General features: G+C 42.7%; 2 protein-coding genes across 6 annotated transcripts in view; one reads left to right on the forward strand and one right to left on the reverse strand.

The window, feature by feature from the left end:
* Nucleotides 1-31,504: 31,504 nt before the first annotated feature.
* On the reverse strand, nt 31,505-71,028 carry rdh8a (retinol dehydrogenase 8a). Its single transcript, XM_039772886.1, has 6 exons — nt 70,828-71,028; nt 50,342-50,503; nt 49,359-49,538; nt 47,557-47,650; nt 43,265-43,448; nt 31,505-33,050 (listed from the first exon to the last, which is right to left on the reverse strand). Exons 1-6 carry the CDS (start codon nt 70,931-70,933, stop codon nt 32,823-32,825), a joined length of 954 nt encoding a protein of 317 aa, XP_039628820.1. The 5' UTR covers nt 70,934-71,028; the 3' UTR covers nt 31,505-32,822.
* A 60,017-nt stretch (nt 71,029-131,045) lies between these two features.
* Nucleotides 131,046-144,179, forward strand: part of col5a3a (collagen, type V, alpha 3a) — a 292,461-nt gene continuing 279,327 nt past the window's right edge. For 3 of the 5 annotated variants that reach the window (XM_039772887.1, XM_039772888.1, XM_039772889.1), the window contains exon 1: nt 131,046-131,330. In XM_039772887.1, the coding sequence (XP_039628821.1) occupies nt 131,225-131,330 (106 nt within the window). In that variant the 5' untranslated portion in view covers nt 131,046-131,224. The remainder of the gene's footprint in view (nt 131,331-144,179) is intronic. The other 2 variants (XM_039772890.1, XM_039772891.1) reach the window with 1 other exon arrangement.

Below are 144,179 nucleotides of genomic sequence, written 5' to 3' on the forward strand. Positions count from 1 at the left end.
TAACAGCGAGCCTTATCTTGGTGGACACTTACTGTAACTCCTGACGATGGCTTCTAATCTGACCTCAGTAAGGATTCTTGTTTTTTTTTTTTCGAGCTTTGCATCCCTTGTAGTCAGAAAGTGATAGGATTCTATCATCTGGAGAGCAGGCAACATCAAAGATAAGAAGGTCGTTGAACTCTGGGGAGGGGGTGGGGTAGAAAGGGGGGGTCTACTTGACTTGACGAAACAAGTGTGTTTCAAGTCCCCACTCCACCTTTCTATAAAACTGTTAGATGTCACGGCACATGGCAGTTATTCAGTTTAAAAAAACACTGGGTAACAAAACGTAACACATTTTTTTGTCTTGATCCCCTTGTCTTTGGCCTCTTCTTCTCCTCGGAACGTACTTTGTGCCACGGAGTATTTTTGTGACAATTAATCTTTTTATTTGTAAAGTTTCTACATTTTATCTTTTCCTGACTAGCCAGGGTTCGACTGTTCTTCCCCCTCTAGTGGGCATTTTAAGTTGTAAGGTAAAACTCAGACAACTGTGAAGTGTTGGGGCTCCCATGGGCACCCGATATAATTGAAAATAAAATGCGAGTTGTAAACATATTGAAAAAGAAAAGAAAACACCTTTGCAAAATGTGGAAACCCGAGGCACCAATATGGTAGACCTACCACTGATGTTGGAGTCCGTGGTTTTTGAATACTCTCTGCCCCTGTTCTTGGATTTTGCTTTCGGTCTTTGTTTTTTGGGACTTTTTTGCTTGGGATTACTTTTTAGCTAACTCTTTTTATTGCTCTGGATGAACATTTGCTGTATTTTTCTATTTTGTTAAATTAATCCTTTACTTTTAATGGTTATTTGTTTGTCTTTTTGTGCACAAGCCAGGGCTTTACAGTCATCCTCCTCCTTGTGGAGCTTTTTGCTATTTTTTGGAACATTTCTTTATAGCTTAAATTGTTAACAGTTTTCCACATTTTGGGCCTAGCCAGGTTAAAGCCTCATGTAGAGTTTTGAGGCAAGCCGGTCTACAGTAGAGTGAGTTTCTTCTGGGCTGCTTTATGGTAATTTTTAGAGGCCTAACATCATTTTTGTTATGTTTGTGACTTCATTTGTAACACTAAATAAAGCAAAGAAGCTGGTCTGAAACACAATGCTCAGGCCAAGCCCCAGCCAAGCTCCTCGAATTTATGTCTCCTGTCCCATTTAAATGACTACCACATAATAAGTGCAGGTAAGTAACAGGTGGGTGGGGCCAGAAGAAAAAGGCATGCATATTAAAGAGCTAGGGGTGGAGCCTCAGCCCATTTCTGACAGAGGGCAGGCTCAACACGCACTATGAACTGCGCACATCTTTTATGAACATCCCAAAGCAGCTCTACATTGCACTCAAATTTGGGGAATCAGAAGGCAGTGACTCAGTGTCAAGTCTGAGAGTCAGCGCCCACCATGTGGCATTGCCCCAAACCACCACCACGTTTCATTGTTCTGAACGGCCCTCACTTGAATTTTCTGCTGTGATAGGAAGTGACTTGGACGATGGAAGTGGACTCCAGAGGCAGCACGTGATGAATTAGCCCAGCCAGGTCTTGATTTTTATTAACATATTAGTCAAAGATTTTAGGCACCAAGTTTTATGAGCAATAAATACTTAAAGGAGGCGTTAAGAAAAGTGATGGGAAAGCAGGAAATAATATTTCACTTTCTGTTTTCTTTATTTTTGATGCCAGACATCACAACTGCAGGTCCAAGATCTACACTGCTGCTTTTTTCCTTTTCCCAGTCTAGCCGTACAATTACTTTAATCATTTCCATAAAATGTACACTTAGTCATATTTTAACATTTTCTTTTACTATTTATTACTTGCAAAGGAGTATTAAAAGTCTTAAATCAGGCGGAGTATAAATGGATTACATTTATCTGATGAAGTAAAATGAGCTCAGAACTAAATCTATACATATATATTTATATATAGTGGTAGCCGGCCTGGACACAGACAGGCAGACACGTTTGGATCACCCACAACACGTTTAATCACCATACTTTCTATTTACAAATGCACAATAAGTCCCCAAAAGTCCTGGCCACCAAACAATGCCTTCTCTTTCTCTTCAGGCTGCCTCCTTGCCTCCTCCAGAGACCTCGTCCTCTGCACTCCCGACTCCAGCCTACGTATGAAGGGAGGCGGCCCCTTTTATGGTCCCCCAGATGTGCTCCAGGTGTGTCCCGGCAATCTTCCACCAACACGCCCCAGTGTGCCGGAAGTGCCGGCTGCATCCCCAGAAGCACTCTGGTTGTCCCTGCTCCTCTTCCCCTCAGCACTTCCGGGTGTGGCAGAAGTGCTGAGGCCCAGGGCTCTGCAGTCATTGGGGCGCCCCCTGTTGGTGACCACGGGCCCCTACAGGGTTGAGCTTCAAAGCTCTGTACCAGTGGCCCCTAAAGGATCCAGGGTGGTCACCCACACATGGTCTGGGGAAGGTGTGAGCCCTCCTCTGGTCCTCCTGGGCATCCCGGCAGGGTCGCCACCCCAGCCGTCTCTGACAATATATAAAATCCATCCGTCTGTCTGTCCGCTTTTCATGAGAGAACAACTTAACAGATTTAGATTGGGTTTTTTTCTATAATTTACTGGAACATTCCGGATGATTTTACAACTTCTCTCATTACACTAAGAACCATAGTTCTCTTGCAGCACCGATTTAGTCAGAGAGAGAAGCTGCGGGCCGAGGGGAGGAGGCCAGTCTCTGTTTGAGTCGCTCTACCTCTCGCCACTTGTTGGAGCGCACCTCGTCTCCACTTAGCTAGCGATACCTGTTTGTTCAGCAGACATTATCATCTACAGGTTGTTAAGGAGAGAGATCAGATCTACGTGTGTTTTAGAGGGTAGCTGCTGATTCCAGAGATATCACTTTCACATTCCTCCCGATGTCGGGGACGCTCTCCTGTCAGAGCTGAACACGATTAAATCCAGTGCCATTCCGTTTGGCCAGAATTACATTTTCTTTGATTTTTTTTTTGATTTTTAAAGTGTGTCCTGTTTCACTGCTACATGTGTGGAGCTGCAGGGGACAGCTAGTATTTCATATAATTCATATACTGTCGCTTTGTAAAAGTCCTTATGATGTGGAAAGCACCAATTGATTCATTAGGTATCTGCATGGATACAAATCAATTAATTGATTCAGAAAACAAACTGAGACTAGTAGAATTGTGTGATTGACATATTGATTGGGCCATTGATCAAAATAATTACAAGAACACGCCCAAAGGAGGATGCCTAGCCCCACCCCCAGTGCCCAGAGAGAGCTCCGCCCTTCTGTTTGCATGCTACAAAAAGAGATGGTCCCAGGAAGATGGCTTCCCATTTTGACCCTTGCCTTAATGAGTACAGAGCTCCTTTTGCTAAAAAGCTTAAAGGCTGAATGGCCATCTTTATTTTGTGCTGTGTACACTTTTTCTGTTATTTTCTGTTTCTTCAATTAAATGGGATAGTAAAGCTGTTGGGCCAGTGCTATGTTGCTTCTGGCTTTGTATGGTCTGTCCACCCAGTGATGATAGATAGATAGATAGATAGATAGATAGATAGATAGATAGATAGATAGATAGATAGATAGATAGATAGATAGATAGTGTGAGACATGCCCGGACACCACCAGACTGAGACCACATCTTTATCCAAAAAAGACTCGTTTATTATACACAAATTACAGTCTCACACAACACACAGTGCTCCCAGCACCAATCACCCTCTTCACAGGCCTCTCTCTCAATGTCCGTGGCTGCCTTTCCTCTCCTCACGGGAGCTTCGTCCTGCTCCCACTCCTGACTGTAGCTCCCTGATTGTAGGGAGGTGGCCCCTTTTATTTCCACCCGGATGTGCTCCAGGTGCCTGATGACGTCCTTCCGGCAGCACTTCCTGGTGTGGGGGAAGTTTCTGCCCTTGCACCCGGAAGCACTCCGGGCATCCCTGGAAGGATCTTCCTCTATCTTCCCGGGTGTAGCGGAAGTAAATGTTTCCCGGGCTCCATGAGGGTTGGGGTACCCCTGGAGGTGGCCACGGGTCCCAATGGGCTGGAACCTCCTTGGTCCTATCCTGATCCATGGCGGTTGCCCCCTTGTGGCCCAGAGGACATATATGACACCTCCTGGTCCTTTCAGGCATAGCCCAGCCTCCTGTGACAATAGATAGATAGATAGATAGATAGATAGATAGATAGATAGATAGATAGATAGATAGATAGATAGATAGTGAAAGGCACTATATGATAGATAGATAGATAGATAGATAGATAGATAGATAGATAGATAGATAGATAGATAGATAGATAGATGTTAAGGGCACTGTATAACAGACAGATGTTTTAAGTTTTTAAAGAGACCTTTACTTACAATTATCTTACAATTGCAATCATCAACAGACACCAGTCTATAACATCAATACAACTTTCAGGCCCTTCTACTCACAGTTTTTCCAATAAACATTAGCTTTGTATAGAACACAAATCATGATTTTATAGCCTACATTTCTTTAAATGTGTCTATTTGAATCATTAATCCGTTACAAACAAATTACACTTTCAGTCTGCTCTGAATGAGCACCTTGAACTTCAATAAAGCGTCAGTAGGTTAGTCCGTTTCTATTAGTTTTTTAAATAGCAATCTTTGCTTGACGTCTTTTAACAAAACGCTGCCAAGTAAGCATTCCTTTTAAATTTTTGATAGAAGATGATCTTCCAAGTATAACAAGTCAGGAAATGTCCGCCTGGAGTAATGTTTGGTTGCATTTGGAGACTTGGTTAGCTTATGTGAAAATGGCAGCCATTTTTACATTCTCCAATCCCCTCACTAAAGAGTTTGTTATCACAGCTTTGTTTATTACATATTTTTATAACAGTGAGTCATATATATATAAATAAAAATGACAATAGAATTTAAATATTTGTTTTAGTGGTTATTTTTAATGTTATTTTGCAGTATTAGGAGGCTGAAGTTGCTTTCACAGACAGCAGATGCCAGCTCAGGTGATGTAGGGTCTCTGGCTAACTGGAGTTCAAATTTCTTTATTTGTTTTTTTTTTATTATTTTTTTAGTAAATGTATTAAAAGCATATGACATTCTATGTAAATAATAAAGTCAAACTTAACAAAAATAAAATCAGATCAACCCTCACCCATGAGAGAAGAAGGTCAACAGCCAGTGCAAATCTGTTAAGAGCAGTAAAAGGAGTCTTCCCGCCAATTTAAATGCTTATTCTAAAATGTTATTGATTAGATCCTGCCAGGTTTTTAAAAAGTTTTGAACTGATCCTCTAAGTGAGAATTTTCCAATTTCAAATTGTATATAATATCAGTTACCCAATGACTTAATGACTGGGTTAGGATTCTTCCATTTGAGCATGAAAAGTCTAGTGCTGGTAGTGGAGTAAAGGCAATTACAGTTTGTTTGTCCTTCTCCACTTTTTAGCCCATCTGGGAGTTGACCAAACACATCTGTGAATGGATTAATATTTATCAAAATTACAATTAAATAAATTACCCATAACCATCACATCTCGCCCTTCCGGATGTGATACCACATCTGATACTACAAATGAAATTGTTTTGTGAATTAAGATTCCCACACCTCTAGTTTTCTTTGTATAGCTGGAGTGGATCATTGGGCCAGTCCAGTCTCTTTGCAACCGAAAACTGATCCTTGCTGATTAAGTGAGTGTTCTATAAAAATAATGCCGTTTGGACTTTTGAGGTGAGAGAATACTTACTTCCATTTTTAGTTCATGATTGAGACCTTTGACATTCCAGCTCACAAAGTTTACTGTTTGGTTTTAGAGACATCGCTTCTGAGCTTTTGTTGTCATTCTATAATCTTAAAATAAGGATGTACATTGTTACATTTGACATCTTTAGTCTTAATTACCAATGCTGCAAGGGGTTATGGCTATGAAGCCTATTGTTGTGCTAGCACTTACAATTGTGGGGATGAAAAGGATAGATCAGAAATAGCCTGCTCTCTTTCTCTCCTCCCACAAACCCCCCTTGAGTTCAAATTTCTTAAAAATGCAATTTTTCCGAGAGGTATCTTATTGAGATTTGAAATCTGTGCTGAAGTCTCCAATTAAAACTATTGGCTGTATATGAATGTGATAGGTAGCAGACCATTGTGGACCTTCAACAGTGTTTGAAAAATAATTGTATCATTATATTCTTTTGAAATGCAGCCATGAGGTCGCAGCCCAGTTCTTGAGAAGCACTGTCCTACAGGATAATGTCAGGGTGGCTGTCCACCAGCTAATGCTCAGCAGGAGATGGATGACGCAGCAGGACAATAACCCCAAAGGATCAAAGTAAATCTACGACGGAATGGCTTCAAACAAACACAATACATCTACTGGAGTTGCCCAGTCAGAGCCCAGACCTTAACCTAATGGCGAGGCTGTGGAATGACTCCAAGAGAGCCGTTCACACCAGACATCCAGAGAACATGGCTGAGCTGAAGCAGTTCCGTCAAGAAGAATGGCCCAGAATTGCTCCTGGATGTTGTGCAGGTCTGATCCACAGCTTGTTGGAGGTTAGTGCTGCTGAAGGAGGTCCGGCCAGTTATTAAATCCAAGGGTTCATTTAGTTTTTTCCCAGCACACTGTGACTGTTTGATGGGTGCGTTCGGTAAAGACGTGACAGGTGAGAATTGTGCAGGTCTGTTATTAGCGTAAGCATATTGTGTTTGTGTATAATTGTGACTTTGATGAAGATCAGGTCACGTTTTATGACCAATTAATGCAAAAACCAAAGGCATTCCAAATGGTTCACCCGCTTATTCTTGCCATATTAGAATTTACAATAAGGACCTTGGTACTCAAAATACAAACCTAAAATTGAAACAGACATTGTTGTACAGTGAAACGAGGCAGACAGTTTAGTGGTTTGCTTCCATTCTTCTTTTCACAGCCTTGAACCCTAATCTTCTTCTTCTTCTTGTTTCAGCTGCTCCCATTTTGGGGTCACCACAGCCATCTGTCCTTGACTTTTACATCATTTTCTGTCACACTGACTGCCTTTATGTCCTTCCTCACTACCTCCTCTTTGGCCTTTCTCTTTTCCTCTTGCCTGGAGGTTCTATTCTCATCAATCTTTCCCCGATGAACTTAATCATCTCTCCTCTCCACGTGTTCAAACCATCTCAATCTCGCCTCTCTCACTCAGTCACTAAACTGTCGGACCTGTGTTGTCCCCCTAATATACTCATTTCTAATCCTGTCTATCCTCGTTACTCCAAGTAGCACCTTCAGCTCTGTCATTTCCAGCTTTAACTCATGTCTTTATGTCAGAGTCTCCAAATTATTCAACCTAGCTGGTCTAATCTATCTATCTATCTATCTATCTATCTATCTATCTATCTATCTATCTATCTATCTATCTATCTATCTATCTATCTATCTATCTATCTATCTATCTATCTATCTAATTACCATTTTACAGACCTTCCCTTTCACTCTTCAACCACAAACTACTCCTGACACTCTTCTCCACCCAGTACCCCCAGCCTGCACTCTCTTCTTCATCTCTCTGCCACACTCATCATTGCTTTGGACTGTAGGACCCAAGTATTTAAATTCATTGACATTCACCACTTTTTCTTGCAGTCACACCCTTCCACCATCTTCCCCCTCTTACACACACACATGTACGCCTACTGACTCTCCTTCCCCACCTCTCCAGGTTCACCTTAACCTGCTCTCTACTCTCACCACAGCTCACAATGTCATCAAAGTCCACGGAGACTCCTGTCTGACCTCATCTGTCAACCTGTCCACCACCATTGCAAACCGGAATGGGCTCAGATCTGATCCTTGATGTAATCCCGCTCTCACCCTGAACCAGGCTGTTGGCAAGCTCACATGCCAATTGCTCACTTCGCCGCAGTCACAATGTCCTCAAACATATCCTGCTCCACCCTCACATACTTTTCTGCCACTCCCGACTTCCTCATACTGCACTGTAACTCCTCTCTTGGCACCCTGTCATTGAACTCTAATGTGACTGTAAATGTAGAGTAAATTCCTGGCTCCTAATTGCATTACCTTCGTGGTATCTTCCTGTATTGTATTATTGTATATTACAACAACAAATGACTCACCGGGCCATGAAATTAACGCGATGTAGCGATATGCTGCTGTTCAATTAGGTATTTATCCATTGTTATCCACTGTTCACAAGACTGTCCTGAATTTTCACATGTATGACCACCAGGGGGTGCACCCGCCCTCCAAACCTGACACAGACAGAAGTTCTAGCACAACGCACCACCACACCTTCACACCTGCACAGTATAACAATGAAACAGCACTTTCTTTCCCCTTCTTTCTCTTTGTCTTAGTCCTTCCTCCTCCGGCAAGCTTCGTCCTCTTCCTCCCAACTCTGGAGCCCCAAATGAAGGCAGGCAGCTCCTTGTCTGCTGCACTGTGGCTCGTTAGTGAGGTTCTGGCATCACTGTCAAGTGCGGTGAAAGTCCAACAAAGTAGGGCTCTGCGGCTCCCCCGGCGGCCCCCATGGAACCCCAACAGGGTCCTGTCAAACTCCAACTCCCATGGTGCCCTGCAGGAGTCCGAGCTGCTGCTGCAACCCGGGTGGGGTTTGGGGGACTGTACACATCTGCTTCCCTGGTCATTCCTTTATGATGGGATCCCAGCCAGGAAAGGACCCCCGCTGTCCGTCCCACACGTCAGCTGTCATAGCGCTGCAACTAAGTAGCTAATCATTTAATGTAAAGTTAGCAGAACAGGTAAACACGCTGTGAAACAAGTTGACTGTAATCAGGCAATTAAACGGCAAGCAGTTCAGCCACCAATAATTTACCTCCATTCGCCGACACAGAGACCATAGTTTTTAATCACAATTTCAATGTTCAGTGGAGTTGTTTTCTGTTGTTTTGTGGAAAAGGAAAGGTTGCTTTTTTATACAAAAAACAAAAACCAACACCATTGTTCAAATTCCACATCCACCAAAAAAAATAAACCTTCAGCACACACAGAACAAACGGGTTTGCCTGCCATCTGTAAGTTTTGGTTTCTCACAGTGTAAAGGTGTTTACGTCATCGGGTTCAGTTTACACATAGCGTGTTTACATGCGCCTCCAAAACCCAATTGTTCACAGCATTCCTAAAATGCCATGTAAAACAAATCAGGTGATTGGCCTCAGAGAAACCTAATTAACACACTAGATCTCCCAGTGAAGAGTCAGAGTATGTGGCCATGTAAACCCTTAACCGGGTTACTCTTCAGGATTTTGTAATCTGTGCGTGGCCTGCTCATGTATTTGCTTCGCTCTCGCTTTCAGCGGCCAATGGTAGAAGCGTCCACAAAATAAATTTACAGAGGCAAATGTTCAGGCGGTAATACTGATGACACTGCTATTGTGGGCTGCATCAGGAGTGGACAGGAGGAGGAGTACAGAAAGTTAATCAAAGACTTTGTTAAATGGTGCGACTCAAACCACTTACACCTTAACACCAGCAAGACCAAGGAGCTGGTGGTGGATTTTAGGAGGCCCAGGCCCCTCATGGACCCCGTGATCATCAGAGGTGACTGTGTGCAGAGGGTGCAGACCTTTAAATATCTGGGAGTGCAGCTAGATGACAAATTGGACTGGACTGCCAATACTGATGCTCTATGTAAGAAAGCTCAGAGCAGAATATACTTTCTGAGAAGGTTGGCATCCTTCAACATCTGCAGTAAGATGCTGCAGATGTTCTACCAGACGGTTGTGGCGAGTGCCCTCTTCTACGGTGGTGTGCTGGGGTGGCAGCATTAAGATGAAGGACGCCTCACGCCTGGACAAACTTGTTAAGAAGGCAGGCTCTATTGTAGGATTAAAGTTGGACAGTTTAACATCTGTGGCAGAGCGACGGGCATTAAGCAAACTCCTGTCAATCATGAAGAATCCACTGCATCCACTGAACAGTGTCATCTCCAGGCAGAGGAGCAGCTTCAGTGACAGACTTTGTCACCGTCCTGCTCCACTGACAGACTGAGGAGATCGTTCCTCCCCCACACTATGCGACTCTTCAATTCCACCCGGGGGAGTAAATGCTAACATTAATTTTATTTTAATTTCTTTCATTTTTATTACTATTTAATTTAATATTGTTTCTTTGTATCAGTATACTGCTGCTGGATTATGTGAATTTCCCCTTGGGATTAATAAAGTATCTATCTATCTATCTATCTATCTATCTATCTATCTATCTATCTATCTATCTATCTATCTATCTATCTATCTATCTATCTATATAGTGCCTCTATCTATCTATCTATCTATCTATCTATCTATCTATCTATCTATCTATCTATCTATCTATCTATCTATCTATCTATCTAATGCCGTGTTCCTGCTGACTATACTAAAATATCTATCCTGCTGACTATCTATCTATCTATCTATCTATCTATCTATCTATCTATCTATCTATCTATCTATCTATCTATCTATCTATCTATCTATCTGTATCATTCCTTCCAATGGCTAAAATAATCTGTCTCAATGTTTCAAACTTCCTAAGGCATTTTGTGTTCTGAAAGAATAAATCATTTAAAGCCAACAGTTTAGTACTTAAACTTAATTCCTTTTCTTATTAATTAGTCAGTTAGTCAGTCAGTCATATGCTAACCTGTTTTGTCCTGAATAGAATCGTTGGAGCCTATCCTGGCTAACATAGGGTGCAAGCCCTGGACCACTGAAGGGAGAACACCCACCTACACACACACGTGCACTCACACGGGCCAATTTAACATCCCCTAAGGGCCATATCTTTGGAATGTGTTAAGAAATCCACATAGACAGCACAGAGAGAACATGCAAACTCCACACAGAGCTGCGAATCCTAGTCTCCATACTGCGAGGCAGCGGCGCCACAGTGTCGTTCTTTCTTATTAATTAGTCAGTCAGTCATTTTCTAACCTGCTTAGTCCTGAACAGTGTCTGCTGGACCCTATCCCAGCTAACACAGGGAGCAAAGCAGGAACAAACCCCGGACAGGGCGCCAGTCCATCACAGGGTGAACACATAAAGTACATATGGGCTAATTTAGAATTGCCAGATCACCTAACCAGCATGTCTTTGGACTGTGGGAGGAAACCACAACACCCAAAGGAAACCCACACAGATACGAGGAGAACATGCAAACTCCACGCAGAGAGGACGATGGGTTGAGAACTCTGGTCTCCTTACTGCAGGACGGCAGTGCTACCACTGCACCACAGTGTCACCTCTCTTATTGATTGAATAATTAATTGGAAATCCTCATAATTACATATTTCATTGATATAACCACAAGGTGTCATTTTGCTTGGCTTTTCTCTATATAACAACAAGTAAACGCTAACAAATATTTCAATAAAAAGAAAAAATAAAAAGAAAAAGTGGCACAGTGGTAGTGCCCCTGCCTCACAGCCAGGAGACCTGGGTTCATGTCCTCCCTGAGTGTCCAGTGCCAACCCTCATCTAGATAAGCAGGTATAGAAAATGGATGGACTTTTTTCAGGTTCATAACCAAATTTGGGTTCCCTCTCTGTTTGCCCTCATTGGGACCAATGTTGCACCGTTGTGCAAATCCCAGCTGGGCCATTGTTGGTTACCCACATATGTTTGCCCACAATGGGCCTAAAGTGGCCCAATGTCAGTCTGTTTGCTGGGGCACTGAGTGCTGTGGCAAAGGTGGCATTCCTTATGCAAATTAACTAACTTTAAGCAAATTATGACATGACAGCAGTCAGTGGCATAGCGTAGTGGGGGCGGCAGGGGCGGCCCGCCCTGGGTGGCACTTTAAAGGGGGCGGCAAAGGATTACTGTATATTTTAGTCTTTTAAATTGAAATACCTAAATAAGGGGGCGGCAAAATTTTCCTGCGTCCCGGGTAGCTGACACCCACACTACGCCACTGACAGCAGTGCAACAATTATTCATAAAAATAGTCCTGCACATTCAAAAAACGCTGACTGAATGTAAGTTTATGTGCATTTATCTCTTTGAGGGCTGAATATTTTTTCCAAAAAACAATTTCTGAAAAGCAATGGTTTCACACAGAAATCAACGTCTGTTGCTGCATGCTATGGCTGCCAGTTTTCCAAGAATGTGCAGCAGGTTTGCTGCCAGGCTATTCTTCACATGGCTGGGGCAGCAGCAGCAGCAATCACGGTTGCAGTGCATTGCAATGTGATTTCTCCCTCTTATCATTGTTAAGTGGCAGTCCTATCTGGTGAAGATCATCAGCACCACGATTAGCTGGGAACCAACCAGCTGAAGCTGGAACCTCACATTCGTTTTCGATCACTTGTATCAAAATCAGAGTCCGACAAGTCATAGTCCAGCTCAGAGATAATAGATAAAATGTCGTCTGCAGAGAATTTTGCTTTACGCATTCACTTTAACCTCTCACCAGATGTCAGTCCCATTTTTGCCATTATTTGCGCCTTGCTACTCAAGCGAGCACAAGAAATCTCAGTCAAACCAATGAATCTAACATTCCTTCAGACAACGAGAGTCCAACTAAAATATAACAGTTGGTTTTGTCACAGTTTACAGTCGATAACCATTGTCAGCTCCTCCTTTTGACAAAAGTCAACATCAGCCCTGAAAGAGTTCAAATAACCATTTATTGTATCACAGATTTTAAACTCTGAAAAATGCACAGTAAGGGGGCGCTGTTGCTAAAGTTCTGTTCTCCTTCTCTCCCTGCAGCTTGGACGAAACCGCCCAGTCAGGGCCCTTAGCTCCGCCCCTTCTAGAGCTCACCCTATAGCGAAGCCCAGCCCAGCCCAGTCCAACGAGTCACCACTCCCTCATGAATAGTGATGTGCAGTTCTGTTTAGTGATTCGATTCATTTTATTCGGTTCACCACAATGATGCAACTCTTTGAATCACTGATTTGTTCACTTCAGAAACAACAACGAACTAGATTCTACTTTAAAATCTATAACAGTCTAACAACTTTAACTACCAAATAATACAAGCAATATAAAAAGCAAGCCACTAAATAAGTGATTCACTCATAATAGTAGTAATAATAATCATCATCATTTTTATTACATTTTTACAATAAATAAAATTTCAACAATAAAAAGAAAAAAAATCATGCAAATGGAGCCCTACAATAGTGCACACATCAAAATATGACTAAATAAAACTGATTTCAGTTTTCGATGAATCTCCATCATTTGCCTTCTTTTATATCCTGTCCTTTCTGATGCCATTCCCCATACATATATCATCGGTGAACTGAACTGAGATTCAAAGTACGCCTAGTAGCGTGTCCGCAGTTTGTGAACGAACTTGCAATGGTTCTCCAGACCACTAGGGGCACACTGGCTCATTCAATCGGTCCGTGTACTGAGATGGTCACAGTCACTCAGTCAGAGTGAACCGATCAGTGGGAGGTGCTTGGTGTCATCTACCAAGATAGCCATTGGCTGGTTGTTGTCGTGATGATAGTTCATTTTACTGACAGGCTATTTCCTGAAGACAGCAACCGTTTAACTGAAGTTAACACGATAGCTCCGGACTGTCGTGAAATGCAGTATAAAATGTAACACGCACTGCTCATGTCTCCTGCGTTTGTTCAGAGACAAAGACAACTACAAAAGACCTAATTCATTCATTCATTGCACATCACTACTCATGAGAGCGACCTGCCAGACAGAGCTCCCAAGAACGACCCCCACTATTTACTACTGAGCCGAGAGCTTGTTAGTTGAAGTGCCCACGGGGCTCTTTTTATTTTCCGGCCAGTGGCGTTCGTTTTTATTTCAGTTGGCGCCCCAAATTTTCAACGCTGCCTGCCTGCCATTTTAAATCCGGCCCCAACAGTTCCTGTTAAAGTTGACTGTTGAATGTCCTTCAAGTCCTTCTACCCATTCACCTCACTACTTGGTCTCTTATGCCTTAAGTCTGTGATTCTCGGGGTGAATGAAACCTTTCTTGTACGACATCAGACGAGTCTCCGGGATATCACTTTTAAAGAGATGTCTGGACTTGCAGAGCCAGAGCACCAATATGTCACCACAGCAGTTTCAGGGCAGAAGTGACATCACCGCACATCTAGAGCAGCAGTTTGGTAATAAACGTCTATAGCTCGTCAAAATTTAATTGATTGACATGCTAACCACACCAAACCCTAACCTTAACAAAGCTAAATCCTACCTTTAACCATTTATCCTACACGCTAACCCCTAACCTTAACTTCTGTCTTATCACCTGCCCTGACCTGTGGTGCTCTGGCTCTGCAGTTGCAACACACATCAGTGGAACGGCGTGAAAACGCACAAACTGAACATGTCCCACAATGCAACGCGGACCGGTCCACAGAAGTTGGGGCAGAAGATGGCTTAGTCTGCTGTTATTTTATTTGTGAAATGTTGGCAATGTTTACAGTGTTCGGTGGCGGAGGGGCTTACAGTAATGTCTGAAGATATTTTAGTATTGCTGTCATTCCTGCAAATACAGTCTTGGTGATGGCGCGAGTCGTTCAGCTCGCGTTTGCATTTCACTTTGCTGACCGATTTCCTCCTACATATCCTGCAGGTATTACTACCAATGCCATTGTGGTTTTATACAATTGCGTAGGCCTATTTATTAATTTAGACACTTTAGAAAAACAAGCGCGCTCTCACTAAAGAAAGTAATCTTTGTTACAGTGCGCGCTCTGTAATCTGCGGCCAGACCGTATCTGAGCGCCGCAGAGCCGGCTAATGAGACTTGTTAGACGCAGACAATGTTCTTCTCTCGTTGGCTTCTCTCTTCGCCCGGGCTGCATGAATGAATGCATTGATTCGGCAGCAGCTTCTGGGTGAATTTAATTGCAGTGGAGGGTTCCAGGTTTCCATTCAGGAATGGTTAACATCCTCTCGTCGTCCTTCTGGTTTCGGCACGGCAGCCAGCTCGGCCCGCCTTGTTTGTTCTGCAGACACATGCGTTGTATCCAAGAGGGACGAACAATCGCTCGTGACAACTCCCCCGCCGTGCTGTTGTCCTCCCGTTCTTCCAGCTTCGCATTCATCCTGTCACTTCCAATGAAGACGCCGAGGGAACCGACTGCCGATAGTGTGCAGAGAATGCGCCGCTCCGAAAACACCTACCTAGAGCCAGCGCCCCTGTCGCCATGCGCATCACGTCAACGCCGCTGTCTGGGATGGGAACCAGGTCAAATGATGTCATTTTATTACGCGTAACGGAGCAGCGTTTTATCACTTACAACGTGCCACGATAGGACAATGGAAACGAGGGTTGCGCGATCACCTCGAGTCGACAAGGGGACTTCAAGCCTACTCGATCGGCAAGGCAGCCATCAAACTGTTGGAAATTGGAAAGCCCCGGCAAACTTCTCGGCGCGCCTCAAGATGACTGAAAATAGTTATAAATTACATATAAAAAATAAAAATACTCGAATCACTAAGAATCAAACTACACTAGAGGTCGATCCGGCTCTGCGGTCTTCTTAAAGCGGACAGCTTCATTACCATTCAAAGCACGTTACACACGGCCGTTAGTTTTCTCAAATGCCCGCTTTTAAGCCCGATTCATATTTAATTCACTTTCTGCCTTTGTGCATTTAACCTGAAAATCGACCCATTTGTCATCTGTGCGCAGCAATCTACAGTCGATAACCCATGACGACAAAGTGACAACACGTTTTCAGAAAGGACTTGCAAATTTATTAAAAATCAATTCTGAAATCTCTCATCCAACCCGCTATATCCTAACTATAGGGTCACGGGGTCTGCTGGAGCCAATCCCAGCCAACTCAGGGCGCAAGGCAGGAAACAAACCCTGGGCAGGGCGCCAGCCCACTGCAGGGCACACATTCACACCAAGCACACACTATAGGGACAATTTGGGATCACCAATACACCTAAGCTGCATGTCTTTTGACTGTGGGAGGAAACTGGAGTACCCGGAGGAAATCCACGCAGACACGGGGAGAACATGCAAACTCCACGCAGGGAGGACCCAGGAAGCGAACCACCATGCCGCCCATCACAGAAGGATCAGGAGCCTTAATTAAGTACTTTGTACAATTCCAGCTCTTGGCTAAATCTCTACAGCCTTTGCACACTTGGATTTGGGCAGTTTATGTCATTCTTCCTGGCAGACCCTCTCAAGCTACCTAAGATTGCATGAGAAGCACAAGCTGTACCACCTGCACCTCAGAAGAAGTCACCCACCTGAAGCTAAGCCTGTTCAGGCCTGGCCAGTTACTTGGATGGGAGACCAACCAGAAAACTGGAAGAGGGGTTGGTGTGGCCAGCAGGGGGCGCTTACCCTGTTCTCCGACAGTGGATCCCAATGTCTCAGTGCAATGATGGGGACGCTGTGATGTAAATATGGCGCCGTCCTTCAGATGACCCTACCATAAATGCCCAATTGACGGACTGCTGTTGAGATGGTTGTCCTTCTGGCAGGTTCTGTCTGTCTCAGCAGAGGACTTCTGCATCAGGCTGGTGGTCACCTATCCTGATCAAAGCCCTTCATGCTCAGTTTGGCCAGAGAGAAAAGTCCTAGAGTTTCCAAACTTCTTCCATTTCACAATTCCTGAGGTCACTGCGCTCCTGCAAACACTCCAAACATTAGAAATGGTTTAATCTGCTTGTGCCTCATCTTTGCCACACCACAGTTTGGTTGTGGGGGTCCACAGAGAGCTCCTTGGTCTTCATGGCTTGGTTTTGGTCCTGATATGCAGTGTGAATGGTGGGGCCTTCTATACATAAGTGTGTGACGTTCTCAATGACGTCCAGTCAGTTCAATTTGCCAGTCAATCTCTGGGAGAATTAAAGCAAATAGGATGGACCTGAGCTCAGTTTGGAGCGCCACAGTCAAGGGTCTGAATACTTCAACGAGTGAGAGATGGCAGTTTTTTGATTTTTAATACATTTGTAAACCTTTTCGGTTTTTGGGTGGTGCAGTGGTGGTGCTGCTGCCTTGCAGTAAGGAGACCAGGGCTCACATCTCAGGCCCACCCTGTGTGGAGTTTGCATGTTCTCCCCTTGTCTTCATGGCTTTCCTTCTAAGGTGAGGTAACTTGGCCCTAATGTGTAGTAGGTGCGTGCGTTCATCCTGTGATGGACTGACGTCCTGTCTAGGGTTGAGCAGGGCCATCTTACCAGCATCACAGGCCCCCGGGGCAGAATAGTGCGCTGGGGCCCCTGTTTTGATGGCGTAATAGAAACATGTGCTCCATATGCTCCTGGGACCCCCGGCCAGTGCCCGATGTGCCCATACTTTAGGGTTTGTTCCTGCCTTGTGCCTTACGCTAGCTGGGATAGGCTCCACCAGGCCCCCGTGACCCCATTCAGAGCTAAGAGGGTTTCTGTTATCACTTTGTCATTATGGGTTATTGGTAGGTAGATCGATATACCCACACACACACACACAAGAATAACTAAAAAAGAAAAGAAGATAAAAAAAAGGCCCATTGCACCAAAATCCCAAGAGGTTAAATAATATGGCTGGTTTATTTGGTTTGGACATGTGCAAAGGAGAGATGCTGGGTACATTAAGAGAAGGGTGCTAAGGAAGAGGAGAAGAGGAAGGCCTAAGAGAAGGTTTATGGATGTGCTGAGAGAGGACATGCAGGTGATGGGTGTGACAGAACAAGACGATGAAGACAGGAAGATATGGAAGAAGATGATCCGCTGTGGTGACCCCTAAGGGGAGCAGCCAAAAGAAGAAGAAGAAGAAGAAGAAGAAGAAGGAAGAGGCCTTCACATATTCTCCTGCAGGGACATGCGGTCAGGGGAGGCAGGTGAAGCTCCGCATCATGAAATGTAAAAAAAACTAATCATTATAACATAAAATAAATATGTCCTCTGGTCTGTGCTATAAAATTGTTTTCTGTATGATTCCAATAATTGGGATCGTTTTTTATAGTGAAAATCGCTGAATTGGCACATTGGCTGATCAAATAAAGGGGAGAAACACGAGGTGCGGCAGCGAGAGCCTCACCTCACCTCGGACTGCGCTCACACGGGGCTGATGTGTCCAATTGGCACGTGCCTGTCGCTGTCTCTCTGTATGTCGCAAATCTAAAGTTTGCAGACCCGTTTATTATACAGTATCTCACAAAAGTGAGTCCACCCCTCACATTTTTGTCAATATTTTATTATATCTTTTCATGGGACAACACTGAAGATGTGACACTTTGATCCAATGTAAAGTAGTCCGTGTACAGCTTGTATAACAGTGTAAATTTGCTGTCCCCTCAAAATAACTCAACACACAGCCATTAATGTCTAAACCTCTGGCAACAAAAGTGAGTACACCCCTAAAGTGAAAAATGTCCAAATTGTGCCCAAAGTGTCAATAGTTTGTGTGGCCACCACTGTTTTCCAGCACTGCCTTAACTCTCTTGGGCGTGGAGTTCACACGAGTTTCACAGGTTGCCACTGGAGTCCTCTTCCACTCCTCCATGATGGAGCTGGTGGGTGTTAGAGACCTTGCGCTCCTCCACCTTCCATTTCAGGATGCCCCACAGATGCTCAATAGAATTTAGGTCTGGAGACATGCTTGGCCAGTCCCGCACCTTTACCCTCAGTGGTCGTCCTGGAGGTGTGTTTGGGGTTGTTATCATGTTGGCATACTGCCCTGCGGCCCAGGGAGGGCATCATTTTCTGCTTCAGTATGTAACACACAGTACATGTTGGCATTCATGGTTCCCTCAATACACTTTAGCTCCCCAGTGCCAGCAGCACTCATGCAGCCCCAAACCATGACACTCCCACCACCATGGTTGACTGTAGGTGTGACACATTTGTCTTTGTACTTCTCACCTGCTTGCCACCACACATGCTTGACACCATCTGGACCAAATAAGTTTATCTTGGTCTCATCAGGACCACAAGACATGGCTCCTGTAATCCATGTCCTTAGCCTGCTTATCTTCAGCAAACTGTTTGTGGGCTTTCTTGTGCACCATCTTTAGAAGTGGCTTCCTTCTGGGACGACAGCCATGCAGACTAATTTGATGCAGTGTGCGGCGGGCATATGGTCTGAGCACTGCCAGGCTGACCCCCCACCCCTTCAACCTCGGCAGCAATGCTGGCAGCACTCATACGTCTATTTTCAAAAGACAACCTCTGGATATGACGCTGAGTATGTGCACTCAACTTCTTTGGTCGACCGTGGCGAGGCCTGTTCTGAGTGGAACCTGTCCTGTTCAACCTGTCGCTGTACGGTCTTGGCCACCGTGCTGCAGCTCAGTTTCAGGGTGTTGGCGATCTTCCTATAGCCTCGGCCATCTTTATGTAGAGCAACAATCCTTTTTTTCAGATCCTCAGAGAGGTGCCATGTTGAACTTCCAGTGACCAGTATGAGAGAGTGTGAGAGCGATAACACCAAATTTAACACACCTGAGACCTTGTAACACAAACAAGTCACATGACACCGGGGCACAATTTGGACATTTTTCACTCAGGGGTGTACTCACTTTTGTGAGATACTGTACACCCTGACTTTCTAATATTTTTTATGAATGTGTTTGACATATTTAGTCTTGCTGAACGGACATAAAACCGCAGTGAAAAGGCACAAGGTGAGGCAGGCAATACTGTGCTTCAGTGAAGGGGGCGCATGGGAGCCCAACAGGTGCTCGTTGCTGCTGTTGTTCTGGGTGATAATGTCCATTGAGACTTTTAAAACTAAAACTAAATCCGTTTTTTGGTACACCACTCAATACTTTCATTTGTATTGTATGAATATGAATTGTGGAATTGCAACAGCAAATTTCAAACACATGGAAGGTACGGAAAATGCAAATGTGCTCTCTCCGCACTTTTGCGCCGCACTATAAATGTAATGTTTCTTAGTCAAATATGTACCTTACCTGTGTGTGTGTGTGAATAATGCTGATGAGATATGAAACATAACCAGTAGTCAATTGATTAGTGAAAAAGCTATATATATATATGTAACTCTGACTCTGAAGGAGTCCGTGCCTCACCAGCCATGAACTTCATCGCGTGTCATTGCTCTCCTGCTACCCTTAGAGGAGTTAAGGTTGAGAACCCCTGCCTGTAATGACGGGCAGGATAGCACTGGCGCAGGCAGAGAAATCGGGCTACGAGCGTCCGTAAGGGTCCACCCATTCTTTCTAGTAAAGGTCAGCAGTAGTGGCGTAGTGGTTTTTAATCCCTTCAATTCTGGGGTTCAAATCCCGCAACTGACAATGACGTGCGACCCTTAAGTCACTTCACCTGCCTGTGCTCCAATTGGAAATAAATAAATAATAGGACCTGTCAGATGTTGTAAGTCGCCCCTCGGCGTTGGCTAAATAAGTGAATGAGCCATCAGAGGGTGAGAGGAATGCGCCTTTACTTGTCCGCCAAGGAAAACAGCGGCGGCCGTTATTCCGTTTCAAGACGAGAGGGTTCAGCACCTTGCGTGTAGTCTCTGCTTACTTTGTTCATTTTTTTTACTGTCGTTAAAAAAATAAATACGTCAATTCAAAGCTTTCCACGAGAAGCTACGGGTCAGAAATCCGAAGTGAGCGCGAGTCGCGTCTTGTTCTGGTGTTTTGCATATGCAAATCTGCGGGATTTTATGGGCGCGTGAACGCGCGCTGGACGTGTGCGCTTGGCAAGCTACTCAGGTGTGCTGCAATCCGCGACGTGTCGGCACTCACTGAGCGTGTTACGGGGCAGGGCAACGCTTGATGTCGCAACACTTTCTATGAATTCGTTTACTCCAAAACTGTCACACCGGGTGGGAGTTTATGGTTTGAAGCAGTTCGTGTAGACACGTGTAGGATTTAGTAGATGCAGACCCTGCACTTTTTAACATTTTGCTCTGTTGCCGCCTTGTGCTGCAATCATTTGCTTTAATTTTTCCCAAACACTTTACAGTAAATAAATAAATAACGGGTCCACTTTAAAGGGCTCCACAATTCAAACGCCCCGGCCGAACTGAGGCTGCACACCATGAGCACAGATGTGGGGGGCTAGGGTTTGACCAATGCAACCTGTAAACCTCACACACTATCTTCATAAGAAGTCGGATTTTTCTAGATGAGAAATTCCATGCAGGATATGATTTGAAAATTGGGGGCAAAAAAAAAAAAAAAAATGGTTATGGTGACTAAGTTGCGGTTTTCAAAAAAACAATTTAACAATAAGTGACGTTTGTGGTCCTCAAACTCAGTCTTAGGGGGGCCAAATGTGGCTGCAAGTTTTTGTTCCAACCATTTTCACACTCAGTGAGTCATTTTTCCCTCTGACCAAACTCATTTAATTAGTGGGCTTTTTATTTCCCTTTGGTTATTCTGCATTCAGAAAACCATAGCATTTAGAAACTTGTGTGTTTTGTGTTATTTCTAAATTATTTCTAAATATTCTGATATCACTTCAGTCATTTGCTAACCCGCTTTGTCCTGAACAGGGTCCCGGGGGTCTGCTGGAGCCTAACCTAGCTTGCAATGGATGCAAGGCAGGAACAAGCACTGGACAGGGCAAACAATTTAGCGTCGCCATTTCACCTAACCTGCATGTCTCTGGACTGTGGGAGGAAACCGGAGACCCTGGAGGAGACCCACTCAGACACGGGGAGAACATGCAAACTCCATGCATGGTGCACTCAGGATGTGAAACCTGGCCTTTTTACAGCGAGGCAGCAGCACTACCACTGTGCCATGGTGCCACCCTGGTATCACTTCAGTTTTTTTTGTCTGACGCATCCTGACTTACCAGTACAAGAAAATCCACAAATGTGGTTGTAAAATAAGTTATTTTTGGCCAAAGTATTTAATGTCTTTTTGCGAGAGTCTCACCTGAGTAATCGTTTGGAAACCTTTGGTCCTGGACTGGCAGTTTCTCTTTTTCATAAACTTCACAGTTAAACTTTGCTTGCAGTTATGGAGATATGCACTTTGTGCTGGACTTGGGAAATTAAACATGTAGGTGAAGAAAATGTATATTTATGTATTTGTGGAAATTAATGGTGAGAATATAAATCATTGAGGTGTAGAATCTGGAATCACATGGAAACCCACATGAACCTTTTTGAAAATGAAGTAACCTCCGTTAAAATAAACCAAAGGCTCGAATGCCCTCATAGTGCACATAAATCAGGGGCAGGCAATTGGCAGATCCAGCAGAAAGGCTGTGGGACCAGGCGTTCACCGGCCCCTCAGCACAGCCATTCGTCTTCTGAAGTTCTGTTTGCAGGACAAACACAGCTGGCACCTGCAAATGTGGACTTAAGAAGGGCCATCAGCCAAGCTGGAGATGCGTTTTCCTTGGCGTTTGTTTGTGAAGTGCCCAGGGCCGTGCGCCCAAGCAGGATGCTATAAAACGCTGAGGAGGAGAGAGTGACATGCGTATGTGTGCCTAAGTGGCAGCCATAAGGGCTTTGTGTGCCGATTGGAAAAATGAAAAAGTGTGGATCCTGCAAGCCTGACAGAAGAGCAGGAAGAAGCGGCACTGAAGGAATCTGGTGGTTATGGGGGCGTTACATTAGCCCTTCAAAGCAGAGAACAAGAATTCACACTTGAATGTGGTGCCGAGCATAAACACAAAGTTCAGCCAGAGCAACTCATAATAACAATTACTATATAGCTCCTTTCATAAAGGGCACGCTCACCAACTGCCTGAAAAAGACATTCAGCCTGTGCTCAGCCCGTGTGGGGGTTTAGGAGCTGGGCTGCAGTCTTATGGGCCAGCAATAGTAATGAGAAAGGCTTGGGAACAGCAGGGTCCTGAACTGGGAACGGTGGGTTAAAAAATTAATGGATGAATAGGGGGTGGCACAGGATCAGAATATGTTTGAGAAAAAAATTAATAAGTATCATCTACGTGAAACACTAAAGGCTTTGTAATTAGAAGTACTGTAACTGTAATATAGCGCCTTTCATCTTAATCTGTATAGTAATCAAATAAGCGAACCAGTCGCCATGGTGCAACTTTAGAGGCTTTGACTCAGTCGCTGACATCTGAGGTTCGATCCCCGTAACGGAATGCAAAGGTGTGAACACGTGACGAGCCCCCAGTAAGGGCAACAGACGTGTTGTGGACTGTTTGTATTATTTGGCAGATACTGTATAATATAATATATATATATATATGTGTGTGTGTGCGTGTGTGTGTAAATGCGCGTGTGTGTGTGTGTAAATGCGTGTGTGTGTGCGTGTGTGTGTGTGTATATATATATAAATGTGTGCACGTGTGTGTATACATATATATGTGTGTGTGTGAGCGCGAGTGTATATATATATATATATATGTGTGTGCGTGTATGTGTGTGTATATATACAGTATGTGTGTGTGTGCATGTGCGCAAGTGTGTGTATATATATGTGTATATGTGTATATATATATACACTCACCTAAAGGATTATTAGGAACGCCACACTAATACGATGTTTGACCCCCTTTCGCCTTCAGAACTGCCTTAATTCTACGTGGCATTGATTCAACAAGGTGCTGAAAGCATTCTTTAGAAATGTTAGCCCATATTGATAGGATAGCATCTTGCAGTTGATGGAGATTTGTGTGATGCACATCCAGGGCACGAAGCTCCCGTTCCACCACATCCCAAAGATGCTCTATTGGGTTGAGATCTGGTGACTGTGGGGGCCATTTTAGTACAGTGAACTCATTGTCATGTTCAAGAAACCAATTTGAAATGATTCGAGCTTTGTGACATGGTGCATTATCCTGCTGGAAGTAGCCATCAGAGGATGGGTACATGGTGGTCATGAAGGGATGGACATGGTCAGAAACAATGTTCAGGTAGCCCGTGGCATTTAAACGATGCCCAATTGGCACTAAGGGGCCTAAAGTGTGCCAAGAAAACACCCCCCACACCATTACACCACCACCACCAGCCTGCACAGTGGTAACAAGGCATGATGGATCCATGTTCTCATTCTGTTTACACCAAATTCTTACTCTACCATTTGAATGTCTCAACAGAAGTCGAGACTCATCAGACCAGGCAACATTTTTCCAGTCTTAAACTGTCCAATTTTGGTGAGCTCGTGCAAATTGTAGCCTCTTTTTCCTATTTGTAGTGGAGATGAGTGGTACCCGGTGGGGTCTTCTGCTGTTGTAGCCCATCCGCCTCAAGGTTGTGCGTGTTGTGGCTTCACAAATGCTTTGCTGCATACCTCGGTTGTAACGAGTGGTTATTTCAGTCAAAGTTGCTCTTCTATCAGCTTGAATCAGTCGGCCCATTCTCCTCTGACCTCTAGCATCAACAAGGCATTTTCGCCCACAGGACTGCCGCATACTGGGTGTTTTTCCCTTTTCACACCATTCTTTGTAAACCCTAGAAATGGTTGTGCGTGAAAATCCCAGTAACTGAGCAGATTGTGAAATACTCAGACCGGCCCGCCTGGCACCAACAACCATGCCACACTCAAAATTGCTTAAATCACCTTTCTTTGCCATTCTGACATTCAGTTTGGAGTTCAGGAGATTGTCTTGACCAGGACCACACCCCTAAATGCATTGAAGCAACTGCCATGTGATTGGTTGATTAGATAATTGCATTAATGAGAAATTGAACAGGTGTTCCTAATAATCCTTTAGGTGAGTGTATGTGTGTGTGTGTGTGTGTGTGTGTGTGTGTATATATATATATATATATATATATATATATATATTGTAATAAAGGCAACAACACGTCATGAGGATTTGGGATTTTGGGCCCCGTATACTGTAACAAAAAGGTTACATGAATTTTCAAAACAGAAAATTTGCATCAGACAAAATGGGATGGGTGGACAGACATTTTAAATAGGCGAGCCAGAAATTAGGGACGTGGAATGCTGGGAAGACACGGTGATGGATGGGAAATGGACATCATCACTGGGGGACCCAATAAGAAAAGTGAACCCGGAAGTGATGGCATTTTGGTTGTCTAGGATGGATCATGGTGGCGGCACTTCATCCTTTTTATGGGAGAGAGAGAGGTTAGTACCCCGCCTTTGTCCCCTGGCATGACTTGTCGCGATGCACGTCGGGTCCTTAAGCTGCTCCCTATGGACTCGTGTATGACAATATATTTACAGTTTGTGTGTGTATATATATATGTGTGTGTGTGTGTGTGTATATAAGTATATATATATATATATATATATATATATATATATATATATATATATATATATATATATAGTGGCAAGCGGCTGGGGATGGCACCCAGCTGGGATGCCCAGTAGGACTAGAGGAGGGCTTACGCCGACTCCATACCATGAGGGGGCAACTGACCTAGTGGCTTTGGGCACCACGGGAAGAGAGCTTAGAAACTCAACCCAATAGGGGCCCGTGGTCACTGCCAAGGGACACCCGGATGCCTGAGGAGCCCTGGCCCTCAGCACTTCCACCACATCTGGAAGTGCTGGGGGGAAGAAGACCAGGGACACCCGGAGTGCTTCTGGGTGCACAGCCGGCACTTCCGCCAAACCCGGTACCAGGGGGGTACCTGGAGCTCATCCGGATGAGGATAAATGGGGCCGCCTCCCTCCATTCAATGCTTGGAGTTGGGTGGAACTGGACAGAGTCTTGGAGGGGAGGAGAGGAGGTGGACCTGAAGAGGCAAAGGCATTTGGAAGAGGCCTGGACTTTGGGGTGACTGGTGCTGCGGCACTGGGTTGTGTGTGTTTCGCATGTGTAAATAGTTGTAAATAAACGTGTGTTGTGCTTTAAAATCATGTGTACCTGTCTGTGTCCGGGCTGTTTCTCACAATATAAATATATTGTGAGGGATGGCCGGGACCTTTGCTCAGCCAAAACGCCCTCATTGTGGAAGGACAGCATGCAAAGGGCATTGTCTCCCCAGAATCAATAGCAGCCCCAGTAGGTCGCAGCATTACCCGAGAGTCCCACAGGGCATCATGGGAACTGGAGTTCTTTGGCTTGGCTCAGCCCTGTTGGGCTCTGTGGGTGCCACCAGGGGGTGTTGCGGGGACTAACAAGCCCTACTTCATGGGGCTCCCACCTTACCCAGACGTGCTCCCTGGCCAAGCCTTTGAAACACTGGAGGTGCTTCTGGGGATTACTTAAAAGGAGCTGCCTGCGACAACTCAGAGAACCAGAGTCGGGAAAAGGAGGAAGGAAGAAGAAGTTTGCTGTGAGGAGCAGAGGAGATGGAGAGAAAGAAGAAGACCAAGAAGACAGAGTTGTAGAGTTCTCTGTACTGTTGCTTTGCTGTAATGTAACTGTGACTGTGGTGGGAATCATTTATTGGAAGCGTTTCCCATGTCATAAAATCCTCTTGTTTGCTGTGACTTGTGTCTAAGTCCGTGTGTGTTGAGAGCTTGAGGAGATGGAGTGCCTCCTGTTCGTCACTATACAAAAATGTATATATATATATATATATATATATATATATATATATATATATATATAGACCAACCACAGGTGTTACCCGATAGGCACCCACCCAAATATCAGATTGTGGTCAGACCTATGCATAGATCTACAATGATCGGAGGACCTCCTCACAGGCTCTGTCGAGGTACATAACAACCACTATTATGTGCTAACACTGTCACCTCCTTCTTTCCCCACAGATCAATGTGTGGTCCTGAATCAAAATGCAACCCACTAGTAATGAAACCCACCTGAGGAATCACAAACACCTGTGATGCCAATTGTCCCAAACATTATGGTGCCCTGAAATTGGTGGACCACGGTGTGACCGAAATGCCTGCAAACCCCCTTAAATGAAATTCTGCAATGTGCCCTTTAATTTCATTTGAAATGATTGATTTGGAACTTTAAACTGTGGAGCAGTGGGGTACATCAAGGAAGAAAGGGTCTTTGTCCCAAACACTGTATAGACATACTTTTATTTTCTCCTCGTGAGATTTTATAAAGTTTTAATTTCCCCTTGGTGACAAATAAAGAATATCTAATCTACTGTAACCTAAAAAAGGGGCATCGCTAAACTCGCATGTGGGCGACTCTTGAAGACGGCTTTGAAAATCACCGACAAAAGTGAAATGAGGTGAAGGAGGTACTATGCCAAACAAAACAGGAGGACACATTTGAATCGTTCGGTTTTTCAGTTACGGTACTTCTAAAGCAGACAAAGCAAACAAGATGTTCTTGCGCCGGAGACGCCAGCCTGAGCCTGACTGAGAGAGAGGACGTTGCTGCCCCCTCGTGGCTACAAAGAGGACCAAATGGCAGAAGCACATTAAGAGTTGGGCTTTGACACAATTTCGGAGTTGCTCGTTTGCGTTCTTTACAAATGTGTGTGGGTGTCCATTCACGGCCAAATTGTCGGCATTGGACACGGCGCGAGCCCCTCCTGGACTTCCATTTTCTTAATCCATTTATCCAGAGCAGATTCAAGGTGTAGATGGAGCTTATAGCAGCAGCAAGGCAGCAATCCCTGGATGGGACATCAGTCCATCACACATACACACGTCACTGTAGTGTCACCAGTCCACCTAAACCCGCATGTCTTTGGACTGTGGAATTAAACTGGGACACCTGGAGGACACCTTCATGGAAATGAGGAGAACATGCATACTCCACAAATGGAGATACCAACCCAGTCTAATTAAAGTAAAGCAGCAGCGGTACCCTTGTTGCCACCATGTTACCGCCCTGGACATATCTTTATTACTGTAACATCATCTGCCCCTGTGTCCCACCTAAACATCCCGGAGTGGCACCGGTGTTTGGTGTTGTTTGCTGGAAGGATTGGGGCAGGCTGAAGTTGTGCTTAGTTTTTACGGAAACACGCAATAAAGCAGCCATCACCCGTGCAGCACCTGTGGTCCCCCAAAACCGACTCGTCTGTGGCTCCAAATGAAGCGCAGGAAGCGTCAAATGACGTCACCACCTCAGGTTAGCCTTGCGCCTGCTCCGTCGGCAGACTCGTTCATCCACAAATGTGCGCGATTCCTTTCGTCCAACCAGCCCCTTCAGATGGCCACACTTAATAATTCAGGGTGTCCACCCTTCTTAAGCAGAACGTCAGGAGACATTTTGGTAAAGCCGAGCCGTTTAGAATAGGCACCGCGCCCACCCCCATCAGCTACGCCGACTATCATGTTCTCCTCATTTCCATGAAGGTGTCCTCCAGGTGTCCCAGTTTAATTCCACAGTCCAAAGACATGCGGGATTAGGTGGACTGGTGACACTACTGTGACGTGTGTATGTGTGATGGACTGATGTCCCATCTAAGGATTGCTTCCTTGCTGCTGCTATAAGCTCCATCTACACCTTGAATCTGCTCTGGATAAGTGGATTAAGAATATCGGACCCCACTTTCACCTCTGACTTGATGGGATTCATTTGGCGGCTTTTTACCCGCGCTTCAGCCACATTAACAACCCCCACCCCATGCAGTGCCTGAGGGTGACTTTGCCTTTGACACTAATAACTTGTTTGGCTGGTCCCCTCTGTCACCCTGTCACTGATGGTATGTATTCACGTCGGCATGTCTGCTGCCTGTATGTGTGTGTTTGCGCGCACCTGAGGGCCTGTTGTTGAAGCACGCGTGTCAGAGTGAGCACCTCCTGCGGCTCGTTACATTGTGGGAGGTGGCTGTGTGTTTGCACCTGCGAGGGGGCATTTGTGACTTACACAATAATTCATCTCCATTTAAAAAAGTTTTTGGGGAGACTCAGCAACATCCAGCACAAAGCAGGAACCAAACGCCACATATACCCTGTGGTGGTCCGAGTAACAGACAGTCGACGGCTGTGGAATATTTCGGGGTGCCAAAGCGGCCCTCTCCTTTGTTGCTTGTAGTTTTTAAATAAAAAAGGACGCTCGATTGCTTAAACAAAGCAACAAAATTGCCATCACCACTTAAAAGGGTATTTACTCGGCTCTGCCGTCGGACAGTCAGAAACGGAACTCCTTTGGTCAAGACGGCTTTGCAGTCCTCCTTATGAAGCCACATGACCAGAGGGGGCGGAGTCAGTTGCCGCCCCCACTGGGCGGTTCCTAGGGAGACGAAGAAAATGACAAGAGAGTTAGCAGCAGCGCCCCCTCTCTGCCCAGGGTGGTATCGCATGGATGGTGATCGTCAGGTGCACATGTGGGACAACCCTCAAACAATGCCAGTGTAAGACCCAACAGGCAGACAGGGAGAGGAGGCAAACCACACAAAGAAAGCAATCGAACCCAAGACTAGAGATCTAAGGTAAGCTCACTAATCCTGTCACCTCAGAGTGCTTAGCACTTGCTCTATACATATTCTCTATGCATGTGACAGAAATGACCCTATGTGATTTGTTCACATGAATATTCACAGGTTATTCTAGTGTTTTAACAGTGTGCTGTCTCTCAAGAAAAAGCAACTGCTCTTTGGCCAAGGACCCAGAGTCAAAAAGACACGATGGGACCGCAACCAGGAAATTAGGCAGTACTTTCAGAAGCAAAAATCAAAGTGAAAATGTTAACAAAAAGGAAATCGCTAAATAGTCTTCGGGGATAGACCCGCAAACTCGGACAGAGAATGGACTCGCTAGAGTGACAGGTGCCAATGACAGTTTTCATTTCAGGGTGTATTTCATGCTACGTGCGGTGTCACTGAAAAAGAATAAATGAACAAATGATTATAAATTCATAAAGAAGTAAGCAACAAAATACATGTTTCATGACACATCTTTATATTTATTCTTACATGTCATTGTGTTTTCATTTCTTCTTTATCACAATTTACAAAACATTTGCATATTTATTTAATTTTCTTCAAACTATTCGTCCACATTCATAGACAGCATATTTAACTACACACACATACAAATATTCACTGTATATGTACATATTTATGTATATGTACATATTGTCACACATGTGTGCCCAAGGGTCACCATCCAGGTTCCCCCCAGGTATGTAATACCACTGATGGCTGAAAGGAAGTGCTGCAACTAATGGTGTCATCTTCCTTTGTCTCCACAATGCTGAGAAACCACCAAGTATGGCCAATTGACTCCGCCCCCTCCTGCATGAAAGACCAGCTTTCTGGAAGGAGGCCTCACTGATTGACTAGAGAGCAGAAAGCTGAAAACACCTCTGATGAAGAAGCCATGCTAGGCAGCTATTTATCTGTTAGAACACCAGAGGGTGACATTTTTTTTTGTATTTGTGCCATTGTGCACTGTTTCATTTGCAGATTATAATTAAATAGGGCAAGCTGAGTTGGTGCCTCCACATTTATTAAAGATTTTGACCTGTTATTACCTCAGATAACCACTATGCACACACATCCATCCATCCATTATCTAACCCGCTATATCCTAACTACAGGGTTACAGGGGTCTGTTGAAGCCAATCCCAGCCAACAAAGGGCGCAAGGCAGGAACAAACCCCGGGCAGGGTGCCAGCCCACCACAGGGCACACACACCCACACACCAAGCACACACCAGGGACAATTTAGGATCGCCAATGTACGTAACCTGCATGTCCATGGATTGTGTGAAGAAACCCACACAGACACGGGGAGAACATGCAAACTCCACATATACACACACACACATATATATATATATATATATATATATATATATATATATATATATATATATATATATATATATATATATATATATATATACCCCAAGATGCCAGGGAAAATCTTCACACAGGCACAGAGGAACATGCAAACCTCAGTTCACAGGCCGGAATTCAAATGTGGGACTCAGAAGGCAAAAGGCAGCATCAGCAACCATTGTGTCACTTTATAAACTGTGTATCCATATACAGATATACATTATAAGGGTATACTGTAAATATATTATACATGCATATATCTTCACTGTCACTGCTCTCTTATGATTAGGCAAGTCAGATGTTCTTGTCTTTTTTTGCAATTCTTAGGGTGCATTGGCGGGGTCCTTGTTGTTTGGTTTTACTATCTATCTATCTATCTATCTATCTATCTATCTATCTATCTATCTATCTATCTATCTATCTATCTATCTATCTATCTATCTACTGTATAATCATGTCCATATTTGAGAACCCTATTTGGAACTATTTATGTATTTTTGTATAGTCACAATTAGGGGCATCTCCAAGGCTCTGACTTAAAGTGTTACTAATTCCTTCTCCCCTTTAGTTTTCAGAGAGCCATTGACAGTTGGCCATAAGAATCATAGCGTCTCTTTGTCTGATTTCACAAAGCTTTTACTTTTTCAGCCCCAGTCTGCACATAAGAACAGCAACACCTTGAAAGTTGATGCTCAGCCAAGGACCTGCAACTGTGAGAAGACGACTCTGTCTCCAGTAGTCACCTTTTTGAAAATAAAATGGACTTACGAAGGCCCTATTCCTATTTTCATCAGGTTTTGTTTTATAGTACTTAAAAGGTGTGCCTATTTCTGTAAATGGGATTCACTTGGTTGGTGCCACAATTCATTATATTGTTCAGTCAGATTTTATTACAATATATATGTATCAGTGCCTTCCCTATCTATCTATCTTATCCTGCCTACTACACTAAAATTAATATCTATCTATCTATCTATCTATCTATCTATCTATCTATCTATCTATCTATCTATCTATCTATCTATCTATCTATCTATCTATCTATCTATCTATCTATCTATCTATCTATCTATCTATCTATCTATCTATCCAGTATAAGGACAGCATGCCCAGCACACAATGTTGCCATAGAAGTTGGATTTAGACCTTTCACAGCTACATGCGTTCACCAGTCTGTAGTTCTCCTTACAGCTCCCTGCCTGTGTGGGCACACGTACACCTGGGGTCTGTCACATTCCCAAAAGTCCCCTGATAATCAGAGAATGCAACACCAGGAGGCACTTGAAGGTGACGAGCGGCGCTCTAGCGTGAGACCATGTTTTGTCTCGTCTTTGTTCTCAAAAGGTCGTGCTTGACAGGCTGCAGTCTCTGGGCGCTTGGAGAACAATTCCGACATTCTTACTCAGCAGTTGTGTCTTTGACAGAAAGAAACGAGAGAGAACTATGCAGCACTTTAAATTCCAGAGGTCACATACCCAAGAAAAGTTGCAAACTTTGGGAAAAAAAATGACACCAGAAGCTCAGTGCCCAGATACGCAGCTACTTGAGAAAGGTCAAGGTGCTCTTGGAAATGTCTCCACTCCATGCCCCTGGCAGTGGAGAAGGGGGTGGTAAGTGGGGGGCACCACACAAACTTGTGCCAACTTCTTATTTTTTCCCATCAACATATTTTTGCCTATCGAGCAAAGCGGTTTAGTTGATGATTCCCATCAATTTATTGACCTGTATTCCAGCAGGCAACATCAAGGACAAGGCAGGGGCCAATTCTGGAGAGGATGCTAGTCCATGACAGGGCACGCTCACTCACACCGGGTCAGCTTAGCAGTGCCAGTTGATCAACTGTGTATGTCCAGAGGACATGGAAAGAAACCTCATCAATACATTTCAGAATCACTTGATTCTGCTTGGGGTTGCAGTGTGCCAGGGCCTATCCTGGCAGCATCTGGCACAAAGCAGGGACCAGTTACGGACAAGATGCCAACTCATTACAGCTTCTCAAGAAATAGACAAGGTGGACCTTCTCCTGGTAAACTGTTCTTGTGTATTGGGCGGATTATTTTACTAGTTGTTAACCCAATTGGACCATTACAGAGAGTCTATAAATGGCAGCACCAGAACCAACTGTGAACCAAAGGATGAAACACTCAGCCACACTGGGCTACTGTCTGTCACCCTAATGGCCGTGTCTGTGGGGTGTGCGAGGAAAGAAGAATTCATTTATGAAATAATTCATTCATTGTTCATGCGCCCATTCATCTCCCCCCCTCACCTCCCGACCTCAACTCCCTGCTCCGACGTGCTGGTTGATGTTTGTCACAACTTCCTGTGCTTGTCACTCAGCTGGGTGACACGGTCCTCCTTCTGAAACAGTTACAGGTGATGCACTTGAGCAGGTTCATTGAGAGGTGGAAAATGGCACCATAGTTGAAGAGAAGGTTGTAGAAGGAGCGGACAGACAGATTTCCAGATTCGTCAGCGTACTTCATGGCCACCAAAGGTGTGTACAGACTGTTGGTCAGGTAGCGGAAGACCGGTTTCCTCATTGCGATGACCTTTATCACCTCCTAAAGCAGAGATAAAAAGGGGAGGAACAGTCAGTAGAATGAGACGCCATTGGCTCCACCTCCAGTCAGAGTGGGAGGGGCCAGAGCATCACATTAAAGTTGTCATTTCACTGTCATCCATTACTGTTACTGTTATGTGGGTGTCACCTTTAAAACATTTGGTTACAAGTCAGGCAGGTGAAGTGACTTGCTTATGATGACATGGTGTCAGCAGTGGGATTTGAACCCACAACCTCAGGGTTTGAAGCCCAAAGTGATAGCCACACTGCCAGTTACTAAAAGCTATCAGGGCAGATCAGGACCAATAAATCACAGCATTCCCAATATTTCAATATTTGTGCAACTTAGAGACAGGCAGGTTATAAACGATGACATTTATCAGAGGGACTGTCAGAAGAATGGGACATCAATGGCTCCGCCTCCAGCTGGAGTGGGAGGGGCCAATGAATTACATTAAAGTGGTCATTTCACTGCCATTCATTACTGTTACTGTTATGTGGGTGTCACCTTTACAACATTTGGTTATAAGTCATCACGATCGCATGGTGTCAGTAGTGGGATTTGAACCAACACCCTCAGCGTTTGAAGCTCAAAGCCTTAGCCACTATGCCACACTGCCAGCTGCTAAAAGCCACCACTGCTGGTCAGGACCAATAAATCACAGCAATCCCAATATTTCAATATTTGTGCAACTCAGGGACAGGCAGATTATACACGATGACCTTTATCACCTCCTAAAGAAGAGAAATAAAGAGGATGTTCAGTCAGAAGAATGAGATGCCAATGGCCCCGCCTCCACCTAGAGTGGGAGGGACCAGGGCATTTCAGTAAAGTTGTTATTTCACTGTCATCCATTACTGTATCTGGGTGTCACCTTTACAACAGTTGGTTCCAAGTCATCATTATCACATGGTGTCAGTAGTGGGATTTGAACCAACACCCTCAGCGTTTGAAGCTCAAAGCCTTAGCCACTATGCCACACTGCCAGCTGCTAGAAGCTACCACTGCTGGTCAGGACCAATAAATCACAGCAATCCCAATATTTCAATATTTGTGTAACTTAGGGACAGGCAGGTTATACACGATGACCTTTATCAGAGAAATAAAGAGGAGGGACTGTCAGAAGAATGAGACACCAATGGCTCCGCCTCCAGCTGGAGTGGGAGGAGCCAGAGCATTACATTAAATTTGTCATTTCACTGTCATCCACTACTGTTACTGTATCTAAGTGTCAACTTTGCAATATTTGGTTACAAGTCAGGCAGGTGAAGTGACTTGCTCATGGTCACATGGTGTCAGTAGTGGGATTTGAACCAACCCTCAAGGTTTGAAGCCCAAAGCAGTAGCCACTATGCCACACTGCCAGCTGCTAAAAGCTACCACTGCAGATCAGGACCAATAAATCAAAACAATCCCAATATTTCAATTTTTGTGCAACTCAGGGACAGGCAGATTATACACGATGACCTTTATCACCTCCTAAAGAAGAGAAATAAAGAGGATGTTCAGTCAGAAGAATGAGATGCCAATGGCCCCGCCTCCACCTAGAGTGGGAGGGGCATTACATTAAAGTTGTTATTTCACTGTCATCCATTACTGTATCTGGGTGTCACCTTTACAACAGTTGGTTACAAGTCATCATTATCACATGGTGTCAGTAGTGGGATTTGAACCAACACCCTCAGCGTTTGAAGCTCAAAGCCTTAGCCACTATGCCACACTGCCAGCTGCTAGAAGCTACGACTGCTGGTCAGGACCAATAAATCACAGCAATCCCAATATCTCAATATTTGTGTAACTTTGAGACAGGCAGGTTATACATGATGACCTTTATCAGAGAAATAAAGAGGAGGGACTGTCAGAAGAATGAGACACCAATGGCTCCGCCTCCAGCTGAAGTGGGAGGAGCCAGAGCATTATATTAAAATTGTCATTTCACTGTCATCCACTACTGTTACTGTATCTAAGTGTCACCTTTGTAGTATTTGGTTACAAATCAGGCAGGTGAAGTGACTTGCTCATGATGTCAGTAGTGGGATTTGAATCAACACCCTCAGGGTTTGAAGCCCAAAGTGATAGCCACTATGCCACACTGCCAGCTGCTAAAAGCTACCACTGCAGTTCAGGACCAATAAATCACAGCATTCCCAATATTTCAATATTTGTGTAACTTTGAGACAGGCAGGTTATAGACAATGAAATTTATCAGAGAAATAAAGAGGAGGGACTGTCAGAAGAATGAGATGCCAATGGCTCCGCCTCCACCTAGAGTGGGAGGAGCCTGAGCTTCACATTAAAGCTGTTATTTCATTGTCATCCATTACTGTTACTGTATGTGGGTGACACTGTGTGCCGTCCAAGTCCCTCTGAGATGATTGAATCCACCTATCTTGATATTATCTGCAAATGTAACCAGCTTGTCACTTGTATTCCTGTCCAAATCATTTATATAAATTAAAAATGGCAGCAGCCTCAGCACTGACCCCTGCTGGACACCACGCTGAACATCATCCAGTTGTGATAAGGGTCCTCGCACCATCACCCTCTGCTTCTTGTATCCAGCACAATTCTACACCCCTCGAAAAACTAGCACTTCTTTTAGTTGGACACATTAGAACATCATTTAGAATTCCCGTCTGCACGCAGGTCTTTTGCTCCTGACTGCCATTTGAATATCTAGGCAGGAAACGTTTCAAAGTAAACTGATCCTCCTCACCATAGAAGTTACTTTGTAAAAAAAAAACAACAACTTCATTCCATTTGCCAATACAGCGAAATGTCTCTTAAACGATATCCAAAAACAGCAGAAGTCGGTGAGATGTTAGGACAAAACTCAAAATTGAATGCACTCCAAAAAATACATATAGAAAAAAAATCTTTAAATGGGAGTCGTTTTGTTTTTATTTATAGTAAAAATATCCGCCAATTGGGTAAGCGAATGACAAGATTACTTAAAGTTAACTTTAACTTACTGTTAAATTCTGCTTCGTACTTCTAAAATTTTTATTATTATGCTGTATTAAGGAATTGTTCTGTTCTGTGTATTGTATTGTATTGTATTGTATTGTATTGTATTGTATTGTATTGACCCCCTTCTTTCTGACACCCACTGCACACCCAACCTACCTGGAAAGGGGTCTCTCTTTGAACTGCCTTTCCTGAGGTTTCTTCCATTTTTCCCTACAAGGTTTTTTTTGGGAGTTTTTTCTTGTCTTCTCAGAGAGTCAAGGCTGGGGGGCTGTCAAGGGGCGGGGCCTGTTAAAGCCCATTGCGGCACTTCCTGTGTGATTTTGGGCTATACAAAAAATAAACTGTATTGTATTGTATTGTATTAAATGAAGCTAAAAATCATAAATACATTTTTTTTGATAAGTCAATAATTATTACAATAAGGAAAAAAAAATTTTAACGTCATGATATAAATGCTTGTCACTTGCTTAGATTTCATTTTTTTTTTTTTTTGCAGTGTTCAGCCTGTCTGGAGCAGACATGACTATGAATGGCAACAGTGCCACCTTGTGTTGAAAGGGGAATATTCACTCTGACACTCACAGCCTCTCTGACTTTACAATAATAATAATAATAATAATAATAATAAAACCCATCTTGATGGTGGTCTTAGAAAAAGCAGAACATCAACCATCTGCTGTGGCAGAATGAGAGCAGCAACAAGTAATGATACTCAATAACGGCTTTAATTAACAGCAAGAATTGGCTTGGAGTTTGAAATCCCAGTTTAGCTGGTCGTCTGTCGGCTCGTTTCACATCTCATTTCTTTTTGGCTGCCATTTAATGAAGAAACAAATCAACTCAGAGGACCGAATTCTTAAAAACAGGGCTATGAAAATGAAGGGAAAAGGAGTTAATTAGCAATGAAAACTACTCGCCGATTAGGAAAAAGATTCGAATGAAAACCTGCAGCCACTGCGGCCCTCCAGGACTGGAGTTGGACACCCCTGGACTCGGCTCATTCCAGGGCTACAGGGGATGAGTTATGAAGTAAGACCAAAAGAACTGAGCCTTTACAGTTTAAAGAAAAGAAGATGAAGAGGAGACATGACTGAAGTGTTTAAAATTATGAAGGGAATTAGTCCGGTGGATCGAGACGGTGACTTTAAAATGAGCTCATCAAGAACACGGGGACACGGAAATTTCACACAAACATTCCGATGTTTTTCTTTACACAGAGAACCACCGACACTTGGAATAGGTGGGGTAAACAGTAAAAATTTAGGGGCTTTCAAAACTCGATTTTATGCTTTTTTTTTTTTAGAAGAATTAAGTGGCTAGGATGGGCGAGCTTAGATGGCCTGAATGGCCTGTTCTCGTCCAGGTTGTTCTAATATGTTCTGCTGTAGGACAGCACAGACGGTTAGCGCTGCTTCCTCCCAGCTCCAGAGTTCTGGGTATGAATCCTGATCCTATTCTCGACTTTGCTTGTTCTCCCCGCATCAGTCTGGGGTTTCCTCTGAAGGATGTGTGGGTTACCTTCATTAGCCCAGTAAAAGTAAATGTGCTCTATGATAACACAGGGCATAAAAACATCTCCATTTCAGCCAGCAGCCACACCACCTGCACCTCGGAAGAGGTCATCCACCTGAACCTCGGCGTGTGTTTAGGCCCAGCCAGTACTTGGATGGGAGATCATCTAGGAAAAACTTAGGTTGCTACTGGAAGAGGGGTTGGTGAGGCCAGCACGATCACCCCACGATCTGAATGTGGATCTCAATGCTCACCAGTGCAGTGACAGGGACACTGTGCGGTTAAAATGGCGCCACCCTTCAGATGAAGTGTAAAACCGAGGTCCTGACTCTCTGTGGTCATTAAAGATCCCTGGACATCTTTCAAAGACAGTAGGGGGTGTTCTGAAGTCCTGGCTAAATTGCACATCACTGCCTTGTCCATTCTGCCCCCCCTAATCATCCCGTTGTCTCTGATTGGCTGTCTCTCTCTCTCTCTCTCTCTCTCTCACCACTTCACCACCTGACAGCTCATGTGTGGTGAGTGCACTGGCACAAAGTCATCATCAAGGTGGGTGCTGCACATCAGTGTTGGCACTGAAGTGCTTTCAGTAGTGAGAAAGGCGCTATATACATGTAAAGAATTATTATTATAATTATTAAGAGCCACCAGTCAGTTACAGGGCATTAAGAACGTCTGGTGTTTCAGAATTAACTCACGATGCTGATCAGCTGCTTTTATTTAAACCAATACAGTCGAGTGGTTCTCAGTTATCAGTCCTGCAGACCCCCTGTTGCTGCAGGTTTTTGTTATCCCCCCAAATTTCATAATCAGTCAGTCATTTTAATGTATCTCCTTTAGTTTGCCGATCTTTGCTGTCTTCTCTTATTGTTCATTAAGTGGGACTTTTACATTTATTAGACATTTAGAAATATTTCTGTTTTCGCCATGGCTTCAGATGCTTAGCTCTCTTTTGCTGTTTTCCTACTATTTGTTCTTTTTTCTCTTTAGTTTACTCCCTTTGTCGTGCCCTAACAAAGACAATTAAGAAGCAGAGCAGACGCCTGGGCAGACGGCGCAAGATGCTGAATGGTTGTAGCTACTGATCAACAAACCTGCTAGGCGGGTCATTAGTAAATAATGAATGAAACAGCCAGAACACCCGGAAAAGCAGAATAAAAATCAAGACGAAAGCCTTAAAAACCAGGTTACAAAAAAAATACTACACTATCGTCCCTTGTCACATACTCTAAATGGGCAAATGAGCAGAGGAGTCGGTAAGAAAAGCTGAGGGACCAACCAGTCTAATGGAAGAAGAAGTGAGACCAGCGGTCGGGGGCACAACAATTGAAAACAGCCAATGTGGCTTCTCCAGCTTCGTTGGCTCTGCCAAGGTGGCCTCTTTTAGGGACATCCGTCATGCAGAAGGTCTGCTTCTCAACGGGCGCCACTCCTTCTTGGTACTCCAGAGGGAGAAAAGAGATGGTATAGTTAGCAACGATGATGCCCCCACCCTGGGGTGGTACTGCAATCATCAGCAGAATCCAATGGGTGATCCTCAGACGCCCATGACAATGCATACAATACTTGGTACATTCTATTAAAATACACCAAACTTAGTCTTGCAGTTTCTTCACTGACCCCAATCAGGGTTGGATCTCCCACCAGGGCATGCTGGGTGTGAGCCCAGGGACCTGTGACAGCAAGGGACCCTTACGTGACCGATGAAACAATTGATGATCTGTGGGTTGAAACCCCACTCCTCTATTCCCGCTCGATGAAATGATCGAGTATCCACTAGTCTAAACTCCCCCCTGCGGCTCCATGAAACGATCAAATATCCACCAGTCTAAACTCCCCCTCCGCCCAAAGCGGCTCCATTAAAGGATCGAGTATCCGCGAGTTGGAATGACGAAGAAGGGAAAACTCGAGAAAGCGATCGAGTCTCACACCAAAATTAAACCATTAAACGACTCACTGTCCACCCACTGCATTGACAAAGGTAGGATCAACTCTCTGTTAAGTAGCTAAGTCACATGGGGGGGCTGTGGGGGGTCTTAATCTGGCCGTGACCCCAACTCACAGAAACTGAAAATTGACAGGTTAGGAAGCCGTCCAATTAACTCTTTTAGGGTGAATGTCGACTAAAGTCGACATCCAGGGATAGAAGGCGATAATCAGCTGTTAATGGCGACAAATCTCACTGTCACGTCACAGGCATTCCCTCTGTGCTTGGAGGAATGCTAGACTCGTTGACTCGGCAACTAATCCTAGCGTGTGCATGAGTTGCGAAATGTAAACAATGGCAAGATGGCATCGACATGTGACAAGGGAGCGAAGTGAGTGCAGAAAAGAAAACACTCGGCAGACAATGTTTTGCACATTATCGCGGAGTCGGACTCTGATTTTTCAGAATCGGATTTTATTGACAGTGATCAGGAGATCGAGCAAGAGAGTGAGAAGCCGGCATCAGCTGATCAAACACCAGCCGATGCCACGCCAGCGGATCTGCTGCCAGTTGAGCGCTTCGCGCAGCCGATGCATCTATGGCAAGGTTCGCGTGGGATAAATACACAGACATTGATCCGTTGAGAGCCGATCTGGCTGCTGGACTTCACAAGACGGCATGGCTTGCTGTTGGACACGACAGATCACCAGCTGCTGTACTTCAGGCTGCTCTCTCCTGATGCTGCTTTTCAGCTACCGTCAGACGAGATAAACAGGTAGGCAGAGAAATTTTTTGAATCGCGGGCTGGGTTTGCATCGCATTCTCGTTTTTCAAAGTGTAAACACACAACAAAAGACGAGATGACGCGTGCTGTGGTATTACAAATAGAGATGGGACAGAACTGGTGATATAACTTCAGGAGCATTGGTCCAAACGTGCTTTGTCCCCTGGTGGCTTTGGACAGGTTATGCAGCATGGTGATAGGTACGTGCTACTGCTGCAAAGTTTTATTCACTTCTGTAATAAACAGAAGCAAATCCCATGGGGTGAGCCAGGCTATAATGCCATGCATAAAGTTTCAGAAGATGAAAAGAGGTGACAATACGGTTTTCATGCGGGCAGAAAACTTGGTGGCAGTGGAATGGCACAATGGCAAAAGGGTGACTTGTCTCTCTACAGTACACACTAACAATATATGTGAGAAAGTGCAGCAACAGACAATTGAAAAGTAGGCACCAAAGCAACACGTATTGTAAGCAGTGCAATGTGGCAATGACTGAAATTGGCTGCTTTGAGCGAGATCTGACATTGCTGTGTAAAATGTATGTGATATGTATGTGAAATCATAGAGTATGCAGGCTCATACAACATCCAAGACAGTAACATTTGTCAAAAGTAAATATTTTTTGTTGATTTGATATGTTAAACAATTGCTTTGTGTTCTTTTTTAAAAAATGTTAGTTTTTGGAAAAATATTCAGCCCTGGGAGATAAGAAACAAAAAAAAAAAAAGAGAAGTTGGCCTGGAAGAACAACAAATAGAGTCGGTCCTTGTGATTCACAGGTTTGTGGTTCGAGGATCTGCCTATTCAATAATTTTTCATCAATAATTTAATGGAAATTTTATGAGTTTTGTGACCTACACCAGAAAAACACAGAAAATGCTTGTAGTCTAGAAAATGTAAAGATCTGGTAAGTTCATAAATGCATAAAATATATTGTGAGGGATGGCTGGTATCCTTACCCGGCCAGGACACCCTAAAGATAGAAGGACAGGAAGGAGACATCACGAACAGGACATTGGCTCCCCCAGGAAAATTGGATGACTGCCCCACCTGAGTTATAAGAGTGCCATGGATTCCAGCAGGGCATCATGGGACTTGGAGTTTGTCAGCTCAGCCCTGTTGGGTTCCATGGGTACTGCCAGGGGGGAGTTGCAGGGACTGGGGAGCCCTACAGCTTTGGGCTTCTGCCTCACCCTGTAGTGTACAGAACACCGGAAGAACTTCTGAGTGGAAGATCAAATGACCTGCCTGTCTCAGCTCTGGGAGCCAGAGGCGGGAGGAAGGTGAACGAAGCTTGCAAGGAGAAGTGGAGGAGGCCGTGACCAGTGGCAGAGAGAGGGGAAGAAGTCAAAGTATTGAAGACTGCTAAATACTGAGTGCCTTAGTGATGGGTATTCTGGCTGAGGTGGGAAACATTTGCCCAAGAAGAGTTTCCCACAATAAAAACTCTTTCTACTTTAATACTGAGCCTGTTTGTATAGGGTGGTCCAGATCTAATTATTCAGTTTTCATCACGCTATAACTTATTAAGTTTATTACATAGAAAATCATCCGAAAAATCCCGGACCATCGAGAAGTGTGTGAACTGGCGACATGAAGAATCATCTTCGTGCTGAACTGGAATCGTCCCTGCATTAATCAAAGTCATCCAGACGATCTGGATCTGCATAATTAGATCTGGACCACCCTATATTGGGTGTTTGGGGAGCTGGAGCACCCCCCCTGTGTCCACAATATGTAATATTAATTATTTTATCGTTTACTTCTTTAAATAAGTTAAAAAGTTATAATAAGTTATTTTTGTAAAAAGTGTGGGAATGGAATCAGCAGATTGGAAGGATTTACTATATTTTTCTTTCATCACTATACATTACTATAGTGGGCTCTGCAGCAGGGACCTGTCAGCACCCATCTTAAAAAGCCTTAAATAATCTCGCCCCATCTTATATATCGGAATGTCTGACACCTTATATTCCACCTTATATTCCAAATCGTAACCTCAGATCCTCAAATGAGTGTCTCCTTAGAATTCCAAGAACAAAACTTAAAAGAAGTGGTGAAGCGGCCTTCTGCTGCTATGGACCTAAAATCTGGAATAGCCTGCCAATAGAAATTCGCCAGGCTGATACAGTAGAGCACTTTAAAACACTGCTGAAAACACATTACTTTAACATGGCCTTTTTATAACTTCATTTTAATCGTAATTTAACTTAATCCTGATACTCTATATGTTTAATCTCCTCAAAATAACTATTCATGGTGGCTCTAAAATCGGTACTGACCCCTACTCTCTTTTCTGTTTCTTTTTCCGGTTTCTTTGTGGTGGTGGCCTGCGCCACCACCACCTACTCAAAGCTTCTTGATGCTCAAACAATGATGGACGGATTAAAAGGCAGAAGTCTACGTGACCATCATCATCATCAAGCCCTTCCGTGAGAATCCTAAATCCACAGAAGACTGTTTCATTAATATTAGGTAGAATGCCCAGAGGGGACTGGGCGGTCTCATGGTCTGGAATCCCTACAGATTTTATTTTTTTCTCCAGCCGTCTGGAGTTTTTTTTGTTTTTTCTGTCCCCCCTGGCCATTGAACCTTACTCTTATTAATGTTAATGTTGATTTATTTTGTTTTATAATTGTGTCTTTCATTTTTCTATTCTTTAATATGTAAAGCACTTTGAGCTACTGTTTGTATGAAAATGTGCTATAGAAATAAATGTTGTTGTTGTTGTTGTTATCTCTAGGTTAGCCCTCCTACCGCGGACTCCAAAGCTGAGTGACCAGTCTGCTGGGGACAAGTGACTTTAAATCATCCCAGGTTTGAGCCAGAGAGTTCCCTTCCATGGCCACCGTTACAAAGACCCCCAGACAGACACTTACTGATGTGGTTATGAGAAGCCTGCCTAGATGACAAAAGTTAAAATGTTAAGACCAGAAGATTTAGGTAAAAAAATAAAATTAAAGCAATGCTGTCAAACAAGCTGCCCGGTGGTGTCACTTGTCCAAACTTTAGATCCCTCACCTTAGCAACAGTGTCAGGACTCTGGCCCAGGGTGACAAAAATCTCATGCGAGGCCGGCAAGTAGACATCTTTGAAGTAGCGGACAGTGTCGGCGTCAGCACCTGGGAATTCAGATTTTGCCACTTCCTCCATCAGCTTCATCTCAAAATCAGTGTTGACCGGCCCGGGCTCGATCAAAGAAACACTGCGGGGCAAACAGAGTCACACAGCATCATCCAGGAATCGTTTGGTTTATTAGGGACTGCATTTCAGCATCTTGGATCTGTGAGCTATCCGTGCCACCAACCCAACCTGCATTTGTCTACAATGATGAGCCAAAACATTCTGGGCACTCTCATATGAAGCAAATGATGTCGACTATCTCGTAACGTCAAGGCCGGGGACATGTTAGCCTGACAGCTGACATTAGATACTTATAGTCGACATGTTAAAGGCAGAAGATGTGGGAAGGTGTAAAGACCTGAATGACTTTGGCCAGGATAAAGTCATTATGGCCAGATGACTGGGTCAGAGGATTTCCGCAACAGCAAGGTTAGCCATGGTGAATACCTACTGACAGTGGTCCAATGATGGCAAACCAGGCTGCTGGACTTTCAAGACTCATTGAGGTGAAAACATCAGCAGAACATCAGTGGAACAAACCAGCAGAAGATCTCAGATCATCAATGATTTAAATGATGGTTATGAGAGTAATGTGTCATGACACGCGGTGCATTGTGGATGGAACTGCACAGCTACAAGCCAGTCAGAGTGCCCATGCTAACCCCTGTCCACCACTGAAAGCACTGACAATGACCAAGGGAACCGTAGCTTGGATCAATGGATGAAGGTTGCCTGGACCAATGAATCACAATTTCTGTTGCAACCTGTGGGCAGCCATGTGTGTCATTTATGGGAGGAAGAGATGGCACCACGATGTACTGTTCATATAAGGCATGCCGGTGGAGGCAGTGTGATGCTTTGGGCAATGATCTGCTGGGAAACCCTGGAAATCCAGTATTCGTATGGATGTTAATGTGACACACACCACATAACTAAACATCATTGCTGACCAGGCTATGGTAACCCCTGATAGACGTGTCAAATTTCAGGAGGTTTAACACGTTCTGCCGCACCAAACATATTGTTCAGGAATGGTTTGATGATGACTAGCTCAAGGTGTTGCACTCTCCTCCAAATTCCCCAGATCTCAGTCCAATTGAGCATCTGTGGGATGAGTTGGAACAACAAGTTCGGTTTGCAATAGCTCCACCTTAAAACCGACGAGAGTCTATGGGATCTGCTGCTAGCACCCTGGACACCTCTAGAGGTCTCGTAGAGTTAGAAAAAACCTCCATTTGTATCCCTGACCCAATCCTAACTGGATTTTTCAAAGAAGTCTACGGTGTGTACTAGACACTAACCATTACATACGGGGGTTCTCGGCAGCATCATTCAGGTCTCTGGTGACTCTTCCTATCAAGTAAGTAGATGGATTGGGAGAGCATGGGGGGTCATGATGTCACTGGAAAGGGGTGTGTGGTGCTCCCGATATCTGCAAAAGGACGAAGGTCCAAGTCTTTAGAGTCCTGGTGATTCCTGTCTTGCTATATGGTTGCCAGACATGGACGCTATCCAGTGACCTGAGATGAAGACTGGACTCCTTCAGTACTGTGTCACTTTAAAATAGTGCTATTGATATACAGTATAAACCCTTAAATTATCTCGCTCCTTCCTATATTTTATAATGTGTCGCTTCTGAGACTCGAAGTTGTAACCCACTTTTTAAATTTGCCTTTAAATTAGCCAGCCGTTCATCCCCGGCCAATATCCCCAAGCCGCCAGGTGGCGCCCTCCCTGCAGTATGGAGGTTCCCCGAAGACCAGTAGGGCATCATGGACATTGCAGTTTTTATACACAGCCCTGCTGGATACCATGGGGGCCTCTAGGAGACACTGCAGGGAGGAACAGTGTTTATTTGCCCTACGCCCCGGAGGTACGTCCGAGTCACATGGACAAGGGGAATGACGTGCTTCTGGGGTGAAGAAAAGGACTTTTGATCTGACCCGGAAGTGATAGAAGATCACATGGGCTGGGGATTGGAACACTTCTGGGTCAGGGACTATAAAAGGATTGTGGGAGCTCCCAGATGGCGAGCTGAGCTGAGTGGAAGGGTGGCAATGTGTCTGGGAGTAGAGGATTGTATTTGTATTGGTGATTATTGAGTTATATGAGTATAGTGGAGGAGAGGGTGCTTTGTGCACTGTGGCATTTAAATAAAGTAAACTATTGGACTTTTTCCTGGTGTCTGGAGTCTTGGACAACGGTTCAAGAGAGCGATAGCGACCCCTATCTGTCACACTACGTTTTTGTTGTACTCCTAAAAGAATATACATGCATAGAATTATCCGATTCTTCAGGGATTTGCAATCATTACTAATCACTACTTTATTTTCTGCTTGGTTCTAACACTGGGCAGGACATCTGATGTTTGAAGGAAGGTGGGAACCCCCAGCTGTCCAAGACACCTACTGCATCGGATCCTCCGGAACAAAGCCTGGAAACAATCAGGAACAACTTAAGAACATGGATGTTAGGTAGAATGGTGGTGGTGGTGCTGGCTCACCAATAGGTCTTTTGGTTTTGGAACCCCTGCAGATTTTGTTTTCATCTCCAGCTTCTCACTCGTCTTTAGAGAGGTAGAATATAATATTAGTATCTGTGTGTGGTCTTCAGGACAAAAAAAACAACCCAAAGACTCTATTAGTGAACTTGCAGAGGCGTCAGGACAGGACTATCTTGTCTGAGACGAACATCTAGTCAAGTGCAGCTGTGGCACTAACTGAGTGGGACATTCTGGAACCTGTGTCAGGCAAACGTAAGGTAGCTCTTTGTGTGAATGTTTAAAAAACATGCATGTACCACACAGCTTAGCTTGGGTGGAATGAGAAGTGTGGTGCATGCAAGTGCCAAAAAATTTAAAAGTTCACACATGTGTGAGCAATCTCAGCAAGTGCAAGTCACACTTGTATAAGCTTGTACATCTTCGGTAGAATTCACACCAACTCCCGTGGCTGTGGTTGAGCGTGAGCAGAGTGGACTGCTCCATACACACACAGAGTTCTTTCGTGGTGAGAACGGAGGTACATGCTGTGGCGGACGGCCGGGACGCCCCTTTGACACTGGGGCTGGGGTAGCAGCCATGTGATGCACATTACGTCCCCTGGGACACATGGTGGCAGCCCTCCTGGGTTACATCGGGACCACAGGCGTGGGACTTTAGGGCTCAGACCTGTTGGCAACCACCCGGTGGAAATGGATGGCGTAATGAGCCCGTGTGGGCTGGAATGCAGCCACACTCGGAAGTGCAGCCTAATTAGGCCATTCACCACCTGGAACACTTCTGGGAGGGCTACAAAAGGAGCCCGCAGCCACAACTCAGGGCACCAGAGTCAGGAGGAGGAGGATGATGATGACAAAACTGCCTGGGAGGAGTGGAGGAGAAAGAGAAGTGTGTTTTGGGTGTTTTTGGGACTGTGTAGGGCCTGTGGGACATGAGGAAGACGTGTCCCACGGCTGAAGACAAAATAAAATCTTTTTGTTCATTTTTACCTGCGCCTCAATTGTCAGTCTGTGTCGGGTCGACACCAATATAGCGCCTTTGCCACAATGCAAACACCGGAACCAATTTAAAAGTGTGCCATCTACTGGCTGTGGTTGAGCCTGAGCAGAGCGGACTGCTCCCTACACACTCAGGTCTTTTGTTTATATACGTGTAATATATAACAAATCCATATTTCTACTTATTATATATCCATATTATTAAAGCTCATATTCATTTATTTTTGTTGCTTATTCATTATTATTCTTACGTAATGAAATTTTTTCTTGTATCTATTTCATCTTGTAAAGCCCATTGAGCTATAGAAATGAATGTTGCCTTTGTTGCAGAGTTCATACCTTGGCAGGTTGGCACATGGAAGAGGAACAGGACATTCGGCAGGTGGTCATAATGTTTTGGCTCATCAGTGTACATTTGCTCTGCATAACATAACTGCTTTGTTCAAATAATATGTGGTGCCCAAGCAATTGAGAAATTAGTTGTAAATGGCGACATAGCAAAATTGCACCAGACCATAGCAAATGATGTACCCACCCTTCTAGACCATTGAGTCAAGTACTGATAAATAAGGCAGAATGGGCTCATTAAAAGATGCCTACAGTAGAGTGGGGTCTCCAGTATCCATGAAAAAAAGACACAAAAACAGCCAGAGCTAAAATCTTGAAAGGGGACGCCAGACAAGGGTACTCACTTCACGTTGAACTTGAGAAGCTGAACTGCCAGGCTTTCACAGAAGCCTTCTATCGCAAACTTGGAGGCTGAGTAAACATCGTTGAACACAATACCTGTAGGAGAGCCCAAAAATAAAGAAATAAAAATACTGCATATACTGAAATAGCTATCCATACGGTGCGTTTCGTATCTAACTATCTCTAATTTAGTCCTTTTTATGTCACTGAATGCATCTTTTTTTTCTCCTTCTCTGTAGCAGCAAGATGATGCCACGCCCCTTGAAGGAAAATAAACCCGCCCCTTCCTACCGACATCGGAGTCTCATCACGACCCATACATGGTAAAAGGACGCAGCTTCAGAAGACAGACCTGCGCTCTACAGCCTAACATCTCCTCGAAGCCAGGCACCTCAACACTTTTAGAACTCTACTTACAAGTACTCACCCATCTACACTATCTATAATTCTTTGAATTTATATAGTGCTTTTTCTCACTAATCAAAGCGCTCAGCAATTGCAGGTTAAGGGCCTTGCTCAAGGGCCCAACAGAGCGGGATTCGAACCGGCAACCTTCCGATTGCCAGTGCAGATCCCTAGCCTCAGAGCCACCACTCCGCATTTATCTATCTATCTATCTATCTATCTATCTATCTATCTATCTATCTATCTATCTATCTATCTATCTATCTATCTATCTATCTATCTATCTATCTATCTATCTATCTATCTATCTATCTATCTATCTATCCTGCCTACTATACTAAACTATACTATACCACCCTGGTAGCTTTGGGGACCACGGGAACAGAGATTAGAAGCTCAACCCCATAGGGGCCCGTGGTCACTGCCAGGGGGTGCCCCAATGCCTGAGAAGCCCTGGCCCTTAGCACTTCTGCCTCACCCGGAAGTGCTGTGGGGGAAGAAGACCAGGGACACCCGGAGTGCTTCCGGTTGCGCAGCCAATACTTCTGCCACACTTGGAACTGCTGGCGAAAGCTAATCGGGAGGCACCTGTAGCACATCCGGGTGTGCATTAAAGGGGCCACCCCCCTCCATTCGAGGGCTGTAGTCGGGAGCGGAGAAAGATGGAGTTCAGGAGGAGAGGAAAGGAGGTGGTCTGAAGAAGGAAAAGGCATTGTTGAGGCCTGGACTTTGGGGGAGTTTTGGGGTTGCGTGCACTGTAAATTATAGTTAAATATGAATAAACGTGTGTTGGGTTTTATAATTACGGTGACCGCCTGTCTGTGTCCAGGCCAGCTTCCACGACATCTATCTATCTATCTATCTATCTATCTATCTATCTATCTATCTATCTATCTATCTATCTATCTATCTATCTATCTATCTATCTATCTATCTATCTATCTATCTATCTATCTATCTATCTATCTATCGTGGGTCCCATTTTGCACAGCAGAGCCTCTATGCTGTCCCTTATTATATTTATTGAACAAACCACTATGGGGTTTCAGGGGTTTCAAGAAGGTGATTTAACTTGCTTTCCTTGCAATAAAATGTCAGCAGTTTTCACTCCCTCTGCCCAATGTAATCTCACTATGACGTGTGGTTCAACAATGGTGCCATCCCACAGTAGAGAATCCATGTTCATTTGACCTTGGAGTCAAGCAGACTAACCACAGAGTATTGTTTTCAATCTCCCCCAAAGCCACCATCATCATGGTGTCAGCTTCTGTTTGTTGCGGTTATCATTTAATTCTCTAATTGCTTTTCCATTTTGATTTCTCCTCGTACTTTTGAGTTTGCTGCTGTAGCATCCCCATCCTTTCTTTCTGGCCCTGCTGTGCTCAGAGTGTCTTCTTACCTTGTAAGCCCATCACGCTGCTCATGACCACAATGTGCCCGCTCTTCCTTCTCTTCATATCTGGTAGCACAGATTTGATCATCCTCACTGCACCGAAAAAGTTGGTGTCAAACACTTTTTGCATGTCCTGCATGCTCAGACTCTCAAGGGGTCCGATTTGACCCATTCCAGCATTATTCACTGTCAAAATAAAACCAAAACAGGGATTGCTTTAGTTTGACCACCGGGGGGCAGTGCAAAGCTGTAGTTTACTTTATCTTAGGCACACATTTCAGTAAAGAGGACCTTAGCAAACGCCACAAACTCTAAAGATTATTAGGCAGCGGACATCCAGTGAACTAAGATACATTTAATTGAGACTACAACTGCTGTTAATAAGAAGTGACTTGTTAAAGAAGCTAGAATTGGAACAAATTTACTGAAAACTCTGTTTCCAGAATTATTAAACAAGAATGTGGAATTTTAAATCACTCCTCACTATCAGGCCTGCTGCCGGATCTATAAGTTGTGGCCATGACTTGAACTGGATCTTTGAGCCAATGTCCTAACAGTCCACTGAAAGTGTGCCATGCTCTGTCACTGCAGATGGTGAGGTGTGTAACCTACCAGTGTAATCAAACAGTGTAATCATGTGTGTAATCATGCACATACCCATTATACACGGCCATTTTTAACATTTCTTAGGTCTTAAACAGTATATGTAGACCTCACCCTCTTCAACCCTCTCTTTTCTGTATGGTTAGGGTAGCCCACCGTAGCTACAGTGTCCTTGTGGACTCCAATCTTATTAATTCCATGAGGAAGCCCTGAATGCAGGGACCCAAAGTAAAAAAGAGAACACAAAGTGCCAGAACCCACAAACCTCAGTGGGCTACAAGCACTGCACCCCACCATCCAGCCTGGGTCAGCTCTGTAAGTCAATGAGACTTTTAAGGATTTTTTGAGCCAAAGGATTCTGAAAAGGAAAAGGCAAAGATTTTTACCGAGCACATCAATCTTTCTGTCCTGGAGACCATTCAAACACTCGGTGACCGACTCGTCACAGCACACATCCAGCTGCCGGATGACAAGTGTCTCGTTTAGGGTGGCCCCTGCCTCCTCCTCCAGCTTGGCCTTCTTCCTCAGGTCCCTCATGGTGGCGATGACTGAGGAGGAAGTGAACATAAAGTGATGCCATGAAGCATGGAGACACTCAGGAGACATCTATCTATCTATCTATCTATCTATCTATCTATCTATCTATCTATCTATCTATCTATCTATCTATCTATCTATCTATCTATCTATTATATAGTGTCTTTCACATCTATCTATCTATCTATCTATCTATCTATCTATCTATCTATCTATCTATCTATCTATCTATCTATCTATCTATCTATCTATATATCTAGTGTCTTTCACATCTATCTATCTATCTATCTATCTATCTATCTATCTATCTATCTATCTATATTTTTAATCTTGCCTACTACACTATCTATCATAAAAGGCATTTCTTGTTAATTTTTCAAAATTTTTCATCATGCCTACTATCTATCTATCTATCTATCTATCTATCTATCTATCTATCTATCTATCTATCTATTATATAGTGTCTTCACATCTATCTATCTATCTATCTATCTATCTATCTATCTATCTATCTATTGTTGAAGATTGCCCGGACACAGACAGGCAGACATATATATAAATATACAGTATATATATAGAGAGGGGGCGAGGGGAGAGAGATCGTGTCATGAATATACACCTGGGGATCACCTTCCTGGCTCTGCCAAGGTAAGCAATACCACTCCAGGACAAGAATCCAGCTGAGTGAGGGCAACTGACCAGGCCGCAGTGTCCAGAGCTGGCGCCACCACTCCATAAAACCAGGTGGTCCCCTGCTCAAAGTCAGTGGGGTATACAAATCAAATCTTGGACTTACTCCACCACATTAATATCATTTCTGCTGTCCTCTGCCGCCACCACCTTCTGTTCATTCAATTGTATTCTGGAGGAGATGTTTAGTATCTACTCCCAGAATGCTTTAGCAGTGCTTAATGGACATCTGCTCATCGGATGCTTAGCTGGGTTAGAAATACTGGAACCTCATGCGATATTTTAGTCCATCCTCAGCTCCACCGACCGAAGCGATCTTTCTATTTCTTAAAACTTTTTGGTGATGTGGAGCCTTAGACAGAAAAAAATGTTTGATCCATTTGAACCCTGATGAAAATGTAACAATAATAAAAACTGCTTCACATTTCAAGCGTGATAAACTTTGAGCACGAGGTGAGGACCCAACCCTGGACTGGTGGCCTGAGTCTGGCAGGAATGGCTCCTGCTCTCCGTGACCCTGCGAGTCACATTCACTAAATCAACGAGGGCCGCCGACTGACGGGAGTCCCAATTCTGAAAACAAAGAATTGACGCCACGACCTCTCTCACGCTGTCACAAAGGATTTCTTTCAAGCCCTCCTGCCGCGTTTTTTTCACATGTGGATAAAGGCGCTGAGTGATTGGTATCTGAACAAGCAGCCTACGGGGATGAGGATTTGAGGGTTTGTTTTACGTAATGGAAAAACAAAGCAAAACAAAAACGGAGAGCGAAACGCTTGATTTACTTTTTGCAGGGCCTGCAATTCCCATGGTGTGATACGGCTGAGCAGCGTTAGGTATGGAATTAATCGAGTGCATCCGTACAGATAAAGATGAGCCTTCATTACGTAAAGTAAAGCTCTTGTAATTCCTGAAAGTGGAGGATTAAGCAACATGCTTGGGGAGGTCAAGCGTGACGTCACGGGCACAAATCCCACTGTAACTGTAACACACGACCTGCCTGCTGAATGAGTACATTTACAAATCACTCGGATCAAAGGCGCTATATAAAATAAAGTCGGATCAGCAGCAGTTCATAGAGATGACAGGCACTATATAAAATAAATATTAGACCCCCTTTCAAAATTCACACACAGCAGTGTTTCTCAAACATTTTGGTATTGTGACCTATATAAATGTCCTTGAGACCCTCTAAGTACAATCGTGTGAGTGGGATGGGTAAGTCGTGCATGATTGTCAGGGTGGGAGTTGGGGTGAGTGTGCCACCCACCGGTAACCCGCTGCCATTATAAACACTTGGCAACTTGCAACCCACCAGTTCCAGCCCACGACCGTAAAGAGGGTTGAGAAACTTTGATATACGGCACCCATTAAAAAGTATGGACCCCCTTGGAAGCTTTGATATTTTATTGGGCTGAAATTAATGTGGCTTTTTGATTTTTACTTTAATGTCAAAATGAAAACAGATCTTTATATGTGAATATTATCAAGATGTGGAAGAAACTCCATAACCCCATGATGGCAGAGCTAAGGCACATCGGTCAGGTCTGTGGCTGGGGGGTCCTTCTCCATCGTGACAAAGCCACAGGTTTAGATGAGATGTCACTGGAAATATTGAAACTAGCAGATATCGTGAGGGCATTTTGGCTCTTCGGCGTTGTATTTGAATAAGGGACAGTTCCTTGGGACAGATAGTCCAAAGTGATGGCCCCCTGTATTTAAAAAGAGGGGCAAAGGGGGTATGTTCTAAATTACAGGTGGATCACATTCCTCAATCATCTCCCACCAGGATACTGGAGTAGATGCTCCATGCTAAAGTTGAATCTCAGACCCAGGAGGAGCATGGGAGTTTGCCAGTTTTGTCTTGCTTTGTGGATTTGGAAAAGCTGATATCTACATATCCCTGTGGTATCTTGGGCTTCAAGAATAAGGAGCTCCAGGGTCACATTTGTATGCCATTTCTGCATTTGGAGAGCAATACTTGTGTTCTGGCTAAGTTGAGTTTGTTTAAGGTCAGCATTCGACTCCACCAAGGATACTGGGCTAGAGACTCCATGTGATAGCAACACTTGAGTTCTTGTTAAGCTGAGTTTGTTCACATTTTGGCCTTTGATTCTACTAAGGATATTGGAATGGAGACTCCATGAGAGAGCTGAATCTCAGATCCAGTTTTACTTATACAGTGGAACCTCGGTTCACAAACGTCTCTGAACACGTACAAAGCGGGTTACATGCATCTGTTCACAACCACAGACTCGGTTGACGAACAAGCCAGTTTCCCTTCCAGTTTGTACGCGCCGATGATTTCTCCACGTGTTCAGTCTCTCCTTGTACTGTACATTGTTCTCAGTGCATCACGCAGAGGGACTCTCCCCCAAAACTGTAACCTCCTCTCAACCCAGCTTCCTTCTGTGGTATAGCGGGTCCACAGCTCCCGTCATAGAGGCCAGTTTTAATAAATAATCACCGCACTCGCGGCTTAGCAAGGGTGCATGATGGTGTGTGGCCGAAGCGGTTCCTGAGGAGTTCATGATGTGGCCGTTTCTCACCTAAGTGTACAGGTGAGAAGCGGTCCGCATCCGTTATTGACTACCATGACTACCATGCCTCTTCATAAATATAAGCGCGAGTTGGTTAAAGGGAAAAAGAAGAGAACAGGAAAGAACGGGAGGTTGCAGGAGAAGGCAGGAAGCAGGAGGAGAAAGCCGGTGCAGGAGAGAGAGAGAGAGAGAGAGTGAGCGAGAGAGAGAGAGAGAGAGAGAGAGAGAGAGGGAGACGAAGCAAGCGCGAGAGAGAGAGAGAGAGAGAGAGAGAGAGCGAGAGCACGAGAGAGAGAGAGAGACGAAGCAAGCGTGAGAGAGAGAAAGCGCGAGAGAGAGAGAGAGAGACGAAGCAAGCGTGAGAGAGAGAGCGAGAGCAAGCGAGCGCAGGCTCATGGGCAGCTGAGCAGGGAGCCTGGGTGTTTGTCTCAGTGTTATTCAATGTTTTTACATTTAGTTTACTATTACGCTGTGCATTCTATGGTGTAATTAACTATTTTTGTGCTTAAAAATCTTTAAAGAAAATATATTTACATACAGTTTGTACGGTCTGGAACGGATTAATTGTATTTACATACAATCCTATGGGGGAAATTACTTCAGGTCACGACCAAATTGGGTTACGACCAGAGTTTTGGAACGAATTATGGTCGTGACCCGAGGTTCCACTGTATGTGCTTTGTGGATTAGGCCACGTTTATGGCCACGTATCCACACAGTATCTTTTATCGAAGGCACTTCAACAACATGTAGGTCTGCGGTCACGATTGAATGCCATTTCCACCTTTGGTGAGCAACAGTTGAGTTCTTGCTAAGTTGAGTTTGTTCAAATTCGGGATTCAACTCTAACAAGGATATTGGAATGGACACTCCATGTGATAGTGACTCTTGAGTTCTTGTTGAGTTGAGTTTGTTCAAAGTCAGTATTTGAATCACACCAAGGATACTGGATTGGAGACTCCACGTGAGAATCAAATCTCAGATCCAGAAGGAGCTTGGGAGTTTTACTTATATGTGCTTTGTGGATTAGGAAAAGCTTATGGTCACGTATCTCCATGGTATCTTTTGTCAAAGGTGCTTCAAGAACATGTAGGCCCGTGGTCGCGATTGCAGGACATTTCTGCATTTGGAGAGCAACAGATGAGTTCTTGTTAAGTTGAGTTTGTTCAGTCAGTATTCAACCCTACCGATTGGAATGGAGACTCCATGTGATAGCAACACTTGAGTTCTTGTCGAGTTTGCTCAAAGCTGGCATTCAACTCCACAAAGGACATTGGAATGGAGACTCCATGTGATGGCAACACTTGAGTTCTCATTCAGTTTTTTCAAAACGGCACAGCAATTTTATTAATGTTTTACTGGACCATGGCAGTTAAGTCCATGGATGACCAGTTAAGTTCTTTTAGAGTTTCTTCAAAGTCAACATTTGACTCCACCAATTAGAATGGTGACTCCATGTGATAGCAACACCTGAGTTCTTGTGGCGTTTGCTCAAATTTGGGATTCAACTCCATCAAGAACATTGGAACGGAGACTCCATGTGATAGCACCACTTGAGTTCTCGTTGTTGACTTTGTTCAAAATGGCAAGGTAGCAGCAATTTTACTAATGTTTTACCAGACCATGGCAGTTATGTCCACAGATGACCATTTGGTTAATATCTCTATCCTCTCTTAAGATCATGAGCTTTGGATAGTGACTGTAAAAAATTAGATTGCCCAGACAAGTGGGAAAGGTTTCTACTCCTTCTCCATCTCAAAGTGAGGAGTTCGACAATATTTGTAGAACAGCTGGTCTGGATCAGGAGGACATGGTTGAGATGGTTCAAACATGTAGGCAAAATGGCTACAGGTGCCACCCATGGGTAGAGTTCAAGTCACAGCCAACTAGAAGAAGAGTGAGGGGCAGACCCTGGATGTGCTGGATGGATTATATCCCTCATCCATCCTGGAAGTATCTGGAAGACATTGCTGAGGATAGTAAGGCCTGGTCCATCCAGCTTGAGTCATATTAGGATGGGTGGAATGAGAGTAAAGATAAGTGAAAAAACACCCAGAACCTCTGGAGTTGTTGTTTTTCTTTTCACAAGCAGACCTCCATACCAAGCATTGCTTTAACTAGGGTACTGAACCTGAACCTCAAACCAGCTGACTATCCAAGCCCTGCAGCTGCTTAGGCTCTGTTCTTCAGAGATTATAACCTCCTCAATTCAATCTCCTTAATGTTAAGAAGATTTCAAAGGCTCAGGCCCATGTCCCCAGAGTGTCAATCAACGAAGCACAACTAGATTATTAAATGCCAGGACCAGATTCCATTAATCAAATATTTAACAACATCAACGCACGGCGGACATCTAGGACTGGCACATCAAGCGAGGTGTTTTTTTTTTTTGTCATTTTTCCCTTAGTTTGATGGCTCCATGTCACATCAAGAATCAAAGCCTTCATTTATAATTAATTCCAGCACCCTTTCTCATTCCAACTAATGGCGCTCGGTCCTACTCTTTGAGTTCTGGAAGCACAGCTTAAATAGAGCAGCACTTTCTCTAATGAGCCTGAGCGGATGGAAATGACACCCCGACTGGGATGATGGGAGGGCACACCGATGAGTAAAGGGTCAATGAGGGTCCGTCCAACTCTTTGGCTGAGCTAATAGAGCAACGTTCTACTGTCTCATTCACACAATTCCTGAAAGCGGTCAAGTTAACTCCTTCCAATAAATGAGCAGTTCCTGGTGACCATCTCCAGCGGAGGTCCTCAAGTGTGTCTATCACTATTTCACTATTTAAATGGAAGAGATGTGATGCTCTATCTATCTATCTATCTATCTATCTATCTATCTATCTATCTATCTATCTATCTATCTATCTATCTATCTATCTATCTATCTATCTATCTATCTAAACGTAACAATGCAGAGTCCCCAGGACTTTGGTGATCATTTTCTTTGGGTTGGTTCTGCACAGGGTGACCAGACGTCCTGATCTGAGCGGGACTGTCCTGAGTTTAACAGAGTACTGGACAAAAGCTGTATGTTGAAAAACAAAATCTTAATTCAATTTGTAAGAGCCATTGGCCAGTTATTTAAGACATGTTAACTTGATAGAAGTATTTTCTTAGTTATGTTAAATGTTTGCCTATAAATTAGTGCATAGTATATGGGAGGGTCTTATAACCCCCACATGATTAATTGAATTGGCATAGTTCGACTATTTTGTATCCCTCTGATTGCACATTAGTCTCAGTGACCTGTTTTGCCATGTGTAAGGCATGGAGGGCACACGGTTTCAAACGTGCTCAGTGTTATGGGCATAGCCGTATGTTTAGAATGAACTGAAAGTGAAGTAAAGCATAGAGAAATAACTCATCCATACTTGTAGAATCAATTGGAGTTTAACATGAAGAAACCTCTTCTTTTTGTTTCAGCTGCTCTTGTTAGGGGTTACCACAGCGGATCATCTTCTTCCATATCTTCCTGTCCTAGTCATCTTGTTCTGTTACACCCATCACCTGCATGTTCTCTCTCATCACATCCAAAAACCTTCTCTTATGCCTTCCTCTTCTCTTCTTATCTGTCAGCTCCATCCTTAACATTCTTCTCCCAATATACCCCTCATCTCTCCTCTGCACATGTCCAAACCAACGCAATCTCGCCTCACTGACTTTGTCTCCAAACCGTCCAACTTGAGCTGACCCTCTAATGTCCTCATTTCCATCCTCGTCACACCCAATGCAACTCTTAGCATCTTTAACTCTGCCACCTCCAGCTCTGTCTCCTGCTTTCTGGTCAGTGCCACCGTCTCCAGCCCATATAACATAGCTGGTCTCACTACCGTCCTGTAGACCTTCCCTTTCACTCTTGCTGATACCCGTCTGTCACAAATCACTCCTGACACTCTTCTCCATTCGCTCCACCCTGCCTGCACTCTCTTTTTCACTTCTCTTCCACAATCTCCATTACAGTAAACCCTCATTTATCGCGGTTAATCCATTCCAGACCCTACCGCGATAAATGAATTTCCACAAAGTAGGATTCTTTATTTATAAATCGAAAATTTTCACAGTTAGAGCACAGAAAGCCTGTTTAAGACCTTCTAAATACGTTTTTTTTTAACATTATTAGAGCCCTTTAGACATGAAATAACACCCTTTAGTCAAAAGTTTAAAATGTGCTCCATGACAAGACAGAGATGACAGTTCGGTCTCGCAATTAAAAGAATGCAAACATATCTTCCTCTTCAAAGGATTGCACGTAAGGAGCAGAGAATGTCAGAGAGAGAGAGAAAGAGAGAGAGAAAAGCAATCAAAAATCAATACGTGCTGTTTGGGCTTTTAAGTATGCGAAGCACCGACGGACAAAGCAGCTGCAAGGAAGGAGCAATGTGAAGGTAGTCTTTCAGCATTTTTTAGAAGAGCGTCCGTATCCTCTAGGCCAGTATGCAATCAGCCCCTCTGCTCACACCCCCTCCGTCAGGAGCAGAGAATGTCAGAGAGAGTGAGAGAGAGAGACAGAGAAAAGCAAACAATCAAAAATCAATGCGTGCTGTTTGGGCTTTCAAGTATGCGAAGCACCGAGCGGGAAGCATATCGTATATCATTGAGGAGTTTTATTTATTACGTAATACATGCTCTGATTGGGTAGCTTCTCAGCCATCCGCCAATAACGTATTGTATGAAATCAACTTGGCAAACCAAGTGAGGAAGCATGTACCATAAATTAAAAGACCCAGTGTTTGCAGAAATCCTGCGAAAAATCTGTGATATATATTTAGATATGCTTACATTTAAAATCTGTGATCTGAGAGTGAAGCCGCGAAAGTCGAAGCGCGACATAGCGAGGGATCACTGTATTCTGTACTGTTGATCCCAAGTATTTAAACTCATCCACCTTCGCCAACTCTACTCCCTGCCTCCTCGCCATTCCACTGACCTCCCTCTCATTCACACACATGTATTCTGTCTTGGTGGTCCTACTGACCTTCATTCCTCTCCTCTCCTCCTCATATCTCCACCTCTCCAGGGTCTCCTCAAGCTGCTCCCTACTCTCGCTACAGATCACAATGTTATCAGCAAACATCATAGTCCATGGGGACTCCTGTCTAATCTCATCTTTCAACCTGTCCATCACAAAATAAGAAAGGGCTCAGAGCCGATCCCTGATGTAATCCCACCTCCACCTTGAATGCATCCGTCACTCCTACTGCAGACTTCACCACAGTCACACTTCCCTCGTACATATCCTGTACAACTCTTACGTACTTCTCTGCCACTCCCGACTTCCTCATACAATACCACAATATATTTTTCTTTTTTTGTTTTTCCCTTTTTTTCTACTTGTGTAACAACCTTTCTTTATTCTTGCGTGGACTGTTTAATTTGAAATCTCACTAAACCTGTTTTTAAAAACAAACTTTTTTGGACTGACATTTCTTTTGGTACATGTTTGGCTCATGTTTAATACTGCCTTACTCACCAGCAACTACACAATTTCTATATTGAATATCTACCAGCAAGAGTGAAATGGAAGGATGGTAGTGAGACCAGCTATGTTATATGGGCTGGAGACAGTGGCACTGACCAGAAAGCAGGAGACACAGCTGGAGGTGTCAGAGTTAAAGATGGTAAGATTTGAATTGGATGTGACAAAGATGGATAAGATTAGAAATGAGGACATCAGAGAGTCAGCTCAGGCAGGACGGGTGACAGACAAAGTCGGAGAGGTGAGATTGCGTTGGTTTGGACAGGTGCAGAGGAGAGATGCTGGGTGTTTTGGGAGAAGGGTACTAAGGATAGAGCTGCCAGGGAAGAGGAACAGAGGAAGGCCTAAGAGAAGGTTTATGGATATGGTGAGAGAGGACATGCAGGTGATGGGGGGTAACAGAGCAAGATCAGAACTACAGTAGAATCAGAATCATTTTATTCTGACTTATCACTTTACCAGAATTGACTCTTAGGGTGCTTTCACACCTATAGTTCGATTGCTTTAGTCCGCACCAGTCAGAAAAATGTTACAATGTAGTAAACAGACGTGAGTACGGTTTGCTTTCACATATGACGAGTTCTAAATGAACCAAAATAGACCGTGAAGCCCATCCAAAGCGTCATACCAGGGAAACTTGTCTTTCTCTTTTCCAGAACTTCCTGTCTTGCTAAGTGCATCACGCACTTCTATATACTTCGCCCGAAGTTTTTTTGTCTTTATACAGCATTGTTCAACTGTCCGAGGATAGCCTTTCTCCCTTAGCTGCTTATTGAGCAGCGCGTTAATGCAGCTGTTTTTATGCGTCGTGGACAGTTGCTTTTGGATATGCTCATATATCTATGTTGCACTTAATTTCTTCGGCACTCCACGTTTCTCTGCGGTTTGATTTCATTGCGAGTCGATAGCTTGAAAAATTTAATGGAGTCAACAGGAAGTGTAAAGAATTTTACCCACAACCCCGTATCTCTTATACCCAAAGTGCATTAAACTATACCATTTCGTCAGATCTGGTTTGGTTGCTTTCACACCAGACGAACCGTACCAAAGTAGAGCGGATAAAGCGGTCCGAGACCACCCCTTCAGGCAGGTCTCGTATCGATTGATTTGGTAAGCACCAAAGTACATCAATGCAAATGAACCAAACCAAGGGACCAAACACGTTTGGTGCGCGCCAAATGCTGTAGGTGTGAAAGCACCCTGAAACATGGAATACAAGACAATACCAACTTAAGACAACACTTAAGTCACTGTGCAAACAACTGTACAAATACAGGTTTCTTGAATAAACTTCAATAGTACCGTCAAACAGAAAAACTACACAAAATAATAGAGATATCAAATAGTACAAGTTGAGCAAGTGTGAGGTATTTACAAACAGACAAACAGCACAGATGCCAGTTATTTGTTGTAAAAAGAGATAAACAGAGAACGGGAAGATATGGAAGGAGATGGTCCACTGTGGTGACCCTTAACGAGAGTAGCCAGGAGGAGAAGAAGAAGAAGAAGAAGAAGAAGAAGAAGAAGAAGAAGAAGAAGAAGAAGAAGAAGAAGAAGAAGAAGAAGAAGAAGAAGAAGACATTGAATATCCAGTTAAAGAGGCTCGCTGAAGTTTCGTCGACAGCCTGACGTACCGCCTTTTATGAATGTCAGCTGTTTGAATCCCGTGTGTTGGAGTACGCCGTGAGCTCGTGTCACCGTATGTTTCTCATGCTCACCGCAGCTGCACATGCTTGTGTGTAATTCATTTTGATAGTGAAGAGATACTGATAAAGACTTTTCGACTAACAAGGTAGGTCGTACCTGAATATCTGCATTCTATTTACATATATTATACGTATATTATACTAGCTGTCTCTGCTCATGTAGTAGTGAAAGACGACAAAGTTTAAAAATCAATAAATAAAAAGGTATCGCTAGCTAAGGTACACTAAGGTAGAACGACTCCCCACTCCTGACGTCATGCTTCCCCCTCTCCTCGGCCCTCAGCCTCTGTCTCGGATTAGCGTGAATATATCGCTCCTGCGAGTGAACTATGATTCTTATCGCGATGAGGTTAGTCACAAAATCAACCGGAATGTTCAAGAAAATTCTACAAAAAAACCCGATCTAACTCCGTTAAGTACTTCTCTCGTTCACTTGCTAAGCAGATGTAAGATATGCCTCGAGGCTGGCGCATTAATGAGGGGGGCCCTGCCTGGGTCCCGCCTCCCCATCCCCTCGGCCCGCAGCCTCTTTCTCAGATTTGTGCAAATATATTGGTACTAAAAGCGAACTATGATACTTAGCGCAATGAGAGACATCGCAAAATCAACAGGAATTCTACTATCAAGCAAATAATAGCAATAAGCCCAATCTAAATCCGTTAAGTATTTCTCTCGTTCACTAGCTAAGCAGATGTAAAATATGCCTCGAGGCTGGCGCAAATAAATCGGTACTACAAACAAACTATGATTCTTAGCACAATGACAGAAGTCACAAAATCAACCGGAATGTTCAAGCAAATTCTAGAAAAAAACCTGATCTAAATCCGTTAAGTAGTTACTCTCGTGAAAAGCGGGCGTAGAGACAGACAGACAGACATTGGATTTTGTATATAGAGAGATTATAGTTTCATTAAAATAATCCAATTTTTTTTTTGTCTCCCTTAGTTCCTTAACATGGCGGTTCTCAATCTGTGGGGTAACAAAAAAGGGGGGCGCAAAGATGTGAAAAAAAGAAAACAAGAATCAAAAATATGAAAAATACATCTATTGAAACCAAAACAAATTAATTTAAACTACATTCTGATACTAGAAGAATAAATATAGAGTTAGATAAATGTTGATAAAAGTTAAGTAGGTATAATAAAATTTGTAGCGATGTATCAGCAGCAAAAAATATAGGAATACATTTTATTAGGGTATCAAAAAAACGTTAGGGGGGGCGCGATTAAAACTGTTATGAAAATTCGGGTCGCGAATACTTAAAGGTTGAGAAACGCTGCTAACATCTTTTTTTTTTTTGGTTTCTTAAAATGGTGGCTGTCCCAATCTGTGATTTTGGAAATCTGGTTCTGCAGCTTTCAGGTAATAAAGAACTTCTGTCTCCTTGGACTGGCACAGTAGAAAGTGCCCGTTGGTCTGGTTTGACCTGCCATTAATGAGGTCAGGTAGTTTTGTGGCCCACACTGTGCCCGGCCCTGGATAGCCATCTCATGAAGCTCCTGACGCACGGTTCTGGTGCTGACGCCGCCCTCAATAAAGTCTCTTACATCTCCCGTCACCATCCGATCAAATGACAACTAACTGATCTCTGCATGTTATACGGCTTGAAGAGAAGCCACGTGATTGGCTGCTTGTACAGGAGGGCTATTTCCATTGACGAGCAGACGAATTTAATGAAGTTGCCACTAAGTGTAAATAAATAGTAAGAAAAAAATAAACCAACTTCCACTACGGTGGACAGAGATAATATACAGGGAGCTGTCTAATGACTAAAAAGAAAAATGGAATTTACAGTATTTGGAACAAAGCCCTGTAACTGCATGATGAGAATCGAACAAAGAAAATGTGATGTCACGGCTTCAGTGAAAAAGCAGCAGAATGGAGTTTTAGAAGAGATCAGCAGGAAAGAATCGCCCTCCTTCACTTTCACACTGAAACGTGGGCAAAGTCCAAGATGCCAAACAAAGCCGTGCTGTGTTGCGAGGAGAGCGAGCCGACCTTCTCTGGGCCCCCCCAACTGTCCGCGCTTGGAACCAGGCCTCCGTCTGGTGCTCCAATGTATCCAGCAGTTTCACAGGGGGCTCGTGCCAAAGGACAAGTCAGTACTCACGAAGGGTCCTCTCGTGTCATCCCCTCAGTGGAACTGGCTTTAAAAATGAGGAGGCGACAATCGACGCTAACAGCCGAGGATCTGAGATGCACTCAAAATTTCGTAAAAAAAAATCACAAATTTGAGATCTTTAATTAAAAAAATGTTCTCACATTTCAATAACGTGAAAATTCTGGTGGAGACACACATTATTTGTAGAGAAGAAAACGCAATTGTCACATTGATGCTAAGTTTCAGCCAGGGCCTGTTCCCTGACATTTTCTTTTATGTTTTTTTCATTTGTTTTGGAAATTATTTATTTTTACTTCATATTGCTATGTTTGTGTATGATTTATGTATTATGTATTTTTGTTTTCCTCCACTCATTAAGTTCTGCAGGTGGAACCACCCAAGAGGCGGAGCTCAATGATGTCACTACTGTGGGACTGCCCTCAGTCTTTATATTAGAGTTAATAAGATAAGTGTCTTGAATTAATATCTATCTATCTATCTATCTATCTATCTATCTATAGTGCTTTTCATATCTATCTATCTATCTATCTATCTATCTATCTATCTATCTATCTATCTATCTATCTATCTATCTATCTATCCTAACATTAATATCTATCTATCTATCTATCTATCTGACAGACCCGAGTGCTCCCAGGGTGTAATCAAGTGGCACTAGAAGTACATTCTTGGTCTGGCATAAAAGAAGCCGCTCAGCCTGATCCAGTGGAGTTGGACAAGGCTTGCCTACAGGAGAGCAGAGGAGAATTTATATATGAATTGTGAGTGCCCTTGGAAGAAAGGACTGAAAAAGATGCTTTTGTGAATAATGACATTTACTTTGAACCTTTGGCTGTGTACGTGCATTGTGTCTTGAGTTTGGGGCTCATTGGCACCCCCTGCCTGTCACAAGCCTTAAACCGCGTTTCACATGGGCTGAGCGGGTGTATAAAAGTCGCTACCACACTGTTGTTACTGGTGTTTATCCTTGTACACCAGAATAGGCTGATAAGACAGTTTTTCTTATTTTTAAACTCTTATTTGATATTTTTATTATTATTTTTTTTTTTGCCCTTTCTTCTACATGTTTTTCCACATTTTTTCTCCCTAACTGTAACAACAGGGTGGACATACAAATGCACAGAATGGTCTCCTTATATTAAGGTGGATAGACTGATTTCTCTCTGTCCGGCAGTTATTCTCTGTTAGACTTATTTAGTGTTAATGTTTGCAGTGCAGCATTGCAGCATCTATAGTATGGAGGAATATTTCGGACAAAATGAAATAAATAAATAAATGCGTAAATAAATAAAAGTACTGTGAAATGTGAGCATAAATAAATAAATGTGTCATGAAATGAGAGCCTTAATAAATAAATATGTCATGAAATGAGAGCATAAATAAATAAATGTGTCACGAAATATGTTTTTCGTTGCTTATTTATTTATTTCATTTTGTCCGTAACATTCCTGCAAACCGTCATGAAATACGGCATGAAATAAAACTGTCACTTTCACTCATCAAAGTTGAGAGGGTGGGCTCTAACACGCCCTCTAGTTACTGATTGGTGAATCGATAGCACAAGAATTAATTAGAAAAATGCTTACTACTGCCGATGAAATGGATTCTGCCGAAGATATTACGTATTTCAGAGAGAGAATTGAAGATTTATCGGAAGAAATTACAATGTTTCTTCAAGGTGTTCTATTGACTCAGCTGGAATGTCAAAGGACGGACGTCCAGAGCAGGGTACTGCATCACCTGAACTGGAGTGTAGTCGAGTCCGTTCCACCTGTTCTTCGATAATTTCAAAAACAGTTTCATCTATATCGGAGTCTAAAAGGGCCGCCAACATTGTAATTTCTTCCGATTAATCTTCAATTCTCTCTCTGAAATACGTAATATCTTCGGCAGGATCCATTTCATCGGCAGTAGTAAGCATTTTTCTAATTAATTCTTGTGCTATCGATTCACCAATCAGTAACTAGAGGGCGTGTTAGAGCCCACCCTCTCAACTTTGACGAGTGAAAGTGACAGTTTTATTTCACGCCGTATTTCATGACGGTTTGCAGGAATGTTACGGACAAAATGAAATAAATAAATAAGCAACGAAAAACATATTTTGTGACACATTTATTTATTTATGCTCTCATTTCATGACATATTTATTTATTAAGGCTCTCATTTCATGACACATTTATTTATTTATGCTCACATTTCACAGTACTTTTATTTATTTACGCATTTATTTATTTATTTATTTCATTTTGTCCGAAATATTCCTCCATACTATTGGAGTGTATTTTGTAATGCATATAATAATGAAATGCATTTCTTTTTTCATTCATACAGACGGTACATCACAAATATTAGCGCTGCTTTTAGAAATCCCATACCAAATGTAATATAATAGAGACATACCAAGCAGATGGTCTCACAGATACACAGACACTTGTGCTCTTATTAAGGTGGATAAGCTGATTTCTGTCCATCCAGCAGTTACTGTCATTTTTCATTCCAACAAATGGGGCATCACAAACATTTGCACTGCTTTTACAAATCCCATACCAAAAGGCATATAACAGAGGCATTCCAACCAGATGGTCTCACAAATACACAGAGACTTGTCTTCTTATTAAGTGGATGAACTGATTTCTGTTTATCTAGCCGCTACCCTAATTTTTCATTCAAACAGCACAAAAATTAGCACTGCTTTTACAAATCCCATACCAACTGGAACTTTAACAGAGACATACCTACTGGATGGACACACAGAATCACAGACACGAGTCCTTTTTTCTATTGATCCATTATCCAACCCACTATATTCTAACTACAGGGTCATGGGGGTCTGCTGGAGCCAATCCCAGCCGACACAGGGCGCAAGGCAGGAACAAATCCCCGGGCAGGGCGCCAGCCCACCACAGATTCCTTTTATTAAGGTGCACATTTTAAGATGGACCAATAACAGGGCACGTGCAAAATTTTGTGAAATTCAGTTCAGCCATAGTTGTGTGATTAGCAAACAAACCAACACAGAAACAAATGGAAATGGCATACGGTTTTATTTATGTATAAATTTTATATTAGGGTGACTACCTCAGGGTCACATGAAAAGTCGGGGCTAGTAGGTGGACCAGACAGCCCTTACGGTTTTCAGTTATGTCACAAGGAGATACTGGATACACTTAAGGGTACACATGCCTGCTCTAAACCACGGCGAGATACTCCTAATAAACCAGAACGTATAAAAGCAGCAAGTCTAATAAACGCACACCCATAGACGCAGCTCGCCCTTATCACTTAGCCACAGCCCAAAAGCAAAGCAGCAGCCTCCATTTGATAACAAGCCGCTCTGTATTTGCGGAGGGACTTAGCAGAGAGCTGGCAGACTTGCATCTCCTGAGCGCCCTTTAAAAAAGAGTGTGCATTCAAATGATAATGACCCCTCCATGAAAGGCCGGGGGTCTTACAGAGCAACAATAAGAACGCATTTATTTACAGTAATCGTGCTGGGCTCCATTCATCATCCGACTCGAAGGTTACATGCCGACACAGGAGTGAGAGGGTGGGCACTGAGGCTGCTGCAGCTCTTCTTAACTCGTGCGGGGGCTTACACTCTCGCATCGAGCAACTTAAGTCAACGCTCCCACCATCACGTGAAACTCCTCAAGAAGGAAGACCACATTGCTGCTTTCACCCAAAATCACCCTTGTCTGCCCTGCCATAAGTGCCCGGGCACTGCGCTGCACATTACTTCACTACAGTCCACATTACTCCATGAAAGAAGAAGAGCACCTAAAAAAGGTTCTCCATCTTCAGCAGCTATTATTTGAGAACAAAAAGTGATTCATGAAAAACGAAATAACTGAGAACTTGGACGGGAACTGATTTACTGCAAATGCCGCACTCGTCGTAAAGATTTAAATTTTTAGTCTCGAAACACACAACTCTGTGTCAAACGTTGTATCAGTGTTTCAAAGCCACTCGTGGGTCATCACAAGTTCTTATCGTTTGTAATGGTAGTGGGCCGTGACGATCGTGCTTGTTCTCTCCCTCTCTGCTTTGACGTTTGCGTTCGATTCACCAGGGGGTGCTCTGAACTGAAAGGCTAACAGAATACCACCGAGCGACGGCTGCGGCCCCTCACAAGCTGGGGTTCTGCTTCACCCCTGCTATTTGTGCATTGGCCCCAATATAAAATATTAGGCACAGCACCGTCCTGGTTCTGCTCCCTGCAGCTCTGCTCTGCTGTCCGATTATGAACTGCAGTTCCCTTTCTAACCCTACGCCATCCTTCAATGACTTAGGGGGAACTGCAACATCACGTGTGCTGCGCCTCAAGTGGAAAGCAACTACTGGGGATACTCTGATTAGGGGAATGCACTGGCACTCCCTCATAGGCATCACCCATGTAACTTCAAGTACTGTGGGTACAGGGTACACTAAGAAACACTGCCAGCACTCAAAGGGGAAACGGAAGAGCTGCCAGTACTCCACGCTGGTGGGCAGCGGCCCTCTTCAAGTGTTAATTGGGTCCTTAATTAGTTCAAACTCCTTTTAGCTGCAGGGTGATAACATCTGTTCTTTACAATAAAAACAATGTGCAGGGAGGAAACTTATACTGGAAGTAATGGGGAGCTCGGTCGAGGCCAGGGGTCGGCAACCACACGCGGCTCTTTATCATGTCTTAACATAATATTTGATAATACTTTTGTGAAGATCAAATTTATAGGTTAATACTATTTTTCATTTAGACATTTCTTTAGTTTTATGTGTATCAGGGGGTCTATCACGCACCTTTGACACGCTTCACCTCTTAACCTCTTAATCTACACTTTCCTCAAAGTCTTCGGTCAAATGATATGCTTTTTATTCGGTACCTGACATTGGATGGTCGCTTCAACCTTTATTGGGATTCCTAATTCTATCATATACTTTTTGTGGTTAATTGTCACCATGCCTTCCCAGGTGTTTGCAAACATTATTATATTTTCTCTTATTTACATATGATAGCCCGCTGAGTTCGGAGTCTTGCAGACATTTTGCATTCCTCGCTCGGCTCGAGCCGAATTAACTTTACTCAAGTAGTTGATAGATAGATAGATAGATAGATAGATAGATAGATAGATAGATAGATAGATAGATAGATAGATAGATAGATAATGCAAGTCATTATATATATGGTGATCCTGATCTAATTATGCAATTTTCATTACACTATAACTTATTACATTTATTACATAGCAAATCACCCGAAAAATCCCGGACCATCGACAAGTGGAAGAACTGACGACATGAAGAATTGTCTTCACGCCGAACTGGAAACATTCCCGTATAAATCAAAGTCATCCAGATGATCTGGATCTGCATAATTAGATCTGGACCACCCTTTAGATTCATATGCATATAGATATGAAAGGCACTATATATGATAGATAGATAGATAGATAGATAGATAGATAGATAGATAGATAGATAGATAGATAGATAGATAGATAGATAGATATTAATTTTAGTATAGTAGGCAGGATAAGATAGATAGATAGATAGATAGATAGATAGATAGATAGATAATGCAAGTCACTATATAGATTCATATACATATAGATAGATAGATAGATAGATAGATAGATAGATAGATAGATAGATAGATAGATATGAACTATATTTATAGATAGATAGATAGATAGATAGATAGATAGATAGATAGATTCCATTAACTGTATATTATTACAGCAGAAAAAAAAAAACCCTGTAATGCAATAAACGGTTAAAACAATTATTTTTTTAGCACATAAAAGTGTACGTACAATATATATACATTAAAACACTGATTCCTAATGTGTAAGTCCGTTTTATGAATAATCATTTTATTGCGGTAAAGTCACATTAGCACAAAATTCTATATTTGCATAACATTAGTATCCTTCTATATAAAAGCGGTCGGGTGTCCTTCCGTCCTGTTTCACACACGCCCCGTCCATTTTGCAATGCACGATGGGATTTGTAGTTTCGTTTTTTCAGGTAAAAGATGATTTTCTACTCCAGACTGTGCGATATCTTCTTCTTCTTTCTTACTATATAAAAGCGGTCGGGATTGTCCTTCCGTCCCATGAGTGGAAAGCGTAGCGGTATTCCGCTTATCACAGACTTGCTACTTGCAGCTTGAGGTACGAAGCGACATGATGTGAGCAGAGTTCTGGTGCTCCCATCGTTCCCTTGCTTTTGTGCGCGATGCGCTGGAAAAATAGACAAAATTATGTCTCTGGAAATAATTAATGTTGATGGAGTACAAATGCCACACCGCGTAGTAAATATCAGGGGGGTTCAAAAGGGCGACCTCAATATAGAAAAAAGTTTAAATTTCATCACAAAAATAACAGAAACTACGAGTATTAAAGTAATACTGCTCAAATGCAATATAACCAATTTAATGAGTTTGTATAAAATATCAAATTGATCTACAGTACATATTGAATTGCCTTACGAAGTGGTCAACATAAAAGTCGGTCGCCTTAAAAGGCGGGTCAGCCTAGTATTTACATAAGGACCGCCCCTTTGTTTTTAACGCCGCGAATTGCTTCTGATGACCGCCACACGTTTGCAATGTGGGAAACAAACATTTAAACATTATTATTATTATTATTATTATTATTATTATTATTATTATTATTGATGGCGGTTAAGAACGCTGATTTATGGTACTGACGAACCTGCAGGCACATGTAGGCAGGGCCGGATTAAGGTGGGTGCTACTGATGCTGCAGCATTAGGCCCAATTTCGTCTTAATCCGGCCCTGCATGTAGGCACACCGTAAATATGACAAACAATTTGTCTTTCCCACCACACAACACGCAGGACTTTCGTTATGCACTGGTTTCATTTAAGTGTGTTCAATGATATTAGTTTTTATTAATAGGGTTTTAAGTTTGGAGCTGTGTGTTATAGGCGTGCTGTAACTTAATAAGTACATCACCCGATTAGTAAATCCGAGTTGTTTTGGTCAGAGATAACTGTATCCCATATTTTAAAGTACCGAATGAAGCAGATCACTTTTAATGTTAATGACGATTGAATTCTAATTGATGATTGCGTTCATTTTACTGCGGCAGACCGCACACTTTTCTATTCTTCCGCCAGTTTTTGACTGTTAAATGATTGTCAGCTCAGCTGTCAGTCATTCTTCCGTTCAATTGCGGCTAAATTGTTGACAATGTAAATTGCCAATACACAGAAACATGTTTGTGTAATTATGGTATGCAAATTCCAATGCAATACATTTGTTTATGGGTATATTCAACTAATAGAGTAAATGTAGATGAATTGCTTTCTATAGGAAATGAAATGCATCAGTAAATGCCGGTGATTTGTACAGTAGTAAATTACGAAACATCTGCAGCGTGGACACAAAATGGACCTTGAACTGTTTTTGTTATGCAGTATTAACCACTTATTACTATGAAGTGAATGAGCTTTGAAAAAAAGAATGATAAACAAGTTACTAAGGTATAAGTCCCGGACCTTGGCGTGTTTTATAAACCACGTTTACTTGTAACTTTTGCGCTTTGGAGTTAAAGTTCACGGCAAACGGCGCTATATAACAGATGGACAGACGGATAACTTTTTTTAGTTTATTTTTTTTTAGCACCCCAAAAAGTCACAGCACATTTAATAAGAGTTCCTAACATGGTTAGAAGTCTTCTCCCTCGCTACACAACCCCAACGCGGAGGAGCGATAAGGTCTCGTGAGTCGAGCGGGCAGCCCGGAGCCGCCTGTTGCTTCAGCGGTCATACAGGAGGTGAGCTGCGCACTTACCGTAGAAGCGCCGCTGAGTATCCCGGGCCAGCAGCACTGCTAGACGCAGCCCGATCCCCGACGAGCAGCCCGTAATCAGCACCACTTTCTGCCCGTCGGTCGCCATTGAATTACCCGTATGGGATTCACAAAGAGTGAGAAGAAGCGCGCGACTGTCACAGGCTCTAAAAGCGCTGCGGATCAACGCGAGGTGGCCCGAGTAATGCGATCACATGACCTCAGCGCGAGCCAGGGCTCACGGTCACCTAGCGGGACTCCGCTCCGCCACTGGGGATTTGTCTTCTGCAGGGCATCGCTGGCTCCGTGCCCGTTTGACTTGGTGCCTGGGCAAGCGGCCTGGCGGCGTCCACTTCTCATTTCTCGGTCAGACTCCTAGCGAGCAGAAAACAATAGCAGTATTGATGTCGCGAAAGTTTTTCAACTTACTTGATAAAGCGGTTTGTGAAGGCATACTGTATGAAAGGCACTATATAAAACCAATTGTGAGGCCTGGGGTTAGATGGATTGGTGATGAAAAACTGTCCTGAACTGGCAGTGGTGCCCCCAGGTTTCCTCGCATATAAGAAGACCCGCAGGTAGGCCAACTGACGACTCCAAACTGGACCACTGTGTGTGGGGAGAATGGAACCCCTAAATAGCAGAAAGAGATTGGTTTCTAAAATTCTCTCTCTTTTTCTTGTATTAAAATGTTGACATACATCTGTCATTATAGGGAGGCCTGGTCACTAGAAGAGGTGGGAAATAAATTATGATAATATTTAGGACTTTGAAGCATATAACGTACATCTAGTGCCTTGTAAGAATTCAGACCCCTTCGCTTATCTCACAATTTGTGGTGCAGCCTTGTGTTAAAATCATTTCAGTTCATTTTTTTCCCCCATCAGTCCACACCCAGTACCCCAGAATGACAAAGTGAAAAGAGGATGGTATCAATGATAAAAAAACTGTAATGTACCATTGTCACGAATATTCAGGCCCTTTCCTCAATACATTGTAGAAGCCCAATTGGCGGCAATTCCAGCACAGAATCATCTTGGGTTTACACACAGCAAGCTTCACACACATCTGGATTTGGGGATTTTCTGCCATTCATCTCTTCAGGTCCTTCCAAGGTCTGCCTGGTTGGATAGAGACCATCATTGTAGTGGACAGCTATTTTTAAGTCAGTATACAGTATATAGAGAGTGGCCTGTAGAGGTCGTAGCAGAACCCAAAAGAAAAGACAACTTCCAGAGTACCCAGTACTTTTACAGCCAGCAGAGGACCACTACTTAGTCCAGTGGGGGAACTCTCCGCAGCCACAGAGCAGATTCCACATATCCCACCATTATCCTGAGCATCCTGACTGGGATGCCTCTCCATCTCGTTGCTCCCTTCAGCATGGTGTCCTTCTGGCTGGATAAGGTAGGACCTTCAATTCCAGCAGGTTGGTCAGTCCACCTGTGTACATTACTATATATATATATATATATATATATATATATATATATATGTGTGTGTGTGTGTGTATGTGTATATTTATATATATACAGTTTATAAATATATTTATATATATATATATATATATATATATATATATATATATATATATATATATATATATATATATATAGATAGATAGTGAGAGAGACCACAAAGGTGGAACGCACGCTAAGGAGATGCAAACGGATCAGCTGCTGGCTTGCTGCTAGCTGCTACTGAGCTGCGTGATCTGCATATTGTGCTGCACGTCGATCATTTAAAAGCCTGTACAGCAGCTGCCTCACTTCCTTGTCTTGCAGGACATTAAAGTGTCTCTAAAAAATACTTTGTAAGTAGAGCATGACGTGCAAGAAGTCTCGTGGGACTTCAAAGTGTCTTTCCGAGATGATCACGTCTCGACCCAAGATTTTTTTATATAATAAAAAATAATATATTGTCACGCACGAGCGCATCGGGAGCAGTTGAAAGACCTGACGCGCACCGCGATAAACCCTGCTGGGGGACGAAGACAGCGTACTAACCTCTCTCTCCTTTCTTCCATAGAAAAGATGAAGCGACGTTGCTGTAAAACAACCCGGAATACACAACGGTCTCCACTTCCGGGTTCCTTTCTTCCCTCTGGTCCCCTAAAGATGACGTCAACCTCCAATAAACCATCACGCCTTCCCAGCAGCCATCACGCCTGATTTCCGGTCCATCCCTTTATATTGTCCCTCCAACCTGCCATGTTTGTCTTATGATTTTGGTACATTTATGTCTGAGAGAAAAGACCTGTATTTTTTGTTACAGTATACAGGGCAAAACCCCAAACCTTTATGCGACTGTTGTGTGTTTCTTTTACAATATATGTATATATGTTACATAGTTTACTGTTAAATAATGCAAAGAGTAGGCGACACGTGTTTCGCCCTCATTTGGGCTCATCAGGCGTACACACTCTACTGCTCCCCTCTTTGGGATCGAACCTCGGACATCAGCGTCAGAGATGAACCTCTTTACGCTACGCCACGGCGTGTGGTTCGTTTATTTGACAGCCTGTAGGTCCGGAGTAATTACATTCATTGTATTCGTAGTCTGAGTAGTGTTTCGCCCTCATTTGGGCTCATCAGACGTCTGAAGTTCGATCCCCAAGAGGAGAGTAGTGGAGTGTGTACGCTTGATGAGCCCAGAATTAGGGTGAAACACGTGTTGCATACTCTTTGCATTATTTGACAGTAAACTATGTAACATTCCATGATCTGCTTCTCACAACTGAAGACGGCACTGTGGCAGATGTTTGCCGAATGACAGATCAACCACATGCGTCACCTGGTAGGTAACCACCCATACAATTCAGGTTGGGACTCAGACTATGAATGCAATGAATATATATATATATATATATATATATATATATATATATATATATATATATATATATATATATATATATATATATATATATATATTATAACAAACTTAGAGCCAAACAGAAGAAAGGTTTGGGGTTTTCCGGCCCGTATATTGTCTACAATCCAGCTCCTAATAAACAGAAATGGTCAGAACAGAAAAACAAAACAATTGCATACTGATACATACTAGGCGTTGGCGGCCATTTTATATGGGAGGAGCCGGAAGTGGAGGAATGCTGGGAAGGAGGCGTGAGGGATGCCGGGACTGGTGACGTCAGGGAAGATGGCGGAGGAAGGGCGGAAGTAGACGCACTGCGGTATAGTGGCTCATGGCGGAGCGTCTTTACTTCTGGAAAACAAAGGAAAAGGTTAGTACCCCCATTCCCGCGTGACGTCTCTCGATGTGTTTTAAGGTCCCTCCGCGGCCTCCTAGTTGCGCATGCGTGACAATATATATTCTGTATATATATATATATATATATATATATATAGAGAGAGAGAGAGAGAGAGAGAGAGAGGGAGGGAGAGAGACCACAAGGGGGTGCCACTGATCCCCAAACTTCAGACAAAATGCTGCCCAACACAATTCTGGGATCAAATAAAAGTTTTTAATTTTTTACCAATACTTTTACAGGCAAATGTCAGCCCAAACAATCCAAAACAACTAAAATGTATTTTATACACAGTATATGATGGCCACAGTGGGGAGCACCAGAGCCACAAACCCTTAACACAACTTCTACAAACACAGTTCCAGGACAATGTCCTTTATTAAATAAATACATTATTCCATGGCTCCTTTGATGATCAATGGTTCTTTCTTCTTTTTAATGCCACCACTGTTCCCAGGTGAGTTTTTATCCGACTCCTCTTCCAACTCAGCTCTCTCATACTAACTGACCAGGGAGTACTTCCTTTGCTCAATCAATCTCCTCCGGGAAGCACTTCCGGGTTGGAAGGAACCACGGCATTCCTTGTGTGGTCAATATCCAACAGATCTTGTTGGCAGTTCCCAGAGAAACCAACAGGGCAGCATCATGGAACCATAACTCCAATGCAGTCCTGTGGGCATCAATACTAGGATTCGCCAGATATCATGGCTGCAGCCCAGTGTATGAGGGCAAGAATGCTCTGCTCACAGGAGGCGATCACCCACTGCCCTGTTCTTCTAGACTTCTGGACCCAATCAAGGTGTCTTTCCTGGGCTGCTGGCTCACCAGTTTCAGATTAATTGTTGCGGTAGTGTCCATTCATGTCCATGTCCTGGTGCAGAAGGGAAATTTCTCAGCTCCCTTGCCAACTTTCTTTTTGAATGGCCTCCTGGCCAGGCAAGACAGTGAGGGTCCATCCTGGCTGGGACACCTGAGACTCCAGTTCGTCCATCATAATATACTTTATGGATTCTAAACAAGGAGGAAGAGTGCTAAGCTTCATTTTGGTTTCTGAAGTGCCTATGTGCCACCGAGTTTTGGTTCTCCAGCTTGCCCTCGTGTCTTGTTTGCCCGGTCACTCTGATTATTCTTACTTCTCTGTACATTTGGCCACACATTTGCAGCTGCTGGTTATGTGTTCTCTTCTCACAATGACATCTGGATGTGAACATCTCTTTACACTATTAAAGTCAGTTCTGGTTCAGCCAATAAACATTTCCCCACAGGTGACGATTGCTAGTTTAAATTTTTCAATTAGAGACTTAAAGTCATCTTTTATGAGTTTTATTTTCAGTTGAATGTATTGGAAGGACCTCGTTGATCTTGGATTATGTAAATCTGATAAGGTTATTCTTATCTCTATGTGGCTGACTCCTTTATCCAAGGTGACTTCCAAGCGCAGTACTTATTAGAACAAAGCATAAAGTAAGGAAGTCAGAGGAGGAAACTGAAGAAGCACCCTGGTTTGTTTGGAGTCCATCCACTGTGCCACACTGCTTACCACATTACGGTGTGTTCATGGTCACAGAGAGCCTCACGCAATGTCCGTCATTAAAGTCTTCACTTAGGTCATGCTTTTCCTGACTAAAAGATACTCTCTACTATGAAATCTTTATAATCGACCATGATTCATGATTTTTCTTACTTAAACATTTACCCATAAGCACAAAGACAAAAGCTCTGTGGATAACTTCTTATGGTTTTAACGGTGCCAACTCCCATTACCGTGGAGACGTCTGAACACAAAGACGCTCGCTGTCTTAATCAGCTGGCAGGCTCACACACAAAGTCACATGTTCTGGAGGGCCACAGATGCACTTTTAACTGTGTCATGTCTGATAAGCTGAGTAATATGATAAACGAGCAAACTCTGACACCAGCGTTATCTCGAATGGCTCAGACCTTGTCAGCAAAGAGTATAGTCTGATGATTGTGGCAACAATCCTGAAAATGTATTCGATGTTCCCATTCACCTTTATATTTATCTTTCCTACTTGCTGTGCTCTCTATCGAAGACAGGTTGAAATCTAAATAATCAATGTAGACCTCAATGTTAACATTTGCAATGCACTGTCCAGTGTAATACAAGTAGTAATAAAATGCAATGCATTTTCCTTTCCAACAGATGGCATGTCCATTATACGCCATTTGGTTTGGGAGTTGTAAAAGCAGTGGTAAAGTTTGCGATGTGCCATCTGCTGTCTAATGGATGGTGAGCAACCAAACAAACACGCAGATTCACTGACACTTGTCCATTTATTAAGGTGCGTAGTCTAAGCTGTATACAATAGGTGGGATGGCCCACAGTGGAATTACCAACTCAAGTAGGATTTAGTTTTTTTTTGTTTTTTTTTTGTCTTTTTGTTATTATTATTTCTTGTTTTGCTGGTTACTAGATTTTCTTTTTATTTGGACATACATATTGGGCAAATCCTTTTTTGCTCTTTTGAGCATTTTGCTCATTTTTCCTATCTTGTAAAATAAATTCCTCCTTTCTAAAGATCCTCTGTCGCCATTCTGTTTAGAAGCCAGGGGTTTGGAGTTATCCATTCCATTGTAGGGCATTTTGATATCTCTTTAAGGTGTTTCTTTACACTTTGAATTCTTAAGCCAGATTTTCTTACTTTGGCCCTAACCAAGCCGAAGCCGGAAGGCTGTGTTCAGGAGCAAGACACACTAGGTGAACCTCATTTGAGCTGCCTAGTGAAGGTACTGGCCTGCCTTTATAGGTCTTTTAGGTCCCCTCACACCATCTTCTTCATGTGTGTGACTTCTAAGCATAGTACATTTTGAAATGATAAACCAAATTTACTCATTTTGGGCCTAGCCAGGCCAAAGCCATCAGGTAGAGGTCAGGAGCAAGCCAGACTAGTTATGTTTCATCTGGCTGGCTATTGAAGGCACTGACCTGCCTTTATAAGTCTTTTAGGACCCCTAACACTATTTCTATTATGTATGTGACTTCCAAGCACAGAACATTTTGAATTGTTAAACCAATTTTCATCATTTTGGGTCTAGCCAGGCCAAAGCCAACAGGTAGAGGTCAGGAGCAAGCCAGACTAGTTGTGCTTTATCTGACTGGCTATTGAAGGCACTGACCTGCCTTTATAAGTCTTTTAGGACCCCTCACACCATCTTCTTCATGTATGTGACTTCCAAGCGCAGAACATTTTGAATTGTTAAACCAATTTTCCTCATTTTGGGTCTAGTCAGGTCAAAGCCATCAGTTAGAGGTCAGGAGCAAGCCAGACTAGTTATGTTTCATCTGGCTGGCTATTGAAGGCACTGACCTGCCTTTATAAGTCTTTTAGGACCCCTAACACTATTTCTATTATGTATGTGACTTCCAAGCACAGAACATTTTGAATTGTTAAACCAATTTTCATCATTTTGGGTCTAGCCAGGCCAAAGCCAACAAGTAGAGGTCAGGAGCAAGCCAGACTAGCTATGCTTCATCTGCCTAGCTATTGAAGGTATTGACCTGCCTTTATAAGTCTTTCAGGACCCCTCACTCCATTTTCGTCATGTTGGTGAGTTCTGTAGCTCATCATAATTAAATTACTTTATAACCTATGGGTCATACAAGGGCCCTCATATTACCAGGGCTAAATATTTAAGAAATAGTTACCCAGGAAAGTAAACCCCTTGTCCTAGGCTGTTCTCTTTCCTCGACCACAATCAATGTGTAAAGAAAGTATAATGATCAGATATCCAAAGATAAAAAGAAATTCATTATATTGTAAGTTATGATGTAAAAAACAAGCACACTTCACAGCAATTCCATTTATATAGTAATGTAAAGACATATATAAGGAAAGCAAAGTAACCCAATTAATACTTTGCGCTTTCCCCAACTATAACAACGTCAAATTATTTTCACAACATTAGACACAGCAAACCCCCACAGAAACCCCTCTGGCATGGCGTGTCACATGGAGTCACAACCAAACCGCGGGGTGCACTTATAAAATAGTGCAGCTCAGATTTATGAGTGTAGGTGAGTCAGTGAAAGAAAAGCTGCATTCCATTGACCTAGGAAGTTGGATGTTAGAGCTGGGAATTACATCATGCCAGCCAAAACCTTTGCTGTGCTTGTTCCATCTGAACAAACAGCAGTTGATAACAATGCATTATAAGGTATTTTGCATATCCAAACGCCATAGCATTTAAAAATGTACAACAAAGACACACAACAAGCATTTGAACCCCACACACGGCACAAACACATCGACTGTAATATTGTGTCACTACTCCTTTTGGAGTTCAAAGCAGTTTACAAATTAATCCTGCCGACTATGCCAATTGTGCAGTATCATGGAAAATGCGTTTTCCTTTCGTATTGACTTTAAACTTTACACACTTTGTTGTGTGGTAACATATACTCCAAACTGTAGTGCTGTAGTGTTGGACAGTGCTGTGTGTACGACTGATTTAACGAGACACAAATAGACAGAAGCACTGCTAAACAGGATGATACTACAGCTTCCGATAAAGCTTGCAGTGCACATCGCCAATTTGGATGGACATCATTATCTGAAGTCGGACAAACTCAAGCTTGACAGACCAGCCCTGAGTTTCTCAGTTTGAAATCCAACTTATGGGGGTGTTCCAGTTGAAAATTCCAACCAAGAACTCGAGAATTTCAACTTCCTACTTCAAATGAAATGTAGCCAAAGACATGCACTTAATGGAGAACGGGCTGATTAATTATTCAGTGCAGCCATCCCTCATTGGTGTCTCTGTGGGCAGATTAACACAGTACCTACAGTCGGGGTCTAAAGAACTGAGTTCAGAGAGAAGGCGGAACGTCAGAAATGAAAGATAGAAACGAAGAAGGTTTAAAAATGAGAGGATCAGCAGAGTGACCAGTGCGAAAGAGACAAGGGACTGGGCTGGTGAGTCACACAGGGGGGTGAGCAATGGGTAACATTCTGAAGCAAACTGTGATGAAGCAAGGGTCTTTGAGGGCTCTGGGGATCTCTCCACATTCATCGATGGAGGCTTGCAGGGACTATCAGCGGATACTTTCTGAGTTGGCCAAAAGGGACTCATGAAGGATTAGTTGAGAGGTGTCCCATGACTGCTGAACAAACTTGGGAAAAGCAGGGGAGACAACTGAAGTAAGAAAATGTAAGATGGCTGATCCTGATTTGAACTTTGTGTTAAAACACATAAATAAGAGTTATTGATAGCTTGGCCTGCCATTATGGGATGACTCCACGTTGTGACTTTCCATGTAATCAGGTCAGCAATTAAGATGTCATTAACACACACTTCATGGTCTCGTGAGATTGAGGATTCCATCAAAGATACTTTTTATGTGTGTTACTATGCTTACAATTTCGCTTTGTTTTCTCATCTGCTTTTCAGTCTCAGTGTTTTGGTTTTTTATCAACTTCCTATCTTTAACTTTGGCTTGTTTTTTGGCTTTGTTTTGTCTTGTGGTTCCAAATCAAATCCAAACTGCATCCTGGTTTACCTTGGAAGGTCACAGCCAAACCACGACAACCATAACAGCCGTCCCGATTTCTGACACCGAAATGCTGGAAGTGCTGGGTCCTGACAATCTGAAATTCTCCACTTACCTGTACCATTTGTGTTTAAGGGTGAGAAGGTTATTCTCCTACTTACAGTCCACTGCCATTTCATCCACATTATTAACGACACACCAACTGACCCACCCATTTATCACTTTGCTGTTGGCATGACTTGTGGTGAGACCCCCAAGACAAATTCATCAAAGTAACATCCTGAAAAGTGTAATTATGAGAAGGTCGCTTTAAAACTGTGTGTTTTTCATCACGATATTCTCAACTAAGACTTAAGATCGAAGACATCTCCAAAAAAAAATGCGATTCGGGACAAAATTATCGATTTCAATTTCATTTTTTTCTTTTTTCTTTGCCTGATGGAAATTGATTAAAGCTCAACGGGGTGATAGGCTGATTGGTAAGATGCTGAATTAGTGAAACTTTCATGGAAATACTTTTTAGAACCTCTTGGGCTGCTCATAATCAGGGAAATTTTGTACAATATGTTTAAATAAAGTTGACTTTGCACAGGTTTATAGAATAAATCTCTACTTCTGATGAGAATTTACTTCATCATAACTCATTAGTCCTGTAATTACATGAGAAATTAAATCCAGGTGCATAAAAAACGCTGCTAATTGATGAAAGTCAATTAAAAATGATCGTCTCTGGGTATTCAGCTCACTTTTAAGTGGAGCATGGAGTCTGAATGGTGACCTGTCATTTTAGCTGGCATGGACTATGCCACTCTAGCTATGCCATGTAGGCACACTAATACTCCACTGCGGGAGACACACTGGCGATATGCCCCCCATTATGGCCCTAGATAGACAAATAGATAAATAAATATGAAAGGCAATATATGATAGATAGATAGATAGATAGATAGATAGATAGATAGATAGATAGATAGATAGATAGATAGATAGATCCGTCCATCCTTTCACCAAGTCCAGGTACAAATGAGGTGCCAACATTAGCAGGTGTCAGACTTTTATAGTCCTACGGGTGGAAGGGGTGAGATTATTTTTCCTCAAGGGATGTCTTCTCATAAGAGGCTGTTAGCTACAGGGCCCCTCTCTCCATAAAGGGATGTTGTGTACCTATGAAGAGCTGGAAAGATCTTTGTCTGACGCACATGTGTTACAATAGATAGATAGATGGATAGACATGAAAAGCACTATATAATAATAATAATAACAACAACAACAACATTTATTGATATAGCACATTTTTTATACAGATAATGTAGCTCAAAGTGTTTTACATAATGAAGAAAAGAGAAATAAAAGACAAAGTAAGAATTAGAATAAGACAGCACTAATTAACATAGAATAAGAGTAAGGTCCGATGGCCAGGGAGGACAGAAAAAACAAAAAAAAAACTCCAGACGGCTGGAGAGAAAAAATAAAATCTGCAGGGGTTCCATGTCTTCTGGGCATTCTACCTAACACAAATGAAACAGAACTCTTTGTATTTAGGGTTCTCATAGAAGGACTTGATGATGATGGTCACGTAGACTTCTGGCTTTTAATCCATCAATGTAGGACATCATGGTGCTTTGATCAGCTGGTGGTGGCGCAGGTCACCATCACAGAAAACTGTGAAATGAAACAGAAGAGAGAGTAGGGGTCAGTACGGATTTTAGAGCCACCATGAATAGTTATGATAATGAATTGAACATACAGAGTATCAGGATTAAGTTAAAGTGACGTTATGAGAAGGCCATGTTAAAGTAATGTGTTTTCAGCAGTGTTTTAAAGTGCTCCACTGTATCAGCCTGGTGAATTCCTATTGGCAGGCTATTCCAGATTTTAGGTGCATAACAGCAGAAGGCCGCCCGCCCGCCTCACCACTTCTTTTAAGTTTAGCTTTTGGAATTCTAAGCAGACCCTCATTTGAGGATCTAAGGTTACGATTTGGAATATAAGGTGTCAGACATTCCGATATATAGGATGGAGCGAGATTATTTAAGGCTTTGTAAACCATAAGCAGTATAATAATAATAATAATAATAATAATAATAATAATACATTTTATTTAATAGGCACCTTTCTTAACACTCAAGGTCACCTTAAAATGAAATTAAACAACATTAATAAAGTATAAAAATAAAGAGGATGATAAAATCAAATAGCATTAAAGTATAGAGGTAGTAGCAAACATACAAAGATAACAGACAGATAACAGTGTTAAATTCATAATTGGTATGTCAGTTTGAAAAGATACGTTTTGAGAGCAGTTGTAAAATGTGTTATTGAATCTAATTGACGGATATGAGAGGAAATAGAATTCCAGAGTTGAGGAGCACTATATATATTCCAGATAGATAGATAGACATGAAAGGCACTATTTAATGATAGATAGATAGATAGATAGATAGATAGATAGATAGATAGATATTAATTTTAGAATATTAGATAGATAGATAGATAGATAGATAGATAGATAGATAGATAGATAGATAGATAGATAGATAGATAGATAGATAGATAGATAGATAGATAGATAGATGCCACATAAAATACAAAGAAAAAACCTGTGTGTTCCATTTTTTATCTTTGACAAAAATCAGAACAAGACGTGAAAGCCATCCAAGAAATAAGCACAAGCCTGCAGTGTCCCCTGCTGGCCAAATTAAATAACTAGAATGGAGTCAGAACATCCGCTCAGTCCATTCTGTCACCTAGTTATATTAGAAACCTTCTTCAAGTGGGGCATCTTAACAGAAAAGCAACAGCAAGTCTGCAGTTGGTTACATTTCTGTGTTTTTTCATTTTTTTTCCAGTGCAAGCATAGGCAGGTAAGCTGATTCACTAATGGTCACATGTTTTCAGTTGTGGAATTTAAACTCACTTCAGCAGTTAAAGGCCAAGGCCTTAACCAGCACAGCATACTTACTGATCCATATGGCCTAGGAGTATATGTATGAGATTGTGTTGCTATTTTAGCTTCTATCTATCTATCTATCTATCTATCTATCTATCTATCTATCTATCTATCTATCTATCTATCATTGTGAGAAGAAGAGACAAGAGACATGGCAAGGTTTGGGGCAGCCACCCGTTTAATTTGGTATCCTGGCTGCAAAAGTAAATGATTCATAATTGAGTCAAGTTTACATGACAGAGTCCAAAACAGAACTGCCTTCCAGGGAAAAGGTGTGAGGCTTTATAGGAAGTTTCGGGGAAGTGATGTCGTCCTCGGGCCCGGGACCAGAAGTGATGTGTCCCGAGTCGAGGCGGTGGCTCCAGGTGGGATTTTCTTGTTAAAGGCCTGCAGGGAACTTAGAAAGAGCTTCAGTGTAACCAGTGACACTATCTATCTATCTATCTATCTATCTATCTATCTATCTATCTATCTATCTATCTATCTATCTATCTATCTATCTATCTATCTATCTATCTATCTATCTATCTATCTATCTATCTAACTGAGAAACATTCAAGCATACCCAGTGTGGCTGTGTATGTGACTGTGCCCTGCAAAGGACTGGACTGGCACTTCATCCAAGTCTGGTTCTTGCTTTGCACTCAGAGTTGCCAAGATATGCACCAGTTCCCTGCCCCAAGTATGGAAGTGGATTAGACAATACCACTCATTTTATTCACAACCATAAAAATGGCTTTTTAACAAAGATTGGGCAATGTTCAGTCATTTTGATTCCTTCTTTAAAAATAAGTACACGGATTGAAGGTGGCCTGTACTGAAAATGGTCAAAGCTGGAAGGCGAGATGAAGAGCCATGAAGAATGCTCAATGCTCACATTGACTTGAAACTTTCTGAACACTCGGAAGCTCACCTTTCCTTTGCCATATTAGCACCCAGGAGTCCTCTTTAATTTGATCTCTAGTCAAGAACACATCCAAGACCACCTCAGGGAACCCTGCTACACACTCACACACACACACACACACTCAAACGTTAGAGGTGTTATTTAACCAAACCACAGGTGTTTGATAATGGAGAGGAGATATGGCTGATTGTGTAAATGTAATATACAATTCAAAGCTGACTCCATGCCCTGCAGGATGCCAATCCTCCCTGCTGGTATTTGTTTCACCCCACATATTAAGTAAATGAAATGAAAAAAAAAATAAAGTTTGCTATTCCTGAAGATTATTGCAAATGTTCTGGTGCAAAGCATATTTCAGGAGATTGCAAAAAACAATCTAAGACCCCGAGATCAAGTGTCGCTTATATCACCTGGATAATCCTACAACAGAGCTGGTAGTTCAAAAGGCAATCACCGGTCGAAGATGAATTACTGAAGTGCCTAAAAACACAACTCATCTTACCTACTGACCCAAATTGCTTTGACCAAGTGGAATGCTCTATCCTGAAAAGCCCATACTTGCTTAGAAATGCCCTTCAAACATTTTCTAAACAATCTGCAAAAAAAGTAAAAAAAAAAAAAGAGTAGCACTCTGTCCCTGGGGATGCATGGAGTCAATTCAAAGTATGAACGGCATGTCATCTCGCCCCAGGAAAGGTCACGATATTATAAACAAGTTGATGGAGTGGACGTGATTTTAGCCTTGCTGCAGGCTGTAATAAGCGTATTCCAAAGAGAAGTGTTAGACACTTAACCTGCGCCTTCAAGGGTTACGGAAGAGATGGCGGCTTTGGAAATGGAACTTTGGCAATCTTTAAATTTAGAAAACATATTCACGTTTTATATAGTGCCTAACATCTGAGAAGAAAGAAAATGTTAAAAGAAAGAATAAATAAATAAATAAAGGCAGTGCCCGGACAGCCACAAAGAAAGACAGCAGCCCAAGCAGGTTAAAATGTAGTGTGGCCGGGTACAGGAGAGCAAAGAAGATTTTGGGGTGCTAACCGAGTCGCTCGAAGACGAGGAAACAAAAACAGAAGAACGGAAGTAGCGCTTGTAGGCGCATGCAGTCGAAATGCAATTAGGGTTGAGATTTTTGTTGGTGTTAGTAGAGCTCCATTAGTCTAGAAGTGACACCTCCTGCCGGGGCACCCGGGTATTTATGTTGGCAGGACTGGAAGGGGCGGAGCTAATCGTCCTCTCGGTATCGTGGGGAAAGGAGGAAAGGCAGCATTAGCGGCAGCGCCCCCCTCTGGCCTTGGCAGGTTATTATACCTTCCTCCACTGAGCCTGTGAGGAGGTCTTCCAGTGCCCATGTGTGACAGTAGCGATTGGCATTTCCACGGCACTAGCCACTGGTCACACAATCTTCCCACCAGCTGAGAAGCAGCTATTGTATGCCTTTAACCCATAACAGAGGAAATACCAGTCTGTATAAAGAAGATTTCAGTTGAATGAGGGTCTGTCCATCCTGCAATTGCTTCTAGCAGGTCCTCCAACTTGTAGGGAACATTTGGGGTTGGTGGCAGGATTGGCACTCCAGCCATTGTAAAAAAAAAACTCATACTGTTCAGTGTGGTGCTGAGGTGTCACCCGCTGCATCTCAGTCTTGGTGGTTGCTGTGTGGTGGTGCGGCAACGTGCTGTAATCAGTGTGTGCTCCCAACCTCTATGTACTACCACCCTGTTCATGGAATTACTCCTGCTAGGATAGGACCCGCTTCTCCAGACTAAGGACCCCAAACCTAATTATCAGTCAGTCATTACCCAACATGCTATAACCTAAGACAGGGTCACAGGGGTCCGCTGGAGCCAATCCCCGCCAGCACAGGGCACAAGGCAGGAACAAATCCACAGGCAGGGCGCCAGCCCACCACAGGGTGCACACACTTGGGACAATTTAGGATCGCCGATGCACCTAACCTGCATGTCTTTTGGACTGTGGGAGGAAACCCATGCAGACTTGGGGAGAACATGCAGGGAGGACCCGGGAAGCGAACCCAGGTCTCCTTACTGCGAGACAGCAGCGCTACCACTGCGCCACCATGTTGTCCTAAACCTAATCCTGATTCTCTTTTCTACAATATGATCTTTGTTTGGGTTTCCCTTACAAGTCCAAGAAGATCTGCTTGGTTTGTGTATGGTCATGAACAGTAAGGAGCCTCCATGGATTGGCACTCCAGCCACTCGTATGGTGCTGAGGTGTCACCCTTTGCATAGCTGAACTCGGGTCCTAATTTGGGATCCTGAGGTGGTTCATCACGTGGTGGGTGCGGCAACACCCTGTGTATCACTGCATGCTCCCTTCCTCCTCCTCTTCCTCCTCCTTTGAGAGGCCAGCCTTGATTTCACAGAAATGGCACCCAATGCAAAACTTGAATTGTATGGAAGTTGAGAGTATGAGCTGAGAGGTCTAATAAAAGAGACACGATGTATTGTGCATTCTGAAGGTCTTCAGACCCTTTGACTGTCCACACACTTGATCATGTTGTAGATGTCATTTCAAACAGATACATTTGCCAGTTTTGCCCATCGATGTACACTCAATGACAAAGCACAATGACAAAGTGAAAAGATGTCATCAGAAAGGTTTAAAAACTGAAATCTGTGTTTCACAGACGTTTGGAGACCCTTAATTCAATACAATACAACTCCAGCTTTGAGGCTTCAAATTCTTCCATCTCAGTAGAGGACCTCTGAAGCTCTCTTAGAGTGACCATTGGGTTCTGATCAAGACCCTTCTTTGCCTGGTTACAGTTTGGATGGTCAACTCTATGAAGAATCCTGGTGGTTCCAAACTTCTTCTATTTCTTTAATTCTGTCCTGGAGGAAAAAGGGCAGCTTATTTTTTTTGTTCGTTTTTTGAAACCTAATGGCCATCTTTTCAGTTCTAAGTAAATGGGGTGGTCAGGTTTGTACCCCAACTGTTTCTCCGAGTGATCTTCTACACTTCCTGGCTGTGGTGCACTCCATATCGCTGCAGTTGTAGCTGCAGCACATTAGGACCCTTATTCCAGGTCAGTCAGTGGTGTGTTGTGATGAGGATACAACCTTGTTGTTTCCTGCATTTCATCTCATGCTACTTGGATTAGGTGGTCTTGATACATGGGCACATGGTCCAATAAGGAGACTATCTGAGTTAACTTTATTTGTTTGTAGTGATACTATGAGGTTGAGGACCCCTACAACATAAGGTCAAGACATACGAGAGGAGACCATTCAGTCCATCAAGCTCATTTGTTTGGCTAATAGCTAAGCTGTCCCAATGTCTCATCAGTCAGGTCAGGTCAGGTCAGTTTGGGGAGCATGCACTGGTACAGCGCGTTGACGCACCCACCACACGATCAAAAGAGCTTGGCATCCTGGTTAGCAACCCCCCCAGGCAGACACGCGGCCCAGTCCCACCCTCTGGAAATGACCCTCAATCTGCCACAGCCTGGTGTTACGTTGGTCGCCCCTTGGCCTGGTCCAGCCACTCGGGTCCTCAACAATGTATTGTAGTGTAGTGCCATAACTGACGCTCCCTCACAATGCAGGTAATGTGCCTCATTCGGGACTCCATAAGTGCAAAGTCAAACCAGCAGTACACAAGGATTCTCCAAAGAGACACACATGAAGGACTTCAGCCTTCATCTCTGGTCACTGGATAGTGTCCATGTCTCACAAGAAGGGAGCATCAGGACTCTAAAGACTTGGACCTTCGGCCTTTTGCAGAGAGCGCCACACTCCCCTTTCCAGCGACCTCATGACCCCCCATGCTCTCCCAGTTCGTCTACTGACTTCATAGAAAGAGTCACCAGAGACATGAATGTCACTGCCAAAGTAAGTAAACCTTTCGACGAGGTCGATAAACCAGTGGTACCCAAGAATTCTCTGAAGAGAGACACAGTACCAAAGGAATCCAGTCTTCATCTCAGGTCACTGGATAGCGTCCATGTCTCGCAACCATATAGCAAGACAGGGAGCACCAGGACTCTAAAGACTTGGACCTTCGTCCTTTTGTATAGATATCAGGAGCACCACACACCCCTTTCCAGTGACCTCATGACCCCCAATACTGACTTCATAGGAAGAGTCACCAGAGACATGAATGTCACTGCCGAGGTAAGTAAACCTCTCGACAAGGTGGACACTCTCTCCACAGACAGACACACTGCTGATGACTGTGCCCAAGAGGTCATTAAAGGCCTGGATCTTGGTTTTTATCAGGACTCTGACAAGCCCAGACACTCAGACTCCTCACTCAGTCTCATGAGAGCCCCCATCAGTCCCTCCATTGACTCCATTAAGATCACAGCATCGTCGGCAAAGTCAAGATCAGGATTCTCCTTAAAGGTTGTCAAGGTTTCTGCTTCAAATACATGGCTTGGAAGTTTTTCCTATAGATTCTCCTAGAAAGAAGTACTTCCTAGCTTCAGTCCTAACACTGCATGTTTAATAAATTCATTCTGGGCCCATAGGACTCTGAAACGGTGTTATGGTGGGATGGAGTCAGAGTGGGAGGACCCCAATACTAGAAAAACCCATACTCACTTATTGTTTGTCTCCTCCAGGCTTGTGTTAGCCAATCCATTCGCAGATGACAGCTTTCTCTTTCTTTCTCCGCCTCGGGCAAAGGAATGTTCAAAGTGGGAGGTCTCACCTATCCCAAAAGACCACAGTGGGTCAAAGTGACATCTCTCCCTCAGCTGCACACCTGTTCCTGCACAATATAAATCAGAAACAGCCGAGCCACACCCACTGACCTGGGGGTAGTCAGAGGTGTGGCTTACTTAGGCAGAAGGGGGCGCTCTGGTCTTCCGTATTGTCTGGCTGCTGACCACCTCACACCATCGCCGCCTTTGACTTCTACGACACCTTCCATAATGTCGACTGGAGTTCTGGTATTCAGCCTTCTCTGTGATACAAGACCCCTTTTTTGGTTTTTGGGATAAAGCGCTCTGAGTGAGCTGAGCTGCATATTTCAAAGTAGGCCCCGGGGTCCAAATTCACTAAACGCCAAGTGGCCTGCAGGATGGAGCGGGCAGTGAGCTCACTTCTACACTTCTTAACTTTTCATAAACACTTGAACATTTAGATGTGAGGGATCTGCTGTTAGGCCGGAGCTCGTTCGAAAAATCCATGGAATTTCCTTACTGTTCATGAACATCCACAAACCAAGCAGATCTTCTTGGACACGTAAGAGAAACCCAAACAAACATCATATTATAAAAAAGAGAATCAGAATTAGGCTTGGGGGCCCTTAGTCTGGAGAAGCTGGTCCTATTCCAGCAAGCATACGGAGCAAGGCAGGAGCAATACCATGAACAGGGTGGTAGTCCATAGAGGTTGGGAGCACACGCTGATTACAGCACGTTGCCACACCACCACACAGCAAACCACTGGGATTGAGATCTGAGTGCAGCGGGTGAAACTTCACACGGCACCACACTGAACAGTTATGACGTCTTTTACGGTGGCTGGAGCGCCAATCCTGCCACCAACACCCAAGTTTTCCCCGCAAGTTGGGCTGACTTCAGATTAACGTCATACCCAGGATGGAGCTTTTGAAGGTTAAGGAGCTCAGGGGCCCAACGGAGTAGAGTCACTTATGGTATTTATGGGATTTGAACCGGCAACCTCCTGATTGCTGGCACAGATCCCTAGCCTGCAGTAGATGGTAGTCCATTACAGGTTGAAAGCACACACACACACTAGGGCCAGTTTAGGTTCACCAGTCAACCTAACTTGCATGTTCACCTAACCTGAGGTAAGGGGTGACGGCTCCAAATTTGGAAGGACAGTGCCCCCTCCCTTCCCGAGGGATCTCCTGTGCATTCCAGAGGGAATTTGGGAACTGAGTTTCATCTCAGAAAAACCTGCAAAGGAAACCCAAAAAATGCGGGTTGGGTCCCAGAGGATAAAGCCGTTTAATTTTGTTATCCAAAGGATGTGGAGAATTAGCACCAACGTGTTAATGTCTGAAAACAAAAGAACCTCCAGAGGGTTTGGAGCTCGTCTGACAGTGGACGCTGACTTCTGGTGAGGGCTGAGTATGGAAAGGGGTGTGGCTAAGTGTGTGAGGGAAATGACCTCATTGGTCTTCTGGTGTTTGCTCCTCCTCAATTCTAAGGAAACAAATGGAACAAAAGATAGTGGCGGGTGACATTTTTTCCCTTCCCTTTATTCATCCAGTATATAAAATATCGAGTGCCAGTCAAAAGTCTGGAATCACTTGGATATTTTAATGTTTTTGATAGAAATTGATATCTTTAATTTAATCAAGATACCATTAAACTGATTTAAAAATATAACCAAACCATTACTAGCGTTTCTATTGGCTATTACTGCTTGAAATGACTGATTTTTAATTTATTATACACTGTGATGGGCGGCCACGGCCACTACCTGGCTGGGATGCCAGCGGAGTGGAAGGACCAGGGGAGAGGGCATTGGTGAGGTAATACCTCCCCTGGGACACTAGAGGGAAGCCCTCCTGGGCAGCTGCAGAACCACTGATTCCCACAGGGCATGCTGGGAGCTGGAGTTTGGTGCAGCCCTGTTGGGTTCCAAGGGGGCTGCCAGGGGGAGCTGCAGAGCCCTAAAAAGGACTTCCAGAACACCTGGGAGTGATTTCTGGTAATACTGATGAGCCACATGGAACACTCCCAGGACCTGAATAAGAGGAACCGTCTCACTCCATTCATAAAGACAAAACCTGAGGAGGAAGTGGAGGTGGATGGACTGACGGCAGAGAAGGGACTGTGTTGTGTGTTGAACCTGTGTTCTGCCTGTCAGTGTCGAGGGTTAGGGTGGCTGTACACGCCTGGGCTTCACAAAACATATGGCCTCAGATCTTCTTTTCCAGCAGCCATTCTGTCAGCCCACCTAATGGTCAACTCCCTTAGCTTATCTTTATTTAGTCGTTTCAAATGCTAAATGGTTATTAGAAAAACCTTTATTAATGCAATCCCACTGCTGACACCTGTTATTCTCATCAGGTGAGTTGCATTCCTAAAGTTCAGTTCTGCCTTCAAAAATGGTCCAAATGAAACGGCTTTCTCAGGAAACATGTCAGCTTATTGTTTTTATGCACAATGGAGGGAATTCCATGTGACAGGTTTGATTCCCAAGCTGAAGATTTCATACAAAGATGTCCTATTACTGTCTTCAGACAAGAGGCCAAACTGGATCTGATGAGGACCCCCTTGTCCTGATCTGTGCCTCACCACAAATTTGATCATGGAGGTCTACAGAGAGCTCCTTGGACTTCATGGCTTGTTTTGTGTGATAACATGAAGTGTGAATTGTGGGACCTTCTATACACACGTGCCTTCCCAAATGATGTCCAATCATTTCAAATCGCCACAGATGGACTCTAACCAAGCTTTAGAAACATCTCAAGAAGAGAAGGCCACAGTTTGGAGTGCAAAGCTTCTAGAGACCTACCAGGAAGACTCAAAGTTAGAATTACTGGCAAAGGGTCTTCTATAAAGTCATGAATTAAGGGTTTAAATACTTGTATGTTTTTTTGGTTTGTAATACATTTTCAAACTTTTCTGAAAACACATTTTCACTTTGTCATTATGGGTTATTGAGTGCAAACTGATGGGCAAAAATGGCAAATGGATAAAGGGGTTAAGGAGTCTGAATACTTTCTCAGCCCACTTTATTTTATTATAATAAACCCTTCCATTTTGGCACATTTGGGCTTCACTGGCATTATTCTGGGTTTGGGAGGTGGATGTCTCTACAGTGCCACCTATCTTTTACAGTTTGTAAATACATGCTTAAGGTGAAGGGTATGGACAAGATAATGTGATTTGGTGGCAGGTCAGCCATGCCCTGTTCAAAGTGATTAGACACAAAAGTGTGCAGAAGGTCTAAATGGACAGGCATCCAGGACGGGATGGAGGATAATCTCTTGCCTGGACTGGGTGCCTTATTGGAAGGACCACTGTAGTGGAGACACAACCCAACAGACACAACACCCTATAATCTTCATCCTGGCTGGGGTCGCTCGATAATGGATGGACTGGCTCAATGTGGATTCCAGGAACAGTTCATACCCCCAAACAGAAGGTGGCAGTGTTCCTCAAGGCTGATCCCAATCAGGACACCTGCAGGGTTGTATGGGAATTGGAGTCCAGAAGTGCAGCCCTGTCGGGGTCCTTGGGTACTGACAGAGGGCGCCGTCGAGAGAGGACATCACTGGTTTCCGCGTTACCCAGAAGAGCTCCAGCAAGGCAAAGACATGGTGAGCAGTCCTGGGTTACGCTTAAAAAGAAGCCCACCTCCTCACACTGGGGAGTCAGAATCAGGAGACAGTGGGCACCACTCTTGGAGGATGGAAGGATCAAAGTCATTGTTTGATTTATTTGTATTGTGGCTAATCTTTGTAAGGGTGCTTATTGGAAGGCTGCTTTGAATGAATAATTATCGTTTATTTAAAACCAGAATCGTGTTGGGAATTACTGTGTCTAATGTCTGGGGCTTAGTGGTGCCCCCTGGTGGTTACTAGCCATTTATTTTAACTGGAATGAATGACTACAAAGATCATGCTAGGTAATTAATTAAATCATTTGGAATCCAATATGGTTAATGCTTGACATTTTTCTTGTTGTGATATTTGCTTAAGGTGGTGGGATGGATGAAAAGCCCCTCGGTTTGGAAAACAACTACTAGGTGTGGTGACCATATTGGATTTAGACATAAAAGAGGACTGTGTTATGTTTCAACCAGGATTTGTTTTCTGACTAATGTTTATTTTTCTTTTGATTGATCTTTCTGTTGATTTTAAATTGTAAATAATTTGAATTTGCAGGAGTTTTTGTTATAATAGTGTTCATACAATTTAGTATTTACTGTACATACTGTTTGGTTTTGTTTGCCTGTGCTCCTTTTTTATGTGGGTGGAACCATCAAGAGGCGGAGGCACTGTGACATCACTGCTTAGGGACCGCCCCCATTCTTTCTATTTCAGACTGGACAGTAGGACCCTCAGAGGTTCATTGAGGGTTGTGGAGTTAAGGACTTTGTGTAAGTGTTGTTTGAATTTCTGGTTTAATTGGATATTACTGATTACTGGACAGGGGCAGCATGGTGGCGCAGTGGGTAGCGCTGCTGCCTTGCAGTTAGGAGACCCGGGTTCGCTTCCCGGGTCCTCCCTGTGTGGAGTTTGCATGTTCTCCCTGTGTCTGTGTGGGTTTCTTGTGGTGGGCTGGCACCCTGCCTGGGGTTTGTTTCCTGCCTTGCGCCCTGGGATTGGCTCCAGCAGACCCCCATGACCCTGTATTTAGGATATAGCAGGATGAATGATTACTGGACAGCAGTTTGGATTTGTCTTTTTAGGCATGCCCTTTGTGTCTTATTTTTGCATTTTTCTATGCCTTGCCAATTTTATGCTTGTTTTTTTGTTATTTAACATGCTGACCGCTAAATACGAGTTGACTCATAGTCTTCGATCTATAGATGGACATCACCCACGTGTTGTCTCATAAACCGTCTGCACGGCTGTAGTGCCAAATACGAGCTTATTCATAAAGGATGGCGTACACCAAATAGTAGGAGTGTGTGAGGTTGAAATGTGGGAGAGCAGAACTAAAAACAAATTGGGGTGCCAACCTGCCCAAAAGTCCAAAGCAGTGAACAATAATTAGCATCCGGTGGCACAACAAAAATGATGCATTGCCGGGATAATGATGGTGTTTGGACTTGGATCCCTTGGTTCCAACTTTGTGGCAACCATTGAGGAAGGCCCTTTTCTGTTCCGGCATGACTGGGTCCCTTTCTGAACACAGCCAGGTACATTTAAACATGGAGGAGCTTGGGTGGGCCGCATAGAGCCCTGACCCCAACACTACTGGACACCTTTGGGATGAATTGAAACACCAAATGTGAGTGAGTTCTTCTCGCCCACCATCAGTACCTGACCTCACAAATGGGTACAAACTCCCATAGATGCACTCCAACATCATGTGGAGTGTCTTCCCAGAAGAGCTCAAGGAACGGGCCAACTCCATAGTAATGCTTATTGGTTTGGAACGGGATGTCCAACAAGCTTATATAGAAATGATGGTCGGGTTTCCACAACCTTTTGGCCGTACAGTGAATATTACTGCAATGATTCTCCATAATGTTTTCCAAAATTATCACCTCTCTCAAGCGGGTCTGGGTCCATCACACAGGACTGTGTTCCTCATACTGAGACACCATTTCCTGGGAGCCCTCAAATTTATGTCTTCCTGACGGTAAGAGGCGTGGCTTAGTTGCATGTGGGTGTGGCTGAGGTGCCCTCATGGTAGATGAATGTCTGCGTTATTAAATGAAAATGAATTAGTGTGCATGGGGCCTAAGTGGTATGAGTTTTGAGGGTGAAAGAGTTTTTTAAATAAATGGGACATGACTGAAAGGTTTACAATTACAATTATTTTTTTTCAACAAGAGCACAGTGACGAGATTGGAAACTTAAAGAGAGGCAGAGCCCAGCAATCCATTAGGCAACATAGGGCGCCATCACCTGAGGGGTACCGTTTATGTAACTCAAGGGGTGTGCGCTCCACATGAAAACCCAGCTCCTCAAAGTTTAATAATACTGGCTATGAACCATGAAGAGTGCTGCTTATGCAGGGCCACCTTAACACATGGGCAAGCTGGGCAGTACTGGCACTGACACTGGCATAGGGGCCCCATGCTAATCTAAGTATGTTGTGACTTGCTAAGTGGTTGTGTAGGTAGGTGACCCAGTGCACTGCCTTGCCCAAGGACCTATAATGCTGTTAAGACGGCCCTGCATTTATGTAACTCAATGGCTCTGGACCCTTCAGCTCCCCTCATTCACACTATGGACACCAAGGGAGGTCATTCTGGCAGCTCACGGGTAGCAGGTTACCCCCACCTGGTGCTCCATAGGGGCTTCGACTGGCACTGAAGGGCAGATTTCACAAAAAATGTTTGAAAGTTCTTCCTCACACAAAAGACCTCTAGGCATGTAGAATAAACACCCCAGTAGTGTGGTGGACAATAGGACTTTAGGGATCTTCAAATCTCGACTTGATGAAATTTTAGACAATCTCGGGGAATAGGATGGATGAGCTTGTAGGGTTGAGTAGCCTGTTCTTGCTACAATTGTTCTAAGGTTTTCCTTGTGCAAATCATTTAGCCAGTAAGTTGGCCATTAATCGAGAAGACCCCAGCTGCAGACCTCCTCAGCTCAGCCAATCAAATAGTAGAGCTGGACAGCCAATTAGATTGCAGGTTTTTGTCACTTGGCTTTCTTGAATTATTGAGTCAGATAACTGTCCCCCATCCCTAATCTTAACCATAGTGTAACCAGGTATTATCCTATAAAGCGTCAGGCTCCTCGATGGAGTGGAGCTCTCGGGGTCCTCAGCCAGAACCCGCTGTCTTCATCAAGTCCTCCTGGCTGGAGCTCCAAATCTTCTTACGTTTTTGTTGGATTCTTTTTGGACATACATGTCCACGGGGAGAAAATGCAAAATCCATGCAGACAACACCCAGGCTTCCTGAATTGGAACCACGCAGTCCCTGTGACGATAGGGCAGCAGCCCAGGTGTATGCCCCACCATGCCATGCATAAAGATTGCCAGTTAAATATCATTTGGAAAGACAGCCACAAATAACCATTACAAAACTTGAAACACTCCGGAGGAATCAAAATACACGTGAAGCTTGTGTTCTCCCGCAGTAGGCTAGGGGCTTGGGGGGGGGTCGGGGGTGTGCGTGGCTGGCATTCCTCAGGTGGGTGCCTGGGGGGCGTGCGGACAGGTGTGAGAGTGAATCACGGTGATCAGTTGTCAGGAGGGGAATGTGGGGACAGCGAGTCCGGGCCCATCCGTTCGAGTCGAGTGTATTAAAGAGTGAGAGTATTTACTAATGGCAGAGGTCCACAAGCAAAGTGTGCTTGGGCATTTAATGGCCAGGGGGCATTAAAGATAAGAAATTCTTTTTTTTTTGTACTTTATAAAGAAACTTTCACATGTGCAACATCACCGTTTGGTGAATTTAATTGCTGCCGTATCGGGGAACCAACAAATAGACATAAACTTGTTTATCTAATTAGGCATTGGGTGGGAGGTAAGGTCTAGCCTGGCAGCACTGGGCACAAGACTGGATAGCTGTGGGCAGATCCAAGTCTATCGCTTACCTGCACTCACTCACCCACTCCAGTTCTCATTAAACGGGGCTTTAAGAGATGCAGCAGGAAACTCAGTAGGACTTGCAGACTCCTCACAGATCGCCACCGGGCACCGCACAGGAACCCAGGACGCAGAATCTGTTAGGGAACCACTATGCCACCCCTGAACACCAAATGCTTTTTTATTGCAAGAACTGTGCGTCAGGAGTTTCATGAAATGGGTTTCCATGCCTGGGCAGCTGCACACAAGCATAAGATCACAACGCATAATGTCAAGCATCTTCTGGCATGATGTAAAGTACACCACCGTTAGGCTCTGGATCAGGGGAGATGAGTTCCTTGGAGTGATAATTCACACCACTATCTGACAACATGATGGACAAATCTGGATTACGAGATGCTATTTTCTGGACTGCACAGTACCTACTATAAAGTTTTGGTGGAGCAAGGACAATGGTGGGGTTTGGACTTGGGTCCTTTGGTTTCAAGTTTGTGGCAACCGTTTGAGGAAGGACCTTTTCTGTTCCGGCATGACTGGGTCGCTTTCTGCACACAGCCAGGTCCATTAAGACATGGAGGAGCTTGGGTGGGCTGCACAGAGCCCTGACCACAATACTACTGGACACCTTTGGGATGAATTGAAACACCAAATGTGAGTGAGATCTTCTCACCCACTATCAGTACCTGACCTCCATAATCTTGTGGAAAGTCTTCCTAGAAGAGTGAAGACTCGTATGGCTCAAAAAGTGGGCCAACTCCATATTAATGTTTATTAATTTGGAATGAGACGTCCAACAAGATATATAGGAGCAATGGTCAGCTGTCCACAACCTTTTGACCATGCAGTGAATATTATTGTTATAATTCTCTGTAATACTTCATTTTCTATACATTTTGCTTCTTTTGGGGTTTCCACCCCCGTGAAGAATTCAAAAATGCTAATTAAGAGTTGTAACTTACTCGTGTCTTTTTTGAATGCCATTTTCTTCCCTGCTGTCGTTTCTGTTGAGGTATTTCTCTGATGGTCACCACCGTATTGTCAAGCTTGGGCTACCTGAGACATCACGAGGATAACGGTATTGAGGTTGGCGATTGCTATTTGCAAATTTTCCAAGTGTGCAGATACACCTCAGAACTTTGGGATGAATTGGAACACCAAACGTGAGTGAGATCTCCTCGCCCACCATCAGTACCTGACCTCCAAAATGGGTAAAACCTTTGACAGACCCACTCCAAAATCTTGTAGAAAGTCTTCCTAGAAGAGTGAAGGCCCATACAGCTCAAGGAGTGGGCCAACTCCATAGTAATGCCTATTAATTTGGAATGGGACGTCCAACAAGCTTATGTAGGATTTATGATCAGTTGTCCACAACCTTTTGGCCAAACACTGAATGTTACAGTTATGAATCTCTATAATATTTTATTCTTCTGCATGTCCTGCTTCTTTTGGGGATTTTCCTCCATGAAGAATTAAAAAATAATAATTAACTTGACTTACTTACTTACCTGAATGCCATTTTCTTCCCTGCTGTTGTTTCTTTTGAGGTATTTCTCTGATGGTTACCACCATATTGCCAGGCTTGGACAACCTGAAACTGGATAAAAGTCAGCGATTGCCATTTGCGAATTGCCCAAGTGTGCAGATACACCTCAAAACTTTGGGATGAATTGAAACACCAAATGTAAGTGAGGTCTTCTTGCCCACCATCAATACCTGACCTCCAAAATCTTGTGGAAAGTCTTCCAAGAAGAGTGAAGGCTCGTATTGTTCAAAAAGTGGGCCAAATCCATATTAACACTTATTAATTTGGAATGGGGACATCCAACAAGCTTATATAAGAATTATGATCAGGTGTCCACAACCTTTTGGTTGTAGAGTGAATATTACAGTTACGCTTCTCCGTAGTATTTAATTTTTCTGTACATTCTGCTTCTTTTGGGGTGTTCCAGTGTGAGGAATTCAAAAATAATAATGAACTTACTTGCGATCTTTTGTGAATGCCATTTTCTTCCCTGCTGTCATTTCTACTGAGATATTTCTTGATGGTGTCAGAGGGGGCTGGGGTGGCGACCCGGCCGGGACGCCCAGGAGGCTTGCGCCTTCCCCAGACCTCCCTGGTTTCTTTGGGGGCCACGGGTACAGAGCTTCGAAACTCCACCCTGTAGGGGCCCATGGTCGCCGCCAGGGGGTGTCCTCATGCCTTTGGAGCCCTGGACCTCAGCACTTCCGCCACACTAGGGAGTGCTGGGGGGAAGAAGAGCAGGGACACCCGGAGTGCTTCCGGGGATGCAGCCGGCACTTCCTCCACACAGGGGCGTGTCGGCGGGTGATTGCAGGAACCCACCTGGAGCACATCCGGGTGATAATAACAGGGGCCGCCTCCCTTCATTCGAGGCTGGAGTCGGGTGGAGGCAGGACAAGGCAGGAGAAGGGAGAGTAGAGGCGGCCCGAAGAAAGGCGTTGTGTGGCCAGGACTTTGGGGGGTTTGTGTGCACTTTAAACTTGTAAAGATTGTAAATAAACGTGTGGTGGTGGAAAACAACATGTCTGCCTGTCTGTGCCCGGGTTCCGTTCACAATGGTTACCACCGTATTGCCAGGCTCGGACTACCCAAGACATCATGATGATAACAGAATAAATGTCAGCGATTGCTATTAGTGAATTGTTCAAGTGTGTGGATACACCTTAAAACTTTTGTCAATGCGATCTTCAATTAGTCTTTCCGATTAATGAAGTATTGCTTTGAAATTTTTTCTGTCAGTTTGTTGACAGATAGGACAGATTTAAGCTTTTGACGCTCCCCCATATATTTGGCTAAACCTTCTCATCTGGTCACTTCACAAACTAAATAAAACTCTTTATCTTTGGCAGTCCAGACAACCATCCATCCATTTTCCAAACCGCTGAATCCGAACACAGGGTCCCGGGGGTCTGCTGGAGCCAATCCCAGCCAACACAGGGCAGGAACCAATCCCAGGCAGGGTGCCAACCCACCACAGGACACACACTCAAGGGCCAATTTAGAATCGCCAAACCACCTAACCTGCATATCTTTGGACTGTGGGAGGAAACCCATGCAGAAAACATGCAAACTCCACGCAGGGAGGACCCGGGAAATGAACCCGGGTCTCCTAACTGCGAGGCAGCAGCGCTACCCACTGCGCCACCGTGCCGCTCCAGACAACCACCTGGTGTCAAATTTGAATCCAGAGCACTAAGTCTGTGATCCTGTAGGACTTCAAAGCCTAAGGTGGCAGGTTCAGATCCCACTACTGACACCAAGTGACGATGAGCGAGTCACTTCACCTGCCTGTGCTCCACTAGGATAAACTAAAGACATATAATGAAATACATCTCAAATGCCTCTTGGCATCAGGAAATGTAAATGTAAGTAGAATGCTAGCTTTTATTTACAAACAGAAGTTATCATTTTTATATATGAAAATCATGGAACTTTTCAGTGAGGGTGACTTATCATAATCTCATCTAGGAAAAGCTTAGGCAAGAACAAACCATTCACTGTACGGCAACTCATCCATCTGAAGAAAAGCAATGCTGTCATTTCAGTAACCGCTGGAAAGAAATGCCATCGAGGGGTTTTTTGCTTGAGCACCTTTGACCTCAGAGGTTAAGGGTCTTCAGTCACATATGTCTCTCAAAGAAAAAAAAGGCATTTGCACAGATTTGCCACAAAACGGGGCAAACAAGATGTGAGACGAATCTTCCATACACCAATGTGCGGCGTCACCTCAGTTAATTATCTGACTTCTAAATTCACAGTCAACAGTTATTGTGTTTTTAAAGAGATGGGGAATGTCTTGTTCAGCAGAAAAAAGAAAGAAAGAAAAATGTTCCTTTTGTGCCGTTTCCTCATCCTGCCCGACACTGCATGCCAGAGCTTTGGCTGCTGTTTGAGCAACTCATTGAAAGAAGTGTGCTTTACTTGTTAATTAGACTTTCTACCCGGCCGGCATAATGACGCAATTAACACCTCTGTGCCAGAACTCCCTCGTACGCTGATCTTTTAACCTGGGATGATGAGGCTCTGAGAATGAGCACCGAACAAACGGCCATGAGCAGCAAAGCACCCAAACACGCAGAAAAGCGTGATATAAAAGTGATCATTACCCAATATCCACGCTAGGGGAAATCCCAGCCTTGGTGCCTTTCTGAGTGGAGTTGCCATTTCACCACATTCGTTTGCAGGTTTTTTCTCCAGGTACCCCAGTTTTCTTCACCGACCCCGTGAGTGGCTGTGTGTGTGAGAGGGAGTGCTGATGTGGATTGGCATTCCTAGCAGAATTGGCCCCTGCCTGGCAACGAGCAACTTATAGATAGATAGATAGATAGATAGATAGATATGAAAGGCACTATATGATAGATAGATAGATAGATAGATAGATAGATAGATAGATAGATAGATAGATAGATAGATATTTTTTTTAATTTTTAAAAGTACTTTATTGAACCAAAAAAATAACAAATGTCAATATATATTAAAGTACACATACAACAAAACGTATTATAAATAACCAATACAAAGAAATGATAGATAGATAGATATGAACTATATTTGATAGATAGATAGATAGATAGATAGATAGATAGATAGATAGATAGATAGATAGATAGATAGATAGATATGAAAGGCACTATATGATAGATAGATAGATAGATAGATAGATAGATAGATAGATAGATAGATAGATAGATAGATAGATAGATAGATAGATAGATAGATAGATAGATAGATAGATAGATAGATAGATAGATAGATAGATAGATATGAAAGGCACTATATGATAGATAGATAGATAGATAGATAGATAGATAGATAGATAGATAGATAGATAGATATGAAAGGCACTATATGATAGATAGATAGATAGATAGATAGATAGATAGATAGATAGATAGATAGATAGATAGATAGATATGAAAGGCACTATATGATAGATAGATAGATAGATAGATAGATAGATAGATAGATAGATAGATAGATATTTTTTTTAATTTTTAAAAGTACTTTATTGAACCAAAAAAATAACAAATGTCAATATATATTAAAGTACACATACAACAAAACGTATTATAAATAACCAATACAAAGAAATGATAGATAGATAGATATGAACTATATTTGATAGATAGATAGATAGATAGATAGATAGATAGATAGATAGATAGATAGATAGATAGATAGATAGAATAGTAAAATTTGGATAGATTGATACATAAATGGGTTGATAATTAAGGAATTATATAAATACATATACTCTACACACACACTTTAGTCTGAACTCTCATCAGAACGGCTATAAAGCAAGAAATTAAATAAGAAAGAAATGCTCTGACTTGACTGTGACAGCCCCAGTGTGACATTATGCAGATATTTTGCCATTGGTGTGAAGGAGACCCCCTTAGCGTTTGCTGTCTCACTTTTACTGAATGACTTGTGGGTTGAAAGTCCTCAGTGCTGAAGTGTTGCAGAGTGGATGTGCAGCGTTGTTCATAGTGACACTCAAATTTGTTTTAATTCTCTCCTTTGCTACGACCTCCAGGGGGTCCAGAGTGTGCCCCATAACTGAGCCTGCCCTTTTAGTTAGCTTGTTGATTCAGTGGACCCCTCTCTTGAAGTGATATTACCAGTTCAGCTCACCACAGCTTAGAAAACTGCACTGACCATCACAAGAGTTGTAGAAGATGTGAAGGATGTCATTTCCCACATTAAAGGAACGCATTCCTCTAAGGAAGGAGACCCTGCTCTGCCCTTTCTTCTATTGTTCATCTGTGTCATTAGACCAGTCCAACCTGTCATTGATGTGGACCCCCAAGTACTTGTAGGAGTGGACCACCTCTACTTCCACTCCCTGTATAGTGACCGGACATAGAGGCTCTTACTGTAGGTGCCTGTTCAGAAAGTCTACTTTTGAAGTAAGTATTATTCTCTATCTTATTGCCCAGTAGCAAATTAGCAGAGTCTCGTGAAGAAGCCCACTTCAGGTGTGACTCTGATTTCTAGCCAGAATCAGGAAGACCCATAGCAGTCAGGGAAGGGAGCAGCTGAGTAGACGAGGGTCTCCAAAGAGTGCACTCCATGCTGGCCTAGTGCTTCTAGAGGACAGTGGCCGTATACCGTGTAGACAAATGCCGAGAGGAGAATTCTTGGCATGCCTGAGCTTATGTCAGATTGCTGAGGGCAGAAGACTTGGACTTTTTATGTTTACCCATAAAGCAGGGATACATGTGCAGACACACAATACATTATGCAGGCTTAGAGGGTCTCTCCATCTCATCAGGACTCTGGGCTTAGCATTCCTGCCAACTAGGTGATGAGTAGGGGCAACCTGAGAGGCACTGGCTGGTAGCTATACCATAAAAATGGAGATATGCTGTCATGTACAAGGTGGCCATAAGAAGGCAACATGACCTGAGGGACAGGATGCTCTCAAAGTGAGCACACATTTTAAAAATAAGTCTGGAACTGCAGGATTGGACAGAAATGTCCAACCATAAGGAGATGTTATGAAAGGGATGGCAGAAAATGCATGCAGTGAGAAAGGAAGACTGGAAAGAGGATTTTCTTTTAAGAAGAAAAACAAGAGATGATCAAAAACTGGAAAGTCAGAAATTAACCAAAACAATGAAACCAGAACTTAATCCAAGAATCAAAGTCAAACTGGCAAAGCAAGGGCACTAATGTTAACCCTACTTGAAAGCTTCTTAGGTGTCCTTTAATGCTAGAAATAAAAGAATCAGTGATGGGAGTTCTTTGATTCAAAATATGGATGCTTGGTTAGCTATGCCACCACTTAAATAAATATAACACAATAATGTCAAGAATTGTCACAACCTCCAAACACACAATCAGCAAAAGGCATCATCACTACAACCGTCAAGAAAACGTCACAACAACGACTGTGGATGGAGCTAGATCACTGCAGAATGAACAAATCTCATTAAAATGCCACAGAAATTGACTTATGAATTGGCCGGCTACTTTAATTTGCTTTTCTGACTGTTCCTTGTTCCTTTAAAATATTTTGAACAAAATCAAAAAATCATGATAGATAGATAGATAGATAGATAGATAGATAAGAAAGGCACTATATGATAGATAGATAGATAGATAGATAGATAGATAGATAGATAGATAGATAGATAGATAGATGTGTATGGCACCATATAATAGATAATAGACAGTCTTCTGTTCTTTTGGTGCTTTATTTTGAGGAGAGTTTAGAGTTTATTTTTGGCTTAAAAATATTTCTCTGGTTTCCTAGTTAAAGAACTTTGTGGGTTTCTGTCTTACATTTCATCTCTGGTGCTCAATTTAAAGAATGTTTGCTATTACTTAGCAGAACAGTGAAGATAATGTGCATGGAGTGATAAAAAGTCAGTATACCAAAAGCATGGGCTTCATTTTCCATGTGTGAGAAAAGTGCAGACCTGTGATGGGCACGGGGTAGAATCACATATATGGACAAAGGATAACAGATAATAAGAGAGCGCCCCCTTCTGGTAGGAATCAGATCCCTACCCGCTTTCGGGTTTTAGAGGACAGGGCATGGGGGCGGGGGTTTGGGGGTGTTTGTTTCTCTTCTGACTTGTCCATTCGCAGCAGCCCTGTCACATCGATCAGCAGTTAAAATTTTGACCCATGAATGCTCTGTGGAATTTTTTTTTCTATAAATTTCCATCATCGCAAAAGAATCATGACCTTCGGCTCAGCTTCGATTTTAAAGAGGTGTTAAAAAAAGAGAAAAATGAAAATGCTATCTTAACTTGCTTTTAAGGTAGACCAGTAGTGGTCTTACTTTTGCTTTTGAATTAATTCAGCTATTTTCAAATTAACTTATACAGGAGGACAGGGAGATGGTGCATATCCTGGCAACATTGCATACATGGCATGAACCACGGAATGCAGGGCACCCTCACATTGAGTAAACCTGCATGCCTGAGATATAATAGGAGAAGTGGAGATAGATAGATAGATAGATAGATAGATAGATAGATAGATAGATAGATAGATAGATAGATAGATAGAAGGTATAGTAGGCAAGATTAAACAGATAGATAGATAGATAGATAGATAGATAGATAGATAGATAGATAGATAGATAGATAGATAGAAGGTATAGTAGGCAAGATTAAACAGATAGATAGATAGATAGATAGATAGATAGATAGATAGATAGATAGATAGATAGATAGAAGGTATAGTAGGCAAGATTAAACAGATAGATAGATAGATAGATAGATAGATAGATAGATAGATAGATAGATAGATAGATAGATAGATAGATAGATAGATAGATAGATAGATAGATAGATAGAAGGTATAGTAGGCAAGATTACACAGATAGATAGATAGATAGATAGATAGATAGATAGATAGATAGATGGTATAGTAGGCAAGATTAAACAGATAGATAGATAGATAGATAGATAGATAGATAGATAGATAGATAGATAGATAGATAGAAAAGCCACTGCATGCAGTATAAAAACAGATTCATACAAAAGGCGCTATATGCAGTACACAGAAGTCTCAGGTATAAAGTAGGGACGAACTTCAGACACGGCCTTTCTGTCCCAGGATGTAGCTTGTGAATCCATCTTAAAAATCAAATTAAACCACAGCAGAGTAAAGAGACCTGCCACCAGAGAGAAGAGAAGACATTTTAAACATATTAGACCTATCAGCCTGTAACTGTAAAATATCATCATCCATGAAAGAAATGACCTGTCTAATTGCCCCCAGCTGTGCCATTCCACAGTTATGTAACTTTTATGAAATATGCGGACAGCTGTCAGCAGCCGTAGCCCCCCATGCTTATTTATGCCATTCTTTTCAGTGTGATATTGTGACTTTAGATGAGTCTCTCTGATCGGGCAAACAGCAAGTGTCTTCCCATCTTTGTAGCTACACAGGTAGTGTCAGAGGTCAGATGTTATCCTTCTACCTACTGATTTCTACAAAGCAAAAGTATGAATTTCAAAATAAAATCATTCATCTGAAGCCTTGCTGTTTTTTTTAGTAGGTAAGACACAGATTGCTTTTTCTCCAGGAGGCCATAGCAAAATATCCATCAAACGTGTCACACTTGACTGTGCTGATATAAACTTTTCTGCTGGGTGAACAATACTTTTGGATAAAGTATCTTTATTTTTTTCACATTTTAGTTACATTACCTAATTCTTTCCTGGGCTTCCCCATAGTTTTTTTTTTTTTTTCTCATAATAAATGTTTCCTGTTGACACTCCCATAGCAAACTGAAAATTAAAACTGATGCCACTTTGACGAGTTATCTGAGCTTTTTACTTCATCCAGTTTTATAATAACACTTTTCCCTTTGAATGATCTGTCATCTACTTTATGTATTTATTTATGGTGCAGTGGTAGCGCTGCTGCCTCGCAGTTAGGAGGGTGGCACCCTGCCCAGGGTTTGGTTCCTGCCTTGCGCCCTGTGTTGGCTGGGATTGGCTCCAGCAGACCCCCGTGACCCTGTAGGTAGGATATAGCGGGTTGGATAATGGATGGATGTATTTTAACATTTTGCTTGTACCCTTAAACCAACCCACATGGCATGATTGGTCTCATCAATGCAGTATATGAATAAAATGCATTATTATCCATCCATTATCCAATCCACTATATCCTAACACAGGGTCACGGGGGTCTGCTGGAGCCAATCCCAGTCAATACAGGGTGCAAGGCAGGAAACAAACCCCAGGCAGGGTGCCAGCTCACCGCAGGGCACACACCCACACACACCCTAGGGACAATTTAGGATCACCAATGCACCTAACCTGCATGTCTTTGGACTGTGGAAGGAAACCGGAGCACCCGGAGGAAACCCACAGAGACACGGGGAGAACATGCAAACTCCACGCAAGGAGGACCCAGAAAGTGAATGCAGGTCTCCATACTGCGAGGCAGCAGCGCTACCACTGCGCCACCATGCCGCCATCTGCATTATTATTATCCATCCCTCCATTATCCAACCTGCTATATCCTAACCACATATTATTATTATTATTATTATTATTATTGTTATTATTATTAGAGGGAGAGTATGTATCTTTTTTGATTCAAACAATGGTCCATATATTGAGAATTTCATTTACTGGAGCCTCTCAAGGGTATAGTGTTTCCAGACAACGTTCCATCTCTAGCCTATGACTTCTTTCATGTATTATTTTGTCCATCTTGATGTTATGTCCTGCACAAGGAAAGGCAAAATGAGAATAAGCGATAGCCAGGAGATGTCGATGAAGATGAAAGGAGATTTGTGTCCTAATAATTGTCCTTCCCAAAATGCTCATCAAGTATTGGATGCAAAGAGTCACCAGCTGGGAATCCTAAAGCACTTACAATACACACGAGTACGAGAAAGACCATTATTGTTAGAATCTATCCGCATACTCATATATCAAACTACAGTATACCAAACCACATTATTGGCATTTCTCTGAATATCCACATTACGTAATTTAAATGGACATTTTGAGAAGAAGCAGACTGCCTTAGGTTTTAGCCAAACTGTGATTTTAACCTCACAACTCCTGAGCTCGGATGTCACGGGTCACCCCGTCCTCCGCTTAAGCACACAACACCACTGCTGGAACTTTGTCTTTGTTCCAAAGTTTAATCAACAGCCAAACAGCAAGTCACGACAGACTTCCTCCTATTTATTTTTCTTTGCAGTTCACGCCATCCATTCTGCAAGCATTTAATAAGTCAGGAGGACTAAAGTTCAAGAGAAGTGTCGCTACTGCACGAATAAATGTCTGCAACCTGAGGGGAAACGTGGGGAAGAAACTGGTACAGAGGTCCCAATCTACAACAGAAATGGAGAAATTCTAAAATGACAAAACCTCACAGCGTGCAATCTAGGAAAGGCTGAGAATGTTTTACCAAAGGCAGACACTGAGTGATGACGCACAAGGAGGTCTGTCCTCACCTCACCACATCACTAAGTGTCCCAAAGCAAGGGACCAAACATGCTGTCACTGCTGTCACCGCTGCTATGGCGATAGGAAAACAACTAAGTAACAAATTACAATTCACTTTGGACATCTACCTATCATATTGTGCCTTTCATCCATCTATCTTATCCTGCCTACTACACTAAATTGAATATCTATCTATCTATCTATCTATCTATCTATCTATCTATCTATCTATCTATCTATCTATCTATCTATCTATCGTATCCTGCCTACTACACTATCATATCTATCTATCTATCTATCTATCTATCTATCTATCTATCGTATCCTGCCTACTACACTATAATTAATATCTATCTATCTATCTATCTATCTATCTATCTCAAAAACATGCAAGCTCACCCGGCATTGTTGTATATGTCACAATGCCATGCAAGGAACTGGCACCCCTTCCAAGCTTGGTTCCTACATTGCACTCATACTTACCAAGATGTGCACCAACTCCCTGACACCCCCCAGTATAAGTGGATTAGAAAATACCACTAACATTATTTACAAGCAGAAAGATGCATTTTTACAAATAGTAGCCAATGTTCATTCACTTTGGTATCTTACTTTAAAAATAAATAAGTGAATCAAAGAAGATACGCACTGAAAATGGTGAAAGCTGGAAGCCAGGATGAAGAGCCATGAAGAAGGCTCAGCCTTCACTTTGATTTGGAACTGACTTGACAGTTATTCTCCACATATTTTGCCCTAGATTCCTATGTAATTTTTAAGATTCATATGTAACTGTATCTTTTTTGAAAATGAAAAGTATAGAAAGTCTTCTGTAAGTTGTTTGATGTTACTTCTGCCATATAATAAAATGCTAATGTGTGTGTGTGTGTGTGTCCTGTCCCTCAGAGTAATCTGATTGGTCAGTTTGGCTTTTGTTTGATTGGTCAGTTTGGTTTTGGTGATGGAATCAAATGTGCAAACTTGAGACACACAATGAGAAAATGCATAGGAGGCACACTGAGAGTCGTCTTCATGGACTGGGAATTTAAAAAACGGGCCAGAGATAAGCTCGCACCTTGAAAATAATGTCAGAGTCTGAGAAGCAGGCTTTGCAGAAATGAGCTCGAGAGTGGAGGTGCCTTGCCAGAGAGGTTCAGACAAACGAGGATACCAAGGACAGGTGCTCAAGGTACACATAGGGTAAGAACAAATATTTTTCATTTATTCTATTACTTGTCGTTTAAACTTGACGTTTAAATAAATGTCATGTTTAGCTGTGTCCAGTAAGAGTTCAACACTTAACAGTTTAAGATGACCAGAAGACTTGTGGTGGTACGCCAAATTAATAAGGTTAAGAACCCCTTGTCTGGAGGCGTCACTCAACATGTCGTCACGCATGTGTCTGCTGATCTAACAGCGAGGCCAGTGCTCAGTGTCATCGTTCACCATTGGGGTCCAGACTCTGAAGTATTTGAGGTAATTTTCCATTTATCTGATGTACAGTTTTATGATAAATTAGCACAGAAGAATGTGCGTTATGAAGAATTGAGCTAAGATATTAATAGAGAGGACTCTTTCTCAGTATCACCTGAGGTGGTCTTGAGGTTTGCACACATGACGTTAATTGAGCAATGTCTAGAAATGCTGCCAAGAACCGTTTAAATTCATTGATGGAGCACAGTGGAGCATTCTTCTTTAATTTCTGCTTGCACCCTTGATCATGACCACTGCTTGTACTATGGCTCCCATCCCAAATTTTCAATCAAGCCCACCCTTAACTTGGGTACTCCACAGCCAGACGATGTCACTGAACCTTTCTAATAATGGTGGACAACACATTTTGCAAATATTTTGCAAATCTTTGGTGACTGTGATAGACGGCTTCCAGCTGAACACAAATATTATTTCAGGTTGAGTGTATCACATAGGAATTTGGAGAAACATGAAATTATCACACTCCTCAGCCTCCCTGGAGAAGTCTATTCTGGGGTCCTGAAGCGGAGGGTCCGTCAGATAGTCGAACCTCGGATTCAGCAGGAACAGTGTGGTTTTTGTCCTGAAAATACAGCCTCATTGTAGCAGTGTGGACGGGCAAAAAGTGTTTTCAAAAGTGCAGAGTCTAATCACACTGTGATTGGTTTGTTTCTGCATATTACATGGGCCCTCCCAGATTGGCTGCTGCTAATGACAACATCTCATTCTCTGATTGGTCACCCTTCTATATTACAACATATGTCTCTTTCTGATTTGTTCATAGTGCAGCCTCGGATGAAACATCACTACAGGTAAAGATGTACCGCAGCAGCTTGAATCCCCAACAGCCTAGTGGGCACTGCCCGGGTGAAAGCACTACAGTTTGGAGTATATGTTCTAAAGTTTAAGGTCAGTATGAAAAGTAAAGGCATTTTCCATGACATTACACATATTGGCGTAGTCAGCAGGAGTAATTTGGAAATTAGTTTGAACTCAAGAAGAAATAGCACAATGATATTATAGCCAGTGTATCTGTGCTGTGTGTTATATCTCAGTCAGGGTTCTTCCTCTGGATGGGGTTCAAATGCTTGTTGGACATTTTTGATTCATTTGTTATGTGTCACTATTTCTTGCAGTATTTGCAGTATCTGTTTCTAGGCCTGTGTTACATTCCATGTGTTTTGTGGCCGGTTCTCCAAGGCGTGTGGGCTGCTAGCCAATCACCCCCAGCACCTGCCCTCCCACATTTCCTGGTGGTTCATTGCGCATGCGTTAGGGAGTCTGTGAGTTTTGCTTGTGTTATTGTTATTTATTGGATTGCTGGATTTGTGACCTTCTTATTGTTTCAGGGATCTCCTTTATGCCTTTTGTGCTCTCACATTATTATCTGTGAAAAGTATATCTCTTATTTCACCAAAAGTTCATGTTTGCCCCAATATCTAGATGGGGTTTGATGGGTAATGGCGGGCATTATCGTAAATACTTTTGGAACGTACGACTTTTGGGACTTCTAGTTCATAACAGTTTGCTTTTCCACAACCTTAAGCCATCTTCCTTGCCCTGACAACCATTTTCACCAGTTGGACACTCCACCACACACTCAGTGTTACAGTCAGATTTTTTTTTTTTTAGGTTATAAAGAAGTATGAACTGTCATGCACGTGTGAGTAGGAGGACATTGGACCAAGTGAAGCAAATTCCACACCAGGCCAGAGGGTGGTGGGGTGCATTCAACCTTCTCCTGCAGACCAGCCACAGGAAAACCTGTCTCACTTAACGTTGATGACGCCACTTCCGATTCTGGCACTTAGAAAGACATCACTTCCAGTTCTGGTGCCTAGGATGATGCCACTTTCGGTTCTACCCCCTAGGATGACATCACTTCTGGCTCCGGCACCTCGACTGACATCAGAAGAAGGACACTTCCGGTTCTGGTGCCTGGATGATGCCACTTCTGGTTCCACCACCTAGGATGACATCACTTCTGGTTCCGGCACCTCGACTGACATCAGAAGAAGGTCACTTGTGGTTCCCCTACGTCACTTCCAGGCTGACTACTTAAAACTGCCATCTTTACAAACCCTCATCAGTTCATGTCTGGACTCCAACAGAGACACTTCTGTCAAAAACCAAACCCATTGCAGCCACGGATAATATACGGGTGGCTGCCCCAAACCTTTTTAAGTGTGTCGAGTCTGATCTTTTCACAGAACTTATGATGGACTATGTGCTTAATGCAGATCACATTGAGACCACAGAAACAACTTGCGAGAGCATGGACCTCCATCACTATGCCTACAGAGTTCAAACAATTAATTAATCAGCAGATATTGTTAGGTTCTAGCCATTCGTACATCCATTTTCCTAGCCTACATCACCAATAAAGGGCTGAGGAGCAGCTAAAATACAAGGTAAGACTCAAAGTAAAACCAATTCTTGGTCAGAGTGCCAGTCCACCACAGGGTGGACTCACACATTAGGGGCATCTAACCTAGTATGTGTGAAAACCCAAGCAGATGTGCAAACCCAACACAGGGAACACCGAGGACTAGAACAAGTCACCTACTATGAGGAACCTGCACCCAGACCTAGAAGAGATGGCCAGAGTGGATGGACAAACAGCCCACCAAAAGAAGAAGATGTCACTGGGGACTCTTTATTCCCCCAGGATGCTAGATGGCAGTGCCCCCGGAGATCAGTACCCAGTAGGAAACCAGTAGGGCATGCTGGGAAATGTAGTCCGGTAGAACAGCCCTACTGGAGTCTGTGGGTGCCACAAGAGGAAGTTGCAGGGGGATATGCTCCCTGTTATGTTTGACTTCTGTATGGGGCAGCAGCCCTGGCACCGGAAGTACTTCCAGGTCTGCAAAAAAAGGAATTGCACTCCCTTATCCAGGCGAGTCTAAGCTGGGCAAAAGGAAGGCAACACTCGACTGGAGGAGTGCAGTGTGGTGGTGAGAGCAGAGAGTAACTATGGGAGACAGAAAACGTTTACTTTGTGCTTATCCATCTATCTTATCCTACCTACCACACTACAAATTAATATCTATCTATCTATCTATCTATCTATCTTATCTGGCCTACTACAATACAAATTAATATCTATCTATCTTAGATTTATTTTATTTAGGCTATAAGGAAGTATGCACTTAAGATGGACTATATGCTTAATGCAGATCACATTGAGACCACAGAAACAACTTGTGAGAGTAAGTACCTCCATCACTATGTCTACAGAGTTGAGACAATTAATTAATGGGCAGATATTGTTAGGTTCTAGCCATCCGTACATCCATTTTCCGAACCTTCATCACCAATAAAGAGTTGGGGAGCAGCTAAGGTACATTCCAGCAATCATGGGGTTCAAGGTTAGAATAATTCATGGCCATGGTGCCAGTCCACCAACAGGGTGGACACACACATTAGGGGCACCTAACCAGTTTGACTTTGGCGCTGTGTGAGGAAACTGGAGCACCAGGAGAAAACCCAAGCAGACATGCAGACTCAACACAGGGATGACCCATGACTAGAAGAAGTCACCTACTGTGAGGCACCTGCACCACCGTGCCAACATCAGATTCCATTGATGTGAACCACTCTGTATTCCTGTCTGTGTCTTTATGTGTACTCTTTACATAACCAGTCATTTGTAAGGTCTGTAGTTGCATTTACCTAAGAATGCCTCACGCCCACATTCAATGAAGAGTGCTATACAAAAGTCATCTGAATTAAATTAGATCATTTGAAGGATCGGGTGGTGTGGGGATTGGCAGGGCTGTGGTTCTCTGCTTTGAAATTCCAAACATAATCCCACCTAAGACGTCTACCATGTTTCCTCGTTTTCTAAAACGAAAGGTGCTCGGTAATTCCGTGCCAGGCAGAGAGACACCAAAAGGTGGGCTCGCCCTCTCGACGGGTCAGACGTACCTTGTGTGAGGCCGCGTGGGCTGGGCTGGGCTGGGATGTGCTGGAATGGCAGCAATGTATCAAAACGTGCTGGGCTTCAATTGAAAGCAGATTTCTGGAGTTTCTCGAGTCTCTAACATACCTGCCACGAAACCATCTTGCATTTATAGCCCTCCTGGGTATAAGTGAACCTGCCTCAATCCCATTTCTCCTGCTTCAGTGACCCTCCAGTGTAGTGTCCAGCGGCCACGTGGACTTCCTCTATTTGAATCACCCAGCTGGTTTGGAGGGGCAGAAGAAGATCTAAATGCCTCTGAAATCTGGAGGCAGGTCTAAAGCACACTGATGGACCTTCCCACTTCTGAGCATGATCAGTATTGTACAGCAAGAAGGTGTGTGCCAAAGTCACTAAACACAATGGAAAGTTTCGAGGAAAGGTACCCCTGTGGACTAATCACGGTGCAGGAAAGTTCAAGTACAGGCACAGGAAAGTCAGAATTTCACTGCACTCTCTGCATGACATACTTGACCCTCTAGACCCTCAACACTTCACTGATTAAATGGCCGTGTGACTGAGGACCTACAGGGGATTATCGGTTACCTTCGGTCTTGGGGTTTCAAAGCACCACCTTCCTGTTCTTTCTTTAGCTCAGGCCCAGGTTACTGGGACAAAATGCATTATTATTGAAGCATTGGAGAAGAGACCATGATGGAAAATTGGTTCCCGATGATTCCCATGTCCCACTCTAAACTGCCCTTTGCCAATAAAAGGTCCTAGCCACACTCACCAAGCTCAGAGCTCCAGTCAGCTCCTATCTGTGGTGTCTCCTCTGATTTCGAATGTTCTGCCTGTTTTCACATAGAATTCTTCTGCGATCCCCAAATTTCTCTGACAATGAGCACATCTACTTTGATATGAGTGAATCAAAAGGCTCTGTGATGAACTGGCTTACCTTCCAGGGTTAGTTCCTGCCATGGGTGCGTTATATCCTGGAAAGGCCCGAAGTATAAAATGATTGCATGTACAAATATACATATTGTGGCCACCAGGGAGCGCACCAACCACTCAAACCTGACACAAACAGACACAAGAAACAAGTTTAGCACAGCACACAGGCTTTATTTCATGGGAAACGCTGCTCAATTGTTTCCCACAGCACAGTCACAAGCAGTCTCTGCAACCCTTTGTCTTTGTCTTCCCTTTCTCCCTTCTTCCTCTGTCTCTATCCACCTCCACTCCTCCTCCAGTAAGCTTTCAGTGGCCTGTTAGCATGGTCCAGAAGCACTTCTGGGTGAGACAGAAGCCCAAAATAGTAGGGCAATGCAGCACCTGCAGCACTCCTGGTGGCACTCAAGATAGAAACCAACAGGGCTGTGCCACACTCCAACTCCCTTGAAGCCCTGTCAGAATCAGTGGTGCTTCAGCAACCCTGGGTGGGGGCTGCCACCTTGCGCTCCAGGGGTGGTTAGTGCCACCGTGCTTATTCTCTTCCTTGGTCATTCCACTACATAAGTGTCCCAGCCAGGTAAGGGCTATGCCTGTTTGCAGCAATATGCATAAAATACAAAAAATTGTGTCTGTCTGGGATGCGATTACTTGTGAACCACTGGAGCTACAATCCTGATCTTGGTCTTAATTGAAAGGTTATGACACGATACTTGCTGGTGAAGCAAAACCTTTGGGTCATTTGTGTAAATGGTTTCGCTAGATAGATAGATAGATAGATAGATAGATAGATAGATAGATAGATAGATAGATAGATAGATAGATAGATAGATAGATATTAATTTTAGGATAGATAGATAGATAGATAGATAGATAGATAGATATGAACTATATTTTATAGATAGATAGATAGATAGATAGATAGATATTAATTTTAGGATAGATAGATAGATAGATAGATAGATAGATAGATAGATAGATAGATAGATAGATAGATAGATAGATAGATATGAACTATATTTTATAGATAGATAGATAGATAGATAGACAGATAGATAGATAGATAGATAGATAGATATTAATTTTAGGATAGATAGATAGATAGATAGATAGATAGATATGAAAGGCACTGTATGATACATTTAGGAAAGATGGTTGTCACGCACCTGCACTTGGGAGGAGGTTGGTAGGGTCAAATAATTTGATTACTCAGCCAGCCCAAGGGTTGGCACTGTCACTTAGACATCTCTCCTTTTGTCCCTCTGCAGACCAGACAAAGAACCAGCCAAGCTGTGATATCACCATAAACCCACCTTCTGATGAAGTCACTTCCGTTCTTTCCTGATGACGACTTTCTCCTGAACCCACTTACCATAGACGTCACTTCCTCTTCTGGCCACCCTGGAGCATCCCCTTCCTGTCTCTGCCATATAAAAACCTTTGTCCACCTGCTGTATTTAGTTCTATTTTGAGCTTATTTGTTAAATCGTGTTCGATTTACTACTTTACAGTATATGGGGTGGCCATCCCCCCAAACCTTTTTGAGACTCCTGCTCTCATTTATTTCCATAGTATAGTAGGCAAGATTAAAAATTTTGATAGATTAACAAGAAAGGCATTGTATTAGATAGATAGATAGATAGATAGATAGATAGATAGATAGATAGATAGATAGATAGATAGATACTAAACATTCCAAGTAATAAATAGCTAGATAAATATTAATTTTAGTAATTTTAGCTAAATAGATAGATAGAGCGGCATGGTGGCACAGTGGTATTGCTGCTGCCTCGCAAAGGAAACCTGGCTCCACTTGCATGGGTTTCCTTCGGGTGCTCCGGTTTCCTGCCACAGTCCAAAGACATGCAGGTTAGGTGCATTGGCAATTCTAAAGTTGCCCCTATTGTGTGCTTGGTGGGTGTGTGTGTGTGTCCTGTGGTGGGCTGACACCCTGCCTGGGGTTTGTTTCCTGCCTTGCACCCTGTGTTGGCTGGGATTGGCTCCAGCAGACCCCTGTGACCCTGTAGTTGGGATATAGTGGATTGGATAATGAATAGATAGATAGATAGATAGTGAAAGGCACTATATGATAGATAGATAGATAGATAGATAGATAGATAGATAGATAGATAGATAGATAGATAGTCACTGTCCAGTGAATCTTCTCATCTTTATAAACTCAGTTAATCAGCCAGTCTTTATATAGTGCCTTTCCTAATTACATGACGCATTTCCAGAAGCACAGCCTACAAAGGGCCATGCCAGCGTCATTTCTGTAAGTCTGGCGATTAATGGGTTAAAGGCAGTTTGTGAACTTCTGCTCCTTTTGGTGCAGAATTCCAGCCAGCTCGGTTTGCGTTCCAGCATGTTCTGTCATAAAAAGGCATACTTTTTTTTTTTTAGCTTGTACTTGTAAATTCATATATTCTAGCATACTTTCACCTGCTCAAGTGGATTTTGATGAATGTTAAATGACAGCAGAAGAGCAGCTTTGACAAAATAGGGGAGATCCAGCCTCAAACTGCTTGTTTTCCAAAGCGAAACAGCCTGATAAAATATGAGCAGTCAAAGAAAGAGGATCTTGTAAAACGGCACACTTATAAAGGAATGCACAGCGCTGGACATCATGTTAATGCCTCTTCTGACTTTTGTCTACGTAATAACATTGCAAGTCGAGTTGAGCTGCCCATTCTTTTTTGGTTTATTTCATTGCAGAGCTGCTCAAGGCCGTTGGTCTTCAGTCTCCGAGGACAGTGGTGTCCATACCTTTACTGAATCCTTATGTTTAATTCTTTGACCGCATTTTATTTTGTACATAAAGTAAAGCTTGCTGCACCTTAAACAAATGCTGGTTGATCCTTTCATACTCACCCAGCTCGAGGACATGAGGTTTGCTCACGGTGTTCATGGATTTTTCACTTTCTCCGTGTAACAAAAGGAGATATTAAGCACACCTCAATCTAAATATTTAAATGTAAGCTTACTTTCTGTATCACTATTTAATTAGGATGAGCCAGTATGAGCAGGGTGGCACAGTGGTAGCACCCCTGCCTTGCAGTTTGGAGAACCAGGTTTGTATCCTCTCTGTGTGGAGTTTCTGTGTTCTCCCCGTGTCTGTATGAGTCTCCTTCAGGTGCTCCAGTTTCCTCCAAAGTCCAAAGACATGCAGAGCTGGTGGACTGGCAGTGCTAAACTGGTCTCTGATGTTTGTGCGTTTATGTGTGTGTGTGTGGTGAGTGCATTGGACTGCCGTCTTGTCTATGGGTTGTTCCTGCCTTGTGTCCTCTGCTTGATGGGGCTGGCTTCAGCTTCCCTGTGAGCCTGATCAGCATAATACGGGCTGCCCAGTTTGACCACTGCTTACAATTCCAGTTAGCATATTAAGTTAAAGTCAATCTCTTCTACCACCAGAGGGCGGCCGTGTATATCGCAAATTTGATTTTTGATTTCTGCTTTATGTGTTTACTGTAATAAATTCGACTTTAACCGAGTCTGTCTGTGTTTCTGATTTCTCAGCCTTTAAACCTTTCTTTCTTTTTCAGGTTGTTTTCTTTTTTATTTATTTTACGCTTTATTCATCCGCCAAGACCCACACCAGGAAAATTAGTCTGAAAACATCAGACAAGGCTTTATTCACCCTGCCTCCTGCTAGTCTTGATTTCTATTGTAACATGAAATGACTATAAAGTTCATTCGAGTTGAACTTTTATGTGAGGGTTCATTGCGTGTTTCATAAGCTACGGATAGTTGGCATGGGTCTTTATCACAATGGGGCCAACGTATCCCTGTGCCATTCAGTCACATGTCAAGCAGGTTAGCTGTGGTTCATTAGGACTTTTACCCATGTTTGTTTCCTAGGGTTGCTGTCAATGATAAAAAAAATTGAGGAAATATGATGAAGTTGAGTTCATGAGACAAGGGGATCACAGGTGTAGACTGAAATGACTGTGTGGTGTGGGCTGGTGTTCATTCAATGGCAAGAAGCTGGCAAGCAGACCTGCTATAAGACCCCAGAGTGTGAGGTGTCCACCAATTTATACAAATAGGAAATCACTAGAGAGGGGTGCAGATATATAGCTAGCAATATGCAGGAGGATCTCAGTGGGGATAATGTATAGTCACTGGGGAATGGCTGTGCGGGCACAATGTGAGCACGCTCAGTGACCAAGACAGAGCGTGGAACTGAACAATACCATTCAATTTACTTTAAAATGTCCTCCTTCTTAGGAGTGAACAAACCTCTATAGAAATTATATTATGCATATTTCTCTATAGGAATATATCCATTCATCCATCCATTATCCAACCTGCTATATCCTAACACAGGGTTCTGCTGGAGCCAATCCCAGCCAACACAGGGTGCAGGGCAGGAAACAAATCCTGGGCAGGGTGCCAGCCCACCGCAGGGCACACACACCCACACACCAAGCACACACTAGGGACAATTTAGGATTGCCAATGCACCTAACCTGCATGTCTTTGGATTGTGGGAGGAAACCCACACAGACACGGGGAGAACATGCAAACTCCACACAGGGAGGACCTGAGACTTGAACCCAAGTCTTCTAACTGTGGGGCAGCAGCACTACCACTGTGCCACCTATAGGAATACATGAATTATACAAATATATACATATACAGCATATATAAATGTATATCTCTGTAATCATATACAGAAATATATTAATTTCCCTATATTAATTATATTATACAGCAAACAATCTCTGTAGAAAGTATGAGAGTCATACGAAAACTAGTGACTGATCAATAAACGCCTAAAAATACCAAAGTGAGCGTCGCTCCTCCCGTCATCTGAATGGAAAATCATCAGCCTCAGGTGCGCAGTTAGAGCTCAGTGTGAGAGCGAGGCTCAAATGGCCAGCTGCCTCTTTTTACTTTCGTCTACGGAATCACATTGTACACGTGCGAGTTCGACTGGCCATTCTTTTCAGGTTTATTTCAACGCAGCAGAAACTGGAATTAGAAATGCATCAATCAGAAAAGTCAGTCAAGTGTTTTCAAAACAAAACGTCTTGGTCAGTTGTTATATTGCACTGAACTGAGAACACATGACAGATAAGCTTGCAGCAAAAAATGTGAAGTTTATCAGAAAACGCCACAATGACGTCATTAGAAACTGAATGCTTCACTGTGCCCATGAGCACCTCACTTGTTATGTTCTGTAATGTTGTGTCCTTATAAACGGAGTAAATTATAGTGGCTCATTTAGATAGATAGATAGATAGATAGATAGATAGATAGATAGATAGATAGATAGATAGAGTGATAGATAGATAGATAGATAGATAGATAGATAGATAGATAGATAGATAGATAGATAGATGTGAAAGACACTTCATAATAGATAGATAGATAGATAGATAGATAGATAGATAGATAGATAGATAGAAAGACAGACTATAGATAGATAGATAGATAGATAGATAGATAGATAGATAGATATGAACTATATTTGATAGATAGATAGATAGATAGATAGATAGATAGATAGATAGATAGATAGATAGATAGATGAAAGACACTATATACTTGATAGATAGATAGATAGATAGATAGATAGATAGATAGATAGATAGTAGGCAGGATAGATAGATAGAAGATAGATAGATAGATAGATAGATAGATAGATAGATAGATAGATAGATAGATTGCATCTGGAAAGTATTCACAGCACATCACTTTTTCCACATTTTGTTATGTTACAGCCTTATTCCAAAATGGATTAAATTCATTTTTTCCTCAGAATTCTACACACAACACCCCATAATGACAACGTGAAAAAGTTTACTTGAGGTTTTTGCAAATTTATTAAAAATAAAAAATTGAGAAAGCACATGTACATAAGTATTCACAGCCTTTGCCATGAAGCTCAAATTGAGCTCAGGTGCATCCTGTTTCCCCTGATCATCCTTGAGATGTTTCTGCAGCTTAATTGGAGTCCACCTGTGGTAAATTCAGTTGATTGGACATGATTTGGAAAGGCACACACCTGTCTATAGAAGGTCCCACAGTTGACAGTTCATGTCAGAGCACAAACCAAGCATGAAGTCAAAGGAATTGTCTGTAGACCTCCGAGACAGGATTGTCTCGAGGCACAAATCTGGGGAAGGTTACAGAAAATTTCTGCTGTTTTGAAGGTCCCAATGAGCACAGTGGCCTCCATCATCCGTAAGTTGAAGAAGTTCAAACCACCAGGACTCTTCCTAGAGCTGGCCGCCATCTAAACTGAGTGATCGGGGGAGAAGGGCCTTAGTCAGTAGGTGACCAAGAACCCGATGGTCACTCTGTCAGAGCTCCAGAGGTCCTCTGTGGAGAGAGGAGAACCTTCCAGAAGGACAACCATCTCTGCAGCAATCCACCAATCAGGCCTGTATGGTAGAGTGGCCAGACGGAAGCCACTCCTTAGTAAAAGGCACATGGCAGCCCACCTGGAGTTTGCCAAAAGGCACCTGAAGGACTCTCAGACCATGAGAAACAAAATTCTCTGGTCTGATGAGACAAAGATTGAACTCTTTGGTGTGAATGCCAGGCGTCACGTTTGGAGGAAACCAGGCACCGCATCACCAGGCCAATACCATCCCTACAGTGAAGCATGGTGGTGGCAGCATCATGCTGTGGGGATGTTTTTCAGCAGCAGGAACTGGGAGACTAGTCAGGATAAAGGGAAAGATGACTGCAGCAATGTACAGAGACATCCTGGATGAAAACCTGCTCCAGAGCGCTCTTGACCTCAGACTGGGGTGACGGTTCATCTTTCAGCAGGACAACGACCCTAAGCACACAGCCAAGATATCAAAGGAGTGGCTTCAGGACAACTCTGTGAATGTCCTTGAGTGGCCCAGCCAGAGCCCAGACTTGAATCCGATTGAACATCTCTGGAGAGATCTTAAAATGGCTGTGCACCGACGCTTCCCATCCAACCTGATGGAGCTTGAGAGGTGCTGCAAAGAGGAATGGGCGAAACTGGCCAAGGATAGGTGTGCCAAGCTTGTGGCATCATATTCAAAAAGACTTGAGGCTGTAATTGCTGCCAAAGGTGCATCGACAAAGTATTGAGCAAAGGCTGTGAATACTTATGTACATGTGATTTCTCAGTTTTTATTTTTAATAAATTTGCAAAACCTCAAGTAAACTTTTTCATGTTGTCATTATGGGGTGTTGTGTGTAGAATTCTGAGGAAAAAAATGAATTTAATCCATTTTGGAATAAGGCTGTAACATAACAAAATGTGGAAAAAGTGATGCGCTGTGAATACTTTCCGGATGCATTGTAGATAGATAGATAGATAGATAGATAGATAGATAGATAGATAGATAGATAGATTTAATTTTAGTATAGTAGGCAGGATAGATAGATAGATAGATAGATAGATAGATAGATAGATAGATAGATAGATAGATAGATAGATATTAATTTTAGTATAGTAGGCAGGATAGATAGATAGATAGATAGATAGATAGATAGATAGATAGATAGATAGATAGATAGATAGATAGATAGACTCAGTAAAAAGGATTTTTTTCGGGGTCTAAAGTTTGTTTTTGGTGGCGGTTAGAAGCAAGGAGCCGTACGCAGTAAGTCCTCAGTTTCCCTTCCGTGTTTACTTTTGTTCTGATCTGCACCCCACTGGTATTTCCTCCATATTCATTTTCGTGTGAGTCGTTTCACTACGTGTCCAGTTTTTCAAGAATCAAATTTAGTTTCACACAAATCATTTCACTAATCATTATTTGTCATTTATCTGGCCCAAAGATGATACAATGTTTTAATACGAAAATTGGGTTTCTTTTAGTTGTATAAAAAGAAATGGGAAGCAATTGTTGCTCAAATTTAATGAATACGGAGTTTGGTAAAACGCTTACACTTATTGTGCGTTTTCATTAAGTATAAGACTGTTGCCTTCATTTGGTGAATGTGAAGTTTGTAGATTGACTCAATCTGAGTAAATGTCAATGTTTGAGATAGTTGGCCTAACTAAGAACTGGCATCCCTTTTCAAGGCTGGCACAAGAGGGTGCCCTGTGAGGTAGCACAGGCTTTTGCTTCTCACAGCTTTATAATGAGAACAGCAGCTACAGACACGCTGTAGGAAGGATGAATGGATGGATGGATGGATAGATGGATGGCATTCCTTTATTACTGCTTTCCGAGGTTTTGCCATTTACCCATGATACCTGTTGTATAAGACATTCAGTCGATTTCTTTTTGATATTCTGTCCTGTTTTATTGATGAGCCGCAGTGCCTCCTCTCTGAATGGCTTCCTTTTATTGTTCTCATAAGCGGTTTTTCTCTTTAATAGGTTATCTTCATTATCCACAGGCTCCTCTGTTACAGATTTTTCTTGATAATCTAATTGTTTCTCTCAATTTATTGCCCCAATTACCTGTTTTCCACTGTTATATCTAATTTATTCATGATTCCTCCTCGTCTTTTCCTCTGCTCTAGCACTTTCCATTTATCTTCTTTGGCTGCACTTCCATTGAGCAAATTATTTTTGAGAGTAATCATATTAAATTAATTTTGATCATACCCTATTCTGTATGACTTTTTGAGGTATTGGCACAGTGGGCAGTATGGCGGTGTAGTTGTTAGCGCTGCTCTCTTTCATTTTCAGATGTCCAAGTTCACTTCCAAGACTGGTCAATGTGCTTTGTATTTTCCCCCAGTTTCCAAGTAGATTTTCTTGGACTGATCCTGTTTTCTCCTGTATCCAAAAGACATGTAGCGTAGGTTGACCAGTTTCTTTAGATTGGCCTGGTATGAGGTTAGTGTGGTGAACCCCAGCTGTAACATTCTGGCACACGGAGCTTGTAGGGCTGCCTATAGAAATTCTAGCAGGAGAAACTCAGGTATCCCTCTAATCCTGGATTCCTGTCTCCTCCCAAGGATCTGTGCTGGTATCTGAGATTTTGTCATTTCAAATCCAGCTGCTGCCAGAAGGAACTCTACTCTGTTAGGCACTTAATTTGAAATTTTGATCTAGGCGTGCTGTACGATGGCTGATCCTGCATTCTGACCCCCAAATGGTCATGTGGAAAAACAACTTCTCTTCGGGGATTAACAAAGTATATCAAATCAGAAATCAAAAAAGTCAAATCAAATATTAGGGAAAGAGTTAGCCACCTAGTAGTTAGAGTCTCTTACTGCTGCTGCCCAAAGGCTTGGGGAACGCTGACCTACATTCTGATGGTCTCCATTGTCCTCCATCAATATCTACAGGCTCAGTTTCCTTGTCTGCAGCTCCTTTCTATGATCTTGTATATTATAATAACCTTGGGCTGGGTGATCTTAACATTCCATTTTTCCATTTGATCTTTTGTTGCGCTTAAATTTAGAGATCCTTACACTTCTGGAAATGCATTATGCAAACGTGAGTCTCTAACACCCATCGGTCATAAAGATTACTGTACAAGCTGCAAACAAATTCACACAAGCCTGCTTCAGACCCTCCTGAGGACATGATGAGCACATAACATTTTTCTCCCTCAATGTAATGATGGACCTGAGTGAACACCCGTGTCAGTCCTCATGAGACTCGAAAACAGAAAAGCCAATCTGTCACGTGCGATGAGGTAAACTCCTCGGATTTAATAAGAGAAATGTCAGCACAAATTGACTGAACATCTGATGTGAGCTAGAAATCCAGCAATGATGGCATTCAGCAGCAACTTGAGGGGCTCGTCACTTCCATGACTCATGGGAGGAACGCGACTAAGTCTGGGCTGTGGACTTGGTCAGGTTGGGTGGCTGGAATGCTAATGGACATGATACTCAGTAGTGCGTCAAAAGGGCTTTGGACTCCTCCTGTCAGGATTTCAGAAAGTCCTTCATGTGCTTTAACTGAGCTATGATCTCTGGAAGGTCAAGCCTTGAAACTGTGAACAAGTATTCTGATCATGACTGAAGTTGGGATGTACGGACCAGACAGAATAAAAGCTACCACACTTATTTATTTTATTTATTATTGTTATTACTATTATTATTAGCAGTAGTAGTAATAGTATTAATGTATAAAGTTAATTTACCATTTTTTGCCTATTATAATTATTATCATTAGTAGTAGTAGTAGTAGCAGCAATAGTAGTAGTGGTAATAGTATCAATGTTTAAAATTAACTTACCATTATTACTATTATTATTATTATTATTATTAGTTGTAGTAGTATTAAAGTATAAAGTTAATTTACCAGTTTTTCTCCACTGTTATTGTTATTATTATTATTATTATTATTATTATTAGTAGTAGTAGTAGTAGTAGTAGTGGTAGCAGTAGTAGTAGCAGCAGTGGTAGTAGTAGTAATAGTATTAATGTTTAAAATTAATTTATTATTATTATTATTATTATTAGTAGTAGTAGTAGTAGTAGTAGTAGTAGCAGCAGTGGTAGTAGTAGTAATAGTATTAATATTTAAAATTAATTTTCTATTATAATTATTATTATTAGTAGTAGTATTAATGTATAAAGTTAATTTACCATATGTGCCTATTATTATTATTATTATTATTAGTAGTAGTAGTAGTAGTAGTAGTAATAGTAGTACTAATAGTATTAATGTATAAAGTTAATTTACCATTTTTTGCCTATTATTATTATTATTAGTAGTAGTAGTAGCAGTGGTAGTAGTAGTAATAGTATTAATGTTTAAAATTAATTTACTATTATTATTATTATTATTATTATTAGTGGTAGTAGTAGTATTAAAGTATAAAGTTAATTTTCCAGTTTTTGCCTATTCTTATTATTATTAGTAGTAATAGTAGTAGTGGTAGTTGACACAATCAAAGTGTCTAAAATTATGAAAGGAATTAGCGCAGTGGATCCAGGTTGCTACGTGAAAATAAATTCAACAAGAAAACGTGTATGCAGTTGGAAGCACAAATATTAGAAAGTTTTTCTTCATTTAATGAAATACAAACTCATGGAATAAACTACCTAGTAGTGTGGTGGAGAGCAGAACTTTAAGGTCTTTCAAATCTCATTTTGTTGTTATTCTGGAGAATCTCGACCAGTAGGATGGACAAGCTTGTCGGGCTGAACGTCCCATTGACATCACAATTCTTCTAAGAAGTTCACCATACCCTGCTCGCATAACTGTATCACCACAGTATGACCACTTCTGATTCAGACTACAGAGTTAGAGTAGTCCTACTCTCTGACTATGGTGACCACAGAGAGTGTGGTGATGTGCCACATGCTGATTTCTGCATTCAAGCAGGGTGTTGGAGAGCAGGCCTTTAGGGACCTATAAACCTCCACTTGATGTTATTTTGGAGAATCTCAATAAATAGGATGGACAAGCTTGTTGGGCTGCATGGCCTGCTCTCGTCACAAGTGTTCCAGCGTTCAAATTAACTTAATTAAACTCTAATAACAATACAATCAATGTAAAGCAGGAGCTAGGCTTGATGAATAGGGTACACAGTGCATTAGATGGGCATGTCATGCTGGCACAGAAGGAAACTGGTTGAAATGAAGAGTGACAGTGACATCCTTACATAATCAAGGAATCAATTTAATTAACAATGGAATCAATGGCGTAGCAGGAGTCAGGTTTAGTGAGTAACAGTCATAATGCTTTAGGCTGGTATTGCCAGCTTGTCTCACCCTAAGTGGGCAGTGTGAATTACTCTTTTGTTGTGAACTCTGTTTCCAAAGGACACCATTCCATGTATTAGCTTAACAGAGATTTGTATTGATAGACCACAAGATCCAGGAGAGGTCTAGCTTGGTCACACATCTCAGCCAGTGTACCACAGTTGTTTGCAAGATGCAATCCTTCAAAGCATTCTTTATCGGGCAGTGCTGTGCCAGGATGGCCACTCCTAGTCTCCTTCATGCGTCTAGGTAGGTTATATCACTATCCTCCAGGCTTAGGCTACTGAGTCAAAACTCTGAGGAAGATCATCTTCGGTTCAGGAGAACTTACAATGAAGTGCCATGATAGCTTTTTCTAGCATAAAGCTCAGACTCCTGACGGCTTCTTGGTAACTGTCTGCTAAAACCTGTCTGGAATGTGGAGAAGACATGAAGATTAGCTTGCCTTATGGTGGCAAAAAGGTATGTGGGCTGAGTGGCCAACAATGAGAGGCAGTGGTGGCTTTCTTATTTAACCAGTTTCTTCTTAAGTTTGCCTGTTTTCTCTAATTTGCAATTAACCAATAAGATGGTCTCGAATTGCATGCTCTTATACATTTGATGATGCCTTTATGGTGTTGCAGATTTCATTTTAAATGGAGAAATTTGCCATTTGTGCCCATGAATCTACACTTAATAACCACTAATGACAAAGTGAAAATGTGTTTACGGAAAGGTTTGCAAATTTATTAAAAATCAAAAAGGGACATCTCTGATTTCTATAAGTATCGAGAGCCTTTGCTGTGGCACTCCACGTTGCACTCAAGTGAATCCTGCTTGCTTTAATTCTCATTGAGATGAGTCAAGAACTTGAGTGGAGTACACCTGTGGTGGGAATTGGAACTGATTGGACATCATTTAGAAGGACATAAATATATAATTTATATAAGGCCCGCAATTCAAGACAAAAACCAAGCTGTGAAGTCCCAAGGAACTCTCTGTAGACCATCACGACCAAAGTATGGTGAGGCGGAGATGACGACAAGGTGATCAAGTCATTGGTAAAGATGTGGGTATTCCCAGGAGTTTCGGGAAATTGGGGAAGTTTGGAACCACCCGGACTCTCGGGTCAAACTGAGTAAGCAGGCAGGAAACGCCTGGGTCAGGGAGGTGACCCCAATGATCATCACACTAACAAAGCTGAGAGAGAAGAGCCTGTCGGATAGAAGACCACCATCTCAACAGCACCTCCTTTAATCGGGCATTTATGGTTGAGAGGCCAGTGTACTCACATTTCCTTAAATCAGAATCACAATCAGATTTATTGGTCAAGTATGCACACATACTAGGAATCTGACTCTGATTTTGGTGACTCTCCATATATAAGTTACATAATCAACAAACATGCAACAGTTAATTACACACCTCAAATTACAAAAAATAAAAACATAGACAGAGTCTATATATATATATATATATATATATATATATATATATATATATATATATATATATATATATATATATATATATATATATATATATATATATATATATATATATATATATATATATATATATATATATATATTGTGGCCTGATGTCCAGACCCAACACAGACAGGCGCAGGACACAAGTTCAAGGCACACACAGTTTTTCATTTTTATTTTTCCCTTGTGGGAAATGCCTTCCTCCATTTCCCACAAGCACAACACAGTTCCCAAGCACAGCACTATTTTTCTTCTCTCTCTTTCTCTCTTTTCTCCTCCACTCCTCCCAAAAGCTTCATCACCCTCCTTCCGACTCTGGCTCCTGGAGTAGTGGCTATGGTAGGTGCTCGTTGTTCCACTTTCAACAGGACTTCCTGGTGTGGCGGAAGAACTGCCCATAAGGGCTCAGCAGCTGCTGCAGCACCCCCTGGTGGTCCCCACGGATCCCAGCAGGACTATATCACATTACATCTCCCATGAAGCCCTTTGGGAGTCCAAGGCACCGCTGCATCCCAGGGGAGCTGCTACCTAGCACTGCGGGGGGAGGTAACACTCTTGCCATGCTCCCACCCCGGACCTTCCAGTGTGAAGGCTTTCTGACTGGGCAAGGGCTCTATCTATCCTTCAATATATACAGTGTATATATATATATATATATATATATATATATATATATATATATATATATATATATATATATATATATATATAGTAGGTGGCACACAGGATGCACGGACATCCCGAATGGGGGGCCCTGAGTGAACATAAAGGCATCCCAGCCAAGATATTGAAGGAGGTTGCACCTGGACTAGGCAGCCCTAATGGATGAACGGACATCCCAACCACAACTGATGGTTCCTTACCTGGGCGGGAAGCCCCAAATAAATGGTTATCTGTCCCGACTGGACATGACTTTAAAACCTTCCTTTGCCAAAAATTAAGAAGAGGACAGGGGAGGACCATCTCTGGGGGATGTTTAATTATCCCAGGTGTTAGATGGTAGCAGCCCTCCACATCAGCACCCATTTGGGAACCAGTAGGCAATGCTGGGAGTTGTAGTCCAGCAGCATAGCCTGCTGAAGTCCGTGGGTGATGAAAGGGAAAGCTAAAAGGATGTGCTCCCAAATTAACTTCCATATGACCTGGAATTGCTTCCATTGGGTAGTAGCCCTGGCATCCGAAGTATTGCTGGGTCCTCAATTGAAGAGGCCACCACTCCCTTATCCAGGCTAGTTGTAGCTTGGAGGAAGGAAGGCAACACTCGACTGGAGGAGGGCAGTGCAGTGGAGAGGGGATTGTGAGAAGAGAAAGCCTGTGCTTGTTACTGTTTGGAGGTATTGAGTATAATAAACACCTGTTTATTTGAACCTGGGACTCTGTGTGTGTTTGTGTTTGGGGGTTTGGGGCTCACTGGTGCCCTCCATCACTCTCTCTCTTACTTATTACTATGGCTGGCCATTCATCCTGGCCAATACCCCCAGGCCGCCAGAAGGAGCCCTCCCTATGACATGGAGATGCCCCATTGATTACACGACGTGAGAGTCTAGCATACATCATATGACATTTCATTAAACAAGATAACATGAAATAGCACAATATATCGTGGCATATTCTAACATAACAGTAAACAACATAAATCAATAGAACATAACATGACATGCCATGAAACAGCATAACACACATGATGATGTGAAATAACAGACATCTGTAGCAGAGCAACTGGCATTAAGCAAACTTCTGTCAATCATGGAGAATCCACTGCATCCACTGAACAGGATCATCTCCAGACAGAGGAGCAGCTTCAGAGACAGACTGTTGTCACCGTCCTGCTCCACTGACAGACTGAGGAGACCCCACAATATGCGACTCTTCAATTCCATCCGGGGGAGTAAACGTTAACATTATTCAAAGTTATGGTCTGTTTTTACATGCATTTTTATTACTCTTTAATTTAATATTGTTTTTGTATCAGTATGCTGCTGCTGGATTATATGAATTTCCCCTTGGGATTAATAAAGTATCTATCTATCTATCTATCTATCTATCTATCTATCTATCTATCTATCTATCTATCTATCTATCTATCTATCTATCTATCTATCTATCTATCTATCTATCTATCTACTTGCCATAATATTAAAAGAATAGAGCATACCTCGACATAACATGAAAGAGCATAGCATACCACAGATTACATAACATGACAACATGGTATACATTATATGACATAACATGGGACAAGATAACATATCATAGCATGAAATGACAGAATATGTCAGGGCATATTGCAACATGACACTAAACAACATAAAAGAATAGAACATAAGACAAATCATGAAAAAAACATAACATACATGATATTCAATAACAGATACCTGACATAATGTAACATGAAATAAGAGAGCATAACATGACAAGGCATGAAATAACATAACATACATAACGTGAAATAACAGAATATATCGTGGCCTATTTCAACATAACATAAAAGAGTAGAACATAATATGTCAAAACATAAAACAACATTTACATGCATGACTTGAGACACTAGGTATCATAACATGATGTAACATATCATAAAGCAACATAAAAGAATAGAGCATAACATGACAAAACATGAAACAACAAAACATTCATGGCATGACAATATAGCTTATACATTACTTGACATAACATGGAAAACATAAGAGAACAGAACATTATATGACATAACATGAAACAGCTAGCACAGTATAATATGAAACAATAAAGTAACATTCTAAAATCTGCTGAGACTTATTTTGCTGCAGTATTAGTTAATAAACTTCCATCATTTGAAACACTCCAACTTTTAACACTCAATCACTTTTTTATTATTATTAGATGTATATTTAACTCATCTCTTTATCTTAAAGTATCACTTAGAGCTTCACACATTGAATTTTGTTGACTTGTTATAGTGACAATGAAGACATTCTATTCTGTTCTATTTATTCTGTTCTATTACAATACAATACAATACAATACAGTTTATTTTTTGTATTGCCCAAAATCACACAAGGAGTGCCGCAATGGGCTTTAACAGGCCCTGCCTCTTGACAGCTTCCCAGTCTTGACTCTCTAAGAAGACAAGGAAAAACTCCCAAAAAAAGCCTTGTAGGGAAAAAATGGAAGAAACCTCTGGAAAGGCAGTTCAAAGAGAGACCTCTTTCCACGTAGTATGGGTGTGCAGTGGGTGTCAAAAAGAAGGGGGTCAATATAATACAATGCACAGAACACAACAAATCCTCAATACAGTATAAAAATAATAAATTTAGAAGTACAGAATAGAATTTAACAGTAGATGCTATCACATAATATGATTTGGATTTGTTTAGAGTCCTTCGGTTCCCGGGTCCTCCCCGCGTGGAGTTTGCATGTTCTCCCCGTGTCTTTGTGGGTTTCCTCCCACAGTCCAAAGACATGCAGGTTAGGTGCATTGGCAATCCTAAATTGTTCCTAGTGTGTGCCTGGTGTGTGGGTGTGTGTGCCCTGCGGTGGGCTGGCACCCTGCCCGTGGTTTGTTTCCTGTGTTGGCTGGGATTGGCTGCAGCAGACCCCCCATGACCCTGTAGTTAGGATATAGTGGGTTGGATAATGGATGAATGGATGTTTAGAGTCGTGGAGACCTCATCCATCGAGCTGCCTCCCCGATTTGGCCATTCTACAGCTGAAGCAGCACTAATATGATGAAAGGACCCCTCTTTCCCATAATTCCTGCGATCCTCCATCAGGGATGTCTTTACCTTAGGCAGACACAACAACTTGGCAAGTGGGCCGTGGCACCAAGTGCCACATTTGAATGCCGAGAAGAGAAACAGAATAGGTGAGGGTTAGTATCCAATTCTAACTATCATGTTACTTATGTTTTAGTGCTGATGACTAACAGCAGAGATGTAGTCTGTACAGTTAATCAGCAGCTCTAGTCAGGGTGTGCTAAACTGAAGTAGTGAGTCTTTAGCCTGAGACCAAAGGGGCATCTCTTATAGTAGCAGGCAGACCACTCCACAGTTTAGGGGTCCTGTATCAAAAAGCTCGACTTCCTACTGTTATTTTATTAATCCTTGGAATCCTAAACAGACCGGCATCTTAAGATCTTAATGTGTGCTCTGGTTTGTAAGTTATGATAAGTTCAGACAAGTAAGCCGGACCGTGGCTATGTAATGCTTTATATGTTAAAAGGAGGATTTTGAAATCTGCTCTAAACTTATCCGGGAGCCAGTGTAAGGATTTAAGAACTGGAGTTATGTGTTTGCGTTTTCTTGTTCTTGTAATAATTCTTGCAGCAGCATTTTGGATTAACAGGAGGCTGTAAAAAAACAGTTTGAACAGCCAGTGAACACCGCATTGCAGTAGTCAATCCTACTAGAAATAAATGCATGAATTAATTTCTCAGAATCTTGTTTATTTAGGAAGCGCCTTAATTTCCCAACATTTTTAAGATTTGGACAACTTTGTAATATGACATGCTAGAGTCAAAGATAACTCCTAGATTTCAAGCTGATTCAGTAAAATTAATGGTGATTCCAACTGAGTTAAATGATGACAGAATATTGCTGTGATCAGCGTCATTCCCTCCTACAATTAACATCTCTGTTTTATGTGTATTGTAACCCACTTCCAGGCTCCCGGGGTGCTGGAGCCTATCCCAGCAGATCTCTGGCTTTTAAATCACGTAGACGTTTAAACTTTTAAAGACAGACATACATGACTGTTATTTATTTATTTTTTCTTTTATTGCAACCTCAAACCCTCTGTAATTAGATGCAGTCTTTTGTTAAGTCATGACGAACAAATTTGTATTGTAACCTGAGGAGTTGCAGCGAGCCTTGGGGAGGGGTGGGGGCTCGGGGGTACGTGCAGGCGATGACAACGGCCTCTTGAGGCACCCATGTGTTAATTTACACATCTACGAATGAGTCGGTCCGGTGTCCCTTTTGACATCAGTCCCAGGGGAGGAGAGAGAGAGAGAGAGAGAGAGAGAGAGAGAGAGAGAGAGAGAGAGAGAGAGAGAGAGAATCTCCCCCAAAAAACTTGCAGAGCTGCGCACTAACTTTTCACTCGCTGCAAAGAAGAAGGGAGGCAAAGACGCTCTAAGCTCTCACAAACTGTCTGCACTTTCTTTTCGGGAATGACTCGGTAAACCGCTGGGACTTTGTCATTGAACCGTTCATTCAGCTTGAAGGAGCACAGCCGTTTGTTGGAAGATGGATCGATGGAAAGGATGTGAAGTGGTTCCCTTTTGGAAACGACTCCCCGTGCTGTTCCTTACCATTACCGCACTTCATTCTAGCACTACGACAACTAGAGCCGGTAAATCCCTGCTTTTTAATAATCATTCTGTTCCTCCCGTGCACCATGTGCTTGCTTTGCTGTGAAATTGTAATCTCAGATGTGCCGATGCACGACCGGGCAGTACTCCTAGAAACGTAATCGCACTTTACACCTCAAAATGTATCCGTTCAGTTTTCAAACACACATCCAGAATCGAAGGGAATGCGGCATTGCATTGCATAAACTCGGACTGCTGGGCACTTGTCTTGAACTAAAGCATCCGGATGGGCAATAACGTGTATTCCTAGCAGTAATAACATTATATACTTTGATGCAAATTAATTGTCTAATTTCTGAATTTGCTGTACCTTCAAATCATTTTCGCGGTGCGCTGGAAAACGCAACCAGTCGTAGTTGAGCGGCATCGTCATTGGCTCGCGAAAGTCTGCTTGAAATCCGCTGGAGTAATTCATCGGTTGAAAAATGGTTTCTTAATTAGAGTACAGGAATTTCTTTTTATTGTCTTTAAATCGCAATTAAAAACAAGTAGGGAAACTGGAAGGAGGTTTCTTATAGAGAAACGACTTTTGAGGGAATTGTGTTTTAAACAGAAATGCGCGGGGGCGGCGGGTAGCGCAGCTGACGGCGCACTCTTATCAGCCACTGTGCACTTGGCATGTTCTCTCCGTGTGGCAGTTTTTTTTTTTTTTTTCTTTCATTGACTACTACAAATTTCTTTCAACATAAAAAATACGACTGGCTGGTAACTGCAGAGTGAAAATCGGCCCAGTATCAAGGTGCCCAGTGCAGCTAAAGGCTGCCTGCCAGAGTTAGTTCAGCATTGTGCTTAGCGCTTCAGATAAGATGAGGGGACCATCGGCCTGTAAATGAATAACCTGATTATAAAATAGATATATATTAGCATTGCATACTAATGTTATTTAATGTTATTTAAACTGTTCACTAATGTTATTTAAACTTCATAAAGTATTAGGGTTCTATCTATCTATCTATCTATCTATCTATCTATCTATCTATCTATCTATCTATCTATCTATCTATCTATCTATCTATCTATCTATTATATAGTGACCAAATACTGTTTGAAGTTTAAATATTTGTGAGCAAAGCAAATAATAGTAATAATAACAACCAACGTTTCTCATAAAATAAATAGTCACAAGAAAACAAAAACAGGCAGATTTATTCGTTTATATTTATGTCCCAATGCATTAAGTATTACTTACAATCGTTCTTTTCTTTAGCTTATTACTATTCAAATGAATGTGTGTTTTGTCATATTAGTCAGTAATCCTTGAAAATATATATTTTTTCGCATTTTTTCCCAGAGACACACGTATTGCCCAGCTTTACTTATTTTATTCTTTTTGCTTATTTGTACTTTTCTCGAGTATCTTTCATAGCCCGATCTACTATTCGTAAAACTCCTTTTAAATTCGGTTACTTTTTGGAGTGGTTGCTTTTGGAGTGGAGTAATTTGCGGCTAAATGACATACCATAACTTTGTCTAAATGTGTTCCTTTTGTTTTGTTTGACTTATGTATGAACAGCTGTGAGACGAGACAAAGAATTCTCTTGCAGCAGGTTGCACAAAACATCGTGTGAAGCGGCCGGCTGCACGTTGACTTTACGGGGCGTCTTCTCATTTCACTGCGCTCGCTCGCTCGCTCTCTCTCTCTCTCTCTCTCTCTCTCTCTGTCTCTCGACGCAGACACTCCGTGCTTTTCAAAAAGCCGACACGACACAAGGTTATTCTAAATAAATGAGTTCAATGAATATAATATACATATAAATATGATTATAATCAATACTTATAATTTTCAATTTAAGAGTAACCTTGGATGATTAGACCTGAACGCACACACTTGAGTGGATTGGTGGGCCTGCCTTTGCAGGTTCTCATCCATAACCTCCAGAGGATTAACAAAGTATGCAGATAATGTGTGGGTGAATTCAGACGACTGGACAGAAGCGCAACACAATATTTAGAATGAAAGAAACCGACAAACATTACCTATCAAATAAATCATTTCAAGTAACACCTGTAACGGGTTCAAGCCTTGACGATCATGAATTAGATTGATATGATAGGATAAAAAATGATATGGGGAGAGAAAAAGGAGAGTATATCAGTTTGAGGACATTTAAGGAGTTTACACTCATACATTCCAATCCTTTTGCCCATATGCGGGTATTTTGAACATCAGCCTTAGGAGAAAAATAAAACACGCCACTGGGGCTGGCATGAGAGCTTTCTTTAAAACCCATTGATATGAATTTAAAAACCGTTTACGTCTGCTGTCTGCTGTAGAATGAGATGTTAATTAGCGAGAAAACACCTGCATCTTGGCAAAGAACGCGGCCGAACGGCAAACAAGTCCAATTATTGTTTTTTTCTATTTGTAATTATTGGTTGAACGAATACGAAGTGTTGATGGTCTACTATGCACTCTATTTTCTCTTTAAGTTCGCGTCTGTTTACCATACACATAAATAAATACAAGGTTAGAAATGAAGTATACTGTACTGGCTAACAAAGTAACGCCTGAAAAATACAACCTCAGCTTTCAGAGATGAAAAGAGTGACTGAAACATCTGTGACGCGGCCTTCTTAAGGAAAAATACGTAAAGTGGAATGTTCAAACCACTTTAAATTGCTCACTTTACTAATTTGTCTTTGTAATTAAATCAGTGATAGAAACTGCTACAATTAAGCAGAAATAAATCAGGGGCTGGTGTTGAAAGTCTTTGTGCTAAGAAAGCTGAGCGCCTGAGGACTTCAAGACGGCGACTGCAAGTCAGTGCACAGTCTACGGGCTGGAGAGGACAAGAGAGGACCTGCCCAGCCCGTGTCTATCTATCTATCTATCTATCTATCTATCTATCTATCTATCTATCTATCTATCTTATAGTGCCTTTCATATCTATCTATCTATCTATCTATCTATCTATCTATCTATCTATCTATCTATCTATCTATCTATCTATCTATCTATCTATATACACTATCTATCTATCTATCTATCTATCTATCTATCTATCTATCTATCTATCTATCTATCTATCTATCTATCTATCTATCTATCTATCTATCTATCTATCGAAATGTTTAATCTTGCTTACTGTATCTATCTATCTATCTATCTATCTATCTATCTATCTATCTATCTATCTATCTATCTATCTATCTATCTATCTATTGTTTAATCTTGCTTACTACTATCTATCTATCTATCATCTATCTATCTATCTATCTATCTATCTATCTATCTATCTATCTATCTTACATAATGCCTGTCGTATTAATCCATGTCCATTACGCACATTCCATTTTATTAGAATTAGAGGACAGGTGACCCCTTCAGTTACCAAAATGGTGCCCTTCAGTGTCCAAAGGGAGCATTCAGTATTATTAGATTTTAAGGACGGGGTCTGTCTGGTTCACGGACCCCTTGAGTTACTAATATGAATCCTCTTATTATCTACAGCACGGCAGTTCATTAATGAACCAACTTGAGTTTCATAAATGGTGCTCCTCTGTGCCCATGGTGCATGTTCTGTATTCCTTTTAGGCTTCTATGCAGTTAGTCCCCACTGGGATGTCTGGAGTGTGCACCCCAAAATGACAGTCCTCATTTTCTATAACACACATTCAGTTTTATTAGACTTCGAGGACAGGGTGGGTGTCTGAATCATACACCCCTTGAATTACGTTAATGGCATCCCTCTGTGCCTATAGCATGGCAGTTGATCGCAGAGCACACACCCCTTAACTTTCATAAATGCGTCCCTTGGTGTCCATAACTCGCATTCCATATTATTAGACTTCAAGGAGGATGTCTGTCCAGATCTCGTACCCCTTGAGTTACCAAAATGGCGTCCCTTGGTGCCCAACGCACAATGGGCAATTCTGTGTGCGGCGCTTGACTTTCATAAATGTGTCCATAGCACAAATTCAGTATTCTTGTTTGACTTCTGGGTGGTGTCCCCCTCAGTTTCTGGAATGTATGCCCCATAAGTTACCAAAATGGCACCCCTCGGTGTCCATAATGTGCGTTCAAGACTTTAGATACAGAGGGGTTGGCCAAATCAGGCACCCCTTGAGTGACCAAATTGGTGCCTCTTGGTGTCTATAGCACATGCCGTTTAAGTTTAATAAATGGCACCCCCTGGGATGACGATGCCCTTGGTGACCACCTAATGGATCGACCAGCTGCACTGTGACTTTTTCGCCAAGGTTTTCCTCCCATGTTGACCCTATGAACCTCTGAACATTACCAAAACCATGTTTGTTAGGTTGCTAGGTGGTTCTAAAATGTCACCTTGAATGTGAGTGGGCCACGTGATGGACGAGCACCTTATTCAAGATTGCTTCCTGGCTTGCTCCTGATGTTACTGAGATGGCTCCCTGAGACTTTCAACTGGATTAAGTGGAGATTTAAGAATGTTACATTATGTAATATAATAAAAAAAATAACCCCTTAACTCTTCCTAAGGTCAAGTGCCTTTGGGAATAGATGGAGAGGTTGATAAATTACATGATAACGCTGAGTTTCTACTCCACCTCATATCTCCCTCCTGAGTACACTAATAACATCTCCAGCGTTTACACCCTCAGGGTCTTTGCGTTATGTTCACCAGCCGTCAGATAAGCCGCTGAGCCGCACATTGTTATGTGGACTGAAGCTAGCAAGAACACGTCTGATTATTACATGGATTAGTGGAATCCGTGAAAAGGCTTGGCTTGTAGCACAGTATGGAGAGGGGTGGGCGAGCTTCAGATGGAGGGGCTTTTTATTGTGCGGATTTAATATGGAAGATAAGTCTAAAAATACATAAAGGGTGAGAGGAGAGAGCCTAACTAATAAAACTGCTTTATGTGATCTTAAGGCAGTGGTCTTCATCAATCAATCAATCAATCAATCAATCAATCAATCAATCAATCAATCAATCAATCAATCAATCAGACTTGAATGAATAGTTTAGAAGAATAGTATACATGAACATGGAGGAGAGGTGCATGTCAACAGAAGGGTGAGGTTACATATTTCCCTCACTCCCTTAATCCATCCATTCATTTTCCAAACGTGATTCATCAGTTGTGACCATCAGGGAGCATTTCAGCACCCCCAAACACCCTACACAGCGGCACTGACACAAGTTCTGGTGTAAAACAAAAGGTTTCAATCATGTGAAGCTCTTTCTCAAAGAAGCGTTTCCCACACCACAAACTATACTCTGTCACTCTGCCCTCCTTCTTTCTCTGTTCTTCACTCCTCTGCTTTTTCAGGAAACCTTTGCCTTCTTCCTCCTGACTCTGGTTCACTGTACTGAAGCTGGCTGCTCCTTTTATATAAAATGTGTGAGCACTTCCTTCTGGTGTGCTGAGAGCGTGGCATGGGAGCACTTCTGGGTGAGGCTGAACCCCCACAAAGTAGGGCTCGCTAATCCCCTCAGTGCCCCCTGGCAGTCCACTTGGAACCCAACAGGCCTGACACACAGAACTACAAGTCCCATGATGCACTGTGGGTATCCATAAGGGTACCATAAGCCAGGTAGGCTGCCACCTAGTTTGTGGGGGGATGATAATGACCGGAATATACTGCCTTCCCCTCTTCGTTCCAGTGTATTGGCATCCCAGCTGGGTAAGGATCCTCTGGCTGGCATGTCATTACCTGTGTGTCATCTCTCACAGAGTTTAAGAGTCACAGAGAGCTGCAACCTAACCTGGCATCGTTATTAGATTGTAAATCAGAGCCCAGCTGCTAGTCAGCCTTAACTGCACATGAATCTTCAGGAGAAAACTCTGATAGATCTTTATAAAGATTTTGCAATAGACAGGGAGTTGGGATCTTGAGACGGATGAGGACTTACGTGGTCATTCCATTGGGGACACAGCAGCAGTGCCACCTGATCCGTGCAGTGCCTATAAAGAGTATTCACCCCTTTGGAGTTTTCCACATTTTATTCTTATACAACATTGAATCAAAGGAGATTTAATTTGGCCTTTTTGAGACAGCAAAAGGTCTCTGTAACGTCAAAGTGAAAACAGATCTGGTCTGAATCAATTACAAATATAAAGCAGAAAATAACTGATCACCTGAGTACTCAGCTCTTTCAGTCCACTGCTTAGTTAGATGCACCTTTGGCAGCCATGACACGATGTGTGCTCAAGCCTCTCACTCTCTTTATCAGCCCTCTACACTGCCTTTTTTTACCATTCTCCTTTTCAAAACTTCTGAGCCTTGGTCAAATGTCACGTTGATCACAAGTGAGACGCCTTTTTCAACTGGACTGAAGTCTCCAGGACATTCACATTGCTCCTGCTAGCTTATCTGGTCGGAAAACTAATCTTCTCCCAAGGTTGCAGGTTTCTTGTTGACTCCATCAGGTTTTGCTTCAGGATTTCTCCGCCTTTTGCTGAATTCATTTTCCCCGCACAAGCCTTCCAGAGCCTGCTGCAGAAAGTCATCCCCATGGCCTGAGGCTCTCACCACCACAATTCATGGTGTGTTTTTGGAATATTCAAACCTGAAGTTTAGACTGATGGCCAAAAAGCTCAATTTTTGGACTCATCAAACCATAAAGCCTCCTTATTGCTGACTCCAAAGTCTCCCAGGTGCCTTCTGGGAAGCTCTAGCTCAGATATCCTCTCTGTGTTTTTTTTCCTGTTCCACTCCTGTTACATAACAGTGAATGAGTAACAGAAGCATCTTTGCAGCACCTAAACTGAAGTGGTACCTCGGACTCTGACTCGGCCACTCCAGGACGTTCACATTGTTACTCTACGTCCATGTCTGTGGTGCTTTGGCTTTATGCAAGGGGTCTTTCTGGAAAACAAATCTTCTGCCAAGGTGCTGTTCTCTTGCAGACTCCTTCAGGCTTTCCACATTCATTTTACACTTGCAAGCCTTCCAGGGCCTGCTGCAGAAAGGCATCCCCTCGGCCAGATGACGGCCCACCACTGTGCTTCACGGCGAGGGTGGTGGCTACATCGGTGACAATTCAGGGGTGTCACATTAAAGGGGGTGAACAGTTTATGGAATCAGTTATTTTGTGTTTTATATTTCCATTAATTTAGACCCCTTAGCAGAGATCCGTTTTTACTTTGACATCAATCAGTGTCAGGAACGCCCAATGAAATTCACTTTCATTCTAAGCTGTATAACAAAAAAAAAGGGAAAATTTCTAAGGGGGTGAATACCTTTTTTTTTTATAAAAACTGTAGATATTGTAGATATTATATATTGTAGATACTGCAGAGGGTGCAGACTTATAAATATCTGGGAGTGCAGCTGGATGACAAATTGGACTGGACTGCCAATACTGATGCTCTATGTAAGAAAGCTCAGAGCAGACTTTACTTTCTGAGAAGGTTGGCATCCTTCAACATCTGCAGTAAGATGCTGCAGATGTTCTACCAGACGGTTGTGGCGAGTGCCCTCTTCTACGCGGTGGTGTGCTGGGGTGGCAGCATAAAGATGAAAGACGCCTCACGCCTGGACAAACTTGTTAAGAAGGCAGGCTCCATTGTAGGATTAGAGTTGGACAGTTTAACATCTGTGGCAGAGCGACGGGCGCTGAGCAGACTCCTGTCAATCATGAAGAATCCACTGCATCCACTGAACAGTGTCATCTCCAGACAGAGGAGTAGCTTCAGTGACAGACTTTTGTCACCGTCCTGCTCCACTGACAGACTGAGGAGATCGTTCCTCCCCTACACTATGCGACTCTTCAATTCCACCCGGGGGAGTAAATGCGAACATTAATTTTATTTTAATTCTTTTCATTTTTATTACTATTTAATTTAATATTGTTTCTTTGTATCAGTATACTGCTGCTGGATTTTGTGAATTTCCCTTGGGATTAATAAATCTATCTATCTATCTATCTATCTATCTATCTATCTATCTATCTATCTATCTATCTATCTATCTATCTATCTATCTATCTATCTATCTATCTATCTATCTATCTATCTATCTATTTATGAAAGGCACTAGGTCTCACCAGTTGGCTGCACTTGGGTCCTAATTTGGGATCCTGAGGTGGTTTGTCATGTGATGGGTGCACCAATGCTCTGTATCAGCGTATTAATTCATCCATCCATCCATTTCCCAACCCATTGAATCCGAACACAGGGTCATGGGAGCCAATGTCAGCCAACACAGGGCGCAAGGCAGGAACCAATCCCAGGCAGGGCGCCTACCCACCACAGGACACAAACACCCACACCCACTGGGGGACAATTTTGAATTGCCAATCCACCTAACCTGCATGTCTTTGGACTGTGGGAGGAAACCCACGCAGACAACATGCAAACTCCACACAGGGAGGACCCGGGAAGCGACCCTGGTCTCCTAACTGCGAGGCAGCAGTGCTACCACTGCGCTACTGTGCCACCCATCAGCATATTAACATAATTGTAAATGGATAAGAAGACAGACAGACAGTTTGCTCCACTGGCTCATGTTAGAAGGTCTTGATGACCACAGGGAGGCCACGAAAAAAGCAAGAAGAGAATTCCAGATGCTAGAACAGGGCTTACCATGTTACCCTTGCTGTACGTCACCTGAAATTGTAAGCTCCAGAACACACTCCATGACCACCCTTCGAGTATCAAGAATGGAGACAGAATTCAATTCACCGGAATTCAAGTCAAGAGTGGTGCCAGAGAGACATCCCTGTAGAGGAAAATACAGCCCTGAAGAGAAGAACAGAGATAAGGCCCAAGGAACCATCCTAAGTTTTTACTTTCTCGTATACGGAGTATAGAAAGAGTATTGTCATCGTCCAAAAATTCGATGCTGAGATTTTGATGAATCTCGACGTTTTAGACCTCTCTGAGTCCAATTTACTTTCTTGTAGGAAAAGTATTGTAATCGTCAAAAACTTTCAATGTCGAGATTTGATTAATCTTGACGTTTTAGACCTCCCTGACTTTCTCATATACGAAGTATAGGAATAGCATTGTAATCGTCCAAAAATTCGATGTCGAGATTTTGATGAATCTCGACGTTTTAGACCTTCCCAAGTCCAATTTACTTTCTTGTAGGGAAAGTATTGCAATCGCCAAAAACTTAGACCTCCCTGACTTTCTCGTATACGAAGTATAGGGAAAGTATTGTAACTGTCCAAAAGTATGATGTCGAGATTTTAAAGAATCTTGACGTTTTAGACCTTCCTGACTTTCTTGTATATGAAGTATAGGGAAAGTATTGTAATCGCCAAAAACTTAGACCTCCCTGACTTTCTCGTATACGAAGTATAGGGAAAGTATCGTAATCATCCAAAAATTTGATGTCGAGATTTTGATGAATTTTGATGTTGTAGACCTCCCTGAGTCCGAAAATACCATTTTTGGAATTATGCCTGTGTGTCTGTCTGTCTGTGTGTGTAAACACGATAACCTGAGTATTCTTTCACTTAGGTCAACCAAATTTTGCATACAAGTATTCGGTACAAAACGTAGATTTCTATCAACTTTTGAGCTATTTCCGCTAACCAGAAGTGGTACTTTACCTTTTATTCATGCAGCTGCAGATTCCGATTTATTCAACTTTACTTTTATAATAATTGTTCAATATATTATTAATTTGATTTGTTCTTGATTATTCTTTAATGTACATAATATAAAAATATCATCAACATCTTGCGGTTTACTCCTCAAATATCCATCCCCATATCTGAGTGTACGAGATAGTCGAGGGGAGACCACTCCCGATTTTTTTATTGTGGAGTCACATCTCTTCATCTATCCAGAGCCTCCTAGTGGCAGCTTGTATCTCTCATGTCTGTTATCATCAATTGATGGCTATTTATGGAGCCTGTTATCGATCTAAATAAATGAAGGTTCTTTCCGGAACCTTCTTGTGGATGGCTCTTCTGGTAACCAAAAACAGTTCCCTCACTCTGAAGGATCACTCTTGCACCTTCCTGCGTAAAAGTGCACGACACCTCCATTGGTAAGAACAATGGACTTTATTCTCTCCACACCAGCACTGCATCAAGATGTTCATTAACTACATGAGCTGGTCCTTCTGTTGTGGTTGTGAGAAAGTCGAGGGGTGAAACCGAATACAACACGGCATTTTATTATTCTTAAACACGTAGGCAGGCATGTGCAGCTGAATAAACTGAAGTACTGAGTCCTGGAGGGGAGAGAATGGTTTGTGTCTCACCGAGCTCGTTTGTTATCGTGTTTTCCATCCGATTTATCTTCATTGTATAATTCCATTCAGATGTCTGTTTTGTTTAATTTATTACAAACTCGGAGCCAAGAACTGTGTTTTACAAGGCTTTATTCATTTGGCTCATTTTTAACATTTTTTCAGAAATAAATACTTATTAAAGATCTGGCGCGGCTCTCCATTTCCCTTGTTCTGCTGTGCAGACGCTGGGCTCCTTACGTGACATTCACAGCAGCAGGCGGCTCGTGGTTGTTTACCACCACCGTCCCATAATTAGCTCAACGGAGATCAGCAGTTTGATATTTCACTTGACTGCACTCCAAATGCACCTCATAACGCATCGTAAGGGGAAGGTCAGTATGTTGCTATGACACACTTAATTAATTCATTCTTATAGGATCAAATATGTTGTCTTTTATATTTTGTCAAACAAGAGAAGGGTAAAAGCATTGAGTTGGGATACCAGGGTGCCAATTAACTGCAGAAACACAACTTTGGGATGTGGGAGGAAGCCTAACTACTTTGAGAAACCATGAAAACTGGAACAACGGTGGCCGCTCCTGGAGGTCAGGCATGTCCTTTTGTCAAGGCTGGACCACCATCCCTTGTTCCACCACGAACGTCTCTTAGCAGTTTGCTTTTTAATATTAAACTGGATATTAGAAATCTTATTGGGGGGAAATCAGCTTTAAACCTGTGGGTCCACATCTTTGGTCTTGCAATTAACGGCATGTGTTAGAATGCCGCTGCAGATGATTCAGAATTCAACCAGCTGAGGTGGGCATATGTTCACTCTTCTTCTCAGATCTCTGTAGTAGCACACATTGAGTTAAGATCGGATCAGAATATTCGATAGTGCGGTGGGCTGGCGCCCTGCCCGGGGTTTGTTTCCTGCCTTGCGCCCTGTGTTGGCTGGGATTGGCTAGTAGACCCCCGTGACCCTGTAATTAGGATATAGCAGGTTGGATAATGGATGGATGGATAGCTAGATTGATATTCGATAGTTCACCTGAGGAACTTCTTAATGTACGGGCATAATGGGCACTGGAAGGGGGCCCACAATGTTTCTGATGTCTATGTATGTCTCTGTTTTGCTATCAAAACAGGGGCCCCAATGCATTACTTTGCCCGGGGGCCTATGATGCTGGTAAGACGGCACTGGGTGATCACCTATATATATATGGGGACACTTGTGAAGTCCTGTGGTCCTTCTCACCCGCTCAGGTCTGCTGAAGAACAGTGTCTGGTGATGCCATCTCTACATGGCATCAAATCTCAATCCGGACTCTGTTCACGTGTAACTCCTAGCTGTTGGAACGTGCTGCTCTCCTGCTTTTGAACTTCTGACTTCCTCAATGTGTTTAAGAGGCTATTGAAGACTGTTCTTGTTTGACGAATGTCTCTTAGGTCCTGGTAACCTTAGATGTTTGATTAGTTTTGATTTTGCTGTGAGTTCTTCACTTGTCAATTTGAAACTTTGTCCTGCACCCCTTGTTCCTAAACAGTCCTCCCGACTGATGATTACTCCATTATGCTGACCTCAAAGAGAAAACACAAAAGAAGCTAATTAAGGGTCTGGGGCACCCATAAGGAAAACTTGTATATTGAAGGGAGAGCAAAAAGCGTAAAAGAAAATGTGTGGTAAGGTGCTTACACAGAGACTAGTCCTGTGTGGAGATCAAGTCTGCTCCACGATGGCAGTGACTTCGGCTAAGGTGTTTTTTGGGAGGAAGAGGAGGAAGTGACATCACGGATGATGGCGCGTCAGTCTTCATTTCTACAGAGGAGAATGAAGAAGGGGTACCATTATTGCACAATGCCCTCAGGTGGTCCGGGGTAGTATCGTCATCAACTAAGCCCGTAAGATGTTCCCCGAGCGCACGCGTGTGATAATAAAGGTGAATGCAAATGTAACTGTCCAGACATTTCACACTATCGTTGTCGGACAATGGTATTAATTTCAAAAAAGATGTGTAGAGTTGTTGACATGAAGGCATTTGTCAAAATAAGCACAGCATTTTAGAGCTCGGCATCCACTAGGAAGGTGGTCTTTCGGGATGTAATTGTGTGTCTTTATGAGTGCTGAAATTCTGAGTTGGGGTGACTGTCTGGCCACGAGGCTGTCAATTCATTGCTGTCCATCATCACACCTGTCCTAATTGTGTCATTAGTGGCACGCCTAGGCACACTTTCGCTCCACAATTGGAAATCCAGGTGTTCTCAGTGAGAGTTTAAACCCTCCATAATGAACCATAACATTAGGACTCCAATATCTCATTGCCTGATGGAGCCATCTTTTACATTGTGACATGCCTGGCTGCTCCCTGGAGAGCTATGGGGAGTGGGGAGCCTGGGAGAAAACCCATCTTATGTGGGCTCAGGGAATGGCGAGAGCTGAGGGATACAAACTAGAACAATTAAGAAAACGTTTAGGCCAGAGGAGTGACAGTGACAGGCCAAGAACAACAGGCCTAAAATGAACTTGCTTTATTGCTTTGGAGATGTCCCCATAAACCCACATAACAGGCGGTGGGTGGTACAGTAGTGGTAATAGCATGGCATTAGGCATAAACACCGGTCGGCACCTGTGGACTCACCTAGAAAAGCAGCTCCTGATGTCACAATTCTGATGATTTTTCCAGCAATTTTCAGTCGTAGTCTTCGTTTATGGTATCGT

The sequence above is a fragment of the Polypterus senegalus genome, chromosome 12, assembly GCF_016835505.1.
Source record: "Polypterus senegalus isolate Bchr_013 chromosome 12, ASM1683550v1, whole genome shotgun sequence".
NCBI classification, from domain to species: Eukaryota; Metazoa; Chordata; class Cladistia; order Polypteriformes; family Polypteridae; genus Polypterus; species Polypterus senegalus.

Excerpts from the sequence above, each read along its gene's own strand:
- rdh8a (XM_039772886.1), bottom strand. The coding sequence starts at position 70,933 with ATGGCGACCGACGGGCAGAAAGTGGTGCTGATTACGGGCTGCTCGTCG. Across the intron at positions 50,504-70,827 it reads TACTCAGCGGCGCTTCTACG|TCATCGCCACCATGAGGGAC; the intron begins GTAAGTGCGCAG and ends CTTCCTCCTCAG. Across the intron at positions 49,539-50,341 it reads CAGAAAGATTGATGTGCTCG|TGAATAATGCTGGAATGGGT; the intron begins GTAAAAATCTTT and ends TTATTTTGACAG.